General features: G+C 37.6%; 2 protein-coding genes across 4 annotated transcripts; one reads left to right on the top strand and one right to left on the bottom strand.

Annotated features, from left to right (window-relative positions):
- Positions 1–8,944: 8,944 nt before the first annotated feature.
- Positions 8,945–11,874, bottom strand: GSX2 (GS homeobox 2). Its single transcript, XM_039845232.1, has 2 exons — positions 10,520–11,874; positions 8,945–9,839 (listed from the first exon to the last, which is right to left on the bottom strand). Exons 1-2 carry the CDS (start codon positions 11,091–11,093, stop codon positions 9,499–9,501), a joined length of 915 nt encoding a protein of 304 aa, XP_039701166.1. The 5' UTR covers positions 11,094–11,874; the 3' UTR covers positions 8,945–9,498.
- A 28,095-nt stretch (positions 11,875–39,969) lies between these two features.
- Positions 39,970–82,099, top strand: CHIC2 (cysteine rich hydrophobic domain 2). Of its 3 annotated transcripts, XM_039845234.1 has the most exons (7): positions 40,257–40,379; positions 47,441–47,622; positions 56,045–56,099; positions 56,247–56,402; positions 75,470–75,526; positions 75,693–75,752; positions 79,046–82,099. In XM_039845234.1, exons 2-7 carry the CDS (start codon positions 47,519–47,521, stop codon positions 79,094–79,096), a joined length of 483 nt encoding a protein of 160 aa, XP_039701168.1. In that variant the 5' UTR covers positions 40,257–40,379; positions 47,441–47,518; the 3' UTR covers positions 79,097–82,099. The 3 variants fall into 3 exon arrangements, with proteins under 3 accessions (XP_039701167.1, XP_039701169.1, XP_039701168.1); XM_039845233.1 differs by lacking the exon at positions 47,441–47,622 and having other exon boundaries at positions 39,970–40,379; positions 79,046–80,820; XM_039845235.1 differs by lacking the exon at positions 47,441–47,622 and having other exon boundaries at positions 39,989–40,379; positions 56,247–56,318; positions 79,046–80,820.
- The last annotated feature ends 22,687 nt before the right edge of the window (positions 82,100–104,786 follow it).

Genomic DNA, 104,786 nt, shown 5'->3' with positions numbered 1-104,786 from the left:
TCTCTCTTTCTCTCTCTCTCTCTGTCTCTCTCCTCTAGTCACTTTGTCTCTTTATTGTTTCTCAACTACTTCAGGCAGTTCCCACCTAGGCCTTTGCACTCATTGCTACCTCTGTTTGGAATTCTCTTGTCCCAGCTAGCCACATAGTCAGTTCTCCACCCTCCCTTCAGATCTTTATCCAACAGTTACTTTCCAGATAGAACTTCTTTAACTTATCTAAATATCTGTATATTTTCACATACATTTCCTTATTTAATCCTCAGCATCCTTCTGAGGAAGGTACTATTAATTATCCCCATTTGTAAAATGGAGAAAACGAAATTTTAAGTGAATTGCCCAAGGCCATACTGCTAGTAAATTATAGAGCATGCAGACTGATTCCAGAATTTTCTCTATATCCTATCTGTATTTATCTTATATAAAGGCTATTTCTCCCATATGTATATGTATTTATTATATATGTATATACAACTACTATAAATATGGCTGTTTCTAACCTCCATGATTGAAGAAACTGGTGGAGACCTGGGAGCAGAATGATGCATTGATTCCACTAGTGTTTACTGGGCCTCTACTATATGCTGGACATTGTGATAAATGACGAGGATGTAGAGATGACAGATGCAGTTACTGTCATCAAGGACCTCGTGGTTGGGAGTAGAGAAGAAGACAGACACATAGAAGCCCCATGAGGAAAGCTCTCATGATAGAAATGACAAAGGAAGATTCTGATTCAACACAAGGACATGCTCCTAATGGTCAGAGCTGTCTGAAATGGAATGGGCTAGAGTGTGGAGGTCCTCTCACAGGAGTTGTCCCAGCAAAAGTGAGGAGACAACCAGCTGTTGTAGAAGAGACTGATTCAAATACAACATGGCCAGTCAGCCACCAGGCGAATACTTCGAGCTGGAATTTTTGAAGAAACTTTTCAACAAAGTGACTATTTACAAAGATGTGTGTAAGGCTGAAGGAACTAACAAGAATTTTGATACATGTAAGGACTATTTGAAGCAGGAAGGCACTTCCACCCTGTTCAGGCACAAAGAGGGGAGCCCGATTAAGAGCTGGAGACTTGAAAAAGGAGGCTCTCAAAGAGAAAAGGAGTTTTTAGAGCGCATACCCAGAAACGACCAATATATCTCAGCTTTTCTCTCCTCAGGTTGTGTTGTTGCTTGCAGTGCCACTCATTCACCAAAAGCAAATGGAAGCCAGAGGCAAGAAACTGCAGGTGATGCAGCTAATAGAGGACAATACAATCCACAGTGGTCAGTGTCTATGGGTACCAAACAGGATAGAGGGTAGAAACGAATCTAGAGGAGCAAACGGAGAATAACCAGCACAGTTGGCTAAAAAGCAGAGAATTCTCCCTAGGGAGTGTAAAAGTGAACGACTAGGAAGTGAAACTCACCTGTGGGAGAGGAGAGGTGGAGAAAATTGGAGGTGAACGGAAAATCTGGCTATGCCCTTCCCACATCTTTCCCATCGCAGCATCCCTCTCCAGCGCTCCTGCGCGCACCACCTGCCAAAGCGTCTGGGGGAAGTACAGCAGGGAGCCGGGTCTCGGTCCAGCTTTCCCGGGACGAGGAGGCTGTGGGGCACGCGTCAAGCCCTGCCCGTGCGCTGGTGCTGCAGGGTCCGCCCAGCCCTGTTTGGGCTCAGGGGTCACCGCGACCATTCAGGATGCCCTGGTTGCCAGACTAGCGGGGATTTCCACCTGAGCAGAAGAGATGTCATTCAGGGGCAGAGATCCAAGGCGGAGCCTTCTTTCCCTCTGGGTCTACCTACCGCCCCTTCCCTACCCCGACTCAGAAAGGGACACGCACACAAAAACTTTCGACACACTATTAATATATTCTCGTTTCCTCCCACTTTCCCAATGGGCTACCAGCTGCAGAACTCCTGAATAGAAAGCTTAATTGTGCTTTGTCATGCAGAGTATCTCGATTTTCTATAGAAGGTTACAAAGGGCCATTTGAAGTATTTCTTTCTCGCCTAATAGTGAGCCATTTGCATAAGGCACCTCTGCGCCTGCCAGACCCAGGTAGCAGCGCCGAAGCTCCCGGGGCCCTGCGTAACAAAATTCAGTGTGGTTTCCCAGGGACGCCCTACTCAGCCTCCGAGCCCGCATCCCGACTTTTCTCTCCATTCCTTTGGGTCACCGCCAGCCTGGAAAGCTGATTGAAAGGGCCGGAGGCCTACAGGCCGTTGTAGCCGGGCCTCTCCTGCTGACCTCTCCGGGGCCTAGGGCCATCCCGGCCCCTCTACCCTCGCCTGAGGCCTTCGGTAGGCCAGGCCTCGCGAGTCAAAGTAGTATTTTCAATTACTACCTGCGGGACCAGACACCAGGCAGTTACCCACACGGGGCCTCTGCTCATTTGCCTCCCGCATAAGTCCCTTACAAGTAAGGTGCTGAAGAAACTGGAAGCTGACAGTGATTTGGATAGACGCTTTTCCGTTTCTCCTGGTTGATTGGCAGAGCTGCCTTCAGAATATCTTTTCTTGTTGCTTGTTTTGACAGTTCAAATCCAGGTCTATGTGACATATAAAGCTAATAAAATTCTAATAATAAGATTGTTAATCTTATTTCATTGCAGTATAGGTTTTTACCCTCACACCTGCGTGGCAGGGTGTAATTCCATTAATAAAAAAAAAATCAACATATTCATTGCATGTCTTTTCCCTGATGATATATTGTGAACAGTGTGAGTTGAAAAAGAACCATTTATTCCCACCGTGAATGAGCCTGCATGGGGCGGGAGCTTCACCTGCCCCTCAGTCAATTAGGAATGTATCGAAAAGTCTAGCAGAAAACGAGTTAAATTAACCGTTCGCTAATTTCCTTGTGTCCCTCCTACATAATCCCCCCTTTTCAGCTTGCCCCAGAAATTACCACATGTTGCAAGGTTCAAATAGTGCCTAATGAAACAGTGACTAAACACTTCTCTCTGCAGCGCCACTGTCTGGGGAGCCCTTTCGTCGGTCTTCAAAGCCGGCGCGATCTCCCGGTCCGGTTCCGGTTTCCTTAAAAAAAAAAAGTTTCTTTGGCCAGAAAAAAAAAAAAAGCTATTAAAAATTCTTGATGCAGCAGGTGAAATTATACTGCTGCCCACTCACTTCCTGCCACCGACCTGGCGTGCGATTTCAAGATGGGGGTACCTTGGGTGGGGGCCAAAGCTTAGGCGTCCTCCCCTCTAACCAGACAGCTGGAGTCTTGAGTTGGGAGGGTTGAGCCAGGGCCAGTGGAGACTGGAGAAAGATAGGGAGTTGGTCTTGGAGAACAAAGGAGGGAGGAGGGAAAGAGAAACCCAGGTAGAAAGAGAGACGGACAGGCAGGGAGAGACGGAGAGGAAAGCAGACACAGACAAAGGAAGGAGAGGGACCCACAAGCACACCTCCAACTCTCAACACCTTTCTTCCAAGTTAAAAGCATGCATTTGGCTCAAGCAACTCATCAACTCCCCTTGAATGCGTTTTGAAGTCTTGAGATGCAAGACCCTAATAATTAATTGTGGTCATTAATTAATTAAGAAGGAAAGGGGGGAGGTAGCTTGCTGCTGCTTGACCCCAAACAATTTAAATTAGGCTTTGTGAAGGTGGCCTCCAAAAGCCTGCCCTCCCCCTCCTTCCTATTCTTTCTCTTCCAAGCTCTCAAAAATTTCCATTCTAATCCTCAGCGGTCTGGGGCCGGTAGGGCTGCATGTCCTGCTTGAGCCCTTCCCAGCAAACTGAGGCCGAGCTGGCTTCGGCTCCTTAGAGCCGGCTGCTGCCCAACGGAAGGGAGCTCTTTCCCATCAGGAGCAGCTCCCACCTGCCTTTCTTCTCTGCACCTGCTGTGGTTGTTTCTCGGTGAACTTCGGAAATCAAGTAGTTGCCTAAGAATTAGTCTCGCTGCAGTGCTCACATAGGCTAAATATTGCTACATTCTCTGTTCTCTCTGCCTCCTTCTCTCTCCCTCTCCTTCTCTGTCTCCTTTTTCCTTCCTCTCACTAGAGACTTGAGTTCCTTATTTGAAATGGTGCAGCTAATACAAAGTCATCAAAGCACTATGGTTCTTGTCTTAAAGTGACAGCCCTCTTTATGGGGCTGTTTGAAATACGCCCCCTGCTTTTCAATGTCTCTCTATCCATCTTTGTCTGCTCTTCAGAAAAGCGGACAATATAAAGCCCAGCCTGGCGAGCTCCCCACGCTCAGGCCTGGGCAGTGCCAACCTCCGCCTTTAAGCAGATTGAAATTGTCACTGCTTCATTAATCTGAAACTAGTTACTTTCCTAAGCACACAGCACACACTTCCGATCTGTCGGGATTCACTCAGAGGAGCCCCTGGGGCCTTCCTGGGTTTGGGATTTGGAAGTCTCAACAAAGCTACCACAAGGGTTCAGGAAAACATAGGGCTCAGTTTGAAGAAAAGCAATGCCCAGTGCAGAAGGTCAGGCACTGACATCAACAGAAGGGCCCACAAAACACTATTTTCAGAGACAATGGGATGCCCGGAATTTTGGAGGGTGCATTTGAGAAAAAGAAATCCAGCTGTGGGAACAGAGAAGGATATCTACCTCCACATGGAGTAGCTTTCAGGACTATGAGGTCTCAGGCTTTGAATTTTCTTTCCAAACTGAAGAAACTTGCTTCCAAATATGAGTCAACGTTGTTTTTTTGTTGTTGTTGTTTTGTTTTGTTTTTTTAAATCTGAGCTCTGATTTTACTTGGTTCCTAAGAGATCTCTTTAAATTCCTGTTCTTGTTGGCCCCTCCTCAGTTCCAGCCTGTTACCCTCTCCAAGTGCCAGGGCCTTGAGTGTAGGAGCACTGCGTGTGTTCTTGTGGAATTTCTCATCTTCTGTGAGAGAAGCTGCCTCTTTTCTTTATACCTCCACTAACATAAGACGATACAAAAGATTCCTCCACTTTTAATATTTCCAGTTAGTTTAATATAGCAAGTTTTTGGATTCTATTCCATTTAATTTAGGGAAGAGATGTGGGCATTTTTTTTTTTCAGAGAAGCTCAATTTTCAGTAATGTGAGCCTACACATTCATAAAATAGATTTATATTAAATTATGTTAATAGAAGCCTAGTAAGTGCACCATTTAATTGCATGGATAAATGTTCCTTTTTAAGAGGTCTGTCACCTTAACAGGTATATTCAAAGATTCCCTGTGAATAATGAAAATAGGAATAATTGCTTTGATGCACTGAGCTGTATTCATGTCTAGGGCATCTTTAGACTGTTTGAGAGGATGGGAGGCTCTCCTTTTAAAGTAGCGATTGCTCCTTTAAACCCAATTTCCTCTAGCAAACGGATTTTATTGGAAGTGTCAGTTCTCTTTCTCTCTCTCACAGCCTTAAGACTGGGCCTGAGATCTAACCTAAAGCTCCTTCCAGTCTCCCCTCAATGTTTAGCTTCTTTCTCTTTACCCACAACTCAACTCTGAGCACCTTCCCACTTCTCTCAAAGAAATCCTCCAAAGGAAACTGCAAGAAAGATAGAAGTGAGAACTGCACACGCACACGTGCGCACGCACACACACACACACACACACACACACACACACACACTGGAGAACTCTTCTCTTTTTACATGACTCTGTCTCACAAACACACATTCATACATATACATATGCATGAATGTACATACGTATATACTCACAGACTTTCTTGCCCTATGTGACCATTTTAATTAGAACAACCACTTTTCTGGCAATTCCCTTATCACAGTCTAGGTTGGCCAAGCAAGCTGCATTTCTAATCCTGTTCAGGTATACAAAAGGCAGAACTGATGGGGAATCCAGATGAGGAGAGGGAGGAAGAAGCCAGCAATCAAAACCTCAAAACCTTCACATCCCCAAGTTTTCTTTCTCCTAAAACATCCTTGGATATCCTTAGAGGGATGGAGTGGAGGGGGATAGGAAGTAAGCTATGATGACTACTTCAGAATAAGGGGGGAGGGCGTTCTACCATCACTAGTGTCTCTTATCACCTGGGCATATGGATATCCTAGGTACAAGCTGCTGGATCCCTTCTGCCCTGGGCATGATTTGCAATCAAGAAGGCTTGACGCTTGCTACTATCACCGTTGGGCCCCTGGCCTTGGATGTGTGTTGGTCACTGTGTGGGAGGATAAAAGGGGAAAGGGGAAAGGTCTCTGGTCTTCCTCTTTGTTTAGGATGTCTGGACAGGGGCAAGACACAAGGACAGGGGGTTATCCTTCCTGTTCTCCATTCCCTGCCCCCAGCTCTTTCTCTGTTTAAAGCTACCTCAGGACTTGTTCTCAAAAGGTGGATTCAACCACACTAATGGCTCTGCTGTTAACTTTTCTTTTAGTGGAGCAAGGTCTTGATTTCTAATTCTCATTTTCATTCTCTTCTTTCTTTCTATCATGTATCTATAGTCTCCCTAAGAGGCCATGTTTTGCAGGAACGGAGTTCTGTTTCTCAAATGGGGGCATGGTGAAAAGCTAGCATCTAGAGCTTCCGAGATAGGAAAATTGTCAAGGATGACCCCGCACGTCTTAAACATTCCTCTTTAATAAACCCAGGGGCCCTTCACTTAGAGTGTTTGATATCAAGATTGGTTAGCAGAGTATTCATGTGTCTGAGTCTGTGTGCCTGAGTGTTAGCATAGGTGTTCTTAATCTAAGGTGAAACCGTAGGCCTTTAAAATCAGACAGATTCTCAAAGCCTTATTTTGGTTTTCAAACTTCAAAAACATTAACTAATTTGGGGGGTGGGGGAATGAAAAATCCACCCTAGTAGACAAGGAGACCTCATGGTTCACTCTGAAAGTGACTAAAAGGTCCTCTGGGCACCAAATGTCCTAGAACGAGGAGGGCCCCTTCTACTGAACCCCGGAGAACCTTTCTTTGGAGAATGTACAAACGTCCAGATAGGTATCTTTGGATCTTTTTGCCTCTGGTGGGAGATCCATTGTTAGTTCTCTCTTCTCTGAGGAATTTTCCCCAAAACAGGAGAGGCCGAGACCTCTCTCCCTCCTTGCCAAAACCAGGCAAGAAGGGCTGGTGCCACTGCTCCTTGGCTGAGCAGTGGAGCTGGGCACACGGCACAGCGTCGGATGTGGCAAGTGGGTGGCTAGGCACGCCCCGCGCAGGGCTGGGGTGGAGGAGCCTGCGCAGAGCAGAGACTCTGGTCTGGACTCAGCATGGACTTGAGAAGGGCCAAGCCCTGAACATGTGGCGACCCACGGGTGGGCAGGTGTGGATAGGAAGGGGACAGAGGTGAATGCCCTCTGCCCAGAGAGGCTTTGCTTCGAGAAGGAGTATGGAGAGCGGCAGCAAGTCCTCTTTATTCTTCTTATTTCTTGAGAAGAAATTCTCTTTAAACATCTGCTCTTTTCTCCTCGACACTCCCTTCCACCTCCGTACTTGGCCCAGAAAGGCCCGTTTATTGAGAAGGAAGAAGACGGGATCTTCAGAAAAGGCCGGTGCCTCCTACCCTTAGTGGCGGGCAGGGCGAGGAGCCCCAGACTCTGCGTGTGACAGAGAGACCCAGAGGCTGAGCTTCTCAGACTCGGACAGAGGCGAGCCAGTGACCAATGTGTAGGACCAGGCTCAGTTCGCTGCACAAAGCTGCGGACAGCTCCGGATTCAGTACTACACCGTGGGAGTCTCTCCTTCCTCTTGCCTGTCCCGACCATTCCCTAATGGGAGTTGATGACAGGCCCCGGAGTCTGAAAGGGGGATTTTCTTTCTCCTAAGCAGAGAGAGAGAGAGAGAGAGAGAGGGAGAGAGGGAGGGAGGGAGGAAGAGAGAGAAAGAAAGAGAAAGAGAAGGGGGCGGGAATGCGAATGCTCTGGGCAGGGAAAACCATGGCCACATTTCTCTTTTCTTTTCTCCTTCTCAAACTAGCTTTCCGACCTCAGTCTGAGAGCGGTACTGCACCTGGTGAAGTTTTCAGCTCCTACAGACCTAAAGTAAATCAGACCTAGAAGTCTGTGTATGTGTGTTGTAAAGAGTTTCTTTGGCTTGAACCTCCTGGGTAGCATTTTTATAAAAAATAATCAGAAATAACACCAGTGGGTGTTAGTGAGACTCAGCTTGCAGAAAATGAGATCGCCTAGTTTCCATGTTTCCAGCTTCACTTCTCTTTTAGATGACAGGCCCTTGCTGCCCTGAGGAGAGAGCTAGGTTTCCTTGCTGAGGACACAGCCAGAGTCAGTCTCCTCTAGGACCAGACTTGTGGGAATTAACTCTGCAAGGTGATGGGAAGAGAGGAACTAGAAGAGAGTCAGTGTAGGTTAAAGGTAGAAAGACCAGGAGGGAAAGCATTCAAAAGTCCCTCTGAGTTCCTTTGGAAAAGTGAGGATATAAATCTTTAGACAGAATAATTCCCTGTCCCTGTCCTTTTGTTTTCTCGGCATTGATGGAAACCAGCTAATTTCTTAGCTAGAGGAACAACCAGTAATGTTAATGTTTCTTAGTCACTTCCAGCACCATTTGTAAGTTTCCATGTATTTGGTTCTAATCTGCTTTAATGAATTGTTGCTCTTCCTAAACTACTCTGACTATTCAAATTCCTCCACATAATTCAGTTTTTAGTACTGAGAGATGAAGAAGAAAGGGGACGGGGGAGATTGCCACAAAAAATACTAGGTGAGGAATTTTTACCTTTTCCATTAAATAAAAGGTTTGCCTGTCATTAATTGTCAGCGTCACTCTAAATGGAGTGATTCGTCCTGTCAACTGTGAGGAGGTTAGCTATTTTGAGAACTGGGAGTACTACTTACTGATAGGTGGCATCATGACTGAAGGTGTCTCTTTGCCAGAGGTTTCCGTTACAGAGAAATCCTACAGAGCCAAAACTCTCTTAACCTAGAGACCCACATTACCAAGTTTTATTCAACATTTCTCTCTAAATTCACAGACACATTTTCCTGTCCATTCGAGAGAGGGATATAGGGGAAGATGGTGACCACAAACATCAAGAATTCAAAACCTTGATTTTGTTTCATTTATTTAAATAAATATAAATATAAATTTCATATAAAACTATTCACATAAAAAGGGACTTCAGCGACTTGGATTTTAAACTCTCCCCAGAAAAATTTTCAGAAGGACCTACAGAGTTTAATTTTCTAAATTATTAGCAATTCAATACTTTTATTTAAAAATAACAGAAAATAATCAAGAAACCCCGAATTCTTATCAGGTTCTGAAAGACAGTAGGGAAGGGAAAATGACATGCATTTTCAAAAAAACCTCATAGAGAGTTAAACCGTCGCGCTTTTTTGTTATATGACAAGACTGAGTTGAATCTAATTATTTACATTTTTTAAAAAAGATCTATTACTGAGAGTGGAGCCCTACACAAATAGGTAAAGAAAACGACATGAAGGGTCAGGCCTGGCCTGTGCACCCTGGAAACGCTCAGCTCGGTCCTTCTCCAGATGGGACCACGGAATGGGCAAGGATTTTGACCCCTGGGTGCCCGCCGCGTTGGCGTTATGGGGGTTCCTGGGAGCATGTGGCGAAAGGCGGATGGCCCTCCCTCACAAAGGGGAAATCTCCTTGTCATCATTGGCAGAGGCCGGTGACAAGGAGTCCTCATCCTCGGAGCGCGCGTAGTGCGCCTGGCTGCCGACGCACTTGCAGCCCGCGTGACTGTTCCTCTGCGTGCCCTTCCCTTCTTTCTTATGCTTTACCCGGCGGTTCTGAAACCAGATTTTCACCTGTTTCTCCGACAGGTTCAGGTACGTGGCGATTTCGATCCTCCGGAGTCGAGACAGGTACATGTTGGAAGAGAATTCCCGCTCCAGCTCCAGTAACTGCGTGCTGGTGAACGCCGTCCTCATTCTCTTGCCATTGGGTACCTGGCTGGCGTCCGAGCCCCCTGCATACGGGCCAAGAGAGGGCAGAGAAGTCATTCTCGAGCGACGCGCTCCTACCCCACGTGTCATCTCTTTTGAAGGACGCCTCTCAAGGACCCACCCGCGAAGCACAACAAAATACCTGTATCCATCCCTCACCCTTTTCCATTTCCTGGCACGTCGTTACTTAGCCGGGAAGAACAGAGACGCCCAAAGCAAGTGAAGGCTTTTGATGTGCGGGACATAAAGTCAGAGGATTAAAAGAGGAATAGGGGCTTGCATTGTCCGGTCGTCTCCCTCCAGGACTAGCCGAGAGGCAGTCGGGCTTAGTCAAAAGCGTTGAAAGGCTTTAGCGAGCCCCGACACTGGAATATTACACTGAAGTTCAAACACATCCACCCCGAATCTCAGCCAGTTAACATCCCGTTCCTCAGCCCTCAAGTTCGAGGTCCCGAAGGCCCCATATTACGCAACACTTGGGCACCTGGTACCTGGAATGAAGCGCACCAGGCTGCTTGGAGAGGTTGGCAAGCTAACTTTCACGTTCGTGGAACTTCTGGGAAACATTCCACCGTTACACTGAAAGCACTTCCTCCCTCCCCACCCTGCCAGCCGGGCTCCCACTTCCTCTACTGGAGGCGTAAAGTTTGTTCCCAGGAGCGAAGAAGGCGCGGCGCGCAGGTACCCAGAGACCCCGCCCTACCCATGGTGAGGCAGTGGAATCTCCGCGGGTCCGCCACGTTGTAGGTAGTGGCGGCGCAGACAGGTGCGTGGTGCTGCGGGTGCCCCAAGGCCGCCGCCGCCGCCGCCGCTGCAGCCGCGGCCGCCGCTGCAGCAGCTGGGCCGGGTTGCTGGGGCTGGTGGTGGTGATGATGGTGCTGCGGCGGGTGGTGGTGATGGTGCGCGTGGCTCACGCGCGGGCAAAACTGCGCGTCCCCAGGACCCGAAGAGAACTGACTCTTGAGCAAGGGCAAGGCCCCGGCGCCCCCCGCCACCCCGCCAGCCCCGGTCCCCGCACTCCCCGACCCTGAGCCCCCGCTGCCAGAGCCTGCTGGCCCCCGAGAGGAGTGCAGGTGCGAAGTGACGCAGAGAGGGCAAACGCAGAACGCGCCGCTCTTGCGGGACGGGCAGCCGGGCCCGGACACCGACATCACCAACGGGGACGGCATGCCCAGCGGAATGAAGAAATCTGGCCCGGGGTGCGGCTCAGGCAGCGAGGGCGCGGGCCGTGAGGAGTCCTTGATGATGAGCGAGTCGACATAGAAGGAACGCGACATGTCTGGAGGGATAGGTGGCTGGAGGGCCCGGCCCGGGGTGGCGCCTCCTCCCCTCTCCTGTTCTGAGCTCTGCCCCGGGCGCGGCACGGATGCAGGCGGTCAAGCCCTTGGGGACAGGGAGGTGTCGGCGTCTGGGCGGCGAACAAAGGGGTCCCTGGAGAGGGCTGGTCCACACGTCCCCCGCCCGGGGCCCCGGCTCTGGGAATTTATAGCCCCCACCCCGGCACGTGATGCTGCGGAGTACCGCTCCGCTCAGGCTCCTCAGCAGCTCCCCACCCTCGGGATAGGCTGCCCGAGTCACAACAGAAGCGGCGAGGAGGGGCGGGCGCGCGGCAGGGAAGAACTCGGAGGAGGGGGATGGGGGAGACTTTGCAAAGTGTAGGTTTTGTTAATTTCGAGGGGAGGCCAGCCTCCTCCCCCTCTTTCTCCACGCTTTCCCGTGAAATCACAGAGCTGCGTCCTCCATCCCACCCCTCTCTCTAGCCTGGGCCGCAGCCCAACTCTTCCCTGCGCGGGGCCGCAAAGTGCACCAGGTGGGCACTTTGAGGCCTTTTTGACCGGGACACCCAGTGTTCCCTGCTCCGCTGTGCCAGCTGTAGCCGGGGCGTGGTAAAGTTGTGAGGCCTGAAGTCTGAAGCAGGATCGTTCCGGCGGCGGACTGGCAGCAGCCCAGTGCCTGGGCGCGGCTTGGACCATAGACGGACACACACACAGACAGGCACACGCGCGCGCGCGCGCGCACACACACACACACACACACACACACACTCCTCCAGCTTTTGGACTTAGCCAAGGTCATTCAGGTGGCTAGTTCGTGACAGATTCACGGAGTAACAGTGAGGCTTCACAGCTAAGAAGCTGAGGAGCTTTTCATTCTGATGCTTGAGAAGCTCTAAAATGCCTTTGCACGTGGGGCCACGCGGATCAACGATCCTTCCTTGTGTCCCTTTCTAACTGGCAGCTTCCCCTTTGGCAGAGAAAGATGAAGGGTCACTCTATTCTGTCTCCAAATGGTTCCACCACTACATTTCCAGGTCAATCTTACAAACTACATCCCAAGGATTTTGGAGAGAGGACTCAAACCCCAGCCCTCTCCGAGACTGGGCAGGGCTTGGGGGAGGCCTTTACTTTGGGTCCATCCATCTCCTGCCCCTTTGCATTTTACAGATGGCAGGCTAACCAGGAAGCACTCTCCCCTCTATGCCCATTTAAAAGCCCCCAAAATTGAAGGGAATGGAGCCATTCAAGGAATCCTGGCTTGGGATGGGAAAGGTGGTTTGGTAAAAGAAATCTCTGAGTGGCACAGGGTCTAGTGGAAGACTTGTGTACCAGTGGTTATGTGAGAGAGGGGAGCTGCCACCATAGGGGCTATTGACCTTTGGGGAAGACAAGGTGGCAGGGATGACAGCTTTCTCTTCTCTACCCTTGTAGAAAATCTGGCTGGAGTAGGGAGGGTGAGCTACAAATTTGATTTTCCCACCAAACAGCTAATTTCAAGCCTGAGTTCAAAGAGGTGCTAAGAAATTTGGAGACAGGACTTCCTCCACCTGTGAGAACCAAGTGCCCCAATCCTAGGGGAGCATCAGCTTCTCAGCTGGAGGCATGGTTGTCTCTCTGTCCTCTGTCTTTCTGCCTCTCCTTTTCCCTTTCCATCTCTGTGACAGTCTCTCTTGCAAGCTAGAGAAGTGTAATTGGGTTGTAGGGATGCCCCGCTCTGGGGAGCCCAGGATTTATGGATGGCAATTAAAGTTTTATGAATTGCAGCTGAGGCTGGTTATTGAGCTATTTGAATGTGATTAGAATTCAATTAGAAAGCGGTTAGTGGACGGTGGGTCTCCAGAGTGTAAACAGACAGCTATTTCAGAAATGTGCTAATCCAACATCTTGTGACAACAATTAAGGAGTCTCAGGGCTTAACTCAGGGCAGCTCAGCTGTAACTACTTTTGTACCACAAGGTTTGCTGGTGCAGCCATCACAGAAACTGAGCCTCAACCCAGCTTGCCTGGTCCAGCCAGCCCTCACCCGCGTCAGGAAAATCCAATCAATCCTCAAAATCACTCCAGCCCCAGGAAGAAGACTGGGAGCACCACTACTGCAAGAGCCTTAATGACAGTGTGTTTTTTACAGGCCTAAAATTTCCAAATAGATGACACGATATCCCCATTCACTTTGCAAGTATTATATACTTACTTTAAATAATATATTATAAAATATTGTAAATATAAATGAAATATATTTTCTATGGATTTATTTATTCACTTTATGTTTGCCTCCTCTTTTCCCTCCCTCTGGATTAGGTAGAAGTTATCCAAGATTTGTTTTGGGCTGACAGTGTGGGTCACAATGTTCCCTGTGGTTCTGGGTGTGCTCATGAGAAACTCCTTTGCTGATGTGCTGGAAGTTGCTGTTATGTGAGGACCATTTTATTTTAAAGAATCCTAATTACCAAGCTCAAACATCTAAGTCAGTCTCTGCCTGACTACTGAAACATCCAGTTTGAGTACTAGGGAATTTTGAGAAAAGCGAGAGGCTTTTGTGTTGCTTAGTGCTGTAAGAGGAAGAGCAGTGTGGGGACAGACTGAGGCTGAAAGCATACCATGTCTCGGAAACTTACCTGTTAGGGTAGTTGGTTAATTGCTTGAGCCCACCAAGAGCAAGTATTTGGGGGTCATGTTCCACATTGGAGTCTCTTCTTAGACTTCTCTTTAGTTCACTTTGGATCTCTCTCTCTCCCTCCTCACTACCTTTCTTCAACTTCAGCCCCATCTTCAGAAGCGGCCCCACTGTGCCTTGACATCCTTCCCCCCATTGAAGCCTACCCTCCATGGCCCTGGGCAGCTTTGCAGCTGGCTCTGCTCAGCTGGACCTTCCCCAGGACAGCAGTACCTCGAACCAGCTCAGAGCCTAAGGGGACCCCGAGCAGACATCAACGTGCCCCCATTGTGCCCCCACTGCTGCGCAATTTTATTTCTCAGTGATTCTGTCCGATAAAATTTCATCGTCCATTAAGTAATCCCTGAAATGAGAGCTCTTATGAGCCTATAATGAGCTCTAATTGCCACAACTCGGGGAGCCACGTGGAAGGATTTATTCGGTATTAAGCAGTTGGGTACAGAGTACAGGCTGTTACCTAAGCCATTACTTTCATAATTCAAGGAGAAAATTAGTTCTTTTAAGGGAGGGGGGAGAATCCTTTGATTTTTCTCCTTTCTGGGGATGGCAGAGGATGGCTTTGTCCTTCCTGAGTGCAAGACAGTGTCAGAAATTTGAAGGTAACAAAATTGTCCCCCTCCATCCCCCGAACACTGCCCAGTCAGGACACCCTACCCTTACCCTCAACTGAGAAAAAATACAGAAGCGGTTCAAAGGTGCCACCTTCCGCCTCAGGGCTCTCCAACTTGAGCCTGGATGAGCAGTTTCCTTCCAGCTCACATTTGAGATTTAAATTCTTGGTTGTAGCTTTCAAAAAGTCTTCCAGTACTTTCCCCTAATCCTGGGTCACACCTGACCTGAACCCCACATTCCTTTCTTCTTTCTCCCTCTTCCTTTTTCCTTTAAGTCAGGGAAATTAAACGGCAGGGACTTAGTGTTGCTTACTACTCAACAGGCCCCAGAGTTCCGACCCGTTGAAGCGCTCAGAGGTTTTCCGGCTGTAACTCCCACTTTGCCCCTCCCTCTGCGCCCTGCAAAGCGCACCCTCCTCCATCCCTAGTCCTTTTTTTCCCTCTCAGTTTCAGCGTTTGCCCACATGGTTCTCCTGCCCCAAACGGAGGCGGAGAGCAGGGCGGGACAGCCCGGGAGTTGGCGGGGCCGCCTCGGATTTATTTGCTCCTCTTACATTGATTTCATATTAGTTTCCAAAGCGATGAATGATCTCAAAGCTGGGTTTTGTTAGCCGAACACAAACAGGAGACAGGACTTACTTGCCCCCAGCTCCCTTTAATGAGGTCATTATCAAAGCGTGAACAAGTCTATGAATGTTTTATTGAAAGCGCATCGTTAACTTGTATCCATCCTTTTCTCCGAGTGGCATTGTGATATTGCTGTCTGTGGCACATCTTACCCGATATAGCCCGAGATTTCCCCATTCTCTGTAACCAGGCAACCCTTTCTGAATACCCAAAAATTGAAAAGAACCGCTTAGTCTTCAAGAAAGTCCTCAATAATAGTGGAAAAGAACAAAGATCCAGGAGACAACAAAATGCCACAGGGGTGACTTTTCATGAGCAATTATCTCTCATTAATCAGAAGAACAGCTGCAATATTAATTTTCTCTCTTTCTTCCTCTCTTTTCACAGTCCCCAACATTTGAATAATCATAAATTTTGATTTTTATGAAGGAGTCACATTTTCGGGGGCTAGAGGAAAGCAGCTACCTAGGTGGAGACTGAGAGAAACGCTCTCATTTTATATTTTGTTTGTTTGGGTTGCCAACAAAGCAAAATGAAAAAAAAACCCCCACAGAAAATGGTGTGCGTTCCTTCTAAAGGGCGGCTGAGAATCAGGACTCTTTTTTCAGCGCCCGCTCCAAACAACTCCTCCTCCTTCTTTTCTCCCCCTGTCCAGACCCATTCCCCAGTTCTGCTCTGAGCAGGGCGGAGGGAAAGTGTCCCCGGCGTCTGGCGTGGGAGTTTCAGCCGGGTTTCTGCCCGTTTAACTTGCAAACGTGAAGCCAAGCGTTGTCGATCTGACCAAAGAGACACTCTTTGGGCGTAACTTGCATTGTAGCCATCAAAAGCCCGCCAGCCTTCGATGAACTGAGACTTGCATTCAGCAGAAATGGGGCGCTCGCTCGCTCTCCTTTCAGGCGCCGGAGAGGTGATTGTTCACAGGACGTGCAGCCAGGGTGCAAACGGAGGGTCTCCAGATAAGGCTATAACCTGCAAACCGGCATGGGGGAGTTAAAAGAATCTCATTAAAGCCGAGCCTGCAGTTAGCAAATGCACACTCATAGAGACTCCAAGACCCTCTTGAAAAGCCGTAAGTCGGGATGAAAGAGGGGTGATTGAGAATCAGTCCCCAGATTCCTCCGCTGGCTGAATGATGAGGAGCTCGGGCGTCTGGCTGTCCCTTCGGCTGTCCCAATATTGTTACTTTTAATGCGAGGCCCGGCGAGGCCATTCCGCAGAAAGGGCGAGCAGTGGGCCTTGAGCTCACCACCAAAAAATAATTTTGCTTTTCCCTAGTTTTTATTCAAAGCTGATGGGCTTTTGAGAAAGCTGAATTCGTCTTTGTGCTCAGCACAGGCGCAAGAGTTCAATTCGGCTTTCGAAAGGAGGGTGTGAGGAGGCTTCTAGTAAAGGAGTGAGGAGTTTGACTCAGAATTGCAGAACGGCCCAGGCTTCGGGCCCTCGGAACAGGGTTTTGATGGCACCAAATTCTCGCCACAAAGCCCTTCGGCTCACCACTTCACTTTAATATTCGCCCATCCTCTAATCCTTAAACCTAACAAGACATCCCTTCCTCACCCTTAAAGCTCTCCTCTGTCATCAGAATAAAATTTATTGAGCGCCTACTTAGTGTCCAGCGTGTGCTAGGCGCCGCGGGGAGCACGCCTGAAAAGGCCAAGACTGTATCCAATAGAATATTGTTTGATTTCAGTAACAATGGCCTGAGGTGGGGAACGATTATCCAGATAATTGAAGCAAATGCTCCACCTCTCATCCTCCCCCTCCAGTTCCCTTGGTGCTTGCCCTTTTTTTTTTATTTTTTAACTACTTTTTTTCTTTTCGGAGTTGCTAGTTTTTGGTTGAGAGGAGGGATCTGGGAGTGGAAGGGGTGGGCTAAATTATGTACCCAGACGCATAACAATTTCCTTCCTTTCCTTGGCTTAAGTTTATTGAAAGCCCTAGGCGGAAATAGCTACTTAATATTGAGATTCAAGACAGTTTTTTTTTTTTTAATGTTCCCAAGAAGAGAGTGCATCTTTATTATTTTTAGCAATCTGGTCTTTCTTGTGTTTAAGCTTGGACATCTATAAAAGTCGCCTGGAGAGTGTTATAAAAAGTATGGCTGCCCTAGAGATTTTGGTTTGATGACGTGGGGCCAGAACATCAGAATAACAATCAAAACCTCCAACTCCCTACGTGGTTCTGACACAAGTGAGAGTTGAGAAATAACGGGTGAATCCGGCCCCAACTTATCCTGGAACCTCAAGAGAATAAGTAACCTCACAGAGCCTCGTTCAGCAATTGATCGTTAGAAAGTGTATATCCAGAGCCTACTAAATGCCAGGCTCGGTGCCAGGGAATTCCGTTGCACAAGATCCGTCCCCTGGGGGTTTCCAGTACGGTAAACGAATCAACAAATCACCTCAAAGCTGGTGAATTACAATAGGTCGAGTGAATATTGGGGAAAAAAAAAAAAAGGAAAGGAAAAAAACCCAAAAACCACTGGATTCTGGGAGTGGATAAAACCGAAGCCTGAAGTGAGCGGTGTGTTGGTCTGGGACAGGGGAATGGGGAACTTGTCGGGTCACGGAAGAGCACACGCAAAAGCCAGAAGAGTTTCTCTTGGTTAGTTGCAAGAGGACCTGAAAGGAGTCTAGGCAGATTGGTAGAAGAATCTCAGTTTCTGCATATTTGAAATAGAAAAAATGTACACCGCCTTCGAGTCCTTGTGAGGAATTAAGGACTGCCAAACACTGGGCCTGGTCCCTGGTAAGAGCCTGTAGCCGTTTCTTGTTTTTATCCGGGACCTGCAGCTCCGTGGGCCCTGAGGCTTGGGAAGGAGGTAGGAGAGCTCTGGGTTTCGTAGCGAATAATCAAGAAGATGGAGTCCCTCCACAATCATCTTTTCGACTCCGCGCGCCTTTTCCGACTGCGTTTCGCCCTCCAAGCTCCTCCGTAGCCTGCTGCCCGCACTCTGAAGGCGCCCGGCCGGGGGTTTCCCTAGCCTTCAGTTTCTGGGCGTATCTGTCTCGGTTCATCAGCCTCATCAACCTGGGCCTGCCAGGCGAACCTCACCACCTCCCACTCTCCACCCCAGTCAGAGGCCTCACGCTCTAAATTTCAAGGCTCCTTTGGCCTGGAGGGATCTTCCAGCTTTACAGATTCATTTTGCAGAGGAGAAAGCAGGTACCATTCCAGCCTATGACAATCTTCCCTGCCACCATTTCTCTAGCTCTCACTGTATGCCTGGCCCTGAATCAGGAGTCTTGCCTGCATGAATTCATTTAATCTGCACAACTGCCCTAACAGATAAAGCACCATTATTATGACTGTTTCTCAGATGGCAATCCTGAGTCTTATTGAAGTTCAAAGACTTACCCAAGGTCACACAGCCAGAGATGGCAAAGCCAAGATTCAGACTCTGTAGAATGTAGGGGCCTGGAGCCTTAGGAACTAGGCAATACAATCTCCTAATACCTAGCATATATTGAGCACCTACTATGTGCTGGCTATGAGTTAAGCCTTTAATGCATCATTTATTTCTCAATGACCCTGTGAGGTAGGTATTTTTTATTATTTCTAACTTATTTTCCACTTCCTGGTTAGTGTGTTTTTTCTGCATATTAAAAATTACAAAGGTCAGTCTAATGTGGTCTATCTGACAGAAAAGACACAATGGAATTGTATTGAGGGTAGGGAATGTGATCATTTGTATTCTCTTTCGCCCGGAATATAGTAGGTGCTGAAAGACATTTGGACTTGGTCTCCCCCATCCCTGATGAAAGCAACATCATATTCTTTTACTTCAAAAGCCTTCATCATAATTAATACATGTGTCTGTTGGTTTATTTCATAACTGGTTGGGTACCTCCCTCAGTTGACTGCAAGCTGCACCTGGGCAGAAATTGGGTCTGTTTTGTTTTATTCACCAGTGTGTATCAAATGTGTATCGGAGTGAAATAAAGATTTGTTGAATGTCTGAGTCCTCATTTTATGAATAGGGAAACAGGCTCAAAGAGGCTATGCAACTTCTCCAAGGCCACACAGCTTGGAAACGGCAGAGAGAGGATTTAAACTGAGGACTTTATAACCCTAAGATCCTGCTCTTCTTCTCACCCTAGCCCACAGCTCCCTGCACTGGGTCCCCTGGCCACAGAGACTGAGAGCAGGAACTGGGGCTGTGTGGCAGGGGGCAGCCCCAAAGTCGGTTCTCACTCCCCACCCCCACTTCAGCTGGCCTTGTCTGGGTAAAGTTGAAGAACACAAAAACTGTCAGAGGTTCAAGAGGCTGCTCCCCAGATGGGGGTAATTAAGCTCTGAGACTGTGTGTGTCTGTTGCTCCCCAGGCTCTAACTCCCACCACGTGAGAACCCCAGCCAATGCTTTCCTGGTGCTTGTCCCACCTCCACTTCCCATTTCTGTCTCTTTCTCTATCTCTATCTCTGTCTCTACTAATGCTCTAAAATACTGTCTCTCTCTCCCTCTCTCCCTCCCTCCCCTCCTCCCTCTCTCCCTTCCTCCCTCTCTCCTTCTCTCTCTTTGGGTCTCTTTTGGTCTAACTAACTTATTCTCACTGGGAAACAAAGCCACTCTAAGGGATCACATTGAACCCATAGCCTGAAAACACCTCTTTCCGCAACAGATACCAAATTCCAAACACACCGACACCTACGCTTTGCACAGGGGCCTCACCTAGACAGGTGCGCATGCGGAGCTTGAGTGCAAGGGAGAGATTGAATGTGAGTCTGCATGTGCACGAGTGCATGTGAGGGTGTGAGGGGTGAGTGGGGGCGAGAGTGTGTGAGAATGAGTGCGTGAGAGTATGACACGGTGTGTGTGAGGTGAATGTATATGTCTGCAAGTGTGTGAAGAGGTGGAGTGTGAATATGAGTAGTAGCATGTGCATGTATGTGTGTAAGTGTAGAAGTGAAGAGTGTAGGTGTTTGAGAGCAGGGGTTGTAGCATAAGTGTGTGTGAATATAGTTGCGTGCGAATATATAAACGGGAGAATAAGCAAGACTGAGTGTGTGAGAATGTATGTGCTGGGGATGTGTGTGAGTGGGCATGTGAATGTATGTGAGAAAATGTATGCTCTTGTGAGTACTTGCGAGGGTGTGTGCTTATGTGTAAGAGCGTGTGCGCCTGCTAGGGTGTGTGTGAAGAGTATGCGTGGGGTGTGAGCATATAAGTATGAATGTAGATGTGGGAGTGAGCATGTGAAATTTGTATGTGTTGGGGGCTCCCGACCTGCCTGGGGCCTTGGAAACTGTGATGTCACTGGGCAGTGGGTATGGGGTGTTGGGTAGGAAAGAGAGTGGTGAGGATAGAAAGGAGAGAGGTGGGGGTAGGAAGGAGAGCCATTGGGTGGGAAGAAGTGGGGTAAGGGTAGGAAGAAGGGCCCCTCATATGGAAACTTGCACAAGCTAAGCAGGAAGGGGGCTCTTGGAGCATTGCCTGGAGTCCCCTCTTTTACCTGCTTGCAGTTTTCTTCACTGGCCCTCTGGATCACCTCTCTGTCCATTTACTCAATGAGCATTTATGAAGCACCTACAGTATGCCAGGCTCCACTTTAGCAGCTGGGGAAACCAGGAGAATGAGATAGCTTAGGTCTCACTCATCATGGAGCTTCCACAGGGCTTTCTGTTCATTGTGTAACTACTTTGCAAAATGCTGGTGACACAAACACAAAATTTGGCTTCTGCTCTCAGCAAAGGAACATGGAGGGCATATAAGACAGACAATGATAACACTGAAATAAGTGCATATGCTTCCTGGCTCCATCTCAACTTCAGCACTTTCACTGCACTGTTAAGACTGGGCTTGGATTTAGGAAGTTCTGGGTGTGACTCCCCTCTCCTTTGACAATGGAAATAATAATAACCTTTCTCATAGGTGGCTGCGAGCGTTAAATGGATTAAGTCATGAAAACCCTTGGTACAGCCTGGTACATGCTTAGCACTCAATATATACAAGCAATGATGATAGTGAGATGAAGTTCTCCAGAATGTTTTGGAGAAGGGGAGATGTTGTGTTTGTAGGCTACAGAATTTAAGAGATTATCCATGGATTTAAATTAAATTAAATTAAATTAAATTAAATTAAATTAAATTAAATTGTGTATAATTATATTACATTCCTCTCTAGCATCAGCATGTGAGTTTCCGATGCTTGGTTCTCATTCTTCTCCAGTGACTTCTTCTTCTCCTGGACCAATGTTATCAATAGTGCTGTTGTCAATGGGAACTGGAAAAACATTGAGAGAAGACAGCAAGAACTCACAGGGCTGAATGTTCTTTCACGCAGCCTTAGAAGTCTTTCTAGTCCATTCACGTACCATTAAAGTGAAAAAATATTTTCACAGACACAAAATGTGTGCTGTAACTTAACCTTGTGAGTAAAAGTTCTGATGGAATATAACATGGGAAATACGTTTCCTGATTAGCTATGTACCTCCCTGGAACAAGGTACTGTAAACAATTGCAGGACATACCTTTTTTTCTTTTTTAAGAAGGCTGTCTTATTAATTTTTTCTTTTTTTTTTTAATATTCTAACTAGGATTGCAAAATAATTTTATTTTAAACCAAAAAGACATTTTTAAAGGTTGAATTTCATTACTGAGGCTTTTTTTCCCAAGAAAAAACATCAAAAAGAAATCTTAGAAAATGTAAGAACTAGTTGCAGCATCTAGGTTTATTGAATTTAGGAGCTGAAAAGGAATTTTGCCATTATCCAGCTGACACATCTCATGTTCCAACAAGAGAAACTGTGGTCCAGAGAGATGAAGTAGTGTAAGTGGTCAGTCCCTCTAGCAGTCACCAAGTAGGGCCATCTCAATTTTGTTCCTCTATCCACAGTTTTGCAATTGTTGGAAGATGTCCTGGCAACTAGGAAGAAAAAAAGGGGAGATCTATCTCCCCTCTACATGGGCACATCTCTGTTGTTGGCAACTCTACTTCCGATGTCTCAGACCCAAACTGTTGGAATCTTTCTTGACTCCTTGCTCTCTCTGTACATTTAATCTTTTGGGAAGTCCTGATGTCTCTACCTTTAAACATATTCAGAAACTGACCACTCTCCGTACTCCCCCCACTATCTCACTGGTTTATGTCACACTCTAGCCTCCTGACTGCTGCCTTCTCCTCCTATATTTGCCTCTACAGTCTGTTCTCAACCCAGCAGCCAGAAAGATCCTTTGAAAATAGAAGTCATATTCAATGAAATACTACTCAGCCATAAAAATATTGCATTTGTGACAACATGGATGGACCTTGAGGGTATTATGCTAAATGAAATTAGTCAGATGGAAAAAGACAAAAATCATTTGCCTTCACTCATGTGGAATATAAAACAAAAAAGAAATTTAAAAAAAAAACAGACTCATAGATATGGATAACAGATTAGTGGTTACTAGAGGGGAAGGGGGAAGGGGAAGGGCAAAATGGGTAAAGGGAGTCAAAGGTATGGTGATGGATGGAAACTAGACTTTTGGTGGTGAGCATGCTATAGTGTATACAGATTTTGAATTACAGTGTATACTTGAAATTTATACAATGTTATAAACCAATGTTACTGCAATAAATAATAAAAAAAAGAAGTTAAATCAAGTCAGAACAGGAACTGAAGACCTTACAATGGCCAGAAAGGCCCTCCATGACCTGGCCTGGCACTCTCTTAGACCTCTCCTTCTATTGGCCTACCCCCTCACTCTGCTTTCTGACCCTTCTCTTCACCAGCCTTTCCCTCTGCAAAGAACTCTTCCCTACAAGCCCACTTTCTCACCTTCTGGTCTTCCCTCAAATGCTATTTTCTCACAATTTTTAAAATACCAAAGCCCCAACTGTGCCCTCTGTACTGCCAACCCCCTTACCATGCTCTATTTTGTTCTCCCATAGCACTGATCACTTTCCAACGTACTATATAATGAACGGAGTTTATGTGTTTATTGTCTGAATCTCCCCGTCAGAATGAGAACTCTTGGAGGATATTTATGTCTATTGGGGTCACTGACAACAGTGTCTGACACAGTAGGTGTCAATCAATTTTTGATGAGGGATCAAAAGAATGCCAGTATTCTTGGTAGATGCCTAACCACAACTCTATCCTACCTCTACATAGCACTTTGAAGTTTCCAAAGACTCTTAAATATGTTGTATCATTGAATCTGCACAATTATATAAGCAAGATAAGACTTTTTTTTTTCAACTGTTATTTCCACAGTGGGGTATTCTGAGGTTAAAAGACTTGCCCAAATCAGATCCAGAACTAGGTTCTAAATCAGAATGTCACTTTGGGTGGGAGACAAGTTCTTCATTCTAGACCTCTTGACTGAATGAGGGAAACTAATAAGTTCCTGGATTCACTGTGGATCCTTTGAAATACTGGCTCAGGGATGAGGGCTGGGGTCTTCACTCCACTGTCCGCCTTTGGTATTATGTAGCTTCTCAAGCCCCAGCTAAATGAGTGGTGCTTGGGGAAACATACCACAGTAGCCACATCTTTTAGTTTTTATCATTTGCACGGGGTTGAAAACAAGAGATATATGAACTTGTTAGCTCAAGCTCATTTGGAGTCTGGCCTGAATCTCTGGATTTGGCTAGATGCCCTCCCTCATTTGACTGCTCTGGGCAAACCAATACACTGTCTTAGTCAGTGTATTACAGTCCCTTCCTCATGTTTGGGTTCTCTGTCAGTCCATCCGATTTAGCTGATGAGCTCATTGACTGCAGACTGACTAAGCAAGACAATATCCCTCATTCTCTAGGCACACATAGCACCATTGTCTTTCACAAATACTAGTAACAATTGATTTTCCCTTACTAGAGCATTGATATCCCAATAGTCATTAATCAATAACTGTTGGTGGAGCAAGAATTTATTATATTAAACTACACAAGTAGTAAAAAAAAAAAAGTAATATTAAAAAATAGACATAAAATTACCAATTCTGAACAAGTTTTTAAAGATAATACTTTTTCCTCAAAAATGGTCACATGTTGTAAAATAAGTGACAGTTACTTCTTTGTTATCCCTTAAATGGCATAAATCATCAAGTTTTTATGTGAATGGAGTAAATTTAAACATTTTGAGACTAGAAAATGAAAGGAACAATTTAATTGTTTATTGAAATATTAATTCAGTGTTTAGTTATTCACAGATTATCTGCATGCTCTCTTCATTTAGAACTTAATACATGTCTCAGTTATACAGTACTTTTAGGTCTCAGGTACTCTAAAGCAACAGAGATGTTAATTATGAATGCAGAGGGCATAGTTGAGAAAGGAGCAATGGCAGTCAAAGTTGACAGCATTGTAGCTGTCAACTTTTATTTCTTATTTTTTGAGGTCAGGCAAGTTATGGAGCTCAAACAACGTACCTAATAATGATCACAAGATATTGGCCAGAGTATGACCCCCAGACAGGACTCTTAGTGTATTTAGTTGTCAACAGAAGACCAAGTATGTAAGAATAATAGGCACTTTAAAATGTGAGGCCCAGGTTATATTGTGAGAGGAACTTCTGGATAGATCTACAGTGGCTATTGAAATTCGATTCAGTATAATTCAGTATAATTCACCATTCTTAACCAATTGCCTGTGTAAGCTGGGTTCTGGGGCTACAAAGATGACTAGACCCTAACTACAGCCTTCAATGAATTCTAATAGGTAAGCGACAGTGGAATGCAACAATCTATGGAACTATGGTAGAGAAAGTCATTCTTTCTTCCAGCTGGTGTAACTCTGAGATTGGGCCTTGAACTATTTACAGGATATGCTAGGTTAAAAACAACACAACAACAATAACAGTGGGGAAAAAAGACTTCTAAGCTAATGGCCCATTAATGACCACATGGCCTAGAAGATGGATGTGCATTATGTGGAGGTGGAGTAGCTGAGTGCAGGAGGTAGAAGCAGCAAGGGCTGCTTAGTGACAGAAAGTGAAGGGTCTACATGGCAAGTGAAGAAGGATGAGCATCTCTATGCTACATGAACAGTCTTCAAAGGATGCTAAGCAGAAAATTGAAGCGACTATATTACAATCATAAAGGATGGATTGGAAGAGAAAGAAGTTAAAATCTTGAAGTCTACACTAGAGAGATGATGAGGGTCACATTAATCAGTGGTTGTGGGAATGAACAGGAGCAGATAAATTCAAGAGTCATTTAGAAGGGAGCACCAAAATCATTGGTTACTAATTAGATGGGTTGTGGGTACAGAAAGAGAAATGAGTCAGTAGAGATTTGGATGTCAAGCTCAAGTACCTGCATTAACGATGATGTTATTAAATATAGTGGTTATGAATGGAAGATAAGCAGCTTTTTGTTTCAGATGGGCTTGTGGATAGAATGGGTAGAAGAAGAAGATAAAAGTATTTAGTTTTAAACATTTTGAGTTGTAAGTAGTGTCAGAACAACTAAGAAGAAATTTGTGATGTATATAGCCCTTGGAAATGTGAATCTGAACTCCAGAGAAATTGGGGTTGGAAATAAGATGGCATCAACCTATAGTATTTAAACTATATATACTAGTTGCAGCATTAATATAGATGAATTGACCAGGGTTGGGGTGACAGTTAGGACAGTTATCAGGAAAGGCCTCAAGGTCATTGTTTTGGCACAGTACTTATCAAACTATTTGACAAATAGTATTTAATGTATTTGCTCAATGCTGACCCTGGAACTGTAGAATTTCTAGGTCAGTTTGTTTAGGGGCAATCAAGTATTTACTGCTTGGTAGTGAGACTGGAATATAGTAGATTTGGAAACTGAATCGGGGTTATAAGGTGGCTTGGTGTGAATATGTGATTAGAGTTAAAAATAGCCTCCTTTAGCCAACCAGGTGCCTGAGAAAGTTGACCTGAATCACTCTTTCCTCATCCCATCCCACCTCAGAAATAGAGAAACATAGAGAAATCCCGATATAGTGTTTAGGTACTCTGCGTTGGTTTTTTTCCAAAAGATGTTCTTTTTCATGCAAACCTTAGACTTTTTCTGATTGATTCATTTTTTTTCCATCAGGCCTGTTGACAACTTAACATGCCACAGACCTGTCAAGTAGAGCAGCTAGATGTTTATGGCCTGGTCCTGACTTATTATCACAGCATTACTCAGATTCCCAGTCTGAGTCAGAATCCTAAGTGACTGCTTCAGGTCACGAGATGTTTGTGTTTCCTGAAGGACTTGCAAAAATGTTCTGTCATATCCACCTCCAGAAAGAAGATTGCTCATCTTTGAGATTCCATGTAGATAGAAAATGGTAAGGCAATATACAAAATCATATATGGTATCACCACTTATCATTGGCTGTAACTTTTTATTGGTCCTGGTTATTTTTCATTAGTCACCTCATCACCTATCTAACTGCCTTCATCTTGTTACATTATTTCTCAACCTCTCTGCTTCAACCAGGCAGGCCTGTTTGGAGTCCATAGCACATCCAGCTCCTTATCTGGGGCTTCCTCCTGACACCTCTCCCTTCTTAAAGTGTTTCTACTCTTTTCTCAATCATCTATTTTTAATCTTTAAAATGTTCCTTAAAACTGTAGTGTTTTTACAGAACATTTTCTTCCTAATGGTAAAAACTCAAATCATTCCAAATTCTTTAATTCAAATGTAAATACATGGTAACTACAAGTTTTATCTCTACATAGTATATCTTAGGGCATACTTTCTCAGGACTTATTTGTGCATGCCCTTAACCTTTCCAGTACAATAGCTTACAGACCAGCCCTCAGCATAATCTAGAGAGATGTTGAGTTGAACGGGACTATTTGACTAAATCAATTTGAAATTTCTTAGATGATGAGAATAATAATGATAACAACTGTCATTCATTGAGTGCCTGCTATGGCAAACACCGTACTAAGCATTTTGCTGAGTGTAAAGGAAAGGAAGATCTGCTTCAGTAACTGCAAAGCCAGACTCCAAGGAGAATTGGAAAAATCGCTCCTTCTCATGCCCATTTCCTCAGGAGGGGCTAACTTAGAGTTTACAGATTCTCCCTGCTTTTGAGAATAAAGTTTGCTAATGTTCAAATAAAAGGTATTTTATTAGAAAGCAGTTCTTTCATTAATTCAGAAAATGTTTATTGAATGCTTACTATGTGTCAAGCACTCTTCAAGGTGCTAGGGGAAGTAGTGAACATAACAGGAGTTTTCTCTTAATGGGGCTTATGTGCTAACAGTTCCTTTAAGTTTTAGCTATAATAAATTTCACTAGGCTGGTCTTTTCTTAATGCTCATTCTCCAGGTTTGAAGTCTTCCCCATTTTCAAGATTGTGCTTGAATTAAGAAGTGGGTATAAGTAAATATTTAGTTGCTTCTACAGTATACATAGTGTTTGGTTTCAGCCTTGGAGTTCTGAGGAAATTGAACTATCTCTGGCTCCAAAGAGGAATATGTGATCTGGGCTAAACCAAACAGTTACCCCTTCCACAATGATTGGCTTGGTAAGTCCAATAAGAGAAAATAGAAGAACTTTTGAGAAAATTACAAGAATGCTGATCCTCTCTCATGCTCTGGAGAGTTTGATATATAAATGTGAGGATTGGACCAGCTGCAGTCGTTTTGCAGAGGAGAGGGAATCTAATACACAGATATAAACAGAATCCAGAAATGAAGCTGGAAGCCTGATTAAGTTGCTCCCTGTCTGCCCTACCTCTAGACTTCAACCATTGGCGAAACCAATAAATGTCTTTATTTATTGAGACAGTCCGAATTCAGTTTTGTTAATTACAGCTTAAAGTATAGCAATTGACGTTTTTAAAAAAGAAACCCTTCCCCTTTATTTTTTCTAGAAGTATTTCAAAGGACTAGATTTTCTCAGAATAAATTCACACTGGGAAATGCCGATTTTGACAGCTGATATCTGTTAGCCAATGTCCCAGAAAGGATAAAATAATGCATCCTTTGACCAAGATCTTTTCTATTTTTAAGAAATATTTTTATATCTACTGTTAGGTAGTCTAAGAACCAAAAAAAAAAAAAATTAAATGTTAATCTTTAAAAAATGACACATAGTTTAAATTTTTAATATGATTTTTCAGTGAGAAATTAAAACATCTTTGCAATATTAGTTAAAGAAAAGAAGAGATATAAGAAAGGTCATTGATTATGGTAAAAGGAAAGAAATACTGTATCTCAAGAGAAAAAAATACAAGAAAGATGGAAGAAAACAAAAGGCAAAAATAAAAGTCAATTTTGGGGAAGGGGAAGTTTGAACACTAACCTGGATAAGAAAGTACACAGTAAAATGTTTATAATTGTATAATTTAATGTCATGTAGGAAAATATAAAGATAATAGCTAAGCCATGAAACGATCTCTTAAAGTTGAGTGGACAGAAAAATGAAAGGCTCAATACAGGCAAATATAATTTAAACTATATTAATCAGTTATTCCTGTATTTTAAAAATTATGATCTAGAAACAAAAGTGGGATTAAAAAAGATCATAGGACTATGTCCTAACGGTCTGAGCCTAATCTAACTTAATAAAATTTGAGTGAACTACTCTGTTCAACATGACCATCAAAATGTTGTTTTGATCATCTTAGGAATGAGAACAAAAGGTAATATCTGACCCTTTGGCAATGGAATTTATAAAAATGACATTTGACATGTCTGTGCTGATAGGGTCCTGAACTATCTAAAGTTTGCAAACTCATTACAATAGCCTGAAAAAAACCTTTATTCCTGGGCACTAATTATAGGATAAACATGTGAGAAACATTGTATTCATGGTTGATTGGCATCACTTGTAGATAATCTGAGATTATTACCTAAAGAGGTTTAAATGTGGGATTTATTTGCCAAGTTATATCCTTCTTAAAGCATCTCAAATCAGGGAGGACAGGATAGAACCACATGCTGACGTAACAGGGTGTAGATGGGTCCAAAGTGACCCTGATTTAGTCAGTAGTCATGCTCTAACCATGAATGATCAGCTGCTCTGTGATGCTAACAAGAATGATCACCTGCTCACGTGACATGCCCTTAAACAACAAGTCCTCATGGTTGGCAGTGGGGTGGCAGAAGGGCTGCTGTGGGAATGAAGTTACAGGGACCTAACAGACCACGGGCAGAATGGGATCTCTGGTCCAAGGTAGGACCACTTCTAAGGTGAGCAGCAGCCACAGCAGCTCTGCAAGGACATTTGGAGGAAGCATCTCCCATGGACAAATCTCTTACAGGCTAGTCACTATGCTAATCCATGGCAAAACCATCTGTCCATTCCTTAGATGATACCTTCATAGCCGCCTCAATGAATCTCTCGTAGATAATGTGAGCTGTTTGTTTGAATTTTAGAAAACAATCAAGTCAAGTTCACTGTTCGGCCACTGAATTCTTAAGTTTCAAAGAATTGTGTGGGTCTGAATGGATACTACTCATAAACCCTTTCTATTGCCCCACAGTATGGCTTTGCTCAAAATGTTAAGGAGAGAGAAAGACTGGAAGAGAGAAATGGTAGCAGCATCTTGTATTTGCAAAGGATTTTGTAGGTGCTCAGAATATGATCCAGCATGACAAATTATTTCTGTGAAAAAGGTAGCTAGAAAGGAATATTGTCTCCATTCTCTAGATAAGAGAATTAACGGAAGATAATTGGAATAGGTTGATTATAATGCAGCATGCAAATGCATATCTACTACTCTTTATTCTAGTATTCTAATCCACCCTGATGGAAATAACAACATTATCATCAATAATAACAACTAACACTTCCTGAGTACTTATCATTCTTTACATATATTATCTCATTTAATCCTCCCAACAGCTCTACCCAATGAGTACTATAATTAGCTCTACTAATTATAGTTGGGGCTGCAGTCATTTGAAGGCGCACAGATGAGGATAACAAGTATTAAGCCAACCCAGTTTCCCATTTCTTAAATATCATCCTGAGATAAGGTGTTCAAGGACATAAATGAGCTCTTTTTATAAAGACTCAGCAATTCCTCATAATACTATGTAAAAAAAGTTTATATTTTTTTCCCTTTTTATTTATCTTCCCTTCCTAGTACTGGAAACTTACCCACAGAAACAAAAGGAGTCTTAGATCTTCATTGTTTCTCCTTCTAGGAGCCATTTGAACTTGAGTAAGACATTTTATTTCAGATTCCTCTGAAGTTTATAGAATGGGAATAATAGCCCTCTGTTTATTTCATTGAAGTGTTGTGAGGGTGAGATGAGACATTATAAATGAAAATATTTTGTAAAATGTTAAGCTCCATGTAAACACTGATTATAAATGTTATTTCTACTTATAGATGGTCTTCTTTTCTTTGCCTCATTTCCCCCTTATTTTTCTGAATAAAGACATTGCATTCTTTTACGTATTATCATATCTAACTGTCTTCCAAATAGTGCAATTAACTACAACAAAAAAGATAATAGCTAGATTTCTGAAGAAGTTCACTTAAAACTGTTTCATTCCTCTAGGCCTAAATTATTCTCCTGGTATACTTAATTTTCTGACCCTCCAGATTATGTCACAGTGCATTACATCTTCAAAGGACACATTGGTATCTTTAAGTATATCAAATACAGAGTTATTAGGTGATCTCCAAAGCTTGGAGTTATTCGTGCATCTCCTGAAGTCCTTAATGTCACTAGGAGAAACATAATACCTTAGATATTGAAGCCCTAAAGTTAACTTACTTGAGAGAATTTGTTCTTTAAAATTTTTAGTTCTCTACAAAAGTAACTCAGGTTTTAAGAAGAGGTTGCAACATACAAGGTGATGAAAGTAGAAAAGAAATTTCAAAAGTATGACTATAAAAAGCAGATATTCAGAAAGAAAATATTTCAAGAAAAAAAATATATGAGTAAAAACACACTATAGCAAAGTCAGTGTATCTGTGTTGGTATAAGGGTGAGCAGTAAGAGAGAGAGCAGAGGGTAAGTTCTCTTCTAAGTTCCCACAGAAGCCAGGTACTGCCTAAACTTAATTGTGTGAGAAGTCCAGCATGATTATAATTATTAAATCGAGCTCATTCCTATACCATGTTCAAAGAGGTATAGGAAAATCTTAGCTTTGGTGAGTAAGAAGGGCATCGACTTCCAGTGAGAATTCCAAAAGAATAAAGTATAGATTTTTACCATACCCATTCAGGAACAAAAATTGGTTGTGCCTTTCAAATATTGGTGAAGCCCAATGTTTCATAAGTTATGTATTAAATGTCTACATAAGTATGGCACTATCATAGTGCTATAGAGACATAAAACAACTTAACTAAAAAAGATACTAAAGAAACTCTTACATATTCATACACACACATACCCCACACAGAAAACTAAAAATTAATAGTTTGATCAATCTATTTTTCTTTGTCTTTCTACTGTTTCTTACGATACCTGGGGTTGGGAAGGAAGTCCTAGTCTCTTTTTTTCTGACCTATATATAATAGTCATCTATTGCTATATAACCAATTATCCCAAAACTTAGTGGATTAAAACAACAATAAACATACTATTTATGACAGTTTCTGTGGATTAGAAATTGGTGAGTGGCTTAGCTGGTTGGTCTGGCACAAGGTCTCTCAGAACATTCCAGTCAAGGTGTTAGTTGGGGCTGCAGTCATTTGAAGGCGTGACTGGGAATAGAGAACCTGCTTTTTGGATGGCTCGCTCACATAAATAGCAGGAAGCCTCAGTTCCTTTCTTTGAGCGTCCTCATGACATGACAACTGAATTCCGCCAGAGTGAGTGACTTAAGAGAATAATGTGGATGCTCTATAACCTAGCCTCAGAAGTCACATACTGTCACTTTCACAATCTTATTGGTCATACAGATCAGCTGTATTCAGTGCGAAAGGAAACTATAAAAGGGCATGAATACCAGATGATGGGGCTCATTAGGGGGTCATCTTGGAGGCTGGCTATCACACTGGCCAAATCATACTATCTCTGAATCTGAGTCCCAAAGAATAAAAAGGCTATTGACCAAACAAAGCCGATAGGAGTCAGATATAGCCTCTGCAAAGTTAGAAACTTGAAACCACCTTCTTGGATGACAAATGATTGATATAAATGGCTTTGTTTAATGAAAAAAAAAAAAAGATTTCAGTTGAAGTAGCTTCACTTATTTGAAGGACTGCTACATAGAAGAAAGAGTAAACTTGTTTTGTGTCTCCTCAAAGACTGTAATAAGAATTAACAAATGAAGATGTATTAAATGACTCTTGCATTCCAGGCAATATTTAAGGGCTTAGAATAAAAAAAAAAAATAGCCAAGACACAGTCCTAGACCTTAAAGAATATAGTCTTTAGGATTTGTGGAAGAACATAACATTTTTGAGTATTCTCAATATGCCATGGATATTTAATATAATTATTGGAGATGTTCAGTAGATAAAGAAGCACCACATGATTTAGACTGAAGCATGGTTTTGGAAGCCAGTGTGGACTAGATGACTTCTGGGCTCCCTTCTGGTTTTATGAGCCTATGATTTTAGTAGTCTCCAGACATTTGTGAATTTAAAAGATGGCAGTGGGGAAAACCCAGTGCGACTTATATGCCGTATTTACAGCATTGGTTTAAATCGGGTGAGCTGCCATAGATAATATTCTAGGGTAATCTAAGAGAATCAACATGGACTTCACAAATTTATTATAAAAATACTTGGAAATAGACATTGAACCAAATATGTATATACAGTGTGAAATGATCATGGACAAAATGAAAACAGGATGATTTCATACATGTAGCCATCTATTTAATATTTATAAAGCACAAACTACATGCCAGGCACTGCTGTAGGTACTGAGAAGATAGAGGAAGTAATCTGAATCTTTCTCTGCTGATGTTTAAGACTGTAGATCACAGTGGTAAGATGATGGGTGAGGAAATATGCTGTTTAGGCGCAAATCTTTGTTCTACTGCTTGCTAGTTGTGTGGCTTTAGGCCAAGTTACCTACTTTATTTTTGCCTCGGTCTGCATATGTGTAAAATAGGGATGAAAATGGTACCTATGTCATAGGGATATTTGTGAAGCTAAATGGGTTGATATGAGCAAAGTGCTTAGAATGGAGCCCGAATGTACATATATGTTAACATAAACATTTGTTTCTTTTTCCAAGTAAAGTAGATTCTACCCTCAAGAAGTGCCCAGTCTAGTTTGGATCACCCTCTTTCCCACTTCCTCAGTCACCACAGTTGCTGAGATGACTGTAGAAGCAGAATAGGATCTCTGTTGCCCCTCACAAGCCTTGTATTACACACAACCTTTCCTTAATCCTATGGCACCGGGGCAGCAGTGCTAGTCCATTACTTATCTGGTGAACACAGTGAAGTCTAAGGTTGGGAGACATCGTGTAAATTTTAGGTTAAAAAAGATTTTTAAAATGATCAATGTGGGTCAAGGGATTAATTTCTTTTTTGAAACTATACTCAGGAGTAAAGACCAAGTAAGATATTTTATTTGTTTTCCCAGAGGACTAAGAAGTTTGAATTTCTTAAGACAATTTAAAATGTTCCTGATGCAATTTAAAATTCATCCTCACATCTAAGAAGATGGTTCTCATGGCTGGCACTGAATATTTCTGCTACTGAGACCATGTTTTCTAAAACCACATCTACCCCATACAAATAAATTAGGTTCAAGAACATAAAAAATCATACATTATTATTAATATTATTGTCCCTGTCACTATTCTTAGATATTAATAGAATAGTGTAACATATTCTGTGTGATTACCAAGTTCTGTGTGATCTCATCCCATTTACCTTTTTCAGAAATCATATGCTAGATATGATCCTTCTCTCAACTAATTTTTTAGGTTGGCCATTCTTGTATCACGAGTTTGGTGTAAATTTAGACATGAAAGTCCAGCAGGTGCAGGCCTGAGGCTTTAATTTTTCACCAAAGACCTTAATTTCCCCAACCTAGAATTCCAGGAGAAAATATGTCCACATTGCTTCCTTGGGCCCATGGGCAGAGTTTGTGGTTTCTGTCTTACAGCTCTTCCTGGATGGATGCTGTGATCCTGCCTTGAATCTACCCATGGACAACTTTCCTATCACGAGTGTTAAAACTCCTGCCTTTAGCTGTTGGGACCTACTTCTGATGCAATAGTCTCCCTAGCCTCAGGGTGTAGTCTATGAGTCTATCATTTAAACTTTAAGCTTTTTCTTTGCTTCTGGCACTAAAAAGTTTTTCCTTCTCTCTTTTGAATTTAGTACTTACTGTATTACTATGTTTTTAAATAGGGCTTATTATTTTAGAGAAGTTTTAACTTTAATAAAAATTGAGAAGATCATACAGAGAATTCCCTATACTCCTGCACACAATTTTCTGTATCAATCTCTTACAGTATATTTGCTAAAATTAATGAACCACTGTTGATGTTTTATTATTAACTAAAGTCCATAGTTTATTCAGATTTCCTTAGATTTTTTTTTAAAAAATTTTAAACTAATTTATTTTTTCTGTTCCAGAATCCCATCCAGGATACCACATTACACTTAACTGTCATGTCTTCTTAGGCTTTTCTTGGCTGTGACAATTTCTCAGACTTTCCTTATTTTTGATGACTTTGACAGTTTTCAGAACTACTATTCAGGTATTTTGTAGGATGTTTCACCATTGGAATTTGTGTAATGTTTTTCTCATGATTAGGGTGGGTTATGGATTTTGGGTAGGAAGATCAGAAATGTTACTGAAAAGTGCCATTTCATCCTAGCATAACAAAGGTATACATTATCAACATGATTTATGGTTGTTGATGTTGAGCTTGATTATCTGGCTGCAGTAGTGTTTGTCAGGTGTTGTTAGATGGTAAAGTTAGTTGTCCTACCTTTTCCATACTGTATTCTTTGGAAGGAATTCTCTATCGTTCACACATAAGTGGGGATTTATGCTCCCCTTTATGTCTGTATTTTTAAATGGTTATATTTGATCTAGGATTTCTATGAGTTTCCAGAGTCAAGAAGTTCTGTGTTGGCTCTGTCAGCCAAGTTGCTGGTTGTAGAAATGGAGTCCCTCCCCAAGATTTGCTATTCTTCTACATAGAGTGGACACTGGTCGATTTCTACCTTACAGCATCTCTGTAGCATTTCACATGGACGATTACTATCTCCTTCTTTTACTTGTAACGCTACACTCTCTTAGTTTGCCTCTCATCACTGGCTACTCCCTCTCAGTTCCTTTTGTCATTCCCTCATCCTTCCTTCATCTCTAATCACTGAAATTCCTTCATCCTAGATCCTTCTATCTTCTCACTCTTAGCTTTTGAGCCATCTTGGTCACTTCTATGGCTACCTTTACCATCTGTGAGCTGATGAATCCCAAATGTATTTATTTTCTGCCAAGACTTCTCTTTTGAACCTGTCCCCTTTTCCCCTTTCTCCCTGTCTTATCTATCCATCGATCCACCACATATCTTTTTATCTATCTAATATCTCAGTCTATCTATGTTCTACTTGGCATCTTCACTGGGTGTCTCACATTCCACAAACTGAATCCGTTTCCCTTTCCTGGGAGATCTTTAGTGTGGCTGAACTTAGGAGACTCAAACATGATCATCAGGATGAAGTTGTGTTTGCTTTATCCCTTGTCCCTGCCTTCCTCAGTGTTGGCATTATTCTCAGTCAGTTTCTACCATTACAAGAGCAATATGGCTCCTCGTAGATTCACAGAAACATAGATTTCACACCTCCCAATAGTTCTATTAAAAGTCCTGCTATTGAATCTCTTTGGCTCTGTCTGAATCATGTGTCCATTTAAACCAATTGCTGTGGCCCAGGGTATTCCATTCTCTCTGATTTCCAGCCCTTGGTCATATGCCCACTCTTGGCATTGGGGATGTCATCGGCTTAACCTAACCACATGTGCTGAGAGTGGGGGAAATATGAGTTATCACAAATCCTCAAAGGCAGGTGGGATGTGTGCCTCTTTCAGAAGCAGTGGAGATGCATATTGGGTAGGTTGGACTATTGGTCTCCTATTTGGGGGGTTTTAAATGCACATCTGATAATGTCACTGTCGAGATTCACATCCTCAGTGTATCTTTTTTATTTTTAGGATGAACTTCAAACTCCTTACCAAGCCTTCAAGTTTCCACCAACCTCTTTGACTGCATCTCAGTTTGGCTCCGCCTTCCTCACTGCAGTCCAACCACACTGGCTTTGGTTTGTACCTGATTCTCACCATGCTTTTTTCTCCCTCAGGGTCTTTAAACGTTGTTGTTTATGTTCCCCTAAAATTCATATGTCGAAATCTTAACCCTCAGTGTGATGGTATTAGAAAGTGGGTGCTCTGATAGATGATTAGGTCATGAGGACAGAGAAATGAATTTCTGTTGTTTATAAGCCACACAGTCTAGGTATTCTGGTATAGCAGCCCAAACTAACTAAAATAAACATGCTGTTTCTGGTGTCTGGAACTTTTTCATCTCTTATATTTCTCCACCCTCATACTTTTGCTTAGCTCATCAACTTGAATGCTATTTCTTTAGAAAAAGATTCCTGATTTCTCAGAGTGAGTTAGATCAGTTAACTGCTCTCATGGTCCCCTGTACTCCATAGGACTGATCACAATTCTAATAGTTAATTATGTTTATAATGATCTGTTAGCCCTCCCTAATGGACTTTATGGTTCATGAAGGCAGGGACTGTGTTTTATTTACTAAGGCATGAAATATGGCACATGGGAATAATTCAATGCATTTTTTTTTTTTTATGAATGAATGAGTGAAAAAATGAGAGTTTACATGCTGTCTTAGTCAGCTCAAGGTGCCATAACAAAATACCATAGACCAGGTGTCTTAAACAACAGAAATTTATTTCTCACAGCTCTGGAGATTGCAAGTCGAAGATCAAAGTACTGTCTAATTTGGTTCCTGGTAAGAGTTAGCCCCCTGGCTTGCAGGTGGCAGTCTTCTTCCTATGCCCTCACACCAAAGGGAGGAAGGTGGGGAGAGCAAACTCTCTGGTCTCTTCTTATAAGGAAACTAATCCCATCCTGAAGATCACACCCTCATGATCTCATCTGAACCTAATTACCGCCTAAAAGCCCTATATCTGAATACTATCGCATTGGGGGTTAGAGTTTCCATGTATGAATTTGGGGGAATCTTGATTCAGTCCATAGCACATGCATTACCTCATTTGACCCTTGATAACCCTATGACATAGGTTTCAATTCAGGATGAAGAAAAAGAAGCTTAGAAAGTTGAATCTGCACTAAGCCTCTCAGGTAGTGACAGAACTTGGAAGTTTTCAAACCTAGGAATATTTGCCTTAAAAAACAACTGAAGAGTTGCTGCCTTATGAGACCCCTGAAGCATTATCCTGTTTGGTTTGGAGTCATTTGGTCTCAATGTAAATGTGTAAGTGTGTGAAGCAGGAATGTAAAGGGGAACTGAAATGGACAGCAGTCCATTCAGCAGAGAGTAGTTGAGCACCTGAACACTGAGGAGAAAGATACTGACACTGAGGAGAAAGATACTGAGAGCGGGGGTTCATCCCTAGGAAACTAGGGGAGGGAGTTTGACAGGAAACTGGAGTCTGGAGGGTTAGGGGTGGAGTTTGGAATTCTCATGTCAACATCTTCCCTCACCCTCTGGGCCATGTTCCCAGGTCCCACACCCTTTGCTGGCTCTGACAGGCTTTTTTAGAGCAGAAAAAAAGAGCAAAAGAGGAAGAGCAAAAATAAAGCCGCCCCCACCTTACATTGATGCTGTGGGAGTTACAAAGATCTCTCTGTTGAATACATCTTAGAGTAGAACATTTCCCCCATACAAAACCAGTGTTAAGATAAGGCTGAGATTCTTGCAGTCCTCGAAGCCTAATTAACTCATGATGTCCTGGAAATAGCACTAGTAACAATACAACTCAATTCAGTTAACATTTACTGAGTGCCTTCTCTGAAGCATGAATTGTGAAAGATGCTGGAGGTTTAAGGAGCTATGAATGACTTCCTCTGCCCCTGAGAAATTATCAGCTATGTGATAATTTAGATACTTTGGGGCACCAGTCCCTTATCTTGGCCACTGTTATTACAGAAAGGTGTGTAGGCATGCCTAGAACAGACTGGCCTTCTGTCCCCGTGTTCTCTTTTCTCACCCTGCCATTTGCAGCTGCTCCTTCAACTGAATGTAGCCACTGGCCTCCTGGTTCCTGCCAAGAGAAAATTCAGGAGTTTAGCTTACTCAGTACACTGGAGTTAAAGCTTTGAGTTTGAGTATTCAATAACCATTTGGCCATGGTAAAGTCACACAGGATCTCTGAAACTAAGGAATAAATTACATCCTCCTTGGTTACCCCACAGGGTTCTTGGGGAATATTAAATGATCTGTATATGCTTAATAAACATAAATCATCACATAATGCAAAAAAAAAACTGTGCTGATCCTCATAGAGTTGATTAGCTGGATGAGGCCTTAGAGATTCCCTATTACCACCCTATATTTACTGTGTGCCAAGCTCTCTTCTAAGCATTTTGCATGTATTAATCCATTTAATCTGCAGAGCTGCCCAGTGGGGTAGGCACTACTATATCCTCATTTTACACATAATAAGTGGCAGAGCTGAGAATAAAGGCAGTCAGGCTCCAGATCCCATTGTTAACTACTAAACCAAGCTGCCCTCTGTGTGCTTCATTAGTAGCTTCTGTATACTCTTCTGGGAGCACTGAACAGAATTACAATTGCTTGCCTTTGTGATAAATAAGCTATTGGAAGGCGGGGACTTTCATTTACACATACAAATATGTGCATGCACATGCACATGCGTGCGCACACACACACACACACTTGCACAGTGCCTGCCACATTGTTGGAGCTCAGTAAACATTTGTTAAATGAATAAATGAATAGATGTCTTCTGGGGAGATATACAGTAAGTCTAATATTTTACTATGTTCTTCCATTATCTTTTCTTGGCTAACTATGCTCATTTCCTTCAACCATTTCTGGTAGGTGATTGTTTGGAATTTCTCACTGTCCCCATTGCCCTCCTTTGCACTTTCTCAACTTCCACAATGACCCATCTAAAGTGATTTGCTAGGGTGTGAGAATAGTCTAACCAGTGCTAGGTCCCACTTGACTATCCTTTTCTGACTCCACAATATATGCTCAATATCCAGGACTCTCAGGAGCCCACTATTGCCCCTGAAATATTTGTATGCCTGGGCAACTTCTTGACTATGAAACCAATACCCAAGGTGACCCTTAGAACGTTACTAGTGGTCTAGGCAGGTAAGAGTAATCTATTAAACTCTTTTTTCCTTCCCCTCCCTTTCCCTACCCTTCCCTTCTCTTGTGAGAGGAGGAAAGAGATTTCCTAAGGTCTTAATGGACAAGGTTATGGTTGATGAGGGAGTTGGTGGAGGAAATTGCATCTTCCAATCTGAAATCCAGAGAATTTGTCAGTTTTGATTCACGGCATGACTACAGTGAGTTTTCTTGTGAGGAAAAGAAAAGCATCAGCATAGCTGGCCTCACATATTCGACTATATTTAAAAGGATGATGGGACAACATGCTTGAATTTGGGTATGTTTTGAAAAAATCTGTAGTACAGTGGACAAAAATATTTGTAGAGTGTGAGGTTCCTGAAATCGGGGAAGTACAGCCTCTGGTTCTGATCGTAGACTAAAATATTGAGAAAAAGCGAGATTCGATTATTAGGTAAACTGGCAATCAAACGAGCAATAAATTCTCTATTCCAACCTGGGTTTTCATTTTCAGTTGTTTTAGTTAGAGATTACTTTGAACTACGTGCCCCACCGGACACTTCGAGCTCTGTTCGCCGGGTGGAGGTTAGCGCACCTAGTCCCCAGAGCCACCCCCTGGCTGCTCCGCGGCTCACCAGCTGGAGGGCGGGGCCGCGCCTCGGGAGCGGCGGGTGGAAGTGGAGGAAGGCAGGCAGCCTGGGAGCGCGCAAGGCCTCACGTATGCGCGCCCACGCGCCCACGCACCCGCCCGCACTCCCGGGAAGTCTCGCGATGCCCTAGCCGGCTGCTCCCGCTGCGGGTGGCTCTGGCTGTTGCTGTGGTTGCCTGAGTAGCTGCGGCGGCGGCGGCGGCGGCGGTGGTACTGGTGAAGGTGGCGGCCCTTGGGCGGATGTTGACATTGTATTGTTGTTATTGCTGACGGTAATGGCGGCGACGGCCGGGACCCCATCTCCTCTGTAGCCGGAGCCGAGACAGCCAAGAGCCAACTCTGCGGCCTCTAGCCGGCGGCAGCGACTCCCCTCAGCCTCCGCCGCCTCGCCACCCCGTACCGCGCGCGGCCCCAGCCCCTGGAGTCAGGCTCCTTTGGGCAGGGGGCCTCGGAGGCTCAGGATGGCGGATTTCGACGAGATCTATGAGGAGGAGGAGGACGAGGAGCGGGCCCTGGAGGAGCAGCTGCTCAAGTACTCGCCGGACCCGGTGGTGGTCCGCGGCTCCGGTCACGTCACCGTGTAAGGCCCGGAGGAGGGCGAGGGCGAGGGCGAGGGCGGGAGGTTCAGGGCTGGGTGGGCACCCCTTACCCCTCGAGAGCCCTCTTTCCTCGCTGTCCGTGTTGTGTTGGGGGCCTTCGGGAAAAGTAGACGAACAGGAAGTGAGAACTTGCTTTATTTTCATTTGTTTAGGTCTTGGAAACGGGGACAGACTGCTCTTCCTTCCCCACACACCCCTTTTAGCAAGCCCTGCAGGCCTGGGGCGATGTGACGGATCCCAGAGCGAAGGTTTTTCTTTAGGGTCTGCCTTTCAAGCTTCTTTAGGGACACCCCTTCAAGCTCCGGGTGGAAGTACACGTATTTAGGAGGTCCCTCCCCCTTGTTTTATCATCCAGTTACGCTTTGATTCTTTCTCCTCGTCTGGGCCTTTGATCCTAGTGACTTATGGCTTAGAAGCCAGATCTGGGCCTTGTGAGACCCCAGTGACAATCGGAAATGAGTAGTTCACTGCAATTGTGTGTGTTTCACACATACCCACAGGTCTTCCCAGTTTCTTGCAGTCAATTTCTGCAGAACGAATGCAAATTCCTGTAATTGTATATGATAAAAATGTATAAATGAACATACATTTTAAGATATGCAGAATGATATATGTTCACAACTTTTTATTTTTTTAATCTTCGTGATGGACACACTGCTCAGGTCGCTGAGGGTTCTCTAAGTCCCTCCTTTGGGCATGAACTCTGGGGTCGCTTCTTCATTTGATAAGGGTTCCTCTAAATCCGTTTAGCAACATTTAAAAGTACAATATTCAAACAATAAGGAAGAAGAGCCTTCTGAAAGGTCATGACTAATAAAAGAATGTGAAGACTTGAACCAAATAATGAGCTGTCCGGAAGCAGGAAGTTTTGTAAAGTTTCTCTGAGTACAAAATTTCGTACAACTTGAACCATTTGTACACTTTTTCATTTTAGATCTCCTCTTTAAATCATAAATCAAACTTTCACTCTTGTCAGATATCTCCACGCTTCACCTTTTTAGTAAAATAAAAGGGCCAGCAAGTCTGAGACTGTAACAGTTTTCATTATATTTTGGTATAGGGTGAGTGGGATGTGCAATGAATAACTTACTGAAACAGTAAGACTTCTCATATGAGATTGTCAGCAGGATCCTTGCATTTCTCAATACATGATATGACCAAACATGTTGTTTGGGTATGCTTATATAATGCTTTGATTTCTTTAGCACCTATTAGTTTATATTCAGGTGACTTAACCAGGGTAAAAACACTGCATAATAGCTATCACAGCGCCATGAAAAGAATGGAATTTATCACCACAATAACAGTTACTTAGTGTTTTAACTGTCATCATCAGCAGAATTAAGAATTATAACCAAATATCATGGCTATTAAATCTTTTAACATATTTCACAGAACTATTTTAGTCTTATAGCCTGTCCTTTAATTTTCAGTTTGACTTAGGAACTTTTCACATTGTTTTAAACCTAAGGGGTATATGGGTGCTTAAGGGATTTTCGAACTTTTTCATGTTATCTGCCCAAATTTCCCCCTACAATACTCACGTCAAAGAAAAGCAGGTAAAATTTTATTTGAAAAGGTGCAGCTATAGTTGTAATGTTTCCTCTGTTTAAGGAAAAGAAAAGGTAAGTACTTTGTTGAGTTAAACGGAAAATATAATAGGCAAATAGTGCTTAGAACTAAATAGGTGATCAGTAAATTTGATTGTATTTGGCTGCTTAGACAGGTTTACAGGGTGGGAGAGAATTATTAGTGGTTCTCAGTTTTAGCTCCCCATTAGAATTAACTGGGAAGCTTTAAAAAAATACCCCTGCCTTGGGCTCAGACCAGGCCAATTGAAGGCCAACTAGCTGAGTGGGGGTCCCAGGTGTGGATAATTTTTTTAAAAAGTCCCAGTGGTGATTCTTGTAGCTAGGATTTCAAACCACTGTTCCAGAGTAGTATAAAGAGGAACTATATGCCACCAGTAAACAGTATTCCTTTCCACATTGGGAGTTAATATTTCTATGATTTCCCTCAACCACTTGCCTCTCTTCCTGTTAACCTTGGCACTAGGCTCTAGGTTGAAATGTAGTCTGCCATTTCTTGGGTAAATTATTAATCTGTGCCTCTTCAGTTAAGATAGGGATAGTTATAGTCCCTAATTTAAGTTTAATGAGGATTAAATGAGACCATACATGCGAAGAATTCATCACACTGTGTTACTCTGCTCAATAAATATTAGCCTTTGTTAATTTCCCTCTACACAGTATTCCACTTTGAGAGACATAGGTGTAAAGCACAGTACTAAGAAATAGGAACTGCCGTTTTCGAACCTGGCAGTGATTCACTTTAGTCTTTTTTTTTTTTTCTATTTCTAAACTATTTATGTAGGTTAAATTACTATGTGAAGTATTTCAGTGAGAATTATAAGACTGCATTGAAAACCTAAGCCTGTTTTGTGGTGACATAAATAAGTATAGTAATAGTAATACAAACCTTTTTTTTTTTTTGATATGACTGTCACACATGATTCACAGGCATACCATGCCAAAGGTAGTCCAGTTAGCACCTATAAAAGTTTTTGAAATTAGTGCTTACCAGTTACTGTAACTGTTGAGCATGGTCAGTTTTTCTTTCCTTTAAATATAAATCGGAAGAGCTGTTAAAATAGTTACAGTAAGACTGGTTAAGCTAATCACTACCTCTGCACCCCTACTTTTTTTTTTTTTAACTAAGGAGCTGTTCAGAGCAATCTTCCCTTACCAATTTGAAAGTAAATGATGGTGTAAACTGAATCATTTGTAATCCAGACCATTCTGAATTTATGGATATAGATTTATCCATATGTATTTTTCAGATTTCACTTTTGAGTAGACCTTTATATTTCTCCTCTTTTCCTCTCTACTTTAATATATCATATTTTAGTATTCTTACTTTATTTTAGAAATCACTATATTCTCATATGATATAATTTGGCATGTCATTTTAGTGATGTGAAAAAGTACGTTACTTTCTATTTTCCTACTACATAAGCAGGACTTGATTAGTTTGGGGCATAATCAGATTTTTGGAACATAAGGATGTAAAAGGTATAGTTTGCCTAAGCAAAGTCTATTTTATTGGGGTTTTTAATACAAATATTTTAATATTGACTCCAAATCAGACTTATACTTTGTACTTCCATAATTCTTTCTTGATATTCTTTTGAATGAGTATATAATATTTTTTTTTCATTGTTAGATTTGCATGTAGTGATGTGGAACAAGATGGCAGGTCCAACAGGGAGAAATCTTGTGCAGAAGCATATTTTGAGAAAAAGTGGTATTTGAAAGAAGAGGGAAATGATAAGTTCCTATTACTACAAAATATTTATATACATATAATTTAAAAGGCTTGAGTTCACACTTCAGTTAAAAGTAGATTTCCTGTTTGTGCATGGTGGTGGGAAGGGGGTGTTTCTCATTTTATTATGTAATGAAGATGAGGAAAAAGGTAATTAATTTATTAAGTAGTATTGGCCAGATTGGTTAATATTTTAAAATTGTGGAGTTTTTTAACCCTCAAAATACATTTGTACAAAATATAATGATTTGTTGAAGACTGATTTTTCACAGTGATAATAGCGCTAAAGGATGTATTCATCTAAAATTAGAATTTAAAACTAGTTTTAGGCCAATATTTCCTAGCTAATTGATAATTATAACTGACAATATTTGCTCCTCCTATATCAGAATCAAACTTGGGACTTTCCTAAGGCATGTATAACCTTTGACTTCTAACTTAAATCTTGTCATAGAGCCAAGTTATTTTGCTGAGGTTTGTTTCTAATATTATTCTTTTTCTAATTCATTAAATTATCCTGTCTTTATGTACTCTCTTCTGAAGTATAATCTTGACACTAATAATTCCTTATTCTTCACCAGTTTTTATCACTGGCTGTGGATCATCACTCTGTTTGCTTGTCTTCATCTCAGATATGCTGTGGAAAGTTGAAAGGTTTAGAAATGTGACTTGAATAAAAATATCTGGCAACTACTTCGTAGTAGGATCTTTACGTAGGAAACATCACAAGAACACCTTAGTATTTATTGAACTTTCTAATGGTAGATTCAATAAAAAAATTGTCTGTCTTAAAGTGTATTGGTATTTCAAGACTGCTACTAGATGTTTTGGTTAGCAACAAAGAGATCTGAACATGATTTGCTCAGTTAACAGAATCACTTCAGTTAAACGGTTTTTAATGTCATGACTCCCACCTTCTTTCCCCCCACTCAGCATAATATATAAGACATACTCCATTTTAAAAGATCAGCCTTTTTGTTTTGAAATTCTTGTAGACCTCATTGATATTTCTCCACAAGGCTGTAAAGTTCTTTGAGGATTGTGCTTATTGGTCTTCATTTCTCCACTAAATATGCTGCTTGGAATATTATAGATCCTGAAATGTCCTCTACAATTTAGAGTCTAAATAGATGAAGTAATTGCATACATTGGATGTCAGAATTGCCAAAGGAATAACTATTTCTTCCCTTTCTGTACCTCCTAATAATGAAGGCAAATGATATTTTACAGTAGAACTCTTACAGAATCACATTCAAAAGATAGATGGCTCCTCTTTATTTTTAAACAAAATTTGGTAACTGTGAGGAAATTGTCAAATTAAGGTAGACGATTTTTTTCCCCCAGAGATTTTTGGTACTCCTTGTAATTTGAAAGGAAATTAGTTTGATTTATAGTATAGCGTTGAACATATCTTTGACAATACAAAGAAAAAAATACTAACCCTTTTAATTGGGCCAACTACCAAAACTTTTCAATGAGTAAACTCTTGATAAAATGAGAAATATGGTGGTAAATTGAAGTTATAGAATTTTACTGTATTTAGTTTTGAAATTTGCAAGGTGTTTTGGTCCAGACAGTTCACTGTTGGATTTCTGCCTACCAACAGATGTGAAATTGACTAGTACTTAAAATTTTATATGCCTGACTAAATGGAATACAGGGACTAAATGGTGAAAAGTAAATTATATGAAATTGTTTATAATAGTAAATAACCAAATACTATTATTCTAAATAATATTACTCTAAATAGTCTAAAGAATAATATTTTTTATTTTTGATTATTTATTTTAAGTTTATTGGGGTAACATTGATTAATACAATATATAATTTTCAGGTATACATTATAATTTGACATCTGTATATTCTATTGTGTTTACCACCCAAAGAAGAATAATAATATGAGAGCTGCTTTTAAATTCCAACTTGAGTTTATATTCCTAACAGATTAAAAGCCAGGATATTAAACCAGCTATATACTCGGAGGGGAATCTTTTAAGTTTCTTTAGTATCTATGTTTGGTTTAGCATTCTAATCTCTAAAACTAAGATTTCATTCTCAGTAAAATTAAGCTTAGAGTATAACATGTAGCAACAGATGCTCTTAGGTATCCTTACTCTAGTATCTTCTGTGTAAAATTTTTTGTGCATGAGTTTTCATAATTTGTTTTCAGAATTTATTTATAAAATCAGATCTTACACCAGTGTTTTCATGTTCATGCAGTCTAGCCTCACCCCAGTGTAAAATTTCTTAAACTTGCCTGATGATGAGAATGACTAGGACATTTAAAAATATATACATTTTAGGTTCTTACCCCAGACATCCCCAACCAGAATATTTAGAGGAAGAGCCTAGGAACTTTTATTAGTAAGAGCTTAAGTGATTCTCATATCAGACATATTTGGAAAGCAGCGTATGGTACTGTGGAAAGAGTGTGGTCTTTGATGTCAAGCGGAATTGGTTTCAATTCTCAGATACTTCCTAACTAACCATTAGCTTTTCTGAACTTTAGTTTTTTCATTTGCAAAAGGGGTAATATCTACCTCAGATTAGGTGTGAAAGTCATAAGTAATTTATCTAATGATCTGGACACAGAAGGTATTCAGCAGATTATTATCACATATTTTGATGTTTATCCATACATATTTTTTGGTTAATCTTTACTGTTTTCTTGGAAATCAGTCTAAAAGATGACATACGTTTTTCTGCTTTAAAACAAGATTGTGAGCATAAATCAGAATTATCTGATTGAATAGAGGAAACATTTAATCAAGAACAGATATTACCAAGTAGTTACACAGTGATATTCTTGGATGCTATTAAGATATTTTGGGGTTTGAGGATCTTCTCTAAAAGTCACTTTTGAATTTCACATGTGTAGACTTTTGCTTTCTGTTTACCTTCTTTTCTTTCTAGTTGATCAACTTTAAGAAGTGAGGCAACTAACCTTATTCGAACTATTTGTAAAGTAAGAGAAGTTGATTCTGTCGAATTTAGATGCTTGAATTTTAACAGTTGGATTTTAAGATATTTGTTTTTTCAGAATATTTTTTGCTTAATCCTTCATTTTTAGCTGTCTTATTGAGGTTACCTGATAAGTAATTTAATAAGTAAGTATTGAATCTTATGCTAGGTATTATGTGAGGCCATGACTATATAGTTATGAATGAAACACACAGTTCCTCTGCTCTCATGGAGCTTATAGCTAATAGACAAATTATGTCTGAGAAAATGTCTTTGAAGGAGACCAATAGAGTGCTGTGATTGAAAATAATGTGATTAGAAGAACCTCTCTGAGTGGGTAACATTTAGAAGGGATGAGAGTCCTGTAGAGAGCACCCCAGATCTGGAGAACAGCACAATAAGTGTGCCTTGCCTGAGAAACAAAGGCTACTTCTGTATTGTGGCTAGAATATAATGAACAAAGGGGATAGTGCCTTGAAAGGTAGGTTGGTGAGCTCAGTAGGGGCCAGAAAAGATTGTAGAGGGATAGACTGAAACTGGGAAAAGTAGTTAGGAAGCTGTTGGAACAGTCTAGATGAGAGATGATAGTGACGTGATCTAGGGTGATGGTGTTTAGATAAAGGAGGTATTACGATTCTGGCTATAAGCCATCAAGTTTCACAACTTTCCTATGAGATAGGAGATATGGAAAAATAGCAGTGGCCACTTTTGCCACTTCATTACTCAGTTGTGGTTTTTTTTGTTGTTGCCATTTTAGTATTGTTTTGTTTTGGCTTTATGGAAGGTGAGGTCAAAGAAGTGTGACTGCCCTTACTGTTGACTGGAGACTGTCTTGATGAAATACCTGCGTTTCCTGTTTTGCCACTGGGCAGCTGGTATGCCAAGAGAACTACATGTGCTGGAAGTGAAGAGGAGCTTTCCCATGAGAAAGATTTTGAAGTGAGGACCTTTGTAAAGTAGTATCCTTTAGCTAAAAGATGTGTGGTGTTTCACAATGACCTGTTCATTAAATTTGAGGAAAAGATTATGTTTTTTACATCTTTACACTTTAAACTGAATTAGGCACACAAGAGCTAAAATTTTCTCACAAAGTCCTGGAAAAATGATTTTTTTCTTAAGCTTTTTTCCATCCTACTATCTAGTAAATTAAGTTTACTTACGGGTAGAGTTGGTTGGACTTTAGGGTAACCTACCTTTGTTATATTGGTTGGTTAGTGAATGTGTGTATTTAACATACATGCTTCCTGCAAGAGCTCCTTGTTGTCTTTGATCATGCATTATAGTTACAGTGGAGTCCTTGGTTAGTCCAGTGAAGGAGTTCCTATGTACCCAGCCTTTTTTCTCTTAGTCCTTCCTAAACTATTCAATTATAAATGTTACTTGAAATTAATATTTTTGGTAATCTGTACCATAAACCAGTTTACCATGTATTATTTCTTAAATGAACATAATTTGTCATTATATTGCTTATAAGACTTATAAAAGTTTGAAAGACATTCTAAAATATGTATAAATTATATATACAAAGTTTTTTTGCTTTTAGTATGGTACAGATAATATAAAGTAGTTGAATTAGATCATGCGAATCCCTGTCATCAGAAGTTAATACCATGATGTTTAATCAGTACATTTATATAACTTCACTGTTTAACAACATATGTAATTATCTCTTAATACTTAAAAGTATAATCTTAAGAACTGAAAATTAGTAAAATTCTAATGCTAGAATATGTATAGTGATGAGGTTTATGGTAGTGTGGATGGTAATACATGATTTAAATAATTAAGCCTTTGATTTCACTGGTTTATGAATGAGATTGTACTTTCATAGAGCCAGATGAACCCAAAGGTTCAGATTTTGTCACACAGTTAAAATTTTTAGACTTATTCTGAGACTGATATATATGTCTCCAACTCCAGGGGTTCTGTATCTCCTGGGTCAACAGTATACTCGCAGTTCTAGCTCTTTCTCCTTGAACCACACTGATATTCAGATGTATATTAAGGCAGCCAGATTCATTTCAAATGTAATTTTTATGCATTAAAAAATTTAAATTCTGTAGTTATAACTTCATTTCCTAAAATAGCTAAAAATCTGATTCCATTGAGCTCAGAGTTCAGCATAGGAAATGTGTTGTTGCCATCTGTATAACCCGTGTTCATGTGAATCTGAAATTCCTAGTTCATATGTTTATAGGTCTTATATCTATAGGAAGATTAAATTTTATGAGTCTATAGATGTGTACAGGTCGAGTGTCTCAGAATCCAAAATATCCATAACTGAATTTATAATCTTCCCCCTACACCAGCTTCAACTGCAGCCTTCCTCTTCTCAGTTGATGGCAGATCTGAACCAGGATTATAATTCAAGCATTCTGTCTCTCTATTTTGTTGCTCTTCCATCTTCACCACAGTAACATCTTTGTGCTTTTCAACCTTTGTCTCACCTGCCTGGCCTAATGCTTGCCTGTGTTAGCTATAAACTCTTTAATATTGCCTGGCTTTCCTGAACCTAGCACCTCTCTTTGTACTGTTTCCTCTATACCACCCCCTGACCTTGAAGAGGTTGGCAAAAAGTTGGAAAAAGTTTTGACAGTTAACATTAGCCAATTTGATCATTGGCTATTCGATTTGCTAAGCTGTTTGAAGATGATAATCATGAAGTCATTGAGATCTAGACATTCTCTAATTTATTAAGTTGTTCATAGTGGATATTAAAGGGTAATATTGCCTACTTTATTAGATCTCCCTAAAAAAAACACAGCAGATATTTGTGTTGTTTTATAATAATAAAAGCAGTTAAAATATACAGGGTTTTTTGCCATGCACTATTTGTGCTTTATGTATATGAACTCAGTGAGTTAGGCCAGTTATTATCCCTGGTGTGTAAGTGACACATCTAGTAAATGGCAGTGTCAAGATTACATCACAGGCAGCCTGGCTTCAGAATCTGTTTGCCTAATTGATTCTTTTCCTGAACCAAAGCAACAAACTTACTGTTCGTCAACACAGACATTTGTAACAAAACCCTATATATTTTGGGATTTTAGGTCCAAAGGCAAAAAGCTTAAAACCATATTTTTTTCTAGTTCCATCTGAAAATGTTAACATTTCATATGTATTTTAATTTTATAATTTCTGTTTGATGGAAAGAGTTTTTTTCTCTTCAGTTCTGAAATATTTTCTCAATTTAGAAGTTTCTCATTCAAGGACATAAACGGTTTCTATGCTTATAAAGAAAGTTACTGGAAGCATTGTCCTGTAGTAGAAATTGTCCTGGGCTTGAGTTCAAGAGAGTTGCGCTCTAACTTTGATCCTACATTGTAATGGTCCTTAGTCCAAACATTTCGTGGGTTACTTATCTCTAATGCATCAGTTTCTGCATCTGTAAAATGAAATGTTTGGACTAAGGACCATTTCTAGCTCAGATTCTGAGATTCTACTGTCATGGAATTAGAATTTTTTCTCTTTAATTTCTAAATTTTTTAAAGTACACTTAATACATACTTAAACATACTTTAAATATAAGGATATTTAAAAATACTCTAAAATCAACTCTAAAACTAGTAGCATTATCTTGAAACCTAGACATGTAATTGCACATATATTTCCTTAGTGTGATTTAAATAAAAACAAAACCCCTTTAATTATCCAGTTTTTCTTCAGGTTTACTCCTTTTCCTAATTATAATGAAAAATGTAAAGATTATTAAAAATCAGGAAGTAGTACTATCAAGTGAAATAGAAAATAAACCATATATAATCACCAAGAAGCAAAGGTTATTTAATATTTTGGTGCAGTTATATCTAGTCCTTATTAATTTTTTTCTAGAAATCTTTAGTGTAAAATAGTAATATATGTCGTAGAAATTTTGGAAAACATGAAAATATAAAAAATGAAATGTCACTCATAATCTTCTTGCCTAGGGTTAACCACTGTTGATATTTTGATGGATTAACTTTTTCTTTTTTTCTCTATATATGGGTTCTTAAAATGTATGAAATATTAGGCTCTATTAGATTTCATAGAACAGAACCACTTAGGCAGCCTTGAGCAGTGGAAGTTCATGGAGATTGCATGGAGATTAAGGAAGATGGGAAACTTTGCTATTGTATGGCTTGCCTTCAAGAAGACTGGAATATTATTGTTTTGGATATAGTGCATTTCTGGTGATGAAATTATTGTCATTTTTCTCAGCAGCATGTGTCCTTTGCTTCCTGGTCTAGTGGTCTGTCATAGTGACTTGCCTACTTTTAGTTCCACCTTCTGCTGGAACTGGCAATCACCTTTTCTCTTTAGCTTATAGTTTCTGCTTACTCTTGGCTTAAGCTTATTCTTGTCTTCTACTTATTTATGGCTTCACTATATCTTGGTTACAGTTTAAGCTTCATGCTACCAACTATTGTCTCTTATTTTCAGATACCTGAAGAGAGAAGATCACATTGAGTTAGTTAATGTCCAAGTTGGGTAGAGCTGTTGGACCTTGCTATCCCATATGCTGCTAAACCAGCCCAGGGATTAGCTGTTCTTAAAGCAGATGCCCATTTATGGTCTAATTTGCCAGAGCAAAGGGAGCTGCTAGTCAAGCACGCAGAGTAACTACTATTCTGTAGTACACATGGTTTTGAGCTCTGTAGTATCCTTTCAAATTGATGTATTATGATTAATATAACCGTAGGGTATTTCTATTGTTTTAAAACTACCACTGTTAAAAATAGCACTACAACTCAGAAGCAAGGGAAATAATCACATAACCACACAAGGTGAAACAAATTCTTGCAGTTTTGTATCTAAAAGGCAAAATTTACCATGAGTTCAAAATACATTTTAATTTTAAATAACAATGCATTAGTGAATTCTAAGAGATATTACATTAATATGAGGTGATACAAGGAACATAGAAGAATTAAAAATGGAAGTAAAAAGGCCGGGATTATATGCACTTGAACTATAGAAAAAGTTGAAATGCATGCAGGAAAACTATTGATTAGTAAACTCAAAACTTCCTGTTTACTTAGAATAAAATACCTAGGTAATTCCAAATAAAAGATTCAAATAGAAAAAAATATATGATGTATATTACAAAATACTTCTATTATCAACTACTTACCACACATCTACTGAAAAATAGATCCTATTTTAAGAAACAATAAATGAAATGTCTTTAATACTCCCTTACGAAAATAACACTGCAGAATATTTGATTGGTCATTAATATATCTGTGCCACTGTTATATATTTCTAAGTAGCCTTACGGGGTTAAAGGGTATTAATTTTTTTTTAAGACTTTATGTACTATCAAATTGTACTTTTGAAGACTATCATTTGGAAGATTTTTTCTTTACAGTTGATATTATGGCATATGTACCGTTTTGCATTTTCTTTTTACTTAATATATGTACTTTCCATGTTACTAGTTTGAAAACTTCAGTTTTAATAGTTGTCTTATCTGTTATACAGAAATAGTATAATTTACTTAACATTCATATAATGTAATTTTGTTTATTTTTCTATAGTTTCAGGGAACTTGTTGACACACGTTTTTACCCACATTTCAGATTGCTTTTTAGGCTAGATTCCTAAAAGAGAAATTATTGTGACAAAGGTATAAATATTTTTAATGCCAAATTGATTTTTGGAATTGTTATAATAATTTATAATTTCACTGACAGTGCATGATATTTTCCATTTTAAGACCTTAACAACGTATTTTTTTTTTTTATTTTTACTTGTCTTTGTAGATAACCAAAATAAGATGCCACCAACCTTGAATCATACCTTTTAAAATTAAGTGCTACTTCTAGTCTTTTGGATTATTAATGTTAGGTTGTTAGGTTAGAAGGGAGTTCAGTTTCTTACCCATTGTTCTTCTTTCAAGCATCTCAAATCATCATTTTATAAGATGAAATTTGGCCTTTCCAATTCTGTTCAAGGCCAATTGTACTTCAACTTTAAATAAAGTAAATTATTTTTACCATATTTAAAAACTTTAAACTTGAAGGAGTATAATGGATAAAAGGAGTAATTTATAATGCTGTTAAGCTGAAACATGTATCTATTTTCATTGCTAACAAAGCTCACCTCCTGCCAAAACTTTAAAGTACAAACACACACCCTTTACCCCAAACAGAGCTATAGTATCAAAACTAAGTAACTTATGTCACATCAAAACCATTAAAGGTAATATTTTGCAGTTAATATTAACAAACATGAAGTGTGGCTTTTCTTATCTATTTAATGAAATAAGATGGTCTTGGTAAAACTATCTGACAGTATTACTTTGGTTGGTCTAGAATTACAAAAAGGCTTGAGCAGAAATGAAAGGCATAGAAAAGGAGATATTTGCTGTAGCCTATGCCAAATAAGACATTCTCAAGCTCTGCTAGGAGAAAGCATTCCATACAAATGGGAACTTGCAGAAAAGAACTATTTTCAACTATTGTTGAGAGTGGTCTCATCAGTAAAGAAATGTATATTAAAGTGTGGACTGTAGTAGTTCACATCATGCATGGGAGGTGAGATAAAGATAGTGACTGTAGAGAACTCTTTCAAAACATTGGATGAGGAAGGAAAAGAATTGAATGCCATCATATATTTGAAGGAAAAGAATATAGGTGTTCAGATTCTCAGGTTTGGTGGGCTTATGCAGGGTTGTTGGCTATGCATAAGGAGCTGGAAGAGAGACGTACAGTAGATGGCAGAGGAGACTGAAGGAGATGCAACTAAAAGTAAATGGTTAGCTTTGGGAAGCATGCTTCCATTGAGAAAGATGGTAAAGATACTCATGACATAGGTATATCTAAAAATGAAAGGGAGAGAAGACAAAACAGTTTATGTTTAATGATCTTTCTCCGGTTGGAGTTAATACTATGGTTATCTGCGAAAAATGTGGGTTCTAAGGATAAGGTTGAACACAGGAGCAACAACTATGGAGTATGGAAAAGGGAGCTGATTGAGAATGAATAAAGATTATTATAACATAACTGAAGTTAGATAATATATTTATAATAGTTCTATGATTTTTCTGCTGTAGCTCCATGCAGTGGGAATTGAAATGAAGAAAGTAAACATTTCAATTGAATTGGATTGACGAGAGACACTATAGATGTGCAGAAAATAAAGGGTGTTTGTGGTCAGGACAATTGACTGTAGTTCTGACAAATAAGGAAGTGGAGTCATAGGGAGCTGATAACCGAGTGGAAAAGCAAGGAGAAATGGTAAGCAGTAAGTTACAACCAGAGTGAAAAAACAAATTTGATAAGGGTGGGTGAAATGAAATGATTGATGGTAGTGGTAAGAGGTGAATTTTATAGTTCAGAATTTCAGAGGTGATACAGTTCCAAGTGATGAAAATATCCAGACTATTTTACAGTGAATGGATTGCTGAATTAAACAGAGGTGAATTTTCTCAGAATTGATGAGGTCAGGTAACCAGTTAGGTTCTGGGGCTGAATATTGAACTAACGGGGATGAAGATGAGTCATGGTAGAGGAAAAACTGTGACATAGATGGCTGTGTCTTTAGAGAGTATCAGGGTGTGCAGAAAAGAGTTAACAAAGCATGCTTGAGACTGCTATCCTTAGAAAGGCTTGCTTGCAGTGTTGACTCTTGGCTGGTATCCGGGAATTTGGAATTTGGGACAGTTCCCAGTATTCCCAGAAGTGATAAGAATGGCTCACTGTGCCTAAACTGTACAAACAATGGTCAATACTGAACACCTGCTTTCCTTATGGGAGTCTGGAATTTTAGTACATGTTAAGGTAGAGGGTGCCCACGTGACCAAAGTCTTGGGCACTGAGTAATGAACTTTTCTGTGCTTTCCTGAGGTAAGCAACACTATCTGTGTTGTCAGAACTAGTCACTGAGGGAATTAAGGACATCCTGTATGTCTTACTGAGAAGAAACTCTTGCAAGCTTGCTCCTGGTTTCCTCTGGACTTTGTGCCATGTGCCTTTTCCCTTTGCTGCTTTTGCTTTGTATCCTTTTGCTGTAATATATTTAGCTGTGAGTACAACTATGTGCTGAATTCTGCAAGTCCTAGTGAATCATTGACCTGAGGTTGGTTTTGTGAACCTCCAACACAGAGGGTGAGATCTGAAAATGACAATGTGGTATAACTGGAAGTCATGGGTGTTAGAAGAAGAGAAAACAATGGTGTGGAGATTTGCAGTGAGAATTTAGTGAACTTAGACATTTTTTTACTGGTTAGGAAATTGATTAATTTATTCAGTAAATATTTACTGAGTATCAGGCATTGGGCCACACATTTATGTAAACCTTTATACCCCACATGTTTGGAGTATAAAGATTTACGATTCATAGGCTTGTTAAAATAACTAGGTAGAATATAATATCATAAAGACTATGCAAGAGAGAATGTAGTAAAATATTATGGAAACACAGGAGATGGAGTCTGGAAGAGGGACTCTAAGGAATGAGCTGTAGCTAGGGATTTTTAGAGAAAGAGTATAATATCAACAGGATTTTTGGTTAAAATGAAGAAAAAAATTTTTTAAAAGAGATATAAGGTGGTATCTAGGTATTAGATCAACAGATTAAAGGATCCAAAGTTTAATATTAAAAGGAGTACGGAAGGGGAAGGATCAGGAAAAGGAGATTCTGAATTGGATGAAGATGAGAGTTCAGGATAAAAGATTGGGGTGGCTTACATTTTGAGAGTTTTGACTATAGGTTGCAGGAATGAGGTGACAGTGATACAGGAGTAGGTAGGATATGAATAAAATAAGCCTATTTCAAGGTGCCATTTAGATTTAAGTGTAAAGGTACAGTCCCTCTGCAGAGCTTTACCAGGTATATGATACAAACTTTCAAAATTACTTCAAATTATATAAAAGAAAACATTTGTCTTGTACATGCTTTCTTTAATGTTTTTAAAGTTATATAAACCTTCTGTTGTAGGACCTTGTGATCATGAAATGTCACATAGAAGGTACTCGAAATTTGTGATTTAAATGACTTCTGAAAATACTGATAGACTTGTAAACTTGTAAGAGGGAAGAGTAAAATAGGTTGTTTTAACTTTCCATTAGTTGGAAGAACCTTAGTAATTCTGACAATGACAAAATTGGACATTGTGTTGTTTTCCATTAAATTAATACTTGGCTCATAAAGTCATCCCCAAAGAAAACATTCTCACTCTCTTATTATATGAAAGTTTTGATTCAGCTGCTAAAATTCCTTGTTACATTGCATAAATTGCTAATTATATTTTTGTTTCTCAGACTTCCATTGTTATTCTGCATATGAAGTTGCACTCTAGTTGTTGATCTTTGATTAAGTTAAATGGTCTATTTTTTTCCCCAATAATGACATATAATACATTTCTCTTTTTTTAAAATAGATTTGGACTGAGCAACAAATTTGAATCAGAATTTCCTTCTTCATTAACTGGAAAAGTGAGTGTCTATTAATTATTTAGGTACTATGTATAAGCCTCAAAACTTAAGTCTTTTCCCAACAAATTAGAAAAATATTAATGCTAATGGCACATGTTTATTGACATTAATATTGCAGTGTTGTAATTTCTTAAATTTTTTCTTTAGGTAGCTCCTGAAGAATTTAAAGCCAGCATCAACAGAGTTAACAGTTGTCTTAAGAAGAACCTTCCTGTTAATGTACGTTGGCTTCTTTGTGGCTGCCTTTGTTGCTGCTGCACATTAGGTTGCAGTATGTGGCCAGTTATTTGCCTCAGTAAAAGAGTAAGTTGAATTATATATTTTAATTTAAATTTAGAGATAGACAAGCAAGTCTTGCATTTACCTAGTTTTTATATTTTGTATTGAATGAGTCACACTGTCTGAATACTATACAAAAATAATCTGATCCAGTAGGTGAGTGATTAAATAAATTATGGTATTCCACATGCTGGAATAGTTATATTAAATAGCCATTTAAAAATATAATTGTAATTTTTATATCATAGGAAATTACAATAGAGTACAGCATTCTCTACATATACACATTGATGGTGGCATAGTATAGTGATTGGGTTGTACCACTTATCTTTATAACCCTAGGCATGTTTCCTAACCTCTTTAAACTCTTGTTGACATATTTGTGAAATGGCAATGGCAATATTCACCTATGTACTTTAATTCGATTATAAGGATAAAATCAAAAAGTGTTTATAAAGCTCCTAATTAGCTCAAAGTAAGTTTTTAATAAATATTGATTAATAGCATTATTACTAATACATAAGGTAGTACCATTAGAAGAAATAAAATGGCTACAACACATTTCTAATTGGTAAGATTGTGGGGAATTCTGTTTTTCTTTTTTCTTTTTTTGTATTTTACATGTTTCCTGTGATGAGTACATAGTGACTCTGTAATCAGAAAAAAATGATCTAAAGCATTGTAATTTTGAGTGCTTAAATAAAAAAATTCTCAAGATTTTGGTAGAGATATGGCAAATTAGTATAAATTGATGAATGTATTACATTTTTGTTAATGTTTTTAAAATTATGGTAATTATATATAAGCGAAATACTGTTAAATTGAAATTGAATGAATGGTTTTGTGTGGCTACATTTCTTTTTGTCATCAAATAATGAAAGGAAATATAGAAAAGCAATTACTATTTGTCCTTTGATTTCTGTTATAAAATAAGAGGTATATCTCTACTGAAATAATTTGTAACTAGAACATTTTATTGATAGGAAAGAGGTAATGCCTTTGTAATAGAATTACTTTTGTAATATTTACTGTAATATTTGTAACATTTACTTTTCTCCAAAAATATTTTTTTCCTTCATAGTTCTCATCAGATCATTTTCAGCCCACAGAATTTTTTTATTTTTAAATTACTATCTGTTCCTGGACCCATAGTTGAATTTGTAGCTCTTGTACTTTAGATCCCCTCACTCCTTACTACTTTTTGGGTGTTTCCATTGTTTAAATGATTGCTTATTCTCACTTTGTTGGTAATTTATTGATATTTAATCCAAGGAATTATAAAATTTTATTATTCTAGGAGTTTTCTATTATTATTCTGTTCTTTGCGATATAGTTTTTCATTGTTGAGGTTTTGAGATCCTTTGTTTTTTACTTTTTAAATGAGTAAACAAGATACTACAATGTGTATATAGAGTAGGATTTAGAAAACAAAGTAAACTTATTCTCCACACATTTTTAGTAACTTAAGATCATTTTTCAAATACTTTCATTAATTTTTTTTAATTTGAGACATAAAGTAGATTTATTCTTTTAGCCTTTTCCCTTCTGTAGTTTCAAATAGTACATTTTATTTAACATTGCAGTATTCGGTTTAAGGTCTCTCTTTGTTGGGGAGTGTGCGCAAGTGTATGTATGACGAGATGGAATGGTTTATGATATATTTAATTTTATATGAGTGTAATGAGTGTAAACAAATATAATTACTGCCTTTAAAAAAAGCTGTGCATTTGCCTATCTTGGATGTAAACTATTATATAATAATGGAGAGAGTGACACTTCATGCATGTGTGAAGGGTATTAGAGGTCCTGAAAAGAGGTGTTTTGTAAGATGGGGGCAAGATAATTTGTAGCAGGAATTTTTAACCTTTTATTTGTCATGGACCCCTTTGGTAGGCTGGGGAAGCCTATGAACCATTTCTTGGAATAACGTTTTATTTGTATTTTAAAAGACTTAATGTATAAAATTTTAAATATATAAAATACTAGATTATAAAGGAATCAATTATAAAAAATAGTTATCAAAATAGTAAAATCCCTCAAATACATGACATAACTATTTCTTTATTAATGCATATGAAATAAAACAGAAAAACAATAGAGAAAATCAGGACTAAAGCAAGGAGTTCACCCTCGGCACTCCTATTCAACATTTTACTGGAAGTCCTATTCAGTGAAAAAAGAAAAAAAATAAAAGATATGCATATTAGAAACCAAGAAATAAAACTGCCTCTCTTCTCAGACAACGTAGTTGTTTACATAGACAATCCCATGGAATCTACAGAAATATTCCTGAGATTTAATAAGTGAGTTTGAATAATTGGAAATCAAAATTTTAAAATACCGTTAATAAATACTAAGGAATACATACATATAAAGCTAACAAAATACATGCATGATCTGTATGCTGTGCAAAAACTACAAAACACTGATAAAAAAATCAGAGAAGACAAACAGAGGTATGGTGTAAAAATACCTTTTTATGTGTTAAGTTTTATTTTATGTCCTTGAATAAAGTATATCTTGGTAATAATGTCTTTAAGATTTTTATTTATATTTTAGCAACTTTATTGAGATGTAATTGACATCCAGTAAATTGCACATATTTAAAGTGTATTATTTGATGAGTTTTGTCACATATAACGCATAAATACGTCAACATAGTGAACATGTTCATCACACCCAAAAGTTTCCTTGTGTCCCTTTGTAATTCCTTCACCCCTTCCAGGCAACTGCTCATCTACTTTCCGGCACTGTAGGTTAGTTTGCATTTTCTGGAGTTTTGTATAAATGGAATCATATAGTATGTATTCTTTTTTGTGTTCTTTTACTCATAATTATTTTGAGGTTCATCTGTGTTGTCGGATCAATAGTTCATTTGCTTTTAATGATGAATGTGTTCTATTGTATAGAAATATAACATTTATTTATACATTCAACTGTTGATAGACATTTGTATTGTTTCCAGTTTTGGTCTGTATAAATAAAGTTGCAATGAATATTCTTGTTCAAGTCTAGTTATAGACGTATACTCTCTTTTGATTAAAAATTTCTAAGAATGCAGTGGCTTGGTCATATGGTACACATATGTTTAACTTTTTTTAAAAGATGATACTATTTTACATTCCCAACAGCAGTGTATAATAGAGATTGTTCTGCCTTCTACATCCTTGTCAACATTTAGTATGGTTAGTCTTTCTTGTTTTAGTCATTCTGATATGTATGTAATATTATCATTATGGCTTTAGTTTGCATTTGCCTAATAACTAATGACATCGAGCATCTTTTCTTGCTTATTTGCCATTTGTGTATCTTTGGTGAAGTGTCTTTTCTAACTATTACCTGCTTTTTTATTCAGTTGTTTTCTTATTGAGTTTTGAGAATACTTTATATAGTCTGGATAAGTATATGCTTTGCAGAGATTTCTCCCAATCAGTAATTTGTCTTTTCATCCCCTAACAGTCTTTTTAAGAGCAGAAGTTTTTAAATTTAATAAAGTCCAACTTTTCCATTTGTTCTTTTATGGATTATGCTGTTAGTGTTATACCTAGTAACTCTAGGCTTAGGAAACCTACGTACAAAGATGTTTTTCTGTGTTTCTTCACTGAATTGCCTTTGTACCTTTGTTGGAAATCAGTTGTCAGTAAATGTGTACATCTGTTTCTTGGCTCTGTTCTGTTCCATTGATCTGTTAGTGTATCTTGATGCCAATACCACACTGTCTTGAATATTATAGCATTATAATTATCTTAAAATTTAGTAGTGTTCTCCAATATTGTACTTATTTTTCAAAGTTGTTTTGCTTTTCTAGGTTATTTGTATACTATGTGAATTTTAGAATTAGCTTGTCAGTTTCTATTTTTAAAAAATATCCTGTTGAGATTTTAGTTTGGATGGCATTGGTCTATGGATTAATTTGGGGAAATTGGCTTAAAAATACTTAATCTTCTGACTCATGAAACAGTCTCTCTCCATTTTCTTGTCTTTAAAATTTTTTCTGAGCAACCTTTGTATTTTTTAGTATACATGTCTTACATATACATATCTTTTGTTAGATTTATCCATGTGTTCTTTTTATGCTATTTTAAATGGTATATACTTTTACATTTTCAATTATTTTTTACTTGTTAGAATATAGCTTTGCTCAGCCCACCTATTAGTTTCATTAACTTTTTTTTGTAGAGTATTAAAATTCTTCATAGACATTCATATTGTCTGAAGTGAAGACATTATTATTTCTTTTGTTTTAATCTGCATGCTTTCTTTTGCTTTTTTGTGCTTTACTGCACTGACTAGGATCTGCAGACAGCATTAATTAGAGGTAGTGAGAACAGATATCCTTGTCTTGCTCCTGATCTTAGGGGGGATGCATTCACACTTTCATCATTCTGTATCATGTTAATTGTAGGGATTTTTTATATGTTCTTTATCAGCTTGAAGTTTTATTCTACTAGTTTGTGGAGTTTTTTTAATCAATAAAAGATACTGGATTTTGTCAAATGCCTTTTCTGCTTCGGCATTGGTTGTCTGGTTTTTCTTTTTAGTTAGAGATATGTCGAATTACATTATTGAATTTTTGGTTGTTAAACCAACTTTGCATTCCAGGGATGACCCCACTAGATCTTGTCTATTTTTATTTTTATACTTTTGTTGAATTTTGATAAACTGAGTTTGTTTAGAGTTTTACATCTGTTCATTTTTCTGTAGCCTTTTCTTGTAATGCTTGATTTTGGTATCAGGGTAATGATAGCTTCATAAAATGAATTGGGAAGTATTTGCTCCTGTTCAGTTTTTCAGAAGAGTTTGTGTAGAATACGTATTATTTCTTCCTTAAATTTTGGAAAACTTCACCAGTGAAGCCATCTAGGCCTGGGTTTCTTTGTTGAAAGTTTTTAAACTACAAATTCAATTTCTTTAATAGATATGGGACTTTATAGGTTATTGGTTTTACCTTGGTTGAACTTCATAGTTTGTGTTTTTCAAGGAATTTGTCCATTGTATCTAAGTTGTTGAATTATATCATACAGTTCATAATCACTGATTATTCTTTTACTATTTGTAAAACCTCTAGTGATATCACCTCTTTCATTCCTGATATTTTTATCTTTTGTTTTTCTCTCTCTTTTTCTAACCAGTCTGGCTAGAGATTTATCAATTTTATTAACTTTCTCAAAGACCAGCTTTTGGTTTCATTGACTTTTTCCCCCCTTCCTTTCTTCCTTCTTTTTTTCCCTTCCTTCCTTTTCCTCCCGTCCTCCCTCCCTCCCTCCCTTCCTTCCTTCCTTCCTTCCTTGTTTTAGTCTACTTTTACTATTATACTATTTCCTTTCCTCTTACTTGGGTTTAATTTTCTCTTCTTTTTCGTTTCTTAAGGTAGAAACGCGAGACCTTCTCGTGTTTAGTGTTATAAATTTCCTTTCTGAGTACTACTTTAGTTTTATTGCCCAAATTTTGATAACTTGTGTTTTCATTTTATTTCAGTTCATTTTACTTTTATATTTCTTTTTCGATTTCTTCTGTGACTAATGCATTATTTAGAAGTATTTTATTTAGCTTCCAAATCTAGGAGGATTTTATAGAGATCTTTCTGTTACTGATTTTTAATTTAATTTCATTGTGGTTAGATATACTTTGCATGTTTTGACTCCTTTTAAATTTATTAAGACTTGTTTTATTATCCAAAATATGAACTGTCTTGGGAGATGATCCTCATGTATTTGTAAAGAATGTGTATTTATCTGTCATTGGGTGTGGAGTGTTTTATAAATGTCAATTAGGTCAACTTGCTTGATAATGTTCAAATCTTATATATTCTTACTGATTTTATGTCACTGGTTCTATCAGTTATCAAGAGAAGAGTATTAAAGTCTATTATTGTAATTGTGGGTTTGTCTATTCTTCATTCCATCCTTTTAACTTATTTATGCCTTTTATCTAAAGTTCGTTTCTTATAGGCAGTGTTGGATCTTGCCTTTTTATTCAGTCTGAAAATCTTTGCCTTTTAATTAGAGATTTTGGACCATTTACATTTATTATGATTATTGATATGGTTAAATTTAAGTCTTTCATTTTGCTATTTGTTTTTTCCCCCATCAATTCTATTTTCATTTTTCCTCATTTTTCTGCCTTTTTGTTTTTAAAAATAATTTATTGAGGTGAAATTCACATAGCAGAAACTTAACTCTTATAATGTGAACAGTTTGTTGGCATTTAGTACATTCACAGTGTTTTGCAACTTTCACTTCTCTCTGGTTCTAAAGCATTTCCATCACTCCAAAGTAATACCCCTTACCCATTAAGTGGTGTTTCTTCATTACTGTCTCCTTCCAGCCCCTGGCAACCACCAATCTGTGTTCTGTCTCTATGGATTTATCTATTTTGGTTATTTCATATAAATTGTATAACCTTTTTTGTCTGGCTTTCACTTAGCATAATTTTTTGAGGTTCATCCATGTTGTAGCAGGCATCGATACTTCATTATTATTTATGGCTGAATAATCTGTATGTATATAAAATTTATCCATATATCCATTGAAGGACATTGAGAGTGTTTCCACTCAAAAGGTGACTACTGCTGCTATGAAAATGGATATTCCTGTATTTGATATTTGTTTTCAGTTCTTTTGGGTATATACCTAGGACTATGTGGTTATAAGATATTTCCATATTTAACTTTTGTGGAACCAGAGCAGTATTTAGTCTAGGGCTAGTTATTCCTCACTAGGGAGGCAAGACCCTCCAGGATACTGTCTTTGGTGGCTTGTGAATTAGGTTGTTTTCTAGTCTTGCTGTTAGACGGAGGTGCTTTGCCAGGTCTTTGTGAGTTTTGGGCACCATTACCTCTAATTCTTTTAGTAGTTCTTAGTTCCACTTCTGGTAGTTTCCTTCGTTACAAGTGCAGCGTAGTACTCACTCAAATATGCAGTAGGAACTATATTCAGACCTTTGAGTTCATTCTCTGTTTTGCACTTTACTTTCTGGTAATCTGTTCTATGATTTCTAGCTGCTCTGGTCTACCCAGACATTCATCTCTGTCTCCTAGACTCAGGGAGTCCCTGGGCTTTGTCTGGGTTCTCCTTCCATTCACCGTGATCTGGAAGCTCTCTTACATCAGTAAGTTTGGGAATCATAAGGCCCGTCTCATTTGTTTCTGGTCTGTCAGAAGTCATTGTCTTTCGTTTCCCTTTATGTTGTCTTGAAAACAGTTTTATATGTTTTTGTCTGTCCGTCTGTCTCTTTTTTTGTTTGTTTTTTTTTTGCATTTCAGCTCAGAGGTAAACCTGGTACCTATTGCTTCATCTTTGCTTAAAATGAAAGTCTGAATGTCCTCTTTTTTTAGAAGTGTTCTCGACGTAAGTAACATGTTAGGTTTGGGGGATAGAAAGATGTATATTAATGTGTTACTCTAAGAGCATATAGTCTGTTTGGAGAATTGGCTAGTTGAGTGCAGAAGTGTTTGTAAGTGCTTGTCATATTTTTCATGGAATAGCTTTCATATCTAAAAACAATGAATATGTGTCTTTATGGTCTAGAAATATGAAGTGGCCACCTACAATCACAAAATATATTTAGAGTCTTATATCTCAAATACCCATTTGAATTTTTTATTTTATTACATATTTGTTTTAATGGAAACTTGAAAATCAGTAAAGTTGATACTTTTGGAAGATAAGCATATTTGTCTTATGAAATGCTTGTTTAGCTGCCATTTCTTTATGCTGCTAGTGTGCCGTTTGCTGGAAGTTATTTATTGATTCAATTAATATTTCTGAAGCCGCACTGTGGACTTGGTACTCTTTTAAATGCCATTTAGAGGTTATGTGGTTCCTCTTGTGGACATAAGAGATAGATAAAAAGCAATGAGATAATTAGAAATAGTGATAAATGCTTGGAAAACAATAAAACAGGAAACTCTAGAGGAGTGAAAAAAAATGGCGTAGATGATAGAGGTTCTGTTCATCTCTCTGGCCACCAAATCAAAGTTGTGACGGAGACAAGGAGCAAGCAGCAAGGAAAATTCGCCTGGGATCTAGATGAACAAGCCATACAACTAGGGAGAAGTCCAAAAAACATCCTGCAATGGCAGAAGGTAGGACAGGGCGAGGACGCAGGGCTGCCTGATCTCAAGCAGCTGAGTGAGATGGAAGCTGCAGCAGCAGCAGACGCCTCTTTAAGGGGCCGCGTCCGGGAATGGATTTTCGTGGTAATACTTGCTCGCTCTGAGCATCAGTGCCTATTCAGCTGCATGCAGGGGGCACCAGGGACTTACAGGGAGACAGTGTTAGAATAAGTCTCCCCCATCCCAGTGTGCGGACTCAGAGCCGCCATAGCCCAGACTTCATCAAACTGGATAACAGAAGTCGCTTTGCCCAGAGGAGTCCCTGAAACTTCACTTTCCCCAACTCACGGCCCCACCCAAGCCATATCCAGGTATATCCTCAGTGAGTCAGGTGCTCCTTACTGAGCAGCACCTAGACTCATACTGGAGGCAGCTGGCCTTGGTCTCTGGTGCGGCCTTTTGAGGCAACTATAAGCACATCATCTGTGGATTGCTAACTGAATCTTAACAGGTGGCCCCGGAGGGGCAGAGCCTTGGGCTAAATTTGGCCGGCAGCTGAACCCCTCTCAGGACTGTGCCACTGGACACCTACTTCACAAATCCACACTAATAAGACTGGGAGACTTAGGAGTTTTGCTTAGTACATAGAAACAGACACAGAAAGGCAGCCAAAATGTTAAGACAAAGAAACAGAAACCAAAAGACACTCAATTAGATAGGCAAGAAAAAAGATACCAAGACCATAATAATAATTTAAGGAGCTTATGGGATACTATAAAAGACAAAGAAATGGGAAAGCCAAAGACACTCAATTAGATTGGCAAGAAAAAAGATACCAAGACCATAATAATAATTTAAGGAGCTTATGAGATACTATTACAGGTAAAAATATCCATGTCATAGGGGTACCTGAAGAAAAACAAGATGTTGAAGAACTATTTGAAGAAATAATGGTGGAAAACTTCCCTAACCTGGTGAAAGAAATAGACATAAAACCCCAGGAAGCTGAGAGAGTCCCCAAAACCAGAAACCCAAAGAGGCCCACACCAAGGCACATAATAATTAAAATGCTAAAGTTTAAATACAAAGAGAATCTTAAAAGCAGCAAGAGAAAAGCAATTAGTTACCTATAAGAGAGCACCCATAAGACTGGCAGCTGATTTCTCAAAAGAAACTATGCAGGACAGAAGGGCTTGGCACAAAATATTCGATTTGATGAAGACCCAGGATCTATAACCAAGAATACTTCAAAGCTATCATTTAGAGTTGAAGGACAGGTAAAGAGCTTCCCAGACAAATAAGCTAAAGGAATTTATCACTACCAAGCCAGTATTACAGGAAATGTTGGAGAGACTTCTTTAAGAAGAAAAACGTATCAAAAACATGAAGAAAGAATGGTAACAACTACCTTCCTATTGACAAATACCTCAAATGGAAAAGAATTAAGTGCTCCAAATAAAAGATAGAGTGAATGAAGGGATAAGAAAACAAGACCTTTACATGCTGCTTACAAGAGACTCACTTCAGATTAAAAGATACAGACTAAAAGGAAGGGGATGAAAAAACATATTGCTTTGATAGACCTAGAAGGTATTTAAGTCAGAGAAAGATAAACACGATCCGATTTCACTTATACGTGGAATCTAAGGAATAAAAAGAACAGCCCAATCAAAAACAGTCTCAAATATAGTGGACAATTTGGTGATGGACGGGGGGTGGTTGGGGGACTGGGAAAATGGGGTTAAGGGTTAAAGAAGTACAAATTAGTAGCTGATGGATGGTCACTGGGGTGGGGAGCATGGCATAGGGAAGCAATTACTATTAATATGTTTGCTAGGTGGAGGGTCAGGGGAGGGAGGGAGCAATTGGGGGTATCATTTTATGAACTATATAGATGTCTAACCAATGTACTGTATACTTGAAACTAATTTAAATAAATAAATAAAACAAGAAACTGTAGTCTTTTAGTAAGTTATTGTAAGAGCCTGAGGAGCTTACAAGTGAATAAAATGCTTCAGCTTCATTAAATAGATTTTATGATATTTAACTTTGTTCATACTTTGTGTCTTGATTGTACCTTAATTATAGTATTCTAGTTTAGAAAATTGATGTGCAAGTAAGTGAAAACTCTATGACTTATTTGTATGTGCTTTCAGCCTGGCTCACTTTTTGAGGAAACAAATTTTATAATTTTACTGTATGTTGTAGTATTTTGTTTTGTTTTGGGTTGTTTTCTATCCTGAAGTGACTATTAGTTTCAGTCTTCTGAGATTTTGCATATATGTATCATATTCTAACATTAGTGACTTTATAGACTTTGTTTATGTGTGCTCTCAGCCATTATCCCTTCTGACTGAAGAACCCTAAATTTTAGATTTTTTATATACCAACCTCTTAATCTTATTAGTTGTTTTACCTCCTTTTTTAGTGCTTTAATCTTATATATGATGACCAGAATTGTGTGGCTTTCCATATAGAGTGCTCTCTATATGGATTTGCTATAAATGCTATATATTTCCATTCCCTTTATACTCTTATTTTTATCTGGTCCTATATCAGGGACTCATTTACTTAGGTAAAGGAAATAGGCTGCAGTATGTGGTAGTTGCACTTTGGTGTAAAGAACTGATTTGGAAAGTAGCACTTTTAGTGACTGATGAATTCGCTCTCCAAACCTCAGTTTTTACCTCTCTAAAATGGGGTTAATCTCTTTCTTGCAGTGTTGTTTTAAGAATTAGAGCAAGTGTATGTAGAGTACTTAGTACAGTATTTTTCCTATAGTAGGTTCTTAGTTAATAGCAGTTACTATTATTATCATTTTAGTATTATCTATCTGTATCTATCTGTCTTGCTAAGTACTCTGTCCCCAGTGCCTCTCACAGTGTTCACAGCTACTTTGCATTCAATAAATATTTGTTGAATGAATGTATTCTTTGGCTTTTACAGTCTTTGAATAGTAAGTTCATAACATTTCATAAGATACGGCCCTTACTATTCAAAACATGATTCCTTGAAACTTGTGTATTTCCTCTTACAAGAGACTGAGAATGCCATATTATGAGTCAATGCAGTGTAGGATGGACTGAGACTCTCAGTGAAGGTAGAGTTGGATTTTCTATATCTAACCCTGGGTGTTCAGTTTGTGGTTTCTTGCCCCTTCCTCAGTATCTCCCATGTTATAAAATGCAGGGTAAAGAATTGATTTAACCTCCTTGAAATCTCATTTCAATTGCTCTGTAAAAGGGATCTCATGTAAAAGTTTTCTCATACCCAGAGAAATATATTTATTGCTATTTTGTTTTAAAGAATACTTACAACTGACTCTTTTATAACTAAATAAATTAGTAATTAGTGTGAATGACACTGACAGTATGTTTTTAATTGGAATAAAAAATCTTACTAAATGCTCATCATAAAAGAGGATACTCAAAGTGTAAACTTTGAGCCTTAAGTGTGAACAGGTGGCACTGGGTCTTTAAAGATGTATTAGACTCCTTTGAAAATCTGATTTGCAAAGAGCTAGCTGAAATTCAATTCTCTCTGAATATTTGGAACATAGTATTCCTGTGGTTTGTAAGAAAGATTTGCCTATTTTCTTCAGTGTCCAGTCTACTGTTAACCCATCCAATGAGTTATTAATTTCAGATATTACATTTTTCATTTCTGGAATATCCACTTGATATTTTTATAGTCTATTGCTCTTCTGAAATTCTTTTCACTGATTTTTTTCTATCTTTCCCCTCCATTTTATTGAACATATTAATTATAATTAATGTCCTTTCAGCTAACACCTATATATCTGTGGTTTTGTTTCTGTGTTTTGTTTTTTTTTTCCTTTTCACTTGGTCACATTTTCCTGCCCTCTAAATTTTTTTATTTTGTACTAGATATCACACACAAAATGAGATAGAAGCTCCAGATGAAATATACCACAATCTTGGGTCCTATCTAATAGGCAGGTAGTGTGAGGGGAATGGTTACTTTGGTGTAACAAGAGATTGAGCTGGATTAGGTTGGGATGCAGATTTACTAAGATTCAGTCTACCTCTGGTCTTTTGTCTTCTCTGCCTTAAAATTTGTACCCTTAGCATATTTTGAGTTTGGCTTTTTAGCCTTCCATCTCATGCAGGTTCAAGTTCCTTGAAGGGGAGACCAGTCTTGTGTTTTCTTCAGATCCTCCTCCTCCTAGCAGAATTTTGTCTCCTAAGCACTGGTAGTCTGAATAATTTTTCTCTGCCTTTCTGGCTTGGTCCTCACCCTTCTGTGTTGTTCCAGAACTCCGTAATGTCTCTAGGGAAAACTGGCTTTGCATTTTAGGGCACAACTAGTTTCTAGTCCACTGAACCAGCCTGCACAACCTGCAGAAATTCTATTGATTTCCTTTTTCCCCAGTAGAGTCCACTGGTTGTGCAAGGTCTGATCCTCAGTCCACCTCTAGAATCAGCAAAGAAAGTGGCCAGTAATCATCAAATAATTTAGGAAGGGCTCTTATCTGGATTTTATTTCGTCTAGTCCTTGCTTCCAGAGTTTTCTGATGTTTTTAAAATAACGTAATTTTTTTTCTTCAAATTATCTATTTGTTTGTGGTGATCAGAATGTTGGCTTGACACTAGCTACTACATCCTACCCAGAAATGGAAGTCTCTAGTTACCTTACTTTATGTAAAGAATTATGCTGTTTTTTGTATCTTTGGAGGAAAAGAATGATGTGATTGTTTTTATCTTGTTTTTTAATGTTTGAAATTTCAATGCGAAATTGTATTGTCAGCTTTTATAAAGACATTGTATTCATTTTATGTTTGTGCCTCGATGGAAGGATTTATAAATTGATGTCACTTAATTAAGATGCAAGTAAACATAGCTTACTTGCTGATCGAAGTGGAAAGAGCATTGCATTTAAAGTTTGGAGATCTGGGTTTGAATCCTATCATAACCCTGACTGGTTGTGTGACTTCGGACAAACCATTTAACTTATGGAAGCCTGTGTGCTTTATCTATAAAATAGCAATACATCTCAAGTCATGTGTTATTGTACAAGGCAAGGTGTAAACAAAATACATTTTGGATAAATCTTATTGAGACTGTAGAATAAGGTAGAATGGATATTTCCAGGCCTCAGAACCACAGAATATTAGAGCTGGAAAAATTGAGTTTTAGAGTAAATTTTGTTTTTCAAATATTAGAGTAAATTTGGTTGCTCAGGTCCTACAGCATGGTGGCTTAAGATACCTTTCATGTTATAGACATGTCATTCAACAAGTTACAGATTTTATACAAATTCATAGCTCTGTAGTTTAATGGAATGAACATTATGTTGAAAGCTGTGCAATCCTGGTTTCAAATACTAGCCCTGCCATTTCCTAGTATAGCTTTAAGTTTCTTAACCACTCTAAGCTGTGGTTTTCATATATAAAATGAAAGTAATACCAGCTGCCTTATAGGTTTATTGTAAAGATTAAATAAAGTAACAAAGTGAAGACACCTAGCATGGGGTCAGACCAAAAGTGAGGATCAACAGATAGCTAGCTATTCCTTACCCCTTTTTGTTTCTCCAGTTGTCCATTATAATCAATCAGTAGGTGATTTCCCCCTACCCTTCCCTGTCCTAACCAGTGATTATTCTTCTTTGTGTAATTATGTTTTTTAAAAAATCCCTGATATTGTAATACTTTGGATTTTATTAGCTGAGTGAAATTCATTTGTCTTATGAACAGTTTTTCTGATTTTTTTGTTGTCAGTTGAACTCAGTTTGTTTTTTGAGATGTTACCAGTATTTTCTGAAATTGTATCAGATTAGTGGATAAGCCCCTTAAAATTATGTACAACATTTTATATATTTGTGCATATGTGCCTTTCTCATCATTCATAAAGTACTCAGAGTAACAAAGTGAAGAACCACTACTGTAGGTCGTAAACTCTTTATGAAATTGTATTTAAGCACACTTTATTTAAGATTAGTACCTATAAGTAAATCATGGCTCTGTACTAAGAGAATTTTTTGATACACAAAATGTTTGCAGTTTTTTAGCTTATCTTCATCTAAAACTTACTTTTAATAAACAGTATTTGAAGGTTCTAATGATAACTTTGGTGGATGTTTTAGTTTATTAATGGTGGATGTTTTTGTTTATGTTGCTTAAAGTTATCCTTCGCAGGAAAATTTTAAAAGGAGCTTTTAAGTATGTGGAAATTTGTTTAGGAGAATTTAATCATATTCTAGTTTATCTTTTTGATGAATCCAAATTTTTTATGTATCATACTGAGATATGCCATTTAATTTTCTGTAAATTGCTGCAGCATAAGAGTCCAGAACAGAGGTGAATCAAGTAATTTTCTCTTGTTAAAATTATTTAAAATTTTACGTGGGTTTCTTCTAATGACATAAGAACATTTTTGTTTATTTTAGTAATTTAAATTTGCACAGATGTCAAAAGATAAGTATGGTTTTTATTTAAAAAATACTTAACAGTTAAAAAGATTATAAATACATTCACAGCAGTATTCTTGTTAAAGCTAAATGTATTATAAATTTTGGAGTTTAAAATTAAAACGTTTTAAATAATAGAACATTTGAAATTGCATTTTGACATTTTGTGATGTTATGAATAAATCCTACTCAAATAAATTTTAGGTGTAAGTTTAAATAGTTTAACTTTTGTAGTTATTATTGAGATATTCTATTTATACATTTTGTTAATATATCTTAGCATCTTTATGTTCTAAAGACTGATAAGAATGCTATATATTTGGAGAAATTTCAGAGAAATTTTTTTATAGCTTCCACATTTAACATTTTTTCTTTGGCATTAAGGACTTTGAAATCCATGAGATTTCCATTTATTTTATTAGCAACTTTAGAAAACCACTTCTTTGAAAAACCACTTTTTCAAACAATTGATTGTGAATAAATGACTCATTGGTAATGACTATACTATAAATAAGAGCAGTAACAAAGTAAGGGAGTAATACATTCAAGATTTTCTGAGATTCCTTGTTTCCCAGAAAGACTTACTTATATCTCATTGCACTTAATTCGTTTATAGGAAATAATAATGTATTTCTTAGAAAGTTACAAGATTTATAAACAATTACAAAAATGCTTCTTCATAGTAAGTCAAATTTGCATTTTTGGAAAACTCTTTTTCTAAGTTGTAGTAACTTAACTATTTCTAGGTTTTTTGGCTGTATTTTACTAATGTTAAGCTTACTTTAGATAGTTCTTTGGAAGTTGATTAGGGGTATGCCTTACCTAATGTTAATTATTGAGTAATTATTATTAGCTATTTGGTTAATTATCCAGGCTAATTTCTCTTCCAGTTTTCATGTTTTGAGTTATCTCCACAATTTTACCAAAAATTTAAAAGGAATCAAAGGCAATAGAAATTGATACCAAAATTACTATCTTTTCTGTTACTACTAGTTATTTCAAGTTAATTCTATTTAAAAAGTCTATTTAGTAATTGAAATGATGTTTTGATCTGTTATTTTTTACTTTAACATTGTATAATGGCTATGTTAAAACTAGTCCAGTGAGAAAAATATAATTAGCAAGCTGTCGAAATGAGGAAATATGTGGGAAAAATTAAAATGAGCTCTGTGATGAGGATGGTGAGTGGGAGCTGTCCGCTTCTAGACCAAGTTAGTGACATGTCATAAAAAACTTGTTTTACTTGCATGATATAAGTTGGTGGTCTTGGTCCTTTTAATTAAGGATAAGAACCCATGATAAAATTAGATTTCTTATTGATCATCTTATGCAGAAGGAGTGAGGATTCATAAGAACCACTAACCTGTGCTCTCTCACCCCTAGGGTGTGAGCACTGAAAAGGATTAAGGCCCACTGTAGGGAAGCTTGCACTGAAGCCTGCACTGCCCTTTCCCCTGTTCTTTCAGTTAAATAGAAGATTTTTAGTTCCCATGACTATCAATCTGGTGCTTTTCACAAGCACCAAATTCTTTTAAGAAAATTAAGATGACTTATTTTTAGAAATCCACCGGCCTGGAATACTGAAAGGTTATATATTTTTTTGATAATTCATATTTTCTATATACATGTTATTTTTTTTGATGAATATTAGTTTGCTTTAATTTATGTTGAATTTATTGGTCGATATAAACTTTAAAAAAGCTATAGGGTTAGGTTTGCTTACCCAGTAGTAATTATTGAGTTTGGCAGTGTTGAATCTTACATTTCATTAAAAAATAGTTATCTTAACAAACCTGTGAATATAAACTCTTAACTTTTATTTCTAGAATACTGCAAGTATAAAGTGCTTTCTTATGTTTAAAGGCTTTTGAATAGCTTTTATAAGTGCTGAAGTGTCATATTTTTTTCAATATCTGCCAAATTGGTATTGTATCTAATCTTGAAAATATATTTTGATTTTGTTAACTAAGAATAATTGCAGAGTATTAGTAGCTGAAGCTTTTTTTCCATTTAATTTGAGCTTTTGTTGTTACTAACAAATAATTTGTGGCGCAATCTCTTTCTTTCTTTTTCTCTCTCTTTCTTTTTTTTTAATGACCGCTAGAATCTATATACTTGTCACCTTAGTGTGCTAGAAATGTTCCACTCAAATCAAGGGTTTCTTTCTGGTTTTGTATGTTCTCACCTGCTCCTCACTGTAAATCATTGAGATGTCAAGTGCAATGATTAATTAAGCTGCACGTGCAAGTGCTTTTTTTTCACCTGTCAAGCAGGAAAGAGGTCTTATAGCAAGATTAAATTGTGCTAATTCACAGCTTTTATTCCAGACTATCAAGTGTGTAGAAATATTTTATATTTTGATGCTTATTCAGAATATGGCATACCAGGGTTTGTTTGGCTTAGAATTCTTAAATATTGTAAGATACAATTATACCAGACCTATCATTAAGCTCCTAATTAGAGGCCAGGAGTAAGTTCAGAATTTCTACATAAATATTTTGGAATTTAAGGTTCATACTTTGTAATTATCTTTTATTCAAATACTGGTAGTTGATTTCGGTTTTTTAAAGTAAATATTTTAAGTTTTTAAGTTGTGTGTGTGTCATATACACCACGAGATCCATTCATGAGATCCATTCTTGTTATAATAATTGCATGGGTTTAAATTTGTGATGAAATGATGATAGTGGTAACTACACTTGTTTCTTTGAGTTATGAATATTTGGAAATGTAATATTAAGCTTTTAGTTTTTATACTTTAAAACAACAGACTTGGAAAGCTTGTTCTACTCACCCTAGTTCTTTTACCCTCACCCCCCCAACTTATAAACCATCAGTAAAAATAAAACCTCAAATTGTATAGTAATCTTAATCTATTATTAAAAGGTCCTAGAAAGGAAGATTACAAGGTAGATTCAGGTTTTGAATCGGTTTTGCCATTGGTTTAGCAGCGGGTGGGCAGGCAGATGCCTGCTCAGAGTAGAACCTATTGCCATTTTTCACCATTGATAGAGTAGCCTTTCAGAGTCAATGAGCTCTGTCAATGTGAGCTTGTCAAGGCTACAACTTCATAGACCTGAGAGGCGGTTTGAGAGGTCAGCCCTTTTCAGGTTCGCTGTGATGCAAATGAACTTTAATGCTTAAACAACTATTGGAATTTTTATGTCTGCTCCTTGTTCTTTTTTCTTCACAAAGTCATTGACGAGACATTCAGTGCTTTTTAAATTGGAAGTTGCATTGTGCTAAAGACCTAGTACAGATTTACGGAGGGCTGAAAGCAGTTAGATCATGTTCTTTTCATGGTGCGATTAGAATCAAATCGATTTCTCTACAGCCTTCAGCATTCAGATGGCAATTTTAACAAAGCTTGGGGGCTAGACAAGGGACAAAACGACTGAACTGAATGTTAATTACACTCTGCAGCCTTATTTTCTTTTGATTTGGGGCTGACTGGCAACTAAATTAACAAAAAGTGTGACCATAACTGCTGCCCTATTTTCATTTAAAAAGAGAGCTGCCTCTAAAAGGCTATCTTTACAATGAAACAAGTGAGGTCTGCTGATCATTATTAACAAGGGCACTTTTTTCTTTAAAATTCTTGCCCAAAAATCTGTTCAAAAAATAATATAGTAAATTAGTTATTGGCATGTTATTATCCAGAGAGTTAGTTGGTTTTGATTTTTATGACATAGGCTCGGAAAATGTAAAGCAGTAGTGGCAATTCATTGGTAGTTATGAGTTATAATTGGCACCTACATTGACTGTGGTGTGTCTTTAGCATGTTCAACATGCTGAAAGGTAATTAGATTACAGTAGATACTATTTTATTATGTAACATCAAACTATTCAAAACAAGCTTGATCTTAACAGTTTTTCACCTAGCTCTTCCTCGCTTGACATGCAGATTTTCATATTTCATTCTTATTTTGTTGTGCCATATTAATAATGCTAGATGCTGTTTTCCTTCCTTTGCAAGGAAGCTGCAGCTGTACCAAGTTGCAGTTGATTTTTGTGGCAATACTCTCCTTTTTGCTCCTGCAGCTGTGTCAGTCTCATCCTAACACCTGGCATCATGAATTATCCTCTCCTTTATTTTTCCTCCCAAGCGAGAAACATTTTATGCTGCATAGTACATGTTGCAAAAATCTAGTGACCTTAAACATACATTTCTCAGTTGATTCCTTTACTAGCAGTATCGAAGCTTGATTCTATTATTCCTGTTGGTTTAAATACAGTTTTGCCTCTGGTTTAGCATTTCATACTGACATACTAAAGTATCACAAAAATATTTTTGAGAGAGATGGGGATTTAAATTTCTATCATTTGGTAGATAGCATTACCTTTTTAGTCGTTGATAGTTTTAAATCAGAGGCTAATAAGTTTGAAAGTTAAAAAAATACAGTGCAAAACACAAAACCATATCATTATTAAAATAAAGGACTATTTCTTTTTGGGTTACTATTTAGTGCTAGAATGTTGATAGTGTTATAGACCACCCTGCACTCCGTCACTGTCTTATACCTCTCTCCTTTTCATACAAAAAGCAGCTGCAAAACAAAGTTTTTCTAAAACCAGTCAAGAGTAAACTTTTTTCTCATTTGTCTTCCAGACACGGAGATCGATTGAGAAGTTATTAGAATGGGAAAACAATAGGTTATACCACAAGGTGAGTACCACAGGGAGCAGCTTCGTACTGTTGAGGTCTGAATTGCACAGTATGGAAACAGATGCTTTTGTTGAACTAAAAATATGAAAGGTGGACCAATGGGTTAGTCTGTGTGCTGCAGTAAAATAGAGCTCATTTTTCTTCTTTTACTCTCCTACTTGTCTAGCTGTGCTTGCACTGGAGACTGAGCAAAAGGAAATGTGAAACGAATAACATGATGGAATATGTAAGTTAAAGGGCTGTTTTGTGAGTTTCTCTATTAAATGATCATTTATTTTGCTTCTGATCTTATTCTTTCCATGATTATTAATCAGCAAAGGTGTCAGGAGCTTAATCTCCTGAGTGCAAGGATTTTCTACGGTTCACAGATGCATGGTTTCATGTGCAAGACTGATTTATAAAGTTATGAATGACTTGAAAACAAGGCTTCACTGTGTTCTGAAAAATAATAAATTAATTGCCAAGATAAAATAGCCTGAACATGTGTTGATGGAGTGTGAAATTTTAGATGCTGTATAAAGAATAACCACAACTTTGGTTACGCAGCAAGTCAGATATGGCTTTTTTATATAATGCTAATCAAGCTTCCAAGTATGGAAGAAAACCTTTCAGCCAAGCCATTGGAGCTTAAGAAACCTTTAGCCTTTATAAATTTTAGCTACCCATACCTCAGTGGGCCTTAAAGAATTTTTAATCAAAAGTATTAATAGAATATTTATTGTCTTGTAAAAATTATCTTAAAAATAAGCAGGAGATGAGATGTTGCTTATCCTGTGTGTTTATTCTTTAAAAGATATCTACGTCAGCCCATGTATACAATGAATTTTAGAACTTATTTAGTATGGTATTTAATTTACTGACTCCTTAATTTACTTGAACAATTTTTCTCCTTTTGAAAATTCAGAATACTATAGAAAATTATGAATTTTTATTTATTCTCTCGAGCTTTAGTGTTTTATTTTAAATATGGAAAGGGTATGTTAAAAGAAAAAGATCTAAGGAAGAATTAATTGTTGAAAGTTAAAGTCATAGTCTTTGTGAAGTACCAGGCACACCATTTCTGACAAATTCTATTCTTTGAAACAATTTAGTCGTCATAGACTGGGGTGTGTGTGTGTAAAAGATTGATTAAAACAGTGCTTAAATAGTTAGAAATTGTCATAAAATCATTTTTCTCTGCAGTATTTTCTCTTTCATTATCATACAGTCAAATCCCATTTCTAGCTTTAGACATAAAAGTCATCTTAAAAATATCTTTTTTTCCTCATAGAATAGGTCTATTCAGTGAACCCCAAATAATGTAAAATTTATCATTCTCTATTATATTCAATGTGTTAATTTATGATGATGAGAAAGATACTTTTTTAAATACTAATAAGAAAATACATTCAGATAACTTGTTTTGAGATGGATCTGTGAAAAGATAGTCTCGTATTTTCCTCATAGATGGTAAGAGTTTATGTATTTTGGCATGAGTGATGGATACGTAGAAGATTTAAAGAATTTTGTGAAAAAATATTTGCTGTATTTAGAAACCCAAACACTAAGCTTAAAACTGAGGTTTTATTTATTTTTGCACATTTCTAAATTTACATTGGAAAGGAAAACAAATGTTATTCCCAATACTATTATTTTCAGATAGAACTATATGAATGTCATTCATTCATAAAATATGCTCATTATATTTATCTTTATCTTATGATATTCTTTTTTTTAACTAAAAATAATTTAGTAACCTTTCAAAACATTGTGAACTGTATGCTTTGTTTGTAAAATAGTTTAATTTATCATGAAGTTTTAGATAAGCACTACTACTGAAGCCATTATATTTTTCATACGATCATAGAAGATATTTAGAAGAGTAGTAAAAATATTTTTTAATTGCTAAAAGTATTTTTTCTAAAATTTCTCAGTAGGTATATTTATGATAGTTGAATGGGAAAATAATATAATTTTAAAAACTTCCTAAAGAATACTTTTAAAAAGTTAAGATAGCAAATAATATAGTGAGTGCTTCTTTACCTAATGAATTGGGGAATTTTTACCACGTATTTCTCTTTGACCTAAACTTTTTCTTTAACTTACAGATATTTCATTTGTTAAGGGAAAATAATTCTCCTTGATTATATTTTGAATATTGGAGACAGTCTAGAAAAATACCAGCCTGATGCCAACTTTTCTTTTATTCAAATGTGGTAGAGCAGCATGATTTAGAGAAAATGAGACAAATGGCTTCTGAAGGAAAAGAGTTCATGGGATATGTTCTTTAAAAACAAATAATAATGCAAATATGAGCAAAGATAACCTTTATTTTGCATTGTGTGGTATACGCCGTAAAATGTAATTCCTATATTCTAGAGCTGAAACTGTAAAGACTGCTTGATCGAGGACATGTTTGAAATATAGAAGTATTTATTGAATGTTGACTCATAGTAATTTAAATATTTGATCGTCAATTTTTAGAGCTGCAAAGAAGATGAGGAGGTGGAAAAACAGTTTTTAGCCCAAATAAAGAAGCTAGACAGAAAGCTAGTAAATATTTCGTAGGCAAATAATAGATCAGGAGAGTGGCAAAGGTGGCACCTAAAACTTAGTGCAGTATAACTAAACCAGGAAAGGAATATTTTTAGGCCAGCCACCTTGTTTATTGAAGCAAATCAAAAGCCAAGAAAAATGAAGAGTGAAAACGAAGATGTCTGGTCTAAATGACTTAAAAGAATAGTATTCAAACCTGGAGATCATATCAAGACAGTTTCTGAAAAAGAATGAACAGTTCACCAAACTTGGAAACTATTCAAATCAGATAATTTTTTTGGTTAGCATCTGTTCTATAAAGAATTGGAATAAGGGAAAGAATTGATTGTGATTTAAGACAGTTTAAGTTTGTTATAAAAATTAGCTTTGATCAACTTGTGTCTTTCTGTTACTATATTTTGTCTTTGTTGGTTTTCCTTTAGTTTTTGATAAAAGGTTCTTTGGAATAAATTTTAACCTTTAATTTTGCTAACCTAAGAAGAAAAGGACTTTTAAAAAATTAAGAAATAAAAGACCAATACCCTTTATCTAGCGATCCTGGTACAGTAAAATGAGAGCAATTCTAGAATTTAAAGACCCATGGAATCGAGTTAGAAAATGGAGGAAGCTTGAAAAAATAAATTGGATCAGCTGAAGCCACATAATGCAGTTGAAAGGGCAAGGCTTTGGAGTTAAGACAGTTCTTTGTTCAAATAGTGACTCCAAAATCCTTGGATCATCAGTTTTCTCGTGTAAAATGAGGGCGATAATACTTACCTCACAGAAAAGTTGTTGGGATTAGATAGATCTATATAGTATGAAACACTCTGTATATAGTTACTTCTTAGTAGATGCTAGTTCCGTTTTCTTATTCATTCATGCATGCATTCTTTCTGTGTATCAGAGACAGTATCAAAATTATTTTAGCAATGAAATATAACTGAAGTTTTGTTTAGATAAAAATCTATTTAAATCTTTTTAAAACTTTTTTTTCTCCTTATACAGGTCATCCTCATAGAATTTTTACCAAAGACACCGATTTTTCGACCGGATTAGCATTTACTTTATTTATAGAGACTTTTCAAGTATGTTGTCTTTCCAATGGTGCCTTGCTTGGTGCTCTTCTGGTGGTGACATAACATTGGTTCTACAGAATCGTGTGGTGTTTTTTTTTTTTATGTTTTTGTTTTTTTAAATAACCGCATGTTCTAAGTGTGCATTTTTGTCAAACTCTGCAACAGTTATTTCATACAGATGTTTAAATACTTAAGTTATTGTGCTCTTTTCTGTTATGTATTCTGATTTTCAAGTATTACTTTTTTGTATTATCAAAAAAATACATTTGAACTTAGCATAAAAATTGGCTAGCCTTTTTTATTTTATCACCAAAGTACTCACACTTCTTTATTAATTCCTTAATATAGAAAAACACCTTTGTAAGGCTGTACTTATCTATTCTAGCAAGCACACTCTTCGTATTATTTTTCTTCCTTTTTAAATTTAACAGTTATTTTAAAATAGTAAGTTTTCTTTAATAGCTTTTTGGAATTTAACATATCCTTTCTCATTTAATTTCTAACACTGTTTACAGCAGAAATATCTGTAACATTATGAAGACCTATAAAAAAGTTTTGAAAGTGTTTCTTTCTTCAAAGGTAGCAAGGCAAGATTAAATTATTTTTATTAGAATAGACAAATCAGTGAATGGTATGCATGCATCTAATGGTTACTAGAGCTCAGGATGATAAAATATAGTAGCATTACAAACTGTGTATATTTTTGATCAAGATGATGATAATGGCCTTACTTGGGTTATTTTTTATTGTTTATCAAATCTTATATACAAAGTATGGAAATAATCCTTTAAAAATTTCTAAGGAAAATATTTCTCCCAATCTAACACAGTTGTAGGACGGATATATGTTTCTAAAAATTTTTGAAAGAAAGCAAAAATTCTAGAATTGAAAGTAAGCTGATGTTTAATACCCCATTGATATTTGGATCTGATTGTTACTAAGAAAGGGCAGACTTATTTAGTACTGTTTTTATCTATTAGTTTGCTTTCAGTTAGGTGTACTTTTTTAATTGAGAGTATGACGTAAGTTTAAATCAGAACAGCTTATTTCTTTTAAGTATATGCAAACATACATATTTTTTCTTATTCTTTTGGTTGTACATATCTCCATGAATTTTAAAACTTTCTAAATTTCTGAATGACCTATGTGTAAATTTTTGTTTTTATAAACCTGAAATTATACAAGTTTTAATGTGTGTCAAGAACTTGTTCCATACAGCTGTGGTATCGAGCAATAATGTGAATAACTTTTGAAATTATATAAACTATGCTTAATTTGTATTAAGAATTGGTACCACTATACAATACCTTTTTTCCTTGTATTAAATCTTTTAAATAACAGTTTCATTAATTTATATAACTGTATTTTTTAAAAGTATTTCTTTGTACTTTCCAAAGTACTGTAATTCTATATAAATTTGAGCAGTTGAATGCTAGTATTTTATATCCTATATCGGACATTAGGAGCTATCTTAAAAACTAGAGTTTTTTTTTGTTTGTTTGTTTTGTTTTTTGTATGAGAATTATTTGTTTCCATTGCTTCCTGACCCCAAACACTTAACAACTTGAATTTATGAAACACATTTCCTCTGAAGAGCTCAAAATACAAAGAATTCAAGCACTTCTCTCACTTTATTTACCTTGTGTTTAAGGTGTGGCCTACCACCTTAAAGTAGTGCAATTAAAAGGTAATGCTGTTCAAAAACTCTAGTATTCCTTTGTGGTTTCAGTGTTGAAAAATCTGCCTCAGTATTCAGAAAGAGCAGAAAAATTTGACTGTGTAGACTATGCAGCACAAGTGTTCCATATCTAAAATTTTATAAATTAGAGCACCATATGATTAGCTTTATAGGAAGTATTGTACCTATGCAGACATTTTTTTTCTTGTTTTTAGTCTTCTGTAAATTATAGTTTTAATTATTCCCTTAAGAATATTTTAACAGTAAGAATGTTTTCATAGTTGATAGTATTAAGTACAGGATTTTTACAAGCTTTTCTAATTTTATTGAGAGTAGTGTCCGTTCCTTAAAGATTCTCTTGAAATGTTCACTCTTATATTTCTAATGTATATATAGAAAAGAACTGTGAATGCTTAATATGTGGCATTACCCTAAGCCAGCTATGCCTTGAACAGTTAGATGTCTGTGTTTGAGTTTTCATTAGTAGTCCTCAGTATAACATACTCTCTGGCTTATTCTTTCTTGAGTCATAAATCTAAGTGCCCATGTTACTGCAAATTGGAAATGTCAAAGATGCCTATGCTATGTGAACATTAGTCTAAAGGAAATATTTTAAATGATTGTTTTTCAGTTTCTGTTTTCTGACTTAAAGTTTGTGAAACATGAACCATAGATACTTTTAAAACTGGCCAAGAAAAAGTTATTGGCAGAAAATCTAACGTATAGATTTTACATAATTTATGATCTTTGTTTATACATTACTGGCATTTTGCAATCCGCCGTTCCTTTGTAGAAACATTCTTTTATCAAATAATGTACATTGCAAACCCTATTATATATTTTACGTGACTTTTTATATATCTAGGTTAAAATATATACTCCAAAACTAATGACTATAGTAAAACTTAGTGACACATTTAGTTTCTAAGGTAGGTATTGATTACCCTGCCCTTACAAGAGGGTCACCTTACCTATATAGTAGTCATCAAATGCTTTATTAAGACTCTTTAATGACTAGATTTCATTTAAAATATAAAAATGTAATTTAGGTCTAAAGTCAAGAAGTGGTCAAACCTTAAATAATAGTAAACTGTGATTTTCTTATTATAAAAACTAGTTTTGTAATTGAATAATTTTAAATCAAGAATAACCACAACTTTCTCCATGGTGTGTTTTCAGTATTACTTGTACAGAGCTTCTGATTGCTTCTTTATATTAGTAGACTCAGGTCAACTGTATAAAACTTTGGCAACAATTTATGTCAATCTTTGGTTATAAAAGAATGATATTAAATAGTAGTATGTACAGTTGGACTCAATTGCATGAGTGCTACACTAGTTTTATATAACATTATGTACACACACCGTTTCAGCTTTTATGGTATTCTGTTTCATAATTATAACCCTTAGCTGCATGCTGGATTTTCACTGTAAATATTTGCTTTGGTTTAACTGTTGTTTAGTAGTACTAAATCAGAAGTACAGTGTGTTTAAAATTGTCTTTAACGGATTCCACCATCTAGTCCTGGACCCTCTTTTCTTCTCTTAACATACTGAAGCACTGTGGGTCTTTTTCTGCCCACCTGATGTCCATTGTCTTCTCCACGCATGGACATAGTACAGCATTGCCTTTCTGTCTTCCTTCCCCAAAGCTCACAGTTAAGAATGTTAATTCTTTTGCATTCTTAGCTAGGTGTTTAGAAGGCCAGTTAAAGTGAGTCTATTACATTAAATAATGAATAATTGACATTCAATTCTGCTAAAGTGGCACTTGCATTTTTAAAAGAGAGTTTCTTAAATTTCCAGTTGATGCACTGGTATAATTGGTGTTTTCCTTTTCAACAGACCCTATCAGTCCAAACTTTCCAGTGAGCGAAAGTTACATAGTTACATAGTTATGTATGAGACTTCTCAAACCACCATTTCTTAAGAAAGCTGATTTACATCTAGTATTAGGGTGGAAAGAATAGGCTCAAGGTCAATCCTAAACCAAACTAATATAATTAATATACAATTAATTATTGTATAATAGTTTGTGTTTAAATACTCCATTATAAAAAGACAGAAACTTAATTTTTCCATAGATAGAATAGCTAACTTTGTTATTTTTAGGAGCATACCTTTTATATAAGTTGAGATTTGAAGATCTGTCTTTAAATTGAGTAATTTAAGAGAGGCCTGAATATTGTTTATATTGTTCCAATTTTAGTATATGTGCTGCTGAAGCAAGCACAAAATATTATTTACATTATTAGTCATGTTTCTGTATACTTGTTTCTGTAATAGGGAGCAATATCCCCTCCCCCCCCCATAGTGGTAAATGGAAACAACAGAGATTGTTCATAGCCTTAATAGACAATACTGAAAACAGAAATTCAGAAAGCTAATCTTGATTTTGAATTAATTTCTATGTTTTGCAACATTATCAAGTTACTTGGCTTCTGCTTTTTCATTTCCACAAAAGGAAGATACTATGACTACCTCATATTTTTCAATCATTTTGCTCTTATTTATTACATCCTCTATAAAAGTAGCTAGATGATTAATAGTAATTTAGTAGCTTTTTTGACTTTACAATGTCAGCAAAAACGACTTGATATCAAATTTTGCATTTAAAATTAAAGTTAGAATGACTACTTCCTCTATGTACTTGCAATAGTGCTTCTGCATGTTTAAAAATCAGGTAAACATTACATATAATACTTGAGAAGTTTTTTTTCTAATGAGACCTTTTAAAATAGTTTCATTCAGATACATAAGCAAAATCATGCCTTTTTTTAATTAACATTTTTCCCTACTTCATAAACATGTGCTCTATCTGAATTTGAGACTTGACTGCTTTTTTCTTTTTCTCTTTATGAAAAATAGCATATTGCTTTCTTAGCTCTTTATCTCAGAAATATTTCAATAAACTAACCATACCAGGCATTCTGAATTTTGGCAGAGAAGCTATCTCTTTTTTGTCTTTTTAAGAAATGTAATGTCAACCAGTCTTTGGAAGAACATAAGTAACGTATCAGTATTTTGGCTCCTTGTTCATTGGACCAGAGTGTACCTTCAAACTGCAGATTTTTCTTTCCTATTATCTCTCCTGCTGATTCTTAATAAGACTGGTTCCAATTCTTTCTTGACATAAATATTGTATAGACTTAAAATGTTCTAGAAGGAAAGATTATTTCCTCAAGAAACTTTTTATAGTAAATAAAAGACCACCTCCTTTCTCTTCTAGTAGCAGCTTATTTAATTATGTAACTACAACTACAATATTGCCATGAAGTTTTTATAAACAGGAATTTGTTTTAACTGAAGTTACCAAAGCCCTCTTAAAAATCTCTTTTTTTACATTTGTTGGAGCTAATGACATTTTGTCCTCTCAAAAGAGTTTAGCATTGTGAAAGTGGCAGTGGAAGCAAGGTAGATATGATTGGAAAGCAGTATGCTGAAATCTACTGGCTGATAAAAATGAGTGCACTGTTACCCTACCTACACTTTGGTTTACAGGAGGAAAGTTACTCAGTGGCCAGGAATTGCACACAGTTTTATGCTTTTTTTTTCTTTTTTTTTTTTAATATACATTTTTATGTATTACAGTGGAAATTATTTTTTTAAATGAAAAATAAAAACATTCTAGCGTTTTCCTCTGCTGTCATTGTCTTTTGAGAAGATGGAGGCTACCTCGAATAAAGTATTCCATTTATCTTTTATAGTTTGTGTGACAAAAAATACTAAATAAAAGATTATAGGAATTTGTTCCTATGTCCTTAATGAACAGGGAATAGCTTTCAAATAAAATAATCCATCAGAAACTTCTGATTAAAAAACAAAAAGATTAAGTAAATAAAAATTGATGAGCAGTTATATAGCTCCAAGATCAGGGTCTCTGTTAATTATGCTTTCAGGTAATTCAAGTTACATTCAGCCGAGTCAAGTAACATTAAAAAAAAAAAAAAAAAACTTTGGTAAAATATGCAGTTGAATTTTAAGGGTATGTATTACATTTTTCTTTCATTATTAAGAAATTAAAGCCATTGCCAAATATCTGTTTTTGTTGAAATGAGATTTTTTTGTTAGAGAAAAATTTGGCCTTCATAATTATGAAGAAATATGGGTTATTTTTAAAGTGGCTTGGTTTCTGGTCCTGCGTTGATTGTAATATATTTCGTATTGTAAAATTAAGCCTTCATTGACAGTATTTTTCTAGTATACAGATAGAGACCTAATTTGAAGTAGGTTTTTTTTTTTTTTACTTTGTTTGCTTCGCTAGTTGAGTTTTTGTTGTTTTTAAGAGAGTCTTTTGTAACACATGACTTCAACACATGATTTCATGCTCAAAACTAAAATATGGGCTAATTCACAGCATTTGGTCTTTAAAGACTATAATAAATAAAATTTAAGCCAATTTTGGTGAAGTTGGAAAAGGGAGTCAGGAACTTAGTGATCAAATCACTTAAAAGGAAATTGACCAAACTAATAATGTTTGTTAAAATGACCATATTAATGAATACACATACATATTCTTCTATAGACATGACCTGTACAGATACCTGGGAATAAAAGAATTGCCATTATGAATATGGGTTTAGGAACTATGTGCAATAAATTTAGAGAAAATTTTATGCATTTATGAACTTTCATTATAGCTGGGAAAAAAGAATAGGAAAAAAATACAACTTACATAATTACCTTTTTTTCTCCAAAGATCTTATTTTTATTATCCCTAAAATGTAAAAGCCAGTACAGCTTTTAAACAGGGTTCTTGATTATTCTGTTTAGGTATAGCATTGGTTTTAGAAATAATTCTAATTATCACCCCTGTAAATACACATATTTAGCAGTATTTAAAGTTTATCTGTTGCATTGTATTGAATGACTATTTGTTACACACACATTTTTAGTTTTTTTGTTTGACCGAGATTCTAGTGCAGACCTTTAAAAAATAGTTCCATATTTATGGGAAAAATATATGTGCGTGTGCACACACACTCATAATTCTAAAATAAATGTAATTATAACTCAGTTCACTAAGGCATCTCTTTGCAGTGAGCGGTAAAGATGCTTTTACCTCCATTACCTGGATTGTTTTAGTTAAAATACAAAATGACAATTGATTCTATTTGAAACATTTAAAACCTAAGGGAAATTTTGTGTTTGTGGACTGTGTGTTTTTTTGAGTCATCTCAATATTGTAATTTTAAAAGAATTGATTCCTTATTTTCTAAATTTCTATTCTTTTATTCACTTTTTTTTCATCTTAAGAAAAAAGTGGGAGTTCTCAACAGTGTTAAGTTTCCTTTTACAGAAATGAAGACCTGAGCAAAAATGCCATTACTGCTTGAAGTAGTTACTATCTTAAAATCCATCACAGAAAGCCTAAAAGATAGCCCAACCTTTGTACCTACAGTCTTAGATATTGTTAGGTAGCCATTCAATTTCCTTTGCATTGTATGTGAGATGAATATTTTTTGAGACTTTTTTGTTTGCTTTACTAAAGAAATCAGTGAAGAAAAAAAAAAAACCTCAAAAAAACAAAACAAACAAAAAACACCCTGTAACTCATGTGAAGCATGCAGGGTGTTGTAATTTCAGTTTGCAAAGCGGTGTGATACAATGTTGCTGAGCCAAAAGCACACGATAGATTTAATGTAGCCAATTGTGTACTTTTGAAAAAAAGAGTAACTGTTCTCTGTGAGTTAATTTTGGATTTTTTCAAAATCTCTCTTTTAGGCTTTGTGCTGGATTCTTCCAGACAAATGCGTATTCCATGTGGGCCACTGTTCTGCTAAATGCTCTCAGTTCTCCTTTTGCAATCAAGATTATGTTGCTAAGGAGATTTTGCTTTTATTGGTGCCATTGATTTGTGTTAATACGTTTTGAATACCTCTCCGTATTCTTCCGTAGACAAGGCCAAAAGAAAAACTTCCCCGAGTTTCCCAATTTACATTACAAATGGAGCGGTGGTGTAATGAAGCCGATATAAAGTGGGCAGTTGAAAGGGAACTAAAGAAAGGGCACTCAAGTGAGAAATGAAGAAATGTGCCTAGTGTAGTCTGTGGGCTGCCTTTGGTCCAGCTGCAGGAACTGGCTCTGGCCAGAGGTAGAGTGAGCACCTCCCTCTGCAAAGACCACCCACTTTTTGGAGCCTAGGCTAGCACACCATAGATTACCTCATTGACTAATATAGGGTCATTTAAAAAGCGAGAAACTTTTTCTGAGGTAGCAAGGAGATAGTTCTCTCTTACCCCTAAATCTCTTTTTGAGATTTCCTTCCTAGAGCATGACTGAGGCTAGGCAGACTTTCTCTACCTTATGACCATAAGTTGTCCTTTGAAGGAAGCCCTATGGATGAACTGGTTCTTTTGGTTATGAGGACTAGCATATTCAAATACTTTGTTGGTATTCCTCTAGGTGAGAAGGATGTTAACTAGATTAACTTGAAGATTTTAGTTTTATGTTCCTTACTTTGTATCGTATTCTAGACTCCAGAGACTGGAGAATGCCAAGTTGACATGTTTAAACTAGCGAAGTGATTTGCTTAGGTTACAGTACTGGAAGGTGCTGAGGAATACCTTTGTGACACAGTAATGCCCCTTTTTGATTTACATTGTTCAAATAGCCTTGTGTCGATGCATAGGGTTTTCTTTCTAATCAGAACACAAATACTGCACTGTTATAACTTGAAGAAATTTTAGACATTTTAAAATAAAAATGTCAATCTAGAAACTATGAAGAAAAATTGCCACACAAGTCTGAGGAAATTAAAAATGGATCACTGGGGTAACATCTCAAACTTACGTTATTTGGAGATGAAAAATGACTTTCTGTTAATGAATTCAGCAAAATAAAGTCTAAATGATCAGTTCTTCAATGTTGAGTGATCTGGGCAAGAAGCATAAATAGAGGCATTCCACTGTCAGTGGGAAATAGGAAATGTATTTAAAAATCTGGAAAGGAAATTCTTAATTCGTATAATTAAAGTGTCTTTTCAGTAGATTACCCCCTTCCCCCGAACACCAATAAAAAAAAAGTCTGTGCTTGTCAACTACTGTGCTTCATGGATAAAATCTCAGTTTCCAAACTAAATGTGATAATAGTTTTTGTCTTATATCCCCAATTTTGGTTTACATGTACTTGTGGGTGTTTTTTTTTCCTGAAATATTTTTAAAGCTTTTAAAACTAATAATCTGTAGCTTAAAGACTGAAGTCGAAAAATGCAGGGGTGAATTTATATAAATATATATTTAAATTTTTTTTATTTTTCAGTTATAGTTGACATACAATATTTCAGATGTACAACATTGTGATTAGACATTTATACAACTTACAAAATGATCACCTCAGTAAGTCTAGTATCCATCTGACACTATACATAGTTATTACAATATCATTAAATATATTCCCTATTCTGTACTTTACATTCCTTTGTTCGAATTTATATTTTCAATCTGGTATTTCTGGCCGTATTTGTCAATGGTTTCTATTTTAATGATACCATTCTTCTATGGTTTAATCCTAAAGGTAAGAATTGTACAAATGAAGAGAACAGCTAAAGAAAAATGCCATTACTGCTTGAAGTAAGTGAAAAGTAGTGAGAAACACAAATATTTTTATACTATATATTGAGAGCTTTTTTTCCAATCTGTTGAAGCTGACTTTTAAATTATTTTAAACTTTAAAATTTTTACACTTGGAAAGCCTTTTTCCTGAAAGGGTAGGCAAACCCGTTTTGTTCATGTACATAAAACAAGCAATATAGTTTTACTCTGAGCATTAAACGTAACACTCATAAAATTATTTTCAAAAGATAGACAAAATTTACCAGTAGTATTCTAAGATTTGTGAACTTTGGAAAGCCAGTTTCTTAGTCTTCTGTTTATAACTTACCACTATGTGCTGGAAGGTAATTTTGTAAAAGCATGCCAGTGTAAGAAATCAACCACTCTGCTCTGAAGATCTGACTAATATTCTCTTATATATTGCTTAGAGCAAAGATAAGTTAGGTAATTTATAAATGCATGCCACATTTTTAACTACTGTCAAAACCATCAACAATTAGGCTCACCGGGAAAGAGAGCTTTGAAGAAAGTATGTGTATAAGAAAGCATGATCTTTTCCAATTCTGTCAACACTGGATCTTGTTCTTTAGCCATAGCCCACATCCACTTAAAAAAGGTGGAATCTAGAAGCTGGAAAAAAACCCTAGAGGTGTCCAGTGGGGATGTGCATTAGAATCAACTGAGGAGTTTTTTTTGTTTGTTTTTTCAAAGACACATGGCTGTACTCTCCAACCCCCTGCCACTAAAATTGGGAGGAGAGGGATGGAGAGCATGTATATTTTGAAAAAAAATTCTCAATTATGATAAGACATCTTCCCTTTCCATTCTGACTTTAAAATGACCTAGTGAGTTTGTCATTTGCCTAAGCTCATAGATTGTTAGTGACAGTGCCAGGACTAAAACTCCAGGCATGTGACCTCTAGTTCACAAATGTAGGGCCTTTCCTGCAATAAATACTATAAATAGAACTTTTCTTTTTATAAACAGCAATTTGAAAAAAAAAATCCTAAAAATGATTATTTGAAATTCATTATTAAAATTGATACACTGAAAGAGTGTTACCTATGCCTAAAACACCTAAAAGTAAATTGGTAGACCCCTCCCCCCCCAAAAAAAAACCTCAAAATGCTTATCTTCAGAAGTGATGAAATTTTAGCTCTTATCTACTGCCCAACCTGAGAGCTGTGACTTAGACATTAAATTATTGCTGGTCCGTGTGAAAACATTTAGAATGGTTGGCAGCCTACCAGACCCTGAGTTAAACATTCTACAGCCTGACTAGACTGCTGGGTAGCCAACTTCACATCAGATTAAACACATTCTCTTGGTGATGAATAGCTTGGAACCCAAAAACTTAATTTTATTACAAAGAAATGCAAGGGGTATGTTGTTTACTAGATTAAAATTATTTTACGTTTTACTGGCACCATTCTTATTGTGATTGTCAAATGTATTTTCTTTGGTAATGGTGAGATGGAAGAAAAATGGACAATGAGGGACTTTTGGTACTAATAAAATAAAAAAAGGACTCCAACAAGGTTGGACACAATGCAGCCTAGAGATGAACATTCATGAATTTTGTACTGAAAAAATTTACATTTCATTAACATTTTAAATTACAAAGGCAGGTCTACAAATACAGATTTGTGCGTGTGTGTTCTCATTGCATTTTCCAAGCAAATAGTGAATAATGTAATGCTAACTATATCCTGTTTCCTTATTAATTTCCCTTTTTTATTTTAAAGTATAAGCTAACTATAATGTGCAATATTTCAGTAAACTCTGCTTTACATTATAGATCCATACACATACACTCCATGTAATGTTCCCTTACATAATAAATTCTTTGGGGTAGTGAAGGGTACTCTGAGCATCATTGCTCAGCTATATCAATCTAGTTCTGCGTCCACATGGATAGAAATTATCTTGATACTGAGAATATGAAAATGTAATATTTGATGATTAACATTCACGAGATTAGGATAGAATCATTCAACTCAAGATGGCTGTTCTTTCAAACATGTTACACTTTGAGAAGTTCTGTGAAGTTACAAAAAATGTGAAAGGGTTGTGGAGGAAATAGTGGCTGACTAATGTAATGAATTGAAATGTTGGAACTATGCTCAAGGGAGCTGGCTGAGAGTAATTGACAAGCAGGTGCCTGAGAAATGACAGGGAAGGCCCTAGTTTGGCATCAGTAATGACATGGCTTTAGGCCATAATTGAATATGTTTTCTGGGAGTAAAATCATGTATCTTATGAATTTAAACTATTTTAACTATTCAATTGCAAAAAGTTATGTCTAAAATTGTTTTTTACTGACTAAAAAGCCTTTTGACCAGAATCTCTCTCTCATTTAAGAACTTGTACTGGAGTTGGCAATGTTGAAAACTAGGTACTTAAATAGTACGTTAAAATCTGTTTAAAGTGTGCTTTTGGGTAATGTTTAAAATCAATTGTGTAATATTTAAATAGCTTAAAGCAGAAGAACAAAAATCTTTTTGTTTTTAAGTAATTCAAAGTGTTGGCTAGAGATAGAAAGTTAGTAGTAGTCCTGCTTTGGAATACCATTTAGATTTCAGAATTTCAGTTTTATTTTTGTTTGTTTTGACAAAATGGTTATCTTTCTTCAACAAGTGAAAGTTTAAGGCTTTGAACTTTTTGAAACTGCTAGATATAAATAATTGTTAAAGTTTTAAAAACAATTCCCATAGAAATAAAGAGAATGCTAAATATAATTCAAACAAGATAGAGTTTACTACTATAGCAAATCTGTTTACTTTCAAAATTGCCTTTCAAAGATAGCTCTCAAACAATAGAAGAAAACAAATTGGAAAAATGTATTGTCATTTTAATGCCACTTTAAGCATGTGTTTTCTCTGACCCCACTTTTATTCTTAACAGTTTTTAAATAGGTGATTAGCTAATTCTTTTTCTTGAAACAAAAAGGAATCCAGCTCAATTTTTAAAATCTATTTTTAAAAGCTGCCCTGTTAATATACTTTTATTCATAGGATTGTTTATTACATTTTAGTAGATAAAAGAAGTTGCCTCTTAATTATCTCACACAAGCTATATGACTTTATTTCTGTTACTTCCAACAACTACATTTTAAGCTTGAAAGAATACTTTCATCAATTTTTCTTTCATAAATGCAAAATTCAAAAGGTACAGAAGAGAATAGTTGCTAGTTTCCAACCTCTTCAGTTTGCTTCCACAAAGTAATCGTTCAATTGTGAGATATTTTTGGTTTTGGTTTTGTTATTAGTATTTATTTTCCTACTTTTATCAAAGAGATTTGTTTTTACACTGTGCCCCCAAATAAGATAAACAGTGGCCTGGAACAACAGATGAAGTCTTCTTAAAAAAATATATCAGTTTACTTTTAAGAGACTACTGTTTTAACCTAAATACCTGTTGAACTTCTATTCCTGGGTGAGAAAAAAGTCCAGTTAATAAATTATCTTTCAATCCACAATAGATCTTAGGAAATCAGTCTGAAAACCACTTGTCCACCATCATGGCTAATGCTGAGTTTACTGAGTGATTAATGTAGATTTGAGTGCTAGGTAACAGAGCTAGAAATATGTTACCAATGAAATTGGAGACATTTGAACTGTACTTCTTAATAGAGTCATACTTTAAAGTGGTTTGGTGTAAGGGAAGCATTCAAAGAATATGTTTTAAGCTTGGCCCATTCCCAGGCATTGTGCCAAGTGCCAAGGCTATCAGGGAAAATAACATCTCTCTTCCAAAGAGTTGAGGCTGGAGGAATAAGCACGTAACATGGTACGATAAGTGCCAATAATCAAAGAACTCACTTGGTGCCGTGGAGCTACAAAGGAGCAATAAATTTTGTATTAGGTAGAAAGGTCAGTGAAGAGATAGTTAAGGTTATTTTAAAGGATTAGTTGAAACAATGGACATGTGCAAAGGCAGAGCTAAAAATGTTGCATTCAAAAATGTATTCTGCATGACTGGAAAATAGGGAAAGATTGCCTGGTACATAGCAATTATTAAATTAAAAAATACATAAAGCCAGAAAAAGAGATATGTATCATGATGATATTTTAACCTGAAGCTATTGAAGGATTTTTAGAAGATGAGTGGACCTGATCAGATCTATCATTGATAAAGCTTATTCTGACCCCAAAATAAGCCAAAATAAACTCCGTTAGTCTATTTTAACCTATAAAGTAACAAGTCATAATTTCTTAACTGAAGAACTCACTATTTTTGCAATAAGACCAAATAATAGGTAAGATGGAAGGAATATTTTTGCCTTTTGTCCAACTAAAAGAATAGCCTAACAATTCTGGGTAATTATCTGGGACATTATGAGGTAATCTCAGTCCAATTTAATTTGACTGGAATTTAATTCTGGTCCTGCTACTTCTAGCCATGTGACTTTGGAAATGTTTCTTAACAGCTCGGTGCCTCTGTTTCCTCATTTGTAAAATAGATTTATAATAGTACCTGTTTCAAGAAATAGCTGTGAAGGTCAAATAACATCATAATACATATGTTCCACTGGCAATGCCACACAACCATAGACCACTAGGAACAGATAAGGAGCTGAACAAAATAGGATTTATTGCTTGTTGTAATTAGAGCACACACAATGGAGCATGAGTGTGGGGGTGTTTAAATCAGAGGGCACTGGAAAAGCCTTAATGTAGGTTTTGGGCTCATGTTAGGTGATTTGGAAGAATTCAAGGAAGCAAGAGTTTGCTCTGAATTTAGAGTTTCTCAAGAAGTAGGGTGATATTGAAGGGTATCTTTGGGTGGGAGAAATGAAGCAAAGTAAAAGCTATAATTGATAAAGAAGCAGCAGTCAGTATTATATGGGAGAGGGGGATGTTTGGTATTTTGTGCTTTGCATCGTGACTTTGATTTTGTACTTAGACAAAATTATGAAGAGGTCTTGTCTGTTTGTCTCATTTTATCAGAGCCACAGAGCAACCTTGCCTGATATTGTTCTATGAGATTAAGTTTATGTTCAACAGGAGAGCACCAAGGCCTAGCTGGTAGTGATAAGCCAGCTCCAAAATGCCAGTGGTCGCTTTTCTCTTTCTCATCAGTTAGCACAATGCCTAATTTAAAGTTAAAGCGTAAAAAAATATTTTATAAGGAATTATAATATTGAACCCAACTCTCAAGTACATTCTAGCCCCAGCATAGTGGACAGTTTGGTCTACTTTTGAGATTAATTATAACAATGTTGTTCCTACCTTATTGGCCAGCACCTCCTCACTCTTTTTCCATGTGAATAGATTTTTCTTATCTATTACTTTTATTTTGAGTTAATATTTTTCATATTCAAAATGGATGTTAGAATGTTAAACTTCTAACAACAGATTTTTTTGAACACTTTTACAAAAATTTAATTGAAGGACAGTTTAAAAATCTAATCATTCTAACATCTTCATTTTATGTAAGCATAACACTGGCCAATCTTTATAGTATTTCTCAAGACAACTTAAATATTTATTGTAAGTGTAAATATTTATTATTTGCGTAATACCTGTATGCCCTGACATACCATGAAAGCACGTCTCTGTTAGCCTGGTTACTTCATCCCTAGCACTTAGTCCAGCACAGCCTAAGTTTTGAAGAAATGGTTGTTGAATAACTGAAGGAGGAAGAAAAAAAAATTGTGCTTGGAAAGCAGAATTGAAACTAACATATATCAAGTGGAAACTCAATGCCAGGTACTATTTCTGTCACTTTACAAAAGTCATAATGGAATCCTGGACTTAAAGGGTAGTTCCATCCTGCAAAGGAAGCTTTGACTTAAGCTGAAATTAAGCAACTTTCTCTTCTAGGAAATGAGAAAGCTTGATTCCAGATCTGTGTCATTCATCAAATGTTTAATAAACACTCATCTTGTATTGCAGTGGGAATTCAACTTATCAAAGCCTGTCATTAGCACTTGCTGCTTCGGAATTTCATCAGCTCCCTCATCCACTCTCTCTCTGTCAGTCATCTGGGAACCTCAACTTGTTTTGAACACTGTTATACCCTACTCTGTGCTTGCACCTAACAGCTGAATGGGGCTGGAGAAAAACCTACAACCAGTGCTAATTTCATTTTTAGTTCATTACCACCCATGTCAAATAGGTACTACCCAAAGATCTTACTACACTTCACAAACGCGTTTGTTCTCTTACTCTCCAAAATTACTTTGTCATACCGTTACTTCTCCAAATGTCCAGCACCTTCTTTAATTACTGGATCTTTCCATTAGCATACAAACATTTTTTCCCCCTATCTTTAAACCTCTCCCTGGACCTCATATCCCCTTCTGCCATGCCCCTCACTTCAGAGAAAGCTTCTTAAAAGCTTCCTCATGTTCCAACTTAACTTCTGTTGACACTTACTAGGTTTTGGTTATCCCCCTCCCCTGAAACTGCTCTTGTCAAGATTACCAAACACCTCCGCTTTGCCAAATCAGTGGTCACTCTTCTGTGTTATTCCAAAGCATTTACTCGGTTGACCATTCCATCCTCTTCATACCCCTCTTTTCTTAGCTTCTCTAACAGCATGCTCTCTCAACTTCTTGCTCCTTTTTTCCCTTAACTCTTAAATGTTAGAGTGCTCCAGGGCTCAGGTCTGGGTCTTAACTTCAGCTCTTCTCATTGTCTACCCTAGTTCCTCTAATCCCATGGTTTAGATACTATCTATATGCAAGTTCATATTCAAGTTCATATTGTCAGCTCTGACCTTTGCACTGAGCTATACATTTAGATATATCACTTCTATACTTGAATAACAAATAGGCATTTCCACTTAAAATGACCAAAAGCAGGAATCTTGGTTTGCTCCTTGTTCTTTCTTCATTCTTTCTCACAAAAGTATATCGCACCTCATTTCGCTCAGATATTTAAGACAAAAAACCAGGAGTTGTCATTTTCCCTCAATTTTCCATACTCTATCTCAGAAATATATCCTCAGGACATTAATTTTTCTTCATATTATTGCTTTCACTTTTGTCTAAGCTTCTAATATCTTCTGTCAGTTCTTACCTGAATTATCGCAATAGCTTCTTACTATGTTGTATTTCACATCCCTGTGACTATTTTGTAACTACCGATTTGTACTTCTTAATCCCTTCACCTTTTTCACGCAGCCTCTCCATGCCCCCTCCCCGCTTTATTTTCTTTATTATACTTTTCATTATCTGTATTTATCTTATTCATATTTTTGTCATTTGGTATATATTCTATTAGAATATCAGCCCCATGAAATTGTGGACCTTTTCTGACCATTTAATTCCCAGCACTGTATTCCCGGCACCAAGAACATTGCCTGACACATGATAAGTCCTCAATAAATATTTGTTGAATAGATAAAATTTGCAGCCCTACTTGCTTTAATATACATTGGTGTTACTCCACAACTTTGACCCTAGGAAAAACATGCCTTATCTTTCTCATGACTTTATGTCTTTGGCTTTATTACCTCATTTCTCACTTTGAGAATCTTTGCAACTCCGTTCACCTACCTCGGCCACTTAAAATTTTACAGTCTCTAATCCCCTTCAGAATGAAAAGAAGGATGATGGTATTTTTGAATAAACATTAGTGAGGAAGCTCATCAGTAAATTATCAATATAAGCCAAAACTAAAAAATAGAGACACTGTCATAAAAATCTCTCCTACATTTGAGTATTTGGGTTGACCCTTAATTTAAATAAACAAGTGTACTTCACTGATGTGGCTTATAAAAGGTATTACAATATCATGTGATGTGAAGAGAAATGAGACAGAGACTTGAGTCTACTTTGAAAATATGTAAATCTCCGGTAGGTCATGATTTTAGACCACACACAGACTGTCCAATGAGGAAAAACACAGAAAAGAATAGCAGCATAAACATTCTTGCCTTTTTGTGTTTGTCCAAAATAGAGTTTAGAAGATCGTCCCAAGAGAGTAATACTCTTATCCAACCACAAAATAATCTTTCTCAAAATTGTTTTTTCTTAAGTGACTGAAACAATGAAAGTCTTAATCCACACATTTCCTAATGTAAGAATGTGTGCATGCTGAGTGAACTTTACTAAGCATTTAAAAGTGCAGAGTAGAGTATGACTACTACTCTTATTTACTCATCTCTTTTTTCCTTATTCAAAATTTGTTTCAAATGCAGAAAAACTGTATCCTAAGATAGTTAAATCTTAGGGAACAGGTCGCTCATGGGCTAAATTAAAGTTTAGCAATTCATGAATTAAGGGTTGTCGCAATCTAATCTTTACCATGCTCACTTGTGCTGTTAATTTTTACTAGGTCTCTGCTTGTTCCTTACCTGTAGAAGGCGATAACATTCTAGTCAATGTTGTTAGGGTATAAAATAAAATGGTGCCCAGGCAGAGTAAAAAAACTTTTAAAAATGGTTATTTGCACTTGATCTACCCATTTGATTATTATCTGTAAACAAATGAAGCTGAAAAGATTTGGAATTTTACTCTGTGTTCAAAACAATGGAACAGTTTTTGCCAAATAGGTTGGGAACAGGGTCATTCCAGGAAAAAAAAAAAAGAAAAGAAAAGAAAAAAGAAAAGATACACATTAACAGTCATGAGATTTTAATTACAAAACTTTTTTCTTTAACTATGGTAGATAAAATAAACCTGCTTTTCTTCTTTTCTCTATTACTTGCCCATTATTAATGAATTAGAATACACCAAAAGTAAATTTAACGTAATCTTGAGTGTCATTATTACTTATCACTTTAGTGCAAGAATAGTGGAGTTACCACTTCTACTTGAACCAAGTTCTACTTGCTAAATAATAACTCTAGCTAGTCAGAACTGGTTGGGACCAGATTAGCCTGTGGCTTGCACTTTAGCCATCCCTTCCAACACCAGCTGCACACCATTATGTTGTGCAGCTAATCCGACAAGCTCTGATCCTTATTTTGCACTCATTCTAGCAAACCCAGTCCCTATGGCACTTAATGCTGCCATGGTCAGTCGCTGTACAGTAGTGACTGCTTTTAGAGCTCTCTGCTGTGTACCATGTTCACCAGGCACTGGGAGAGCCACCAAAGAATAAAAGCCTCTGGTTCTGCTGAGGGTAAATCAAACTCAGAGGAAAGGCTCGGGGAGAAGGGCTTAGCACAGCACAGAAAGGTGCTAAACATTTTCTCTTTTAATCATAATGGAAAGGGAAATAAAAGCCCGTGGTAGCAAGGCTTTCCCAGTATGGAGTGATACACCCTGATAGATATACATAGGTCTGAAGAGTGAATTTTGAAGGTAAAGGGACACCTCCCCAAACTCTCCTCTTTCTAGTGACAGGGTGGTAGCGGGGGATGGCTGGCAGTGAGGAGCAGGGGATGAGATTGAGGTAGGGGAGGTATGACTTACTTCCTTCCACTGCAATTTAAAAAAAGAACAGATAGAATGGAACAAATGAGCCAGTTCAAATCTTGTTCTTTGCAGTGAGACAGGTGTACATTATTTATTTTTAAAAAATCAATCTAGAATTCTTGAAAACAATGAAACACTATGAAATGGAGCAGGGGAGAACATAATAGAAAAGTGGTGACACTTATTCCTATAGGGCAACAACAAGGGCAACTAAAGATGGGACCTTTTTTCTGGAAATGCAGACAGAGCAAAGCAGTATAACTCAGGATGCACAAATGAAGCAAATGACATGGATGAGTTAGGAAGTCAATGAAGCAGTAGAACGTTTATGTAGATTCCAGATGTTTTTGTCTCATCTCACCTCACAGACTCTGCATCCCTCTTCTCTGAAAGCCCATTCACTATGTGTGAAGAGAGCAAGAGAAGGGGAAAGGGAGTATGAGGGGAAGGCCTTCCTTACATATCTGGTGATGGTATTGTCCTCAGCTTACCAAGAGAACTGTGCACAATGAGACTCCTATTAGAAACGAGAACAAGCACCTATTGTTTAGGTTTAAACAGCTCTAAGTGTTTCTTCTAGAGATAATTAATTTAATTAAAATGGTCCCCGAAGCCAAACTGAGCTTCATATTGAGCACTACACACATTACTTCCGAATTCCAGCACAAGGTTATGCAGAACTAGCAAGCCATCAGCTATGTCACAGCAGACGCACTGGACCTGGCCCCCTTGGACTTACTTTTTTACTTCTCTTGGCATGGAGGCCCCAGGACGGGGGCTAGGCAGGAGGCTCTTCCTGGGCTGAGGAGAGGGCCGTTAGTTCTGATGGAGTCGAAGAAAAGATCATCTTTAATCTGTAGATTTAGTTCCAAAAATGATGGGGGTATTTTTTCCTTCCTGGTGATTTAAGAGAGAAATTTGGCTTACTGCCCTCATCCAAACCAACAGTCCTCAGTATAGCCTCAGTACACTGGTGTTCAATAAAAATACATTGACTAAATGAGTGGATAAATGAATGAAAACCAATTCCTTTGGTTGGCTTTTCAGCCTGTTGTCTTCTGGATTAAGGAAGTAAATTGAATAGCATTTGGTCTTAGATCAAAACTATCAAATTGTCATGTGCCACAAGGGGATATATAATAAGACACTGTGTAGCACTGGATGGTGGTGGGGTTTTTTTGGCTTTTTCTTTTTCTTTTTTTCTTTTTTTTTGTGGTGGATATAATTCAACATGTTTATTCCAAACCCTGAGGTAGGCACAATATAAGAGGCCACATGATATGGCCATTTAGCAAGCAGATTATGGAGTCAGAAAGACCGGGTTCCTAGTTGTTCCGTTTTCTTGTGATATGACCATGGGTACATTTTTAAACCTCTCTCAGCCTCATTTCTTCATATGTAAAATAAGGATAATATCAAATCTAACAAGGTTATTGTGAAGTTTAAGTAAAATATTTTATATGCCGAATGGGCATATACTGTGTACCAGGCATTTGTCCTAGGTGTTTGGGATATATCAGTGAACAGAATAAAGATCCTTGTCTTTGTGATGTTCGTAGTCTAGCAAGGGCTGAAGGATAGGAGGCAAACAAACAAAATGAACCCTATACACATAATGAAGTAAATGTATGATATGTTAGAAGTTCTATCTGCAAAGGAAACAGTGCAGGGTCCTAGTGTTCTAGAGGCAGAGTTGTGTGGCATGGGAGAGTGAGAATGAGAGTGGGTCACAGTTTGATATAGGGCGGACAGGACTGGACAGGGTAGGCCTCACTGAGAAGGTGATGCTTGAGCAAGGATTTGAACTTGGTGAGGGAGTAAGCCATATCCAGAGATGTAATGTTCTAGGCAAAAGGAACAGCCAGTACAAAGGCCAGAGGGTAGGAGTATGTAAGGCATGTTTGAGAGCAAAGAACAAAGAAGCTTGTGTGGCTTGGAGTGGGGAAGCAACTGCTTTCCCCACTCCAGGCTGTACAGGATCTTGAGGCTATTGCCAGAACCTGGAGTGAAACGGAGAGCCTGTCTGACCAGGTCACTGATGGCAGTGAGGGGGAAGGGTGGCTATGGAAGAAATAATAGCAGGTTTGTGTGTTGATGATCCAGTTGTGTGAATGATACAGTTGGATGAATATTGATGATTCAGGAAAGAGGAGAAAAATTTGCTAGAGGGATGCACTCGAGTAGGTGATGGATCAGCTCTAGGTGGACTATGGGAATGGGCAAAACGGCAGAGACTGTGAGTGGACTCGCTGGTAGGTAGACATGGGAACCTGTGGAGTCTTTTTCTGGTTCTCCCAAATTTCTTAGAGAAGTAGGAAGCAAAGTAATCAGCGAAGAGGAAGGAGGGAGAAGAAAGTATGAACTTGTTCTTTCAGAGACCAGAAGAGTGAATGAATGGGCTGGGGGAGCATGCTATGAATCAGTCAGCATTAAGAGCCCATTTAAGGGTTAACGATCTTGAATTCAAAATGAGTCCAGTCAGCATGGTTGAGTTTTTCACCAGATGTATTCAACCATTCTTACATAAGCAGAGAGTTGGGGTTTGTCAGGGTTGTGTTTTTGCTAAGCAAATGTGACACAAAGCGAAAGAGGCAAGGAATTTCAGGGGTTCTGAAGTCAGTAATTACAATGTGATAATTCACCAATAAATTTAAGCTACGTAAGGAAAGAAGATAGGTCCTCAAGTAAAATGGGGAGAAGGACCAATGGATTGAGATTCCCATGGTTTAGGATTGGAGGAATTGGGGTGCTAAACACAATGGGCTAGAGAGACAGGAGGTGGAGTCAGAGTGCACTGTGTCAAATTAAGATTATGGAAATGTATTTAAAATCAGGACACAGTCTGGTGCAAAGCAAATCCCCAGTAACAGATAGCTGTGGTTAGGAGTTTGTAATACCTTATCTAAAACATTCGACGCTAGATATGTTTTATCACCCAGAGTTCTTCAGATTTTAGAAATGCTATGTGGTACATTCACATCTCCACTGAGGTCTTGGAAAGCTTTCATAATCAAATACATTAGTATTGCTTCAGCAAACTGTATGAATAATTATATTAAGTGATATACACAGTTTCAGGTCGGCTTAGGCCAGGTTTTGCTATTTAATAAGTTTTGGCACTAAACTTAAAAACAAACAACTTTTGTTTTTAGGAAGCTTTGAAATTTCAGAATTTCAGACAATGGAAGGTACACCTTTTTGATATTTTGACAAAGAGTTGTGAATTTAGGGGAAATTGTTTCATTTTTCTAGACAGTTATTTCAGTATAAAAAGAGGACTTTAAGTTTGAAAAATTATGAGCTACTTTCTAAGTGAATATTTTGTGATTCCTTGATACCTTTTTCTGAACATTAAAAATAATTTTTTTTACTAATAAATAAGATAATTAGGTAAAGAGCCTGAGCCTAAATTTTGTAGTAGTAAAAGAGCTTATTTTGTTTGAATATTGTAGTCCTGCTTAAACTGATAAATTAGAAGAATTTAGAAACTTTCCATGTGCAAGGCTAAGAAAAACATAAGTCAATCACAGGCAATTGAGCATCTATCAAATTGGGTGAAACCTCTCAGGTCAGATAAATTAGAAAGAGTTCAGGTTGAATTAATACAAAGTTTTAATGAAAGTATTTATGAAACATTGAACTGTGTGATTCAAGTTCATTTTTATAATGGCTAAGTGTTTCCCAGTAGATGTTAAGCCAAATGCTTTGTTGACTGAATGAGGTTGATTTTTAATTCAATGCATAATATCATTGGCATATAGTATACTTTCAAAATACTGAAAAAAGTGTGTCCTTGAAGTAGATTAGGTACATTCCCTGCTTAAGTCGCTCTATTCATTATCTTAGCAAATCCTTTCTTAGTAGGTAAATATCAGCCCAGCTTTGTCCAATTATCACATATTCCCCAAGGAAGCTTTCTAATATGGAATTCACTTTCTGGAAGTAAGCACAATTGTAAAGAATGGAGCAAAACTCCAAAACTAAGGAATGGAATTTTTTATTCTAGTTCTTTTCTATAAGTAATGATAAGATACACTTGTTTTAATCTAAAAAGGCCCTGGAGACTTTATCGAAGCTTCTATCTGCAATTCCAGTTGCATTGCCACTTGCATTTGGGTTTGATTCAACAATTTGTTCAAACTTGTTTGACACATGGCTTTTGTCTTTCAAGATGCTTTTACCACCCTTCCCTTCCTTTTTGCTTAGCTCAATGTTACCTATTCTTTAATAGGCAGCTTTGGTGATACTTCTTAGGGAAGTCTTTCCTGGCCCCACCTCCACCCTCATTCCCCAGACTACGGGGTGTTCTTCTTCAGTGCTCCTATGGTAATACTAAGTTTCCCACCCAGTGTGTATCTCTTTAGTGCCCAAACACCTGTCTCATTTTCTCACTCATCTATCGGGAGGGGAGGGACTGTGTCTGTCCACACTACGTTTCTTCTTCAGGGTCTACCTGTGTTAGGCTAACTAAAGGTTGAGTTTATAGTTCCAGAGGTAGGCCTTTGCATTGCAAACCCAGGGATGGATAAAACGAAGCAAGCTTTAATCCCGCTCCACTCTTCTTGACACATAGATAAAAAACAGGAGGTGAATCCTGGCTGGAGAGAAAAGTTAAGAATTACAGTTCCTCAGCACTCCAGGCAGGGGCCTGTGTGTTGATGTCAGAGGAAGGTGTGATTGTTCTTGCCACTGATTAGTCCCTAGGGAAACAGTGTCCTTCATCTAGTCAAGGGAGAGATAGTACTTGTTTTAGGAGGCCTCAGCAGGTGAAAGAGGAAAAAGAATAAAAGAGATTCCATTTCAAGGCAGTCATTTGTAATACGATGAATACTGTTCAAGTACCTATGCCAAACAGTGGTGCATGGTAGTACTATCTAGGGAGCCCCAGGACATCCTCTTTGGGGGGGCCGGAGCTCCCTAAGCAAATACTGCAGGGGCTTAGATCAAATAAGACAACTATCTGGCCTTATTTAAGGGGTCACTTATGTGCATTGCTGATTCTTGTTAAGACGGGTTGGTTTTGCCAGGCACACACTTTTAAAGACATGTCATTCCTCTAAATATTAAACACTAAATGCTAACCACATTCTTACATTTTAAACATAATGTTGGCTCCTGAACTCAAATTGCTATATTATAATCAAATTGCATCAGACAGCATTATATTTAAAGCTCACAGGCTTCAACTAATTCAGAGAACTGTCTGATGGTATTTGCTTAGGAGGCCTAGGCCCCCGAAGTAGATGTCTGGGGTTCCGTATCTGGATACTATCACATAGTATTTGGCATAGGTGCTTGGCAAATACTTATTACATTACTGAATAAATGCCTTGAAAACTGAAGCTTTATCGTTTATCCTTTCCTCTTTTTCACATTGTTCTTTAGGTTAAGCATGATGAGCTCATAGCAGCACGTGACTTTAGATTTCTCTGTATGCAGGAATGAAGTCATTAATAAGTGCACAGCTGAGGCTATTTGGCTGAAGAGCCCATCAGCTGTGATCATTATTTATGTGAATGAGGGAGCAGTGGGATAGTTGCTTCACAAAACAGCCTAGAGCTTCGCTACTCAAAATGCAATTCCTGGGCAACTAGCATAAGCATCACCTGGGAGTTTATTTGAAATGCAGAATTTCAGATGCTACCCTACCCTAGAGCACCTAGGGCAGAATCTACATTTTAACAAAATTCTCAGATATTTTTTAAATCCTCAGATTTTTAAGCAAACTAAAATTTAAGCACACTAAAACACTGTCCTAGAAAGTCAAAGGAGAACCGAAACTTGAACCCCATATTAGTATTACTAGGAAGATAGTTCAATGAAGACCAGAAAGGGCAGTCTTGCAGAGGAACTGGAACCCAGAGAGAAAGAAGTTAAGGCAGTCAGTCCAAGGGTGGGAGGGGACCAGCAGAAAGTCAGAAGTGGCGTATGGATTATACTGGGCTTAGAGCTAGGGCTTAGAGCTAGAACTTAGAGAGGAGCACGTAGGACCAAAAACAGTTATGAAGCATCAAGTTAGGGTTTGGTGGGACCTGACTTTGGACTCAGAAAAGTTTTAGAAATAGACATTCTTGGAATTCAAATCTTGGCTCAGTTATCTATTGATGCATAACAAACCATCCCATGTTTTAGTGGTTTAAAACAGTAACTATTTATTTACTCATGATTCTATGTGTTGGCAGTTTAGGCAGGCTCAGCTGGGATGGCTCATCTCTGCCCCATGTGGTGTTGGCTGGGCTCACTCATGCCCATGTGGCAGATCTGCTGGGGTGCGTGGCTGGTCCCGGATGGCTTCACTGGAGTCATATGTCTGGTTTGGCTGGAAAAGTTGGGATAACTGGGCCTCTCTCTCCATGAAGTTTCAAAGCAGCAGTGTTTCAAGAAGGCTAGAGCAGAAGCTGCAAGAAATCTTGAGGTCAAAGCTTGAAAGTCACTTCTGCTACATTCTATCAGTCAAAGTTAGTTGCAAGGCCAGCCTGCTGGCTGGAGTTTCAAGGAATATCTGACCAGTTACCATATTCTGCCATATACTAGCTCTTTGACCTATTTAACCTTTCTGAGCCTCAGTTTCCTCTTCCTTTAAATGTGAATAATGATACCTTTCTCATAGGATTATATGACACAAAGGTCTTGTGAGTGGCATGTAATTAGCACACAATAAATGGTAACTACTATTATTATTATTAATACATAGCCTTCTTTCCGACTCTGCACAGAGAGTACTTTTATTTTATTTAAAAAAACTTTTTTGTAAGAATTTATTTGAGCCAAACTGACAACTGCCAGGAAGCAAGATCTCAGTTGCTTCAATAAAGAAGGGATCCCCAACCCTTGGGCCATGGACCAGTGCTGGTCTGTGGCCTGTTAGGAACCAGGCCTCACAGCAAGAGGCGAGCAGCTGGCAAGCAAGTGAAGCTTCATCTGTATTTGCAGCTGCTTCCCAGTGCTAGTATCACCACCTCAGCTCCACCTCAGATCATCAGGCATTCTCATAGGAGCACCAGTCCCTGATGACGAAAAGGTTGGGTACTACTGGTCTAAAGCATTAGATTCTCGCTGGCAGGCTTGAA

Source organism: Pteropus medius, unplaced genomic scaffold (assembly GCF_902729225.1).
Source record: "Pteropus medius unplaced genomic scaffold, Ma_sr-lr_union100, whole genome shotgun sequence".
NCBI lineage: Eukaryota > Metazoa > Chordata > Mammalia > Chiroptera > Pteropodidae > Pteropus > Pteropus medius.
Note: the sequence above shows the minus strand (reverse complement) of the source record. Positions and strands in the feature narration are given on the sequence as shown.

Excerpts from the sequence above, each read along its gene's own strand:
- CHIC2 (XM_039845233.1), top strand. The coding sequence starts at position 40,261 with ATGGCGGATTTCGACGAGATCTATGAGGAGGAGGAGGACGAGGAGCGG. Across the intron at positions 40,380-56,044 it reads GGCTCCGGTCACGTCACCGT|ATTTGGACTGAGCAACAAAT; the intron begins GTAAGGCCCGGA and ends TTTTTAAAATAG. Across the intron at positions 75,527-75,692 it reads ACAATAGGTTATACCACAAG|CTGTGCTTGCACTGGAGACT; the intron begins GTGAGTACCACA and ends CTACTTGTCTAG.
- GSX2 (XM_039845232.1), bottom strand. The coding sequence starts at position 11,093 with ATGTCGCGTTCCTTCTATGTCGACTCGCTCATCATCAAGGACTCCTCA. Across the intron at positions 9,840-10,519 it reads ATTCCACTGCCTCACCATGG|GGGGCTCGGACGCCAGCCAG; the intron begins GTAGGGCGGGGT and ends GCCCGTATGCAG.